At 37.2% G+C, this 144,179-nt stretch overlaps 7 protein-coding genes across 10 annotated transcripts; 5 read left to right on the plus strand and 2 right to left on the minus strand.

Moving 5' to 3' along the window:
* The first annotated feature begins 10,182 nt into the window (after positions 1-10,182).
* On the plus strand, positions 10,183-21,567 carry LOC104090511 (THO complex subunit 6). 2 transcript variants are annotated; one of them, XR_684949.4, is made up of 13 exons: positions 10,183-10,491; positions 10,586-10,605; positions 10,691-10,795; positions 11,177-11,247; positions 13,369-13,414; positions 13,874-13,934; positions 14,771-14,824; positions 14,978-15,058; positions 17,123-17,162; positions 17,376-17,488; positions 20,285-20,456; positions 20,903-21,019; positions 21,255-21,567. XR_684949.4 is itself a non-coding variant. In XM_009595620.4 (13 exons), the coding sequence occupies exons 1-13, from the start codon at positions 10,288-10,290 to the stop codon at positions 21,333-21,335; spliced, it is 1,104 nt and encodes a 367-aa protein (XP_009593915.1). In that variant the 5' UTR covers positions 10,200-10,287; the 3' UTR covers positions 21,336-21,567. The 2 variants fall into 2 exon arrangements, 1 of the variants encoding a protein (XP_009593915.1); XM_009595620.4 differs by having other exon boundaries at positions 10,200-10,491; positions 20,346-20,456.
* Positions 21,568-22,664: 1,097 nt separating this feature from the next.
* On the plus strand, positions 22,665-32,661 carry LOC104090504 (eukaryotic initiation factor 4A-9). Its single transcript, XM_070181214.1, has 5 exons — positions 22,665-22,804; positions 23,257-23,326; positions 23,502-23,608; positions 23,870-24,300; positions 31,772-32,661. The coding sequence occupies exons 2-5, from the start codon at positions 23,259-23,261 to the stop codon at positions 32,405-32,407; spliced, it is 1,242 nt and encodes a 413-aa protein (XP_070037315.1). The 5' UTR covers positions 22,665-22,804; positions 23,257-23,258; the 3' UTR covers positions 32,408-32,661.
* A 7,790-nt stretch (positions 32,662-40,451) lies between these two features.
* LOC104099015 (telomere repeat-binding factor 4-like) lies at positions 40,452-45,270 on the minus strand. 2 transcript variants are annotated; one of them, XM_070181216.1, is made up of 7 exons: positions 45,053-45,270; positions 43,253-43,461; positions 42,579-42,663; positions 41,672-41,755; positions 40,851-41,124; positions 40,678-40,756; positions 40,452-40,599 (listed from the first exon to the last, which is right to left on the minus strand). In XM_070181216.1, exons 1-6 carry the CDS (start codon positions 45,200-45,202, stop codon positions 40,725-40,727), a joined length of 834 nt encoding a protein of 277 aa, XP_070037317.1. In that variant the 5' UTR covers positions 45,203-45,270; the 3' UTR covers positions 40,452-40,599; positions 40,678-40,724. The 2 variants fall into 2 exon arrangements, with proteins under 2 accessions (XP_070037317.1, XP_009604177.1); XM_009605882.4 differs by having other exon boundaries at positions 40,452-40,756.
* A 2,890-nt stretch (positions 45,271-48,160) lies between these two features.
* LOC104099019 (uncharacterized) lies at positions 48,161-48,832 on the plus strand. Its single transcript, XM_009605885.1, has one exon. It carries the CDS (start codon positions 48,161-48,163, stop codon positions 48,830-48,832), a length of 672 nt encoding a protein of 223 aa, XP_009604180.1.
* Positions 48,833-82,158: 33,326 nt separating this feature from the next.
* On the plus strand, positions 82,159-88,218 carry LOC104099014 (U-box domain-containing protein 34-like). 2 transcript variants are annotated; one of them, XM_009605880.4, is made up of 9 exons: positions 82,159-82,651; positions 84,210-84,331; positions 84,431-84,546; positions 85,162-85,283; positions 85,402-85,637; positions 85,770-85,871; positions 86,124-86,552; positions 86,909-87,655; positions 87,766-88,218. In XM_009605880.4, the coding sequence occupies exons 1-9, from the start codon at positions 82,447-82,449 to the stop codon at positions 87,943-87,945; spliced, it is 2,259 nt and encodes a 752-aa protein (XP_009604175.1). In that variant the 5' UTR covers positions 82,159-82,446; the 3' UTR covers positions 87,946-88,218. The 2 variants fall into 2 exon arrangements, with proteins under 2 accessions (XP_009604175.1, XP_009604176.1); XM_009605881.3 differs by having other exon boundaries at positions 82,516-82,651; positions 84,213-84,331.
* Positions 88,219-92,629: 4,411 nt separating this feature from the next.
* Positions 92,630-95,911, minus strand: LOC104098664 (uncharacterized). The gene is made up of 5 exons (XM_009605461.4): positions 95,753-95,911; positions 94,133-94,310; positions 93,381-93,464; positions 93,091-93,294; positions 92,630-92,999 (listed from the first exon to the last, which is right to left on the minus strand). Exons 1-5 carry the CDS (start codon positions 95,795-95,797, stop codon positions 92,905-92,907), a joined length of 606 nt encoding a protein of 201 aa, XP_009603756.1. The 5' UTR covers positions 95,798-95,911; the 3' UTR covers positions 92,630-92,904.
* A 22,573-nt stretch (positions 95,912-118,484) lies between these two features.
* LOC104098663 (protein ALP1-like) lies at positions 118,485-120,243 on the plus strand. The gene has a single exon (XM_009605459.4). The coding sequence runs from the start codon at positions 118,588-118,590 to the stop codon at positions 120,091-120,093; it is 1,506 nt and encodes a 501-aa protein (XP_009603754.1). The 5' UTR covers positions 118,485-118,587; the 3' UTR covers positions 120,094-120,243.
* The last annotated feature ends 23,936 nt before the right edge of the window (positions 120,244-144,179 follow it).

Below are 144,179 nucleotides of genomic sequence, written 5' to 3' on the forward strand. Positions count from 1 at the left end.
TACCAACAAGTCTCATAACATAATACGGACTTAGTCGAGGCCTCATATCACATCAAATAGCACCGAAACAACGAATCACACGACGAATCGAACTTATGAGTTTATGAAATTTTCCAAATTCTATATCTTATGCCGAAACGTATCAAATCAATCCGAAATGACTTCAAATTTTGCATGCAAGTCATAAATAACATAATGGAGTTGTTTCAATTTCCAGAATTGAATTTCGACCCCGATATCAATAAAGTTAAGTCCCGGTCAAACTTTTCAAAAATCTTCTATTTTCCAACTTTCGCCAAAACGTGCCAAATTGTCCTACCGACTTCCAGATCCAAATCCAGACATGCACCTAAGTCCAAAATCACCATACGAAGCTATTGGAATCTTCAAAATTCTATTCCGGAGTCGTTTGCCTAAAAGTCAAATCTCCGGTCAAACTTTAAAAATTCAAGCTTTTATAAAATCAAACATTTTATTATTTTTTTCAAAAACTAACGGAAAACGTGCCTACGCACCTCAGAATAACTTTAAATTTTGTACATAAGTCATAAATATTGTTATGCAGCTGATCGAACTCTCGGAATCCAAATCGAGACCAGTATCAACAAAAATCTAATTATGGCCAAATTTAGGAATTCTTTAGACCTTTAAATTTCTAATTTCTGTCAAATGACGATAATTCAAGCCAGGGATTTTTAAATTTGATTCCGGGCAGACGCCCAAGTCCAAATCACAATACGGACCCACCGAAATCGCCAAAATACTGATCCATGTTCGTTTGCTCAAAACATTGACCGAAGTCAGCTCAAATGAGTTTTAAAGGTAAAATTTCATATCTTCTTTGTTTTTTCACATAACATTTTTCCGGAAAAAAGATATGGATTGTGCACGCAAATCGAGGAGGCTGAATGGAGCTATTCGAGGTCTCGGAATACATAAATGAATGTTAAAATTAAAAATGACCTATCGGGTCATCACATTATTCCCCTATAGAAACTAGGGGCGAAGAGATACATCAAGTGCTAGAGTGTGATCTCGACCCCTGCCAACACAGCAAATTTAGTAAGCATCGTGATGAGCTTGTAGATATATGGGATGAGTTGAGCTGGACACACGCTATAGTAGCGACAAAATTCCTCTGCCAATGGGAGAAGAGGAAGAGCGTAGCCGACCTAAAAGGGATACGCATAGAATGCGCAATACGCGAGGCGATGGATTTGTACCGCATCATGCCACGCTGGGACTAAATCGATGAGGGCAGGTATGTTAAATTTTTCCCTAAGCTCTGCTAGATCGGCCTCTTTCATCGCCGACTCAAAAACCTCGGGCTTGTCTTCAGGCGCCTTCGAGAAGTCAGACATAACTTTCTCGCCGCAAGGAATTATTTCCTCCATCGTAGGAAAGTTCTCATCATCGATGACGATAGAGACGCCATCAGCGTGAGGAGGCACAAGCACCACCAAAAGAATAGGGTCAGTTCCCACTCCAGGACTTTCACGACCCCAAATTCACCCTCCGTAGGACGTCGTGATGGCACCTAGTGTCACGACCCAAGCCGATGGGCTGTAACGAGTGCCCGAGTGCTACCTATCGAACACCCCTAAGCATATGTCTAAGATATAAACATAAAGTAAATGTAGGTCATGCCTAACGTCTGGAAATAAACTACTGATTCATATGAACAACATACGTGGGAAACTATGCCCAAAAACACATACATACATGTATATACGATAAGGTGAACCGAAAAGGCCACATACTATCTAACTATACATGACTGTCTACAGACCTCTAACAGAGTGTACAACTGTATAAAGGACGGGATTGGGCCCCGTCATACCCGTATGTATACAAAAGTATCATACCAAAACTCAATAGCAGCTCCAGATCAAATGGAGCACACCAACTGTCACTGAGCAAGAATCCTAAGATTGGGGACCGTCACCATATCTACATGCACCTGCGGCATGAAACGCAGGCCCCCAGGCAATAGGGGCGTCAGTACAAATAATGTACCGAGTATGTAAGGCATAAAAATTGTTCCCTCTGTTCCAATTTATGTGAACCCGTTTGATTGGGCACGAAGTTTAAGAAAGAAATGAAGACTTTTGGAATTTGTGGTCCTAAACAATTTAAAAAGGGCCCCAGAGTATTTGTGTGGTTATAAAAGCTTCTCATTAAAGGTAGAATTGTTAGTTTAAGAAAAATTATTTCCAAATTTAGAGAGGGGTCATTCTTTTTTTGAACGGACCAAAAAGAAAATAAGTTCGTATAAACTAGAACAAGGGTAGTAGTATATAATAAACATGAAAGAAACATGGAATAAAGAACTCAACCTGTAAGTCTGAATAGCTCTGTAAATCATAAAAATATTTATAATGTCATGCGTATGTGTATAAATGTCATATCATGCATAGGTATATGCGTACATAATATCATCAAGCCTCTGAGGGCATCTCATCATATCATCTCAGCCTCTGTGGGAAAAATCATAAACTTATATCAGCTGATCAGGTGGTGGTGGTGCGTATATAACGCCATAACCTTTTTTCATATCCCATATATATATATATATATAATATACGCGTCTATAAGGTCATCTGGTCATGGGTCAATGTACATGTATAAATGAATACAATGCATAAGGAAGTAAGTTAATAAGATCTCTTGAAATGTTATAAAATCAATATTCCTTCGGATAAACTTTAACAACTTACCTATTTTTTTGCGACACTATTTTAACTGGTGATGACGAGGATGGTACGTCCAGTCCCCTAAAAGCTCAGTATAATGATGGGTATGATTCAGAAGAAGAGACTGATGAAGCTGTTTGGGACTAATACTTACAACAGATCAAGGAGAGCGAGGTACCTAATTAACCGTTCTTTGATATTGTCGTTCAATCCCCCCCCCCCCCCCCCCAATTATTACGTAAGCATCCTTCTGAATCAGGAAAATATAATTAACAATTGCATAATTTCCTGGATAATCTAGGTTATACGCCCAACAGCTCAATAAGTTTTAACGCACCGTGTGTGTACTGTTTATATTATGTATAGAATTTTTCCTTCTAGTAATATGTACCTCACATAATATGTACATCAATGTGTATATAATTTTGTTTTTCCTTTTTTGGAATGATTCTGTTGCGCATTAGCTACTTTTAATTTGTCTATCACATAATCTACATTTACATATTATAATTACCTTTTTTGGTGTGATCTCGTTTTGCTTTAGCTACTTTTGGTTTGTATATGCATGTCTAACTTCTTACTATGAGTTAACCATGGCCTTTTGGTGTATGCTCGTTAGTTCTTGCGAGTATCTTTTAATATTTAATTCTTGTGACTTGTGAGCTGAGTTTAGTACTAATGATCCACATGATCACTGCAATGTTCAATGCAATGGTAGAATCATGGGGAGAATGGAATTTCCGCATTTTGTTTGACTATCTGTCAAGTTCTTTGTCTATTACTGCGGGATTAGGGTTCAGGAATCGTGAAATTCACTTGCCAAAGAAAGTATAGAAAAAGAGAAGGATAAATTTAACCATTGCTCGGTTTAAAGTGGTTGCATATATAAAACTCAAAAGGTCCAAATATGCTCTTGTACTATACGAAATTGAGCACATTTACCATTCGTTAATACTTTAGCTCAAATATGCCCTTACCGTCACATAGTTGATCCATATATACCCTTAGAGTTACACAGTTAACCCATATATGCCCTTTTCGAAATGGAATCCACCCAAATTAATTAGCTATTTCGTTAATTGTATTAAAGTGTATTACAAACACTGTTTTTATTAGTACTTTTTTCCTTTACCTATCTCTTTTCTTGCTTTTTTTTTTCCCTTTTTCTTTCTCCCTTATCCGATTTCCTCCATTACTGATATCTTCTCCATTTTCGTCAACAATTTCACTTGACAAAACTCATGAATTTCAATTATTAAGAAAATTCTCGCATAAGAATATTTTAATCGATCATATGTTTATCAATTTTTAAATTTTTACTGAACATATATTTAGTTCTAAAAAATTTAATAAAGTAAGATTGAAATAATATTTATGTAACAAAAAATACGAAAAATCCAACAAAGCCGAACAATCCAAACCGATATAATGGGTTTGGTTTGGTTTTGATAAAACCGAACCAACTCGTTCCATGTACACCCCTAATTTACATAGTTAATAAATAAATAAAAAACGTCCAGCTGAAAAAAGATGAAAAAAGACTAACAACTCAAATTTATAACACTACAACTTGAACTCTATGTTTTTAATTATTAAATTATCTTTCTGAAAACAATTTAAATATTTTGATCTTTTGAGTATTATTAAAGGTTGAGATATTTTTATTATTTTAAAGTTTAAACCATAATTTTTGGAACAATTTAATTTTGTTTATTTAGAGGGCTAGTGAAATTGGAACTTGATTACCTTATGGGAGAATTTTCTTAGTAATTGGAATTCATGAGTTTTGTCAAGTGAAATTGGTGACGAAAATGGAGAAGACATCAGTAATGGAGGAAACGGATAAGGGAGAAAGAAAAAAAAAAAAAAAGAGAAGAAAAAAAAAGAGAAAGGTAAAGAAAAAAGTACTAATAAAAAGAAAATAGTGTGTGTAATATACTTTAATACAATTAACGAAAGAGCTAATTAGTTTGAGTAAATTCCGTTTCGAAAAGGGCATATATGGGCCAACTGTGTAACTCTAAGGGCATATATGGACCAACTATGTGACGGTAAGGGTATATTTGAACTAAAGTATTAACGAAAAGCAAACGTGCTTAATTTCGTAGAGTAAAAGGGCATATTTGGACCTTTGCTAAATGGCATCAGTTATCACGGAAAATTACTAGTATTACATATGGTAACCAGAAGCTAATACATTCTTAAGAAATTTGCATGGAATACCATTTGCAATATTATGAATCATCTATTTTGAAGGTTACTTGTCGGAAGAACAAAGTGGATGCAATAAGCAATGTTTGTCGCTTTGAAGGCGAACGGAGGTGGCTGTCGTAGCTTCATTTTCTATATTACCCTTTCGGTTGATGGGGGATCGGAAAGGATTTTTTTCAAGCTAAAGTGGTGTCATTTGGACTTAATTTCCTATCATCAGGCCTCAGGTATAGGCTGTTATGAGAACTGTTAGAATTTTCTTATATTTCTTCTGATATTTTAAATGTGTTGATATGTCTTTCAAATGTTTTTTAACATGTTTATTCTGGAGCAGAGGCGGATCCAGGATTTAGAAGCTCCGAATGCCAAAAATTTTAAACGTAGTCATATTATAATTTACATTATCTAATAGGGTATAAATTTAATCGGTTTGGTCTATTTGAGTTTCGGTTCGGGTTATTCGTCTTTGGGATTAATATAAACAAATCGACCGAGTAAAAATATTACGTAATAATTATGATAACTTGAAAAAAAGCATAAATATTCAATTGGATTATGCATTTTGTACAAGAAAAAATACTCGTTATCACTTTATATTTAGATACTTAAGGCAAAAACTTATACTAATAAGTACTCTAAATATTAAGTAAGTTTACGAACATTTTTCAATTTATATTTTTCATAAAAATTAACTCACTCGATATTATATACAATTGTACTACTTTAGAGCAATCTAAAAAAAAAAAAAACTTTCATCATTGATTAAAACAATAACTTATTCAAGGATTCTTTTTTTAGTTTTTGCCAATAGATTTTCAGAGTTGTGGTCTTGGAGAAATCAATTAATTTTTCTTTATCTATTGATAAATAACGGAGGAGTTAGGAAAGTGCAACAATGGAGATTTCTATTGGCAAAAAGATCAAAGAAAAAGTCAATGAGACCTATTAATAAACAAAAAAGAGCAATTAAGTAAAGAGAAAAAAGAAACAAAGGATCCTCCTGTAATTGTCTTGAATACACCAAACAAAAGTTTTGAAAGTGAAATTGTCTTGCCAGTGGCACCTTGAGCCTTTTTGTTACTAAGGGTGCCACTGAAAGTATTTGTATACATTCCTTTTATATATACATGCATGTATACATACTATTGCATAGTTTCGGCCAAAGCTTGCGGGTGGCGTACCACCCCGTCCCTTACACGTAGATCCGCCCCTGTTCTGGAGTCTTCTACCTACAAATAATAACTAAGATCCACCATGAGTTCCAAATAATCAAGCTTAAACATAGACTAAATGCAAACAAATTTAAGAACCAACTTGTGATAATTAATTGATGTGATATCGTGATCCTTGGTCTTTTAGGTAGAGTTTAGAACGAGAAACTTTCCCTTCCTCCATAGTTTACATTCATCAGTTCCGGTATCTCTTTCAGTGCTCCGGAAATAACCATTTTTACTAGAATTGCATTTGGTAATCCGGTAACTTAATTTTAGCATAGACCTTTAAATCTTTTGGAAGTGAATGATGGAGATAACTTAACTTCTTGCTGGAAGTAAGTCCGTTGTAGCGATAAATACAAGAATGAGATATTTGCATTAGGTTTCTCTTCCCCCAGGTTCCGCTGCAAACAATCTGAATTCCCTTGTCTCTACTACCACATTATCATTCCTAATTTATACTTGTAGGTTTAGTCTATACCGTCTCCCTTGGCCCCGGAATTTGACTATTTTCTATCCCCTTCTCCTTCCTTTCAGGAGAAATTTACCTTTCTTCTGTGCTCTTTCACAAGCCAGGAGAAGCTCATGTCACTAATTCCTTTAATTTGCTCTTTCCACTTTCAAAAGATTAGATGTCCTGATCTTCAAAAATTCTATCATCAACTCTGTTATTTAACTTGTGGTTGGGGTCAGTGAAGAGAAGCTAGAGGAAACAAGTATAGAGTCATGAAAGTTCTTGGAACGTCTTAATCACAGTTAGACATTTTTTGTGTGATGACTAAATTGAGAGATTGCTCGCAACTACACTATTTTCAAGATCTTTGTGTTCTTAAGTTTTGGTGTTTAAATTCAATTATATGCATAAATATTCCTTGATTTGAAGTTTTAGTGATGAATAGCATTTATATGCAGATTTACTCCCTGATATTTGATTAGGTATACATACTTCAATTGCATTGAGTTTGTATCCTATTACTCATTCTTTTGAATGTCAATTCCTCTTATTTGTAATTTTCTAATAGTTATTGATTTCTGAATTTCTTGATTTTTTGGTGAAATAGTTGCATGGGTCTTCAATTTGAAAACTTAAACAAATAAAACCAAAAATTTTAGATTACGAGAACGAATTTGAGAACAATGAGCTAGTGACAATGTTCGTAACATATAAGCGTTTGATTGAGTAGCAAAGCCAACTATAATTGGCAAAAACGATGATCAACACTCGCTTTCGGCATTTTCTCACTCCAAAAGCCTAATTTCTCACACCTTTTACATAGTATGATTTTTACTCTTTTAGAATGAATGCTCCATGTTGCTTTATCATGATTATGTTATTGCATGTTGGTCTGTAAATTAATACGCCTAAGTCTTCTCTTGGCTCATGGTTTTTTGGTTTTGTTTGTGGAAAGCTGCAAATAAATGGGAGGGGGGATTAATCAGATCAGCACTACCTAACACGTTCATTAATTAAAATCATTTATTTTCCCTGATTGAAACATGTTTGATGGAAAAAGACAATGCAGAAATAAACATGGAAATGTTTTCGGAGACCTGATTTACCTTAGTGTCTTGTAAATGACGCGTAATGTGCGCTAGGAGGACTTACCATCTCTTGTTGCGCTGTTAGAATAGCAAAAATTTAGCATTTGTGAGCTACTAAGTACTAACTATCTCTTATGATGTTATAATGTTATAATGTATATGCAGGCAAAGAAAGATTCGGATATGCAGTGATCTGATGGAACATATCCTTTTGGTACTAAGCTTTGGGCTTTAGCTTTATGCTAGCAACGTTTTGTGAGGCCAATTGAAATTTTGAACATGGTTACTGAGCTCCAAGGCTTTGTGCTATTTATCTTCTCTCCTACTTATTTTTGTTGGACACGTTAAAGTAGCAGTAAAACCAAAATATCTAATGTAATAAAGTGAAACAGTAGAAGCCAGAGTGGTTAATTGAAGAGGAAAGAACTGCTTCGTTTTTCACTTGTCTTCTCTTTTATTTTTTTAAATTTTGAAGGTGGAGGCTACGGAAAAATCAGTATATCCTTCATGGGCGAGTGTAAAGGGATTTTTACACTAGCAGGTTCTTAATAGTAGTTAATAGCAAACGAAAAATTTGTGTAATAAAGAAAATTAAGAAAGGTAAATTATAGAAATGTAGATAAGCTGAATAAAGAAGAACTGTCCAATTCTATATAACCTTGAACTCAAACTAGTTCAAAGCAATGTTTTAAAAGGCGGGGCGTGAAGCGAGACGTTTTACATCTGACGAGGCGAGGCGTAAGTCCCACGGATCTTTAAATTTTACTAATTTCAAGAATTTTAAGATAGTATAAAATAAAAGATAGTTATAAAAATTATATTAAAATTACAAAATTATAAAAAATAATCTATTTAACATATTTATAAATTATAATTCAACTATGAATAATACGAAAAGTATGACATATATCATAATATGTAAATTAGCTGCAACGCCGTTACAATTCAAACATCAAAAGTAATGTATTCGATACGAAATTTTATATGTATCTCTTAAGGAGTAATGAATCTTGAAAGAATTTCGATATTATAATTTGATATATTTTTTTAAAATACTCCTTTTATTTAATATGCTTTCTATTTGAAAGAGAATTTATATAAAAGCATAATTCACAATTTAAATATGATTCTCTAGCATCATTTATTTTTAAGTTTCAATAAGTTAATAAAGTGACACATAATTCACAATACTATACCATGATAACTAATTATTTATAAATAGTTACTAGCTAATACTAAGCTATTAAATTAATAAGTATTGTATCTCGTAAACGTGAAAAAAATAATAGTTAGGAAAATAATTATTAAAAAAATTATGGACTATTATATAATAAAGACATAACAAAAGTTAATAAATAAATACTTTTTAAATGAAAGATTTATTTAAAATTTACTATTATAGCAGTCTTAGTGGATAACGTGCAATAATTTTTATTTTAATTATGATAAAAAATATTCTCAACTTAATGATTTAGGATTAAGAAAAAAGTAATTTTGAATAGTCAACGATTTATTAAGAAAATTTGAGGATTTACAAGGTTAGTTACACACAATTGCATAAAGTTTTATTAGGCGAGCCCAGTACGCTGGGTGTTTGGCGTGTCCGGGGCGTAAGCCCCGACAACCGAGGCGTAAGTCTCACGGAACTAAGCCCCACACCTAAGTCCAACAGCGTTTTACGAGGGGGAAGTGCACGGTTAGCCACTAATTAGAGATGTCTTTACTCTTTAGGCACTGTTTAAAGTATATTTACTTTTTAATCAGTACTTAATAATTTTTGACCCGCCTCGACGAAAATACCCCTGTGCTAATATTAAAGACATGATGTCCTTAACTTCATGAATGATGTGTAAATATTAAGGACAATGTGTCTTGTATTTGCACTTTCCGTTATTAAACTGTAGAACATCATGTCCTTAACTTCATATGTGCAGTGTAAATGTTAAGGACATGACGTCCTTAACTTCATGTGTGCAGTGTAAATGTTAAGGACATAATGTCCTTAACTTGTATTTGCACCTTCTGTTGTTAAACTTTAGGACCTCATGTCCTTAACTTCATGTGTGCAGTGTAAATGTTAGGGACATGGTGTCCTTAACTTCATGTGTGCAATGTAAATGTTAAAGATATAATGTCCTTAACTTTATGAGTGTTGTGTAAATATTAAAGACATTGTGTCCTTAACTTCATGAGTGTTGTGTAAATATTAAGGACAAAGTGTCTTGTATTTGCACCTTCCGTTGTTAAACTTTAGGACATCATATTCTTAACTTATATGTTCAGTGTAAATGTTAGGGACATGGCGTCCTTAACTTCATGTGTGCAGTATAAATGTTAAGGACACTATGTCCTTAATATTTACATAGTAATTACGAAAAAGGGTAAAAATATCTTTTCGTATTAATTTTAATAGAGTAGTGGCTATTTTTGTTCCGCTTAAAAATTACTGGATAAAAAATAAATAACGTGTTAAAAAGTCGCTATCCAACGTCATTTCTACGTTTTACAGGCCCTAACCCTGTTCGGATTTACAAAACGACGTCGTTAATAAAGGACGCGAATTCTCCACCCTCCCTCCGGTTCTTCGTCAAGGTTTCAGCAAAACCCTGATTCAAATTCAGGTAACAATGGTGACAGTCATGGACTGCAGGAATTGGGACGAAAACGTATACAGAGACTCCATTTTACTGGAGAGAGAATCGCAATGCCGAACTGTTTTCCGTACTGCATTCGCCCCGAACCCGAATCCAAACCATAATTCTTATCCGGACCTCATCGTTGCCGCCATTAGCGACGGCTCTATTGCCTCTTACTCCATATCCTCTTGCCTCGTAAGCTCAATATGTCACTCTAACTTAAAGAAGCAAAATTTATTGACTAAAGTATTAAGTTCTTTTTTTTTTTCGGGCTTCTTCGTCTTGGTAGGATTTGAGCTCCGCGGGCAAGTAAGTTCCTGTTTTCTCAATGTTTTCGAAGTATGAAGGTATGTTTTGGTTTGAATTGATAATTTATTTGGTGAATTTGGTTTAGTTCGTTGGTGCCAGTGGCTGAATCTAGTTGGCTGGTACAAGGACATGATGGACCTGCTTATGATGTTAAATTTTATGGTAACGATGAGGATTCACTGTTATTGAGGTATTTGTTCTTATAATGTTTTTGGTTCATGTGTATTCCTTAAAATTGTAGGTGAGTTAGCACAAATGTAATATAGTTCAAGTTTTTGTTTAGAGTGAAAACTGAAAACTATGGGCATATATATCTTCAAGCAATTGAAATGCCGGTAAATATCTATTAAATTAACTATAGCTCATATGTTTTAAATGGTCGTAGCTAGTGATTAAGCTGTCAAACAACTAGGTTAACTGGTTTTCTTTTTATAAGTAGACGAGGGAGGCAATTATCTTGTGTACTTATCACAAAAAAAGGAGCAAAATCTTGTATAAATTTCTTCAATCAATGTGATTTTTGTTCTACCATAGATGCCGATTCTTTGTTAATGTAGGTGATTTTATGCAGTTGTGGTGATGATGGTCGGATTCGTGGATGGAAATGGAAAGAATTATTGGGGTCTAAGGAGCCGGTGCAAGGTACAATTTTTTTAGTGTGCAGTTAGATCCTCGACCAGTTTGGGATTGAGTTGACAAGTCGTAGGTATTGTAGTTTACTGACGGATCCTCTAGCATCCTACTTTAAATATTTGAAAACCTCTCTGGCATTGCTTCCATTTCTAATATACGACTCTTTTTATTTAGATAGGAAAAAAGCATCGGTTCTTAAATTTGAATATGTGCAATGCTGAAAGTCATGCAGCTTAATAAACTATTTGCTGCACAAACTTGTCACAATGTCTTTGCATTATGAGAGGAAGTCCAAGAGGGAAAGAATTTTGGGGGGGGGGGGGGGGATCCATATGTAATTGTGTCTTTCATTGCCTTAATAAATTATAAGTTGAAAGTGTCGATTGCAGCAAATTAGAATTTTCTATGTGCCCCCTCTTGTACATGCTGTCAAACTTCAGGTTGTTAATTCTGAGTTCGAAGCATTCCAACTTTTTAGCTCTATAGTTGAGCATGTATTTCATCTAGGAGTGTATGTGGGCCCCTGCATATTATGGTTATGAATGGACATTGGGGCAAGCACAATATTGATTCAGATACAAAAGACACAATTTTGCTCTGTAGTTAAGCATTTGTTTCATCTAGGAGTTGTATGTGGCCCCCCTACATATCATGGTCATGGACACAGACATTGGGCACATTACCGATTCAGATACAAAAGGCAATTCTTTTGAAAATATGGGGGCATGACAGCTGTAATGACTATAACTTAATATAGTGTTCCACTAGTTTCACAAGGAATAACAAAAAAAAGATGAACTTGAGGATTCAAGACACCACAACTACATAATATTGAAGAGTTCCATCGAATATAACATAAATGAAGTTTAACATATGTTTTGTGTAGGACAGGAGGAAGTTCTTTTTCTTCTTTGCTTTCGTGTTTGGTTGAATTTGTGTCGATCTCTAGTATGCAAGGTTAATTTTGTAATACTTGTTACTACATAAAGTATGCCATTATATCTTCTGAAATTATGTCTTAAAAGTTATTGAAGTGGGAATAATTGACACATCTGATAGACTTTTTGCTGTCTTGTTGAAGGACATTTAGTGTTCAGTATCAAGGACATCTAATTCTAAAACATGAAATAAGGACTTGCGACACCATCTTGTTGGGCTGGAGTTCGTTCCAATAGTTTTTTTGTGAGTACCAGTGTCTGACATGAGTACAAAACAATATGCAAGCATATATTTGTGCCCATGCAGGAATCTAGGTTGTGGCTTTATGTATTATTTTAATGCCTAAAAAAGGTCTTAAGGCAGGGGTGTCTGGGAAAAATGTCTCGAGTATTCTTTTTACTCCGTTTCAAAAAGATTGATACTATCTCCGTATTAGTCTGTTTCAAAAAGATTGGCACCTTTCAATATTTCCTTAAATAAGAAGTATTTATAGCCACACAAATGCTATGGCAGGTTTTAGACCACAATTTTTAAAAGTTTCACAGCAGACCACATATCTCAAAAGTCTTCCCTTCTTTATTAAAGTTTGTCCCAAGTCAAACTAAGACAATCTTTTAAAACGGAGGGAGTACCAATAAAAAATAGTTTTAGAGAAAAAATAGGAAAAAGAGATGAAAAAAGAAGTAGATATACTAGTGCCAAACTGGCACAAATAATGTTAATTGAAAGATAAAGAAGTGAGGAAAGACACTTCCCCACCACCTGAAAAACTGGCAGATACTAGTCATCAAATGTTCTTGCCTTTTTTTGGAATGTAATTTTGTTCCGTGTCCTTCTAACCCTCACACTTGAAGCATGGTCCTTTTTGGTTCCCACATTATGTATGTTGTGTGCCTCTGAGATACTAGCTTAGCCATAGACCAAAACCTATTGAATCAACACCCTTTTTCTGTATGTGGCGGAAAATTTTCTGCAAGTCATATGAATTGCTTGAGGTGAATGCATTATGCTACTTTTACCCTACATTTGAATGCCTATAGGCAGTCTGGTCCTGAGTTTACTCGTTGATGTAACTTGATATTAGTTTGTTCATGAATTTAGCAATGAGTTGGATTTTTGCTGCTTCCATTTGATGTAAAGAAGAAAGGATTGTCTTCTCTGCTTATTTTTCCTCTTGTTATCACTATACAGGAGGCACATCACAGCCAATGCTTGACTTGGTGAATCCTCAACAAAAGTAAGTTATTGAAAAAACATGAAATAAATATAATTTTTTTTATTACCTCTTCTGAGACAGTTGGCATCACTAGTAGGTGCTGATATTGCATGCTTAGCGATTGATGTGCAACTAAAGATTACCTGTTCAGGAGTTTAAACATTTTGTTGCAATGTTTATTGATATTTTCGTTAGCATACTTAGTGCTTAAGAAGATTCCTCAACGCTTTTGTTAGATCTATTATTTTTCTGCGGTGGGTGAGGGTGGGGGGAATCAATAAATAAATTGCAATCAAAGTTTTACATCCACTGTTAATTCCTACACTAGTTTATATTGGTCTTTAGATGATTTGTTATCTTGGCCTTCTATATGTGAAAATTAGTTATTGCTTACGACAGTGAAGTGTTCACTTATTACATCTTTCCTTTTACTTTACACTATTATTGCTTTTCTGTTCCAACCATGTTCTCATATCTCAGAGGTCCGTGGGGTGCACTTTCTCCAATTCCAGAGAATAATTGCATGGCCGTTAATACTCAGGTTCGTTGCCCTTTTATTTTTTTCTAAATTAACCGAGTGGCTTCTTGATTGACACTCTGGAGTGAGTGGATAGGGCTATAAGTCTGATTTCAGTTGACGCATTAGCTGGTCCATCCAGGACCGAGGAGGTATAAATAGATTGTGGTTTAGTTATCTTTTCCTAGTTAGATGCTTGTTTAGATACTGAGAGGCAAACCAGTTCTTTTACTACAGATGCTCTTAGTTATGAAGGAATGTCTTGGGTCCTTCACTAGATTCTGATGGTAGTTGAAACCTATGTATTGTGGAACAATGAGGCAATATTTCATTTCGTTTCCTTCTTACGAAGAAGAGAGTGGAGTCTGGTGGTGGAAGCTATTAATATTTTCAAATTGTGCAAATCTACTAGAAGTGCTAAATTTGTGGATGAACTACAAAAGAACTTCATAGTAGCAAACAATTTGTCTTATTCATTTGATTCTTTGGTGCACTGCTTTTGGGGGGTGGCCAGTCTTCTTTTGTACATTAGACCTGCTCTATTTCGATGTATTGTTTTGTGTATTTGATTTTTGAATAACAAATTTGGAGAGGGATTCCTGGCACAACCCTAGGAGGTGGTAGGGAGAGAAGAATCATGTGACTACTGGAGGATTCATGTTGAGTGGACTTCGGGGATCTGGTACCACAGCTGGAGCTGTTAGTTCAAAGCGTCGAACATAGTTAACTCTGTTCATTTATATTGCATGGATTCTTCTCTTGCGTAGGTCAAGTCTGATATTCTGATTCAGCCTTTTAAAACTTACCTCAAGGTTGCCCTGTCTACATTTTTTTATTTAATATTTTGTGTTCCATTGTAGACTGGATCCATTTTTGCTGCTGCTGGTGATTCTTGTGCATACTGCTGGGATGTGGTATGTATTTGTTCAAGATGTATGGCTGGCTCATATTATGAGATCTCTTAATTGATTCATTCTTTTGGCTTACTTCATCGACTTATACTTCGACTCTCTTCATTGCTTCTTCTGAATCTGTCATGAAAATCTGATTAAAGTTATGGTGCTTAGGAGAAGAATGAAATAAAGATGGTTTTGAAAGGACATTCAGACTACTTGCATTGCATTGTTGCTCGAAATTCTCACAATCAGGTAAAGCTTTTGTTTGTCTCTCATTCTCTCACCCATACAAACACACACACACTCTCTCTCTCTCTCTCTCTCTCTCTCTCTCTCTCTCTCTATGTCTGTATAGTCATTCCTATTCAATTTTATGGACTCCATGTACCAAATGCTTATGTTGCTGTCTAGTTCTCCCTCCCTCTCTGTCAAGACTTGATTTCTCACATTTGAAGAGACTAGCTTTAGTGTACGTGCGTTGCACGTGTATATCGCATCAATCAATAAAAAATATACACAAAAAATAACAAACTACTCTATGTGTACCACATGCCATTGAGTAAATATTACGTAAGTATTAGGTAATATTTTTAGCTATAAAATATATAGAAAAAAAGTATAAGTTTTTGACAATATTGAAATTAATCGATTTAGCTAGCTTAATAAAAGAATAACTCACACCCAATCTACTTTAGATGTCTTATTGTGATTTTAAGTTTTACCTCCATTCACAAAGTTATATGATTATTTTCTTTCTTGCGTGATTAATTAGCAAAATATATTATAAATAAATTAAAATTAGGCTGTAATAATAATTTATTCATTTTATATTTTGTTAGAATTAACATTGAACAGATCCTTTATATTCTGTTAATACAAAATATTGAGAATTACAGTATTTAACCAAAAAAAATCAATTATATTTAAACCAGATCTTTTAGACTCCAAATTTATCTTAGATCACTATTTATACTAATGCAATATTTTAAGCTGAGCCAATCACTGAAAAAGGCGAACCTCAAAGTTCAACTTCTTAACTTAGTGGTACTTCTTTTATTATAAAATATTAAGAATTTTTAGTCGGTGCTTGTTTTCACTTTGATATAATAAAAAATAATAATAAAAAAGTTAGAATCTATCCTAATTTTATAAACTTCATTTTTATCTTTCTATGAAGGCATAAAGTGTTTGAATTCGGCCAGGATAGCTCAAAGTCCAAGATCTTCTATTTCAATGCAAACTAAGTATTACATTACATGCTACCATGAATTATTTCATATTTTTCGGTTGGAGTATATGGAAATATAGCATTTCTATATAAAGAACTGAAGGTTTTTTTTAACTCTCTTCGTGCCACTTTATATAGCGGCGTTTGATTCACTATGGAGTTTAAGGAAAAAAGAGGATTTTTGAAAGCTTGTGGTTACCGTAAATATTTGTGTGATTGTAAATTAATTTATTAAGGGTAAAGTTAAAATTTAAAGATGAATTATTTTTAAATAAAGAAATGTGATCTGTTTCGGATCGACTAAAAAGGAAATAGTGCTACATAAATTGAAACAAAAGGAATATTAATTTTGATGGTAAAAAATTCATAACAATTTCGTAGATAGATTCAAAGTCATAACTTTTCTTAAATAATTGATAGTTCATTGAGTTTTACAATATTTGTAATATTCAACTTAAAGTTCTTTTCTTTTTAAGTACTTTTTAAAATTGGTCACAAGGATGAATTTACCAAATCATCGTTTAGCTTTGCTTTGATGAAATGTGAAACCGCATTAAATTACATATCTATGAAAATAGGCTTAAACCTAAAAGAAAGGGAAAGAAATCCTAAATCTTAGGGAAATAATTAAATATTTATTCCTAAATATTAGTAGGAGAATAGTTAAATGACTATTTTGTCCAGTTTGAATTATTTTTTTTGAAGGGTAAAAAAGGCGAACGACATTTCGTTAAGGGCCTTCATGCTTTTAATATAGTATAGATATAGATTGTTATGGATAGGAGTGTGATACCCATGTTGCTGGCTCTTCACTTTGAGGTTGAAACTAAACTTGGCAAAAGAGCTGAAAAAATCCTGTTTCTTGAAACTTTTAATTGTTCAAAATTCTTTTAATGCAACAGCACCTTGATGTTTTGTTTTCTTTGGAAATAGAATATATTTTTAGACGCGTTTTATTTTGCTTCTCTCAGTCTTAGTGGGAGGGGTGGCTTACTTTTAGTTGAACAATGGTTCCTGGAATTGGGCTCAATTTTAATTCTGCTTTGTTTCTTTTTGCTTCTCTCTTTCTCTCGCTTGGCAATTTTCAGGTTATAACTGGTTCAGAGGACGGGACAACACGAATATGGGGTATGTCATTCTTTCTAGTAATAGGATCATAAGGCCTGCCACGGGGACATTTCGGTTATTTAAAAAGAAGGGAGCGTAAGGCGTGCTGAATGGCCAATTTTTCCTTTTATTGACTTGAGCTATCTCTCTTATTTGGAAATTACACATGATTTTGCTCATTTGGATCTATTTTTTCTGTTTTATTATTGTCTGTTATTTATGAATTTGCCTTAGATTGCAGAACTGGTAAATGTATTCAAATAATTGATCCACAGAAGGATAAGAAGTCGAGGGAGTTGTTTCCATATGTCAGTTGCATTGCTCTTGATGCAAGTGAGAGTTGGCTGGTAAGAGTTCAGATTCCTTTATACACCAAAACTAGCATTCTCGTAAGTTTGCTACTGCACCAACAAACTGCACCAACAATTATAATTGTTGTTTGGTTAGGGCTTTTATACTGTAATTCTTTCTGTTGTATTTACCAATCAAAAATTCTATCTGTTGCATTGTGAAATTACGGAAGCTTACTTTTGTTAATGATGTTGAGGGTCAACCTACTGTAAATTTATAATAATCTTGTCAATGATGACTGGGTTTTCTTGAAGATGATAATAAGATATAAAAAGGGCAGCCCGGTGCACAACGCATTCACGCAGATATGAATCTCCTAATTTAGGAGAGTTTACATTCCATTCATTCATGATTTTCTTTTCTACTGATTCTCTTTGTTATGTCTGATGAAACCGTTTAAGACAGCATTATTCAAACTCCTCTGTGTGTAATTTATTGACCCTCTTTTCACTTCTTTTAAAAATCATTCCCCCAAACCCCCCCCCCCCCCCCCCCAAAAAAAAATAAAAAGCTTTACATACCAGTGTTTTGAAAAGCGAGCGCTTCGTCGCTTTAAGCGAGGCGAAGCGAGAGGCCGTTGCTTTTTCCTAACTGAGGCGACTCGACCAGCAAAAGCGATCGCTTAAGCTAAGAAAGCGCGAAGCGACCCAGAAACGCAGAAGCGCTCACTTCTGTTCAGAGGGGTCATTTTAAAAAAAAAAAAAGTTTGGGTCTTTGTTTTTATTATATAAAACAAACCCAAAGTGAAATGACCATTCTTTCTCCTTCCCAACGTTAGCACAACCTCCAGGTAATTTTTCTTCTTTTATTCTTCTCTTCTTTCTTCTTCTTCTTCTTCTTCTTCTTCTTCTTCTTCTTTTCTCTTCTCTTTTTCAGTTTTTCTCCTCTAGCGCACAGCTAGGGCAGGCGCTGGTTTTTTCCCCCCTTTTATTCTTCTTATTTATTAATTTTAATATGTATTTTAGTTTATAAAATTAATTATTATATATATAATGTTATATTTTCAGTTTATTTGATTTTTTTAATGTGAGTTTCAGTTTAAAAAATTAATTATTATATATATGTTATATTTTCAGTTTATTTGATTAAGTTTATATGTATTTCAGTTTATAAAATTAATTATTATATATATATATGTTATATTTTCAGTTTATTTGATTTTTTTAATGTGTATTTCAGTTTATAAAATTAATTATTATATATATGTTATATTTTCATTTTATTTGATTAAGTTTATATGTATTTCAGTTTATAAAATTAATTATTATATATATATATATATATATATATATATATATATGTTATATTTTCAGTTTATTTGATTAATTTTATATGTATTTTCAGTTTATTTGATTATATATTTTCTTATATCTTAATAGGGATTTAAAAATGTCCCAAAGTTCGAAAGAGAAAGACCTGGCTTGGCGATATGGCGATAAAGTTAATGAGAAGAATAGTACAATTGTTGTATGCAAGTTTTGTAACAAGATTACATTATGTTTTTTAAGAATTGCGCTTCACGTCAATGAAGAGTGCGCTTCGCTTTTGAAGCGAGGCGAGCCCCTGTCGCTTTTTTGCGCTTCTCGCTCTCAAAAACACTGTTACATACCCAAAGTTATTTGTCTTACCTTTTAAAACTTGAATACTAAGTAGCTATGCATCTTTACTGGTACAACTTTTTTTTTGCCTATTTACATAGAGCACAACTTTTGTTTGGCCTATTTACATAGAGCACAACTTTTGTTTGGGTCTATTTACATAGAGCACAACTTTTGTTTGGCCTTTGTGAAAATAAGTTCATGCTGATATAACATGTTAATGATAGCAACTCCATGCATTATACAGTTTGTGGAACCTTGAATCCAGGTACTGTGTTGCTTGACTGCTACTGGACATCTTAGTTATTGTCAAGAGTAAACCTTCTATGAGGGGACTTCCATAAATGCTTCAAACTTGTTATCCCCATTCATTTCAAAAGCTACATTTTTTTGTTTCCAATTGGGGGAACTGTCAAGATTACTAGTAGAATTGGAGGACATGGAAGAGTTTTTTCATGCCTATTTTACTGTTGAAGGTTTTAAGCACTTTGTATTGTCAGTCCACATGACAGCTTTTTTTTAGATGAATTCCCGAAATATGTCGATGAATGCTTAGCAATTATCAGTTGGTGTTGAGTTGCATTTGAAACTCTAGCATTGCCAAGCGTAATTGCTCTCCCAATATAATATTAGCGTTGCTAGGTTAAGTTGCTCAGATCCTTCAAAAATACCGCCATACCTGTGTTAGATCCTCCAAAAGTGCAATACCTTTTAAAGATCCAACACGCGCACCACAACATTTTTGGAGGATCCGAGCAACATAGTTGCTAAGGGTTCTTGTTCTCCACTAAAAGATTGTCTTTCTTCAAAATGAAGCAATTTCTTCATCTTGATAAGTGAAGCAATCGTTGTTAAAAAGATTGTTTCTCTTCAATATTAAGCAATTTCTTCATCTTGATAAGTGAGTAAGTAACACAATCGTTGTTCAAAAGAAAAAATAAAGGCAATCTTTGTTGATGTTCTGAATTCTCGTTGATGCGTGTCTTATGCATCTGACCTTGCAATCGGCAGAAAGGAAATATGTGTGCCTTTATGTGTATCCAGGTGTGTATAGAGATACAGTACCATCTCCTGGTTTATTTCAAGTTATGATTCCTTTTTTTTTTTCATTTTCTTTTGCCTGGTTATGGTTACTTCACAGCTAAGGTTGAGATTGGAGAAATGAATATTTTATCATATTTTCATGCATAACAGACTGACAGTATGTTTCCTGCATCAACGATGTTAATTACAGCCACTATGCTTTATTTCATAGGCTTGTGGAAGTGGCCGGTCTTTATCTGTTTGGAACCTTCCAGCATGTGAATGTGTTTCACGAATCACGACAGGTGCTGCTAACCAGGATGTCATATTTGATGATAATCAAGTCAGTTCTTTCACTTATATCAAATTCCAAGTAGTTTCGTTTGTTCCCTGTGTTTGTTTTAAGTCCCCTTTTTGGAATGAGTTCCTTTGATTCTCTTTCGTGTTTGTGTTGGTTGTCTATTTAACTACAGTTATCTTCAACCTTAAATGTTATAAAAGAAGAGGTCGAATAATGATTAGCTCTAGCGTTCCGAAACTTTTAAATCTTTGAACTGCATTTGACTTGTGATCTTTGCCGTCCCAGCACTGTACTATTATTTTGCTTTAGTTCATGTATGTCTTGTGCGTATATTCTGTCCTCTATTATTGTACTTGTGGCCTTCTCAAGTTCAATCTGGTTGATTGCTGTCTCCTATCCACCATTCTGGTGAGAGTAACTAATTCCACTAAATGCTTTTTGGTTATTCCCATTCCTTCTTGGCTAAGGAGCTGTATTTTCCCTGTCAGGTTTTAGCGGTTGGAGCGGAGCCCCTGCTTAGTCGCTTTGACCTGAACGGAGATATTATTTCACAGATACCATGTGCTCCTCAGTCACTCTTTTCCATTTCTTTACATCCTTCAGGGGTAAGAAACTACTTTTCTTTAGTTTGCTGATACCACACTTTATATTTTCGCAAGTGCGATCAACATGTTTTAGGTAGATTTCTAACTCTTTTCTTTTCCGTATAGAAAACCAGTATATTATACACCAAAACTGAAGTGGAATTGCCATTGTGGCAGGATAGATAGTACAGTGTTAAAATCTATAGTTATCACTTATCACAACTAAAACAGGGTTTCACTTGTCCATAACTTTCAGGTCACAGCAGTAGCTGGTTACGGAGCATTAGTGGATATTGTGTCGCAATTTGGGAGTCATTTGTGCACATTCCAGTGCTGAGGAGTTTAGATGGGACTGTCAATGCAGCTTATTTAACTTTGGAATTTTGGTAGATGATGTAGTCAGTTAGAATAGTAAGAATGCCTGCAAAGAAACTTGTCAATTAGATGCCACATATTAAGAAAACACACTGAAAATAACACTTTAAATTGCCATGTACAAGTAACGTGCTGTATTAATTTCACTTCAAATTTCTGAAATTCAGAAGGCTTGAGATTGAGGTTTGGTTAAAGTTACCCCCTTTTTTTTTTTTTTAGTTTTTTGAAAATTCGTATGAAGTGGTACCTTGAGCTGCACCTCTTCAAAATATTATTTCACTCACAAAAATGCTGTAAGACTTCAGAAAAACTGCAATTATTCAGTTACGTCTTTATTTTGCAGAAAGAGAGAATTACTGCACGAAATAGTGGGAGTACCGTTAGGAAGAATTAGTTAATACTAACTACACATCTTAAACTGAGTCTGAATAACCATTGAAAGTTATACTACGTTCAATCTCAAACATTTGTCAAAGTATTTGACATTCTTTTAAAAAGAACAGCTCATTTAATAGGTTTTCTTTTTAAACCTACTTACTATTCTAATTAGTGTAGTGTTAATTGAGACATTTAAGGTGAGATAGAGGATAGTCAAGCTAATCTCTTATGATTAAAACTATTAAAATTCTTACTAAGGAGTAAGCAAAAATCTTAAATGACTGATAATATGAATTGGAATAATTAAGATTTTGCTGATGAAGTTATATTGGCTACACATTTAAGGGGCAAGTGCAAATATAAATATTTTCATGGATGCTATTTAGAGATTAACCAATACATAATTTGTTGAGAAATTTTAAATTAAAAATTTAAATTTCAGGACAATTCATGACACTTTTATCTAAACTTCAGGACAGTTCATGACACTTTTATCTAAATTTCAGGACAATTCATGACACTTTTGTCCCAAAAAATTAAACTGAAAAATTGAAATTTAGAATGTACTGGCTAATTTCTAAATAGCAGCCCTTTAAAATGGGTATTGATGTCATTCCTACATATTATATTTTTAGTGTTGTTGAACGGTGTAATGGTTTTTTATGTTTGTAACAATAACTTTCACGAACATCTTTTATCACACTTTTCCTTTGCCACTTTTTTGAAATTTTATTTTTATTTTAGATTTGTTTGTTTAGGACAACCTTAAACCTATGGCCTCCAATTGCTATGTCTTCAAAAAGGAGCCAGTACGTAATGTAAGGAAGCCGCAAAATGGGACACGTACAATTCCATAAGGGGCAAATTCGTCAGAACAAGAAAAAATATGCGTCTCTTTGGCTACTACGGAACCCTCAAAACATTCGCACATTATTGTATCGTATATCTCTACAAACTCCAGGGAGCCGTAGATCCGAGAAGTTTGGGAAAAAAACCCTAACTTCTCTTATTACTCACAACTGCAGCATCTCTTCTCTCCCTCTACATCTTCAGGTACCTTTCTCCTTTGTTTATTTTCTAGTTACCTTTTTTTAATAAATTTTGGCTATAGTTTTTGAAGCTCTAGATATAGTGTGTAAATGAAATTATTAAATTCTTTATTTTTTTTTGTTTTGTGTAGTTTGATGTAGATATATCTCTTATGAATCTGTTTATGGGGTCCTCTTTATGTATCAATCAGCTTACATCTTTCAAAATGTTTTCAAAACAAAAGAAAAAAGCACAAAAATTTACTCGTTGACATCATTTTGTGCTAAAGTTATAGTTTTTAGAAGGATAGTGACTAGCTATTTTTTTTTTTTTGGGGGGGGGGGGGGGGGTAATCGATTTGGTTAGTTCAGTTTGGTTTGATTTGTGGTTATGGTGGGGTGGGATACATGTTTTGACAATTTTTGAGTTCAAGCTAAAAACTTTCTTTTTGCTGATGTGCTGTGAATACTTTCTAGTCATGGCGGGTGCAGCTCCTGAAGGATCACAGTTTGATGCTCGTCAGTATGATTCGAAAATGACAGAGTTGTGAGTATCACTGTCTCGATTATACTGTTGCTTTTCCATTCTCAAATTGTGTTATATTGCCTTGAGTTTGTCTATCCACACATCGGCATACCTGGGGTCAAAATCATGCCTGCGTGAGAAATAGTAAATATTTAGTTGTAATGTGTGTGACAACCTTCTTTGATTGCACATACAGGCTAAATGCTGAAGGGCAAGATTTCTTTACCTCATACGATGAGGTCTATGATAGTTTTGATGCCATGGGATTGAAGGAGAACCTCCTCAGGGGCATTTATGCATACGGTCAGTTGAAAATCTTTTGCCGTTACTCTTTCTTGGTTCTTGACTTGTGTACAGATTATGAAAAAGAGGATGACGTGTTTTTCCTTCTCTTCGCGCTGCTACTAACTTAGGGATTTTGGATCAAACTGAATGCTTCATCTATTTTTACATGGTTGTTCTGTGCATATTGTCTCGTACTGAAGTATTTATTCATAATTTGGTCACTTCTTTTTTTGAATTTGTTAGATACTTAGATCTAATATTGGACTATATCCATTGTAGGTTTTGAGAAACCCTCAGCAATTCAACAAAGAGGAATTGTACCTTTCTGCAAAGGTCTTGATGTGATTCAACAAGCTCAGTCTGGAACTGGAAAGACTGCTACGTTTTGCTCTGGAATTCTGCAACAACTAGACTATGAACTACTAGACTGTCAAGCTTTGGTCTTGGCACCTACTCGTGAGCTTGCACAGCAAATTGAAAAGGTCATGCGAGCACTTGGAGACTATCTTGGTGTCAAGGTTCATGCTTGTGTGGGAGGCACCAGTGTCCGTGAGGATCAACGCATCCTTTCAAGTGGGGTTCACGTTGTTGTGGGAACCCCTGGACGTGTATTTGACATGCTAAGGAGACAGTCTCTCCGCCCTGATCACATAAAGATGTTTGTATTGGACGAGGCTGATGAAATGCTTTCCAGAGGCTTCAAGGATCAGGTAGACTATTTTAGATGAAAAAATGCCCCTTTTCCCACATACCTGCACAGTGTCTGTGATGCATACACATCTTCATCTTTGCATTGATATCTCTTTTTTTTTTTATATGAAAGTCTCAACCTGTTCTTTATAAAAGAATGACAGTCTTGATGTTTAAGGTTCTTCAGTTCACATGTTATACAAATGATTTTAAAATGATACCACCAACATCATCAATGTAGTGGGGTTGATTATGTTTAGGAGTTAGTCTTTTCTTTCAGCCTGAGAAATATGAGTCTGTGCAGAATTATTCACTTGTTTTACTTTTCCCGGGGATGAGGGGTGTGCAGAGGTTTTAGTTACTGGAAAAAGTTGTTATTCCCACCATTTGTAAATAATAATTCTGCAAAATATAAGTTAGCGTAATGAAACAATAATTAATTCGAGCCCACTGAATTCACAGTGTTTTCTTAAGGAATTTAATCCCCTCCTAGTACCCAAGGTAATGGATTATTTCCTCCCAGGATAGAACGAATCACACACTGGTGTAGAGGTACTTCAAACCCCAGTGTTTCAGCGAACACAAAGTTCGGTAGCAAATCACACTTACAGTTGCTTTGTTTGAAGTTAAAAACAATGCAGAACGAGGGAGTAGAAACTCAGAAAATCGTATGGAAATGCTGAGAGGAAGGAGTGCAATGTATAGCCAAATCTGTTGAGCAATTTTCAGTTTGTGTCTTGTGTGTTGTGTTGTTGAGTGTCTTTCTTCAACATCTGCTGCACATATATATAGCAGTCAGTGTTGAAGAAGACCAAACGTCCACCCTCCATGGTGGAGCAAGCATTAGCTTGTTTGTGGAGCAAGCACATTCATGGTGGGAAGAGCATTAGGCGGCTGCCAAATGGTCAATACACGGATTGGAAAATATCTGTTACAAATGCGGATAATCTTACGTTAATATTTACTATTAATAAATAAATTTGGTCCAAAAAATTAATCAATCAATCGATCATTTGACCAAATCCAAATCCAAATCCGAAGCCGAAGCCGTAGCCGAAGCTGAGCCGAGCGAGCGACGACGACGACGGCGCGAGGCTTGCTTTCTTCTTAACTCTTTAAGAGCTACAAGAAGAGCAATTATATATATACCCACCAAAAATCTCTTCCTCTTCCAATATGGGACAATGTCTCATTGTCAAGAGGGGGAAACTTAAAATTTTACTCAAAAATTTCATTTTCCCTCCATTTCCCATTCACACTCATTTTAAGACTATTTCATCTTAAAAATTAAAACCTCAACAATCCCCCACATGAATGGGGAATGGCTATATCACGAAAGTATGCATGAAAAAACTGTGTGATTTACAAGCAAGGATTAATCGCATCTGGATAAGTAGGTTTCCCTTTGAACTTTCCGTAGTAAACTTATGTCGGATATACTCGGTCAATCGGTAGATTTGATATCTTTGAACCGTCGATCTTTGGTGTATACCTAGACAACCATAAGTCACACAATCAACCCTTAACCGTCTTTGGTTCTCATTGTTGTGTTCGTTTCAGCCATGAACACCGCCTGGTTTCATAAGTGCGTAGAGAACTGGCCTTACAAAGTTCTCCTTGAAGCGGCTAACACTTCACACTTACATAGGTGATTCCTAAACGTGTCATCCTGTAGATACACTATTTGATATACCCCGTATCAAATTTAGAAATCATTAAAAAGCCTTAATGCTTTATCCTTGGTACTGAACATTGTCTCATCACGAGAACGGACTAAAATTTTATTTGACAATGTTGAACCGTCATTAATGACTTTGTTTGATCTCCTTGAACCTAGATCTTGGGATCTCCAGTCTTCTAGGTAGAGTTACCGCCACAATGACTTGTTCTCGGCCATAGCCCCATTCCCCTTGATGATTTCTCAACTACCTCTCTAGTTAGGCCTTTTGTAAGTGGATCCGACACATTATCACTTGACTTTACATAGTCAATCGTGATAATTCCTCTAGAGAGTAATTGCCTAACGGTTTTATGTCTTCGTCGTATATGACGAGATTTACCGTTATACATAACGCTCCCAGCCCTTCCAATTGCCGCTTGACTATCACAATGTATGCATATTGGTGCCAACGGTTTGGGCCAAAATGGAATGTCTTCCAAGAAATTCCGGAGCCATTCAGCTTCTTCACCGGCTTTATCTAAGGCTATGAATTCAGCCTCCATTGTAGAGCGGGCAATACATGTTTGTTTGGACGACTTCCAAGATACCGCTCCTCCACCAATAGTGAATACATATCCACTCGTGGACTTAGAATCAGTTGAACCGGTGATCCAATTTGCATCACAGTATCCCTCAATCACCGCAGGGAAATTACTGTAGTGCAATTCAAAGTTCTGGGTATGTTCTAAATATCCCAAAACTCGTTTCATTGCCATCCAATGAGATTGGCCTGGATTGCTCGTATATCGACTCAGTTTACTTATAGCACAAGCTATATCTGGTCGTGTACAATTCATGATATACATTAAGCATCCCAATACACGAGCATAATCCAATTGTGATATGCTTTGGCCTTTGTTCTTTGCTAATGCAAGATTCACGTCAATTGGAGTCTTTGCAACTTTAAAGCCCAAGTGCTTGAATTTTTCAAGTACTGTCTTAATATAATGAGATTGTGACAATGCCAGACCTTGAGGAGTCTTATGGATCTTAATTCCCAGAATTAAATCAGCAACTCCCAAGTCTTTCATATCAAACTTGCTATTGAGCATACGCTTAGTAGCATTTATGTTGGCAATGTCATTACTCATTATCAGCATATCATCCACATATAGGCAAACAATGACTATGTGATTTGGAACATTTTTAATGTACACACATTTATCACATTCATTTATCTTAAAACCATTTGACAACATTGTTTGGTCAAATTTCGCATGCCATTGTTTGGGTGCTTGTTTTAGTCCGTAAAGAGACTTAACAAGTCTACATACCTTCTTTTCTTTACCTGGAACCACAAACCCTTTAGGTTGTTCCATGTAAATTTCTTCCTCCAACTCTCCATTTAAGAAGGCCGTCTTAACATCCATTTGATGAATTTCAAGATCATACACTGCAGCTAATGCTACTAACATCCGTATGGACGTAATTCTTGTAACTGGAGAGTATGTATCAAAGTAGTCTAGACCTTCTCGTTGTCTATACCCTTTGACTACGAGTCTTGCCTTGAATTTATCAATAGTGCCATCATCTTTGATTTTTCTCTTAAAAATTCATTTAGAACCCAAAGGTTTATTTCCAGGAGGAAGATCAACCAATTCCCATGTATGGTTGTTCAATATGGATTCTATTTCACTATTGACTGCCTCTTTCCAAAACAATGATTCCGAAGAAGTCATAGCTTCTTTAAATGTTTGAGGCTCATTCTCCAATAAGAAAGTCACAAAATCTGGTCCAAATGAAGTAGACGTTCTTTGACGTTTACTACGTCTTGGATCCTCCTGATTACATGTACTTTCTTTTGTTTCTTCCCGAGGTCGTTTAGATCCTTCACCAAACGGCTCACATTCCTTTTTATACGGATATATATTTTCAAAGAACTCAGCATTATCTGATTCTATAACCGTATTATTATGAATGTCGGGATTTTCTGATTTATGAACCAGAAATCGATATGCTTTACTATTTGTCGCATATCCTATGAAAACACAATCAACGGTTTTCGGTCCTATCTTTACCCTTTTGGGTTTAGGAACTTGCACTTTTGCCAAACACCCCCACACTTTAAAATAATTCAAGTTGGGCTTCCTTCCTTTCCATTTTTCATATGGAATGGATTGTGTTTTGCTATGGGGCACTCGATTTAATATTCGATTAGCCGTAAGAATGGCTTCCCCCCACAAGTTCTGTGGCAAACCAGAACTTATCAACAACGCATTCATCATCTCCTTTAATGTGCGATTCTTTCTTTCCGCAATCCCATTAGATTGGGGCGTGTAAGGGGCTGTTGTTTGATGAATAATTCCATATTCTAAACATATTTCTTCAAAAGGAGATTCATATTCACCACCCCTATCACTTCTTATCATTTTTACTTTCTTGTTAAGTTGCGTTTCAACTTCATTTTTGTATTGCCTGAATGCGTCTATTGCTTCATCTTTACTATTCAGTAAGTAAACATAGCAATATCGAGTACCATCGTCAATAAAAGTTATGAAATACTTCTTTCCACCGCGAGATGGTATTGACTTCATGTCACAAATATCTGTGTGAATTAAGTCTAAAGGATTTGAATTCCTTTCAACTGACTTATAAGGATGTTTAACATACTTAGATTCCACACATGTTTGACATTTTAATTTTTCGCATTCAAACTTGGGCAGTACTTCCAAGTTAATCATTTTCCGCAAGGTTTTATAATTGACATGACCCAAACGTACATGCCATAAATCATTTGACTCAAGTAAGTAAGAAGAAGCTGAAATATTATTATTGTTTTCCACAACCATTACATTCAGATTGAAAAGGCCCTCAGTGAGGTAACCTTTTCCTACAAATATTTCATTCTTACTAATGACAACCTTGTTGGACACAAAAACGCACTTAAAACCGTGCTTAACAAGAAGTCCAGTAGAGACTAAATTCTTTCTCATTTCGGGAACATGAAGGACATTGTTCAAAGTCATGACCTTGCCAGAAGTCATTTTCAGAAATATCTTCCCATATCCTTCAACTTTTGCTATTGAAGCATTTCCCATATAAACTGTCTCTCCGGGTCCAGCAGGAGCATAAGTAGCAAAAGCTTCTCTAACTGCACAAACATGGCGAGTGGCTCCTGAATCAAACCACCATAGTTTAGGATTTTTCACCAAGTTACATTCAGAAGAGCATGGCACACAAGTTATCAACATCATCATGGTTTACTACCATGTTTGCTTGACCCCTTTTCTTGTCTTTCTTCGGAGCACGACACTCCGTAGATTTGTGTCCGGTTTTCCCACAGTTGTAGCAGTTTCCACTGAACCGCTTCTTGCTTGGGTTGTATTTCGGACCAGAAGCCTTCTTCCTCTTTTTGTTATCTTCAACAATATTTGCTCCCATTATTGTTGAATTTCCACGGCCTCTCCTTTCAGCAGCTTTATTGTCCTCTTCGATTCTCAACCGAACAATGAGATCTTCAAGGGACATTTCCTTTCGTTTGTGTTTCAAATAATTTTTGAAGTCCTTCCACAACGGAGGCAACTTCTCAATCATTGCTGCTACTTGGAATGCTTCGTTGATGACAAGACCTTCAGCAAGTAGATCATGAATAATCACTTGCAATTCCTGGACTTGGGTAATAACAGACTTGCTATCTACCATTTTGTAGTCCAAAAATTTTGCGGCAACAAATTTCTTCATCCCGGCATCTTCAGTTTTATATTTCTTTTCAAGCGCATTCCACAATTCTTTTGACATCTCCACGCTACTGTATACATTATACAGATTATCATCCAGTCCGCTAAGAATATAATTCTTGCATAAAAAATCAGAATGCTTCCACGCTTCAATCACGAGAAAGCGTTCATTCTCTGGAGTTTTATCTGGCAGATCAGGAACATCTTCCTTGATGAACTTCTGTAGACATAACGTAGTTAAGTAGAAGAACATCTTCTGCTGCCAGCGCTTGAAATCAATCCCGGAAAATTTTTCGGGTTTTTCTGCCGGTGCCAACGCCGGTGTTCGGCTTGTCGATGCGTTGGCAGTCACCATCGGAACAGCTTGGTTTTCGCTTTCAGTCGTCATTTTTTCTGTAAAAGAATGACACAAACAAACGTTTTCAAACTGGAGTAAAAATCACGTAGATTTTAATCTCCAACAAAACGCCACGAAGGCTTTACTCTCCAAAACGGGAGTACACAAAACCACAAAGGTTTTAGTTTGCAGAATAATAAGAATAACACAAATACAGAAATAAATATTAAATTCCTTAAGATTGTTATTCCCGCCAATATTGCTGTATTTGTAAATAATAATTCTGCAAAATATAAGTTAGCGTAATGAAACAATAATTAATTCGAGCCCACTGAATTCACAGTGTTTCCTTAAGGAATTTAATCCCCTCCTAGTACCCAAGGTAATGGATTATTTCCTCCCAGGATAGAACGAATCACACACTGGTGTAGAGGTAATTCAAACCCCAGTGTTTCAGCGAACACCAAGTTCGGTAGCAAATCACACTTATAGTTGCTTTGTTTGAAGTTAAAAACAATGCAGAACGAGGGAGTAGAAACTCAGAAAATCGTATGGAAATGCTGAGAGGAAGGAGTGCAATGTATAGCCAAATCTGTTGAGCGATTTTCAGTTTGTGTCTTGTGTGTTGTGTTGTTGAGTGTCTTTCTTCAACATCTGCTGCACATATATATAGCAGCCAGTGTTGAAGAAGACCAAACGTCCACCCTCCATGGTGGAGCAAGCGTTAGCTTGTTTGTGGAGCAAGCACATTCATGGTGGGAAGAGCATTAGGCGGCTTCCAAATGGTCAATACACGGATTGGAAAATATCTGTTACAAATGCGGATAATCTTACGTTAATATTTACTATTAACAAATAAATTTGGTCCAAAAAATTAATCAATCAATCGATCATTTGACCAAATCCAAATCCAAATCCGAATCCGAAGCCGTAGCCGTAGCCGAGCGAGCGACGATGACGACGGCGCGAGGCTTGCTTTCTTCTTAACTCTTTAAGAGCTACAAGAAGAGTAATTATATATATACCCACCAAAAATCTCTTCCTCTTCCAATATGGGACAATGTCTCATTGTCAAGAGGGGAAACTTAAAATTTTACTCAAAAATTTCATTTTCCCTCCATTTCCCATTCACACTCATTTTAAGACTATTTCATCTTAAAAATTAAAACCTCAACAAAAGTGATATCTGGTCTATGGTGCACTTGAAGGGGAGCCTTGGCGCAATGGTCAAGTTGTCTCCGTGTGACCTATAGGCTACGGGTTCGAGCCGTAGAATGAGCCACTGGTGCTTGCATTAGGGTAGACTACCTACGTCACACCCCCTCGGGGTGAGGCCCTTTCCCGGAACCTGCGTGAACGCGGGATGCTTTGTGCACTGGTGCACTTGACATACTATAGCCCAAATTATTGCGGTAGAGGTCAAGGATGCCATCTTTTTTCTGTTTTCTTTATGGTAGTTTCCTTTTGTTGGAACATAGTTTAAATCCATGGCCTTGTTTTCTTGATAGTTTGTGATTAGTATGCGTGACGCTGTAAATTATGTTTAGCCTTGCAATGATGTCCAATGTATTTGTGATTTTGTTGTCCACTTTCCTTTTCTGTGTTCTTTTATGTATGCTATAGTTGTATCCCCAGTACTTCCGTGTTAGTGTTCTAGGTCTGTATCCACTGCTTGTCTTAACATGTAATATTTTACTTAAATTTACATGATTTCTTCCCTGGTGGTTCTAAAATTTACACATTTTCTTTGTCCCCAGATCTATGATATTTTCCAGCTCTTGCCTCCTAAGATTCAGGTTGGTGTTTTCTCTGCCACAATGCCTCCTGAGGCCCTTGAGATCACAAGGAAGTTCATGAACAAACCCGTGAGGATTCTTGTGAAACGTGACGAACTGACCTTAGAAGGTATTAAGCAGTTTTATGTGAATGTAGATAAGGAAGAATGGAAGCTTGAGACCCTTTGTGATCTGTATGAAACCTTAGCCATCACACAGAGTGTGATATTTGTGAATACTCGTCGCAAAGTTGACTGGTTGACTGACAAGATGCGGAGCAGAGACCATACTGTCTCGGCCACTCATGGTGACATGGATCAGAATACTAGGGATATTATAATGCGCGAATTTCGTTCTGGTTCCTCTCGTGTTCTCATCACCACTGATCTTTTGGCCAGAGGAATTGATGTCCAACAAGTCTCCCTTGTCATAAATTATGATCTCCCCACTCAACCTGAGAACTACCTTCATCGTATTGGACGTAGTGGGAGGTTTGGTAGGAAAGGTGTTTCAATCAACTTCGTAACCAACGACGATGAGAGAATGCTGTCTGACATTCAGAGGTTTTACAACGTGGTGATTGAGGAGCTTCCAGCAAATGTTGCTGATCTCCTGTAATAATCAGCTTTGGACATTCAGAGGTTTTACAACGTGGTGTCTCCAAACTTCCCCTCTTTTCTTTTTCATATTCTAGATATCCTTATTACCTTTTGTTTGTTTAGTAGTTTCTGCTATTCTGAACTATTGAGTAATGCATATTAGCATTTTGTAATCCATCATCTTATTTAGTGGTGGGCTTTTGCTAGTTTTTGACATCCAAAGTTTGTATTTGAAGGATGATATCGAGTACATTTTTAATTTGCAATTTGGAAGAGATGCTTCAGTCGCACCCCCCCTCCCACACACACACACACACACACACACTCAAATATTAAGTACCTAAATAGTAAGTGTTCCCTCCGTCCCAATTGATGGTGTTTAACTGGGTATAAAGTTTTAAGAAAGAAAAGACAATTTGTGAAATATTGGTATAAGAAAGCCATAAACATTTAGGGGTTGTTTGGTTGGAAATAAGTTATCCCGGGATTAGTTATCCCATCCTCCTATAGGGATAAAAAAATATTATAATTCCGGTATAATTAATTTCGGGATTAGTTATATCGAGATTTTATCCCAACCAAACATGGGATAAACTCATCTTAAATTTAATCCCGGGATTAATTATTCCTCGTACCAAACAGGCGCTTGTACTGATTTGAAGTCTGTGCAGTGAAACCTCTTTTAGTACTTAATTAATTGTCCTTGTTCTTATTATGTAGGACATGTTAAAATAGTAAAATAGAAAGTGGCGTATTTGATATGGAATTGGTTTTTGAGAACAATGAGATTTGACCTTATAATTACCAAAAAAGGTGCTCTATTCATTTAAGAGATGAATTACTTCGTTTCGTCTATAACTCTTCTTATTTGGTGGAGGCTAAGGAAACATCAATATTTCCTATTACCCTTACAGACTAACCCGAGCCTAAGAATTGCGTGGCCTGTTACCATTAAAAACTAAATAGAGTTTTTTACACGCTTGATCCTTTTATAATTATTATTTAAAAAAATAGCATCATTTATTATTTATTTCATAAAGAGCACCTTTTTTTTTCATTATTAACATATTATAAAAATTAAGCTCAATATTTAATAAGTTAACTGACTCACTAATCACAGGAAGTACTTTTTTTTGTCTATCTCCATTCTCCCTTTCCAACATTCATCTTCTTCACTCCATTTTTGAAAATCTGATGCATATGTGAATGCCACCTAAATTCAAGATGTATTGATTTATACGTCTTTTATATTTTGTATATCAAGTATCATTTTACTTCAAAATGTATTTTTATGTATATAATTTTTGTATATTTATTTGTGAAGTTCCATCTTATTTTAAGATGTATTTTTAATGTATATTTCAAATATATTTTACATGTCAAGTGCCATTTTAATTCAGGATGTATTTTGTATGTATATTCTTTTTGTATATTTATATGTCATCTTAACTAAATTTAAGATATATATTTTTATGTATATTTCACATGTCTAAATGTCATCTTAATTGAAGATGTATTTTTTATGTATATCTTTTGTATATTTTATATGTGTTAACTCAATGTATATTTTTTTATATATACGTTTTGTATATATTAACATATATTATTATCGAAGTAAGATCTTTATGTTAATAAAGTAAGAAAGAAGGAAGAGAAAAACTTAAGAAAGTTAATTAAAAAGAAAACAAATGGAATAAATTTAGAAAATATATTGGCTTCGACAGAAAATAAAATTAAGAAGATGAAGAAAAAGAAGGAAAGCTAATAGATAAAGAGAAAAAAAGCACGATTTTTGTACAAAGAATTATTGACTTTCTATTCAAATTGCTTATGTTTACGGATTAATAATTAATATTCCTATTTTAATGGAACTGTATGCTACAAATATAAATATTTTTCTGCCACAACTGTAATATTGGGTTTCATGCTAAGAATTTGTTATATTTCTTTTAAACTGTGACAGTTATGTAAAGTTACCTAAAAAATACAATACTAAATAAAGAAAATTAAGAAGTTAATATCTGGAATTCGAATAAATTGAATAACAAAGGAGATTTCATATTTGTAAGTAAGGCATTACCAAGAGAGTAAAAATAGTTCAAAAGAATCGAATTCTGTTAGTTTTCTTGTAAAGTCCAATACATCTAATAACTTTGGTTAAAGCAGATAGTCCACGTCTCCTCAAAAGTAGGACAAGAAAGTAAAAAGGTTACATGGAGGGCCTGAAATCTTGCTAAAATTCTCATGTTTTATACTTTACTTTTCTCTCAATTTAACTGAATTACTACTAGAGTATCTAATGTTATGAAATAATTATAACGTGGATGTCCATTTATTACTCCGTTATAGAAGATTATTCGTTTGGTACTCTATTAAATTTTATCTACAAGCAGATGATGCAGGCAGGTTGTAATCAACTAAATAAAATGATTTGCAGCAGGTTCTTATTAAACAGGCAGGTTGCAAGCATCTCATGCAGACAACTTACAAGCAGCTCAAGAAAAGTCTTGCAGCTGCTTCCTTTATTCTATAAATAAAGGAGTTTTCAGTTCATTATGTACATCAATTTGAAGTTGAATAATATATCAATCTCTCTCTATACTTGTCTTCGGTTTATTTACTTTATAGTCTTTATTTTATAACACGTTATCAGCACGAGACTCTGCCATTTTGAGCACTTACTTCGAATTTAATTTCTATTTCAGTGTTCATCTCCGATGTAAGGAGACACTCTTATGTCTGTGGTTAGATCTTGTTCATTCCGAGCATCATAAGGCAAATTATATCCTTGAGGTGGTGAGTTTTCTTCTTGGTAGTAGTGATGTAGATATCAGTTACATCTGGAGTGGCTAAATTTGCTTAATTTAATTTGAGCCTTTTGCTTATATTTTAATATCTTTACCATCGCTTGCTTGGCTATATGTTACGTATACAATACCTATTTTGGTATTTGTTTCCATCCTAATTATCTTAGTAAAGGATTACAAAGTGGATAACATTGTTAGATCCACTTAAACTCTAGCAGAGTTTGCAAGAAAAATACAACCACCAGAAGCGGTTATGTTTCGTATATCTCATTATAACTAAATTTTGTTAACCACCAGATGTGGTATATGCCTATGACCATCAGAAGTGATAATTTAGATTTTCTATGGTTACAATTAAAAATAAGCTAGAGAAGTATTCTCTATATTGCATGAACGCCTCGATTTTCTCCTGAAGTAGTAAATATATAAAAAAGGTTAGAAGCATCACAGTTTGATTTGATTAATATGCGTTCAGATAATTATGTTCGATTTCCTGAAGGATGAGAATTTTTGATAAATATTAATCCATTCCGTGAAGTGAATGTGATAATATTAATAAAGTCGTAAATATGAACGCGCTTTTGATGTAAATATATTACAATCACATCCAGAAGAGTTAATATGATCGAGAGAATATATACTCAATATTTCATATTTTAAATTTACTCCTTAAAAAGTAACACAGTTGAAATTTTCTCCTGAAAAATATTATGAAGAGGTATTTTCTTGTGCTTAAACAATTATTTTATATTGTTTATTTGATCATAATTTTCTCTTATGATACCAAAAGTGTCTGAGCAATATTTGATAGTACAAAATATATCAACAACTCCTGAAGAACTAACTGTTTGTCTAGAAGACACATGACATCAGTAGTGTCTAATAAATATTAGATTGTGGATAATAAATGAAGGCTCTCGAAGAACTTATATACAAATAATATCTCATTTATATTATATGATTATGGTCAAAACATATGTTGTAGTAAACCTATAGTTTACTTTGTAGTAAACCTATAGTTTACTAATACAAATGACTATCATATTGAGACTACAAATAACTGGAAGATTGAAAATCTCTATGTTTCCACAATCATAGAGGGCAAAATAATATGTATATGAGAAGTGACCCGCCTTATTCTTCAATTTTTATTATATCATGTATCACAGTAAACCAGAAGTTTACTAATACAAAAACAGTCACAGTACCGATGCAAAAGTTTATGCCATAGTAAACCAGAAATTTACTTAGAGATAGCACATGCCATGATAAACTTGAAGTTTTTATTTGTCATTTTTAAATGAGCTATTTGAGAATTCAGATAAGTATATACTGAAGAACTAGAAGATTATTCAAGAATTCTCTTGTGTTGTTTGTTCTCATAATAAATTGATTATACCAGCTAAAGTTGGGACTAAAACCCCTAAATTCTGGAATATACAAAAGGTGAATATGGGCCCATTCACTTATCATGTGAACCACTATAGATGCATATATGCGATGGTTACATGTGTGTTTATTGTCAACCTGCAGTTTGGCATTTGAAATTGCCTTTCTCAATTAAGAGCATAATTTTCATATTATGAAATCAAGATAGTTCATCTTGATGATGCTGGTTTATATCCAAGCTAGTTAAGCATTGAATACCTCATATTAATGGCTAAACTATTGCTTATAAGAACAAAACCTCATGTGTTGGTCTAAAATTTTCTAAATTGCATACAACAACACTTGTATGCATCAGACCCGCAAAATATGCTAAGTCCTCCCCTCACAATTAGTTTAGGATCAAAAACTAAATATATTTACTATCTAATAACTTTTAATGTGTGGTATATGATTAATTTCTCTACCAGAATGCACAAAGATAAGTTTCTCAAAGAAGATTGGAGATATGAGTTAGTTTTTCTAACATTTGGGGGATGGAATAAACAACTAAAAAATATGCAATTTGAATTGAATTATCATTAATATGATCCTCACTTAGAACATAATTCAAGTCAAATGCCAGAAGCATTTGCTGATCTAAATTAAATATCATATTTTAGTTGTAAATGCTCCTATTAAAATTAAAGTCCCTAAAGGATAAAGTTTACTGGACGCATGAAGCGTAGTAAAGCGATCGGTTCCAAAGGTAACATTCCTTGAAAATGATATGAGCAAATGATCAAAATGATCATAATTAGAAGGAAATGAGCTCTAGAAGAGCCCACGACATAACATTTCATGGAACTTCAGAAGAAGTTCAAGTACTTGAAAATAAAGAAAGTGATGAGATCTCAACAAGTTATGTCACTTGTGAACCGATATAAAATGATCGTCGACGATATATTTGATATAATATAGTGCACAATATTGTGAGGATCAGACCTGTAGTCCAGACACCCGAGGGTGTCATTCCATTTAGATGCAAGTCATAGCCTATATGACTTATTTGATCAAATTTATATTAAGATCCCTGAAGGATTTAAAATGTTTGAAGCATATAATTCAAAGTCTTGAGAAATGTACTCAATCAGATTACAAAAATCTTTGTAAGATTTAAAACAATCAGGGCGCATGTGGTATAATCGCCTCACTGAATTGATGAATGAAGGTTATATAAATGATAGATTTGTCCATGCGTTTTTACAAAGAAAACACTATCAGAGTTGTTATACTTGCTGTTTATGTTAATGACATAAATCTTAAGGAACTCCAGAAGAGCTCCAAAGGGAAAAACTTTGTCTTAGTTTGCAAATTGAATATTTAGCAGAAGAGATATTTATCCATCAATCTGTCTATACAGAAAATATCTTAAAACGCTTTTACATGGACAAAACACACCCATTAAGTACACCAAATGGGTGTTCGATCACTTGAAGTAAATAAGGATCCGTTCTAACCTTTAGAAGAGGATGAGGAACTCCTTGGTCCTGAAATACTCTATCTTAGTGCAATTGGTGCACTTATGTATCTTGCTAATGCTAACAAATGTTATACAAATCATATTGGTTATGCAGATGCAAGTTATTTATCTAATCATCGATCTCAAATCGGATATGTGTTTACATGTGGATGTATTGTCATATCATGGCACTTCACAAAAAAATCTATTGCTGCTACTTCTTCAAATCATGCTGAGATAATAGTTATTCATGAAGCAAGTAGGAAATGTGTATGATTGAGATCAGTGATTCATTTTATTCGAGAAAAAATATGGGTTGGAATGTGATTAAACACAATATTATACGAAGACAATGTTGCATGCATAGCCCAATTAAAGGGAGGATTTATAAAAGGAGATAGAATAAAGCACATTTCACCAAAATTATTCTACACACATGATCTTCAGAAAAATGGTGATATCGATGTGCAACAGATCCGTTCAAATGACAATCCAGTAGATTTGTCCACTAAATGTTTGCCAACTTCAACTTTTGAGAAGATGGTATACAAGATTGGTATGCGGAGACTCAAATATTTGGAACAAGGATTTCATCATGGACAGTGAAATACTCTTTTTTTCTTACTAAGGTTTTTCCCATGGGGTTTTTCTTGTAAGATTTTTAATGAGGCGGCTAGAATTGCGTATTACTAAATATGTGTATTCTTTTTTCTTCACTAGAATTTTTCCCACTAGGTTTTTCCTAGTAAGGTTTTAACGAGGCATAATATCTTTTAATGAACATCCAAGGGAGAGTGTTATGAAAATAATTATAATGTGGATGTCTATTTATTACTCCGCTATAGATAATCTTCCAGAAGAAGATTATCCGTTTGGTACTCTATTGAAGTTTATCTACAAACAGCTGATGCATGCATGTTGCAAGCAACTAAATGAAATGATTTGCAGCAGCTTCTTATTAAACAGACAGGTTGCAAGCAGCTCATGCAGACAGGTTACAAACAGCTCAAGAAAAGACTCGCAGCTGCTTCCTGAAAAGTCTCGCAACTGCTTCCTTTCTTCTATAAATAAAGGAGTTTTCAGTTCATTATGTACATCAATTTAAAGTTGAATAATATATCAATCTCTCTCTATACTTGTCTTCAGTTTATTTACTTTATAGTCTTTATTTTATACGGCAAAGGGCCAAATATACCTCTTTACTTTTGAAAATTGTCTAAGAATACCTCTCGTTATACTATTGGGTTATCTATACCCCTGCAGTCATACTTTGGGTTCAAATATACCCCTTAATTAAATGGAGGGACACGTGTCATCGTCCTATTGGTCAATTCTAAATATCTCCTAATTAATTAAAAAGACTCATTACCCATACCCGAAAAATAATTTTTTAAAGCAATTTTTTTTTGTAAAAACTGAAAAAAAAACTGAAATTACTTTTACTAAAAACTAAAAAAGATGAATTTTTTTTTTTAGTATTTACAAAAAAACTGCTTTAGAAAAAACTAAAACATATTTTCTAAAACAATGTTTTTATAAAAAATTGGAAAAAAAAAAAGCTGAAAATCAATTTTCTAAAGCAAATTTTTTTGTAAAACCTGAAAAAAACTGATTTTTTTTTTACTAAAAACTGAAAAAAAACGAAAACATTTTTTTTCTAGTTTTTACAAAAAAAATGCTTTAACAAAAGCTGAAAAATATTTTCTAAAATAATATTTTTGTAAAAATTGAAAAACAAAAACAAAAAAGTAATTTTCTAAAGCAATATTTTTATAAAAACTGAAAAAACAAATATTTTCTTTTTTTTTTTTTAAATTTTTAGTTAAAAATATTTCAGTTTTTTTTCAGTTTTTAATTGCTTTTCAGTTTTGTTCATCAGTTTTTACAAAAATATTATTTTAGAAAATATTTTTCAATTTTTTTAAAGCAATGTTTTTTGTAAAAACTGGAAAAAAAAATATTTTCGTTTTTTTCAGTTTTTTTAAAAAAATGTTTTTAGTTTTTTCTAGTTTTTACAAAAAAAAAAATATTTAGGGTATAAGTAATGAGTCTTTTTAATTAATTAGGAGATATTTAGAATTGACCAACATGGCGATAACACGTGTCCCTCCGTTTAGATGAGGGGTATATTTGAACCCAAAGTATGACTGCAGGGGTATAGATAACCCAATAGTATAATGAAGGGTATTCTTAGACCATTTTCGAAAGTAGAGGGGGTATATTTGGCCCTTTGCCGTATTTTATAACATCTAATAGTTTTTTCGTTATTCTTTTGCAGGACAAAATCTTCAACTCTAATACCTACCGCCAGTAGAAGAACAACAGTGATAATACTCCTAACTAAGTTGTGCTAAACCTACTCAGCAGAATGTAAAAGCAGAGTACTCTTTATCATTTTGCCAGGTAGAAAGAACTGGATGATTTACAAGCATCAAATCTCTAGCTTTATAATAATCTCTCTATCCCTCTCCAATTTTTGCTACGCTGAATACATAATAGGAGAGAACCTGTGCAAAGGTCTTAACTAATACTTAAATTAACAACAAACCACATATCACTAATTGCTTGATACGGATAGAATAACATATTATAGAGGTTCTGAACAGCTGGTTCCGACTTTACAAAATAGGGGAAAGACCATTTTATGCCATTAGCACAATTTCGCCATGTGAGCCTGAGGATGCAAGAAAATAAGGATATAAATAAATGTCAAACAAGACAATTTAAAATACACCACATACAAACAAGACGATAGGAAGAAAACATACATCTGTCAAAAATATCCTTCGCCAACAGCAGTAAACTATCTTGGTCTTCAGCCATCTTCGAAACTCTCGCTTCTTCCTTAGCTGCTTCAGCTGCTACAAATGATTTATTGTCAGCTTCTGCAACCTTATAGACAGCAGTCTTTGCTGCTTCTTCAACAGTATCACCAAGATAGGTACTACTTGGAAACTGTCTTGGCCCAACATGTTTTTGTTTTGGGGTAGCTGTCTTTGTTCTTTCTAACACCTCTTTCTTAATCCTGTAGCAATTCTCAAACTGCAGTGGATTCCGCAAACCAAAATGCCAGAATTCAGAATTTTAATAGTCAGGTGAATATCAGAATGCAGTATTCGGTGGTTCAGCAAGTATACAACTAATTCCTTCACGCTCTTTAGCTTGTCTTTGATTCCAGTTTCAAAAATCCATAAATCATACAGATCATTATGTGGTAAAAGAGAGAGGCTGCTGAAAAGATGCACTTTACTGATGTAAAGCACCTAAGCCACATAATGATATATGAATGAGACACTGCACAACTTGGTTATGATGACCTTAATTGTGCCGCTACTCCAGCTTCAAACATCTGAAAACTGGTAATGAAACTTAGCATACTCATTCAAGCAAGCTATTAGCTTTATAAGGGTGTTCCGGAGTGTCGGTTCTACTTAGATGATTTTTTCTTATAGTTCTTCAAGAAAGTCGAAAAACAAGCACATGCAGCTTTATGTTTAAAAACCAGAGCAGTCTTCTGGCGCCAAAAGAAGTTACAAAAGAAAGTGTTACCAGTAACCCAACTGATAAATGAGAACAAAAACAAGGCGACCTTTTCAAGTTTGTCTTGTTGAACAAGCCTCCTCAGCCTAGAACTCAGCAGCCTTCTGAAGTTTTGGGGCACCTCATGCCTTTGCTGCAGTAGATACAAAAACAATAAGAAAGGTTTCCTTCAGTCAATTCTCGCATAGAGTATTATGCATTGAATTATGATCAACCAGCAAATACATTAATGAACTAACTATTTTATCAGATAATAAAAAACAACTATTAGAATTATTGAACCTCAAAATCTTGAATTCCATATGACATACTTCTGCAATCATTCTTCCATGTGTGCAGCAGGTCTGCAACGATTTCTTGCTAGGCGGTGGGAGTAAGTTTTTAGTTCTCTTCACTAACCAATTTGAAATGAAATCTTTTGAAAAAAAGTTTTGTTCTGTTCATTAATTAAAGTTGAAATGGTTTCCTTTTTTTCCTGGAATGAATTCTAGCTCTCTTTGCCACAGAGAGAAAACCTGGATATCTTGAGGGATTGTAATTTTATCCTCTCTGTCTGTGTCATACTTATCTTTCAAGTATGACTAAGAAAACATGGAGATGTAAACAAGAAACACAAACACATATTCTTTAGGTCTTTATGTTGGACGACAGTAAAGGTCTTCATCTCATACATGGCTACGCCACATTATCATTTTAATGACCTTGGAACTGTAACTGCTTTATAGTTTGTAGAAAATCCTATTGTTATTATTGATAGCACTTTTATCTAGCTTCAGAAAACTTAAAATTCATTTCTGAATGGTCAAAATCACAGGGATTGCCTAATTCACAGTACTATTAGTAAAATATAACAGTTTATTTGAATGTCAAGGAGTAAGCAGAAGTATCAAATACCTCATGGATGGCTAGAAAAGTCAAAAGAGAAAACCAGAAAGTATAATGGTGCTGCTTTATACCTCAATGAAGTTAACAATTGTGCTTGTGTCTGATCCATTTGGCTCTTTTAGACTTGAAAGTGCATCATATATCATTTGATTGTACCTAAGAATAAGAATAAAGCAATAATATTATTTCAAGAAAACATGAACGGAATTACTAGGAACTATGAGAGAAGAAAAACGAAAAATGGTAATGTACACAGACGGCTATCAAACACTGTTATATATTTTGTTCTTCCACCTATATTCAATTATTTGGTAGGAGATGCAAGCGGTTCTCTGCAGTAGATCCAGCTAAAATATTAAAATAATGAGCATTCATCACAACTAAATTAATATTTTATTTGAGATACCAGGAAATGATGAGTATTCATCAAGCACTGTGTTGCAGGAATTCTAATATGGTCAATTTGAGACATATGACTCTTTATTTAGACAGTAAACGGGCAAACAGTAAAATTACATCTTTGAGTCCTTACTACTATCCATGTTGGACCAGATTGTTTCACCCCATAATCAGTAGCTAATAGATTACCATAACTATTGCTTATCTTTTTTCCAAATCAGTGTGATTTAACAATAAAAAAAGTTTGACCAAGATGAAATCATTATCTCAAAGAATATGGATTTGATTTAACATCTCGTTCTGTGAATTATTCAAGAATTTGAAAAGGAAATCCAGAAAGACAAACTTAGAAGTAGTTTTTCCGTCTAATGCGCATTTTGAAGAATCTTCCATGATGGTGTCTGCTGCTGCATCTTGTAGAACTGGAGTTGAGGAAACAGGGGCCTGTGTGATGAGCAATGGAGCTGCAGGAGCATCAGCCTTCACTTTTTGTGTCCTAGATTTATCTCTTGGTCCTTGTCCATTGGCACTAACATTCAAATTTCTCCATTTATCCTATATGAAATGTGATGCCAGAAGTTTAGAAGATAAAATGAAAAGAACAGTTCAATGCAAGAAAACCATAAGATTCGTATAGACATCCAAATCAGCTTCTTCGTTCCGCAAGCATTAAGAGGCAAGGGGATTCAAAACATTAGGCTAACAGATTACATCTACCGGAAAGCATTAGTATATTACATCAATGCTTAACTGTAAAATTGCAATCTTCACTGGACGTATGCTTATCTGTCATAAATAACTATTCTTTAAGGCCAGAAATCGCAAAACACACAGCTTGCAAGCAGGTGTTCAACCTAGGAACAAGCAAATATCTTCAAAAATTATCTGTATTAAATCTAGGTCGCTTGAAATGTAGCAAAATCACAACGACTTGGCAATGGTCAACAGACATTAGAACGCCGTACAGGAAGCTAAAGAAGGAGACAAGTTGCTGGCTAGATGATGTTGGAAGAAGGTTTCCTCTTGGTCAGTATCATAAACTTGTCCCCTTACCTATAGCTGCCAAAGTTGACTTGAAAAAATTTAGCTGCCAAATTTCCTTTTTTATCAGTAACTTAAAAAAATATAGCTGCCAAAGTTCATTCGTCCCTGTTGTAATCACTAACAATCTTTCATTACACATATCTACAATATCCTTTCATAGATCTAAGCTTCTATGGTAATAGGGTAATTCCTATCATATAGGTCATCGAAGTAATTTTTTGAAAACTAAACTTTCAGCACTTTGAAATATGCAGCACGATTGAATCCCCTACGTCTAAAAACTACACTGTACAAATAGGATACAAACAAAACATTTTGTGTATATGTGAATTGTTGAAATCCCTTGATAGAAATGTGTATATTCATTCACTGTGCAAGTTTGCATTTTTTTGACTCCTTGTTAAAATTTCTGGCTAATAATTGCAACTAGTTACAACATATCAACTTCATCTTCAGTTAATATAGACTTAAATTTGATCTTGACCTAAAAAACAATCTCATGTCTGCACTCCAACATTTTCCTCTAAATTCTAATACAGCAACACTAATGGAATACATTAAACGAATATCTCACTAATTACATGAAAACATATTCCTGCCAATATTCTCAGTAATCAAGCCGGCAACATAGATATGCTATGGCACATCCACTTCTATACCGTGACATGATTGTGTAAAAAAAAAAAAGGCAGCCCGGTAGACTAAGCTACCGCTATGCGCGGGGTCCGGGGAAGGGGCGGACCACAAGGTCTGTCGTACGCGCCTTACCCTACATTTTTACAAGAGGCTATTTCCACAGCTCGAACACGTGACATGATTGTGTAAATATTTTATATACCGCTAGTGCATATAAATTAGAAGAATTAATCCAAATAGCCGCCCACCTGTTTAAACTAAAAATAATAGGTGAATATACATATATGTATAATTCATGTATAATATGTGTATAACCATGCATAATCAATGTATACCGTAAATATGACAGGCTATTTGGGTAAAGATCCCTATAAATTAAATTCTTTTTACAAAAGACAGGTCAAGTACAAAACTTTTCGTCTCCCCGATGTTAATTCAGAAGAAATTGGAAGGAAAAAAGGAAAACCTTAAGATCGATGTTGGAGCGAGAGTAAAGGAGGTGATTGAATTCAGGGTCTCTTTGAATATTCTTCCATTTGCCAGCTCCGTGCTTTGCGACGCCGGCACGAAGTGCTTCTTCTTCTTCAGATGTCCATTTTTGCTTTGGATTTCCCATCTCTTTTTCTCAATTTTATCTTTTACCAGCTGCTGCAGCTGCTTCTTAAACCCTCCTCTGAACTGATCCTCTGTTTGTTTTTTGTTTTTTTTTAAAACGGCGTTTACTTCTTCGGTTGGGGTTTTTGTGTTTATTGATGTTTTGGCCCCTCAACTATTTATTTTGCAACTTGAACCTTGTTATTTTAATTGTTTTGGTTTTCCTAACCCAATAAGTTGGGAATTTCTTCAATTTATACATTTATACTGATATGCTTTGAATCTGGAACCCAAGAATCTCTTTTGTAAAAAATTGTACTATGCAAAAAGGTATAAATAATTTTTATGTATATTATTGGCATAAGGGAAGCTTTACTATAATAATAAAGAAAATTCAAAAATTACTTTAGGTTATAGGTTTAAATCTTAAACTTGAAACTTTACAATTTTTGAATTTTTACTACATACTTTGTTTCGCCACTGCTATAACCTCCGCCCACACCATCAAGATAATTTATTTCTTTAGTGATTATTTTTGGGAGCATTATTTTTTCTTTGTAAAAATAAGCCCGTTTATGTTTCGTAAAATCACCAAATAGAATGCAAGTATCCTGCAATATGAAGAAGGTTGAACTCCTTGAATATCAAATTTTATATAAGAAGATAAGAGTAATATCCTGAGAAAAAAAAATCATATAAATTACTAAAAATAAAAAAGCCTAACTTGATAAAATCCAAATAATAATAATTAAAAATAGATCGATAACAAGCAACTACAATAGTTTAAAGAATTGAAGATATGGACCTTAAGTATTTATATACGATGGGTATACCAACATATTTGGGAAAGTTTATTTGCCTAAGCATTTTTTCTTGCAAGAGAGATGCCATATATATATATATATATATATAAAGTACGGGTTCAATAATTTTTGCTTAGATCCTGTATTCATATTAGAAAATTCATTAAATATTTATAAATATTTAATTATGAACTTACTAACAAAAACGAGCTATTGATTCGATGTCAAATTCAAAACCTATAAACTTCAAACTATGTTATTGTGTTGTCCACGTAGACTCATGGTTTAGTGGTCTATTTAACCTGTTATGCCCTTTAATTTTTAGTTTCTAGAACTAAAAGGGGATGTAAATAAACAGATGCTCTTAATTTAAAAGAATATCCCTAAAACAGAATCCAAACATATAAAAGGAAAACAAGTAGGAGATTCCTCAGTAATCAGACCCATAATTCACAAGCATCTATATTCACATTGTGCCCACATTTCTCAAAGAACGTGCTGGTCAATTGGTATTTTGGCTCTTTACAAATTTGTTTTTAGTTTTATGATCTTATTTTTTGTTTTACACATGGGAGATTTACTTTTACACGTAAGAGATATGTCTTTTATACCTAAGAGATCTAAAAGGATTATTTTTTAAAATTCAAAATTATAAAGGGAATGATATACAAATAGCTCGTGTGTCCAAGTGAAACCAATTACTACCAAACCAAAAAACAATGAAAAAGAAATAAAAGACTGGGAGTTGGAATGTGACCAAATAATATTATATAAATATATAAATAGATAGATAGTCCGATGCACGAAACATTACACGTTCACACAGGTCTGGGTAAGGGTCATACCTCAAGGGGTATAATGTAGCGGTGATAGGTCTAGTGCATACTTTATGGGTTCCTCGGAACCCGATAATTTTTGTGCAGATAGTGTATTTCTAGTAAGAAGTCCACTAACTATCTATAAAAAAAATTACTAGAGCTCAATTACTATACTTGAAATCGATGTATGAACTCATGAAGTTTAAATCTTGGATTCGCTTCTATAATGTATAGGCAGTTTACCCTGATATAATCATTAGTAACTGATTTCATGGCTTGAACCCGTAACTTATAGGTCACATGTAGACAACCTTACCGTTGTTTTGAAGGCTCTCCCCTTGAAGAGATATATATAAGTCGATATCAATTAAGGACCACTTGCTCTTAATTTAGACTAGTATATAAACCTAGTATTGTCCCCCTGGTAGACATGTATATATACCTTTGTGCCACATGCAAGTCATAGGCTTCAAATTCTCAAGTACTCTATATATATATATATATATATATATATATATATATATATATATATATATATATAGGAATGCGATCTTTTGAAGATGCCGAGAAATATTGTAACGATAAAGTGCACTTTTTAAATTATGGTCCTAAACTTTCTGTTATGTAAGTACTTTAATTCTTTAACTATTTGTTGAAATTAAAAGAAAAGTGAACTATGAAACGTACTTAATACATTCTTTACACTTTATTAGTTTGTGTTACATATTCCACTAAAGTCTTTTAATCATTCTTAATATAAAGACTAGTTTTAAGGGCATGCATTGTGGTCTCGTTAATTATTCCTTCCATTTCAATTTATGTATTTTACTTTTCTTTTTACTATATTCTAAAAAGAATGTTAACATTTTCATTCTATCCTCAATAATGACACTCTCTTATAAGAGTATGAATTAACATGGCATATTATACAGTTATAGGGATGAATTTCGTTTTTAGCATATGTTTAAGTTTTACAATTCACTTTATCATAGAGTAACTATTCTCTTTTTAACTTTGATCTAAACAACATCAAATCTTCTTTAAAATAAGTTAGAGAGCTCTTCTCTCTAGCATGACTTTTTCTCTTAGTTGCGACTGAACGATGAGGAAAACGAAGAACGGAAGGAGAGGGCAACCAGTTCAGGGGAGTAATCCCTGTAACAATCCAAGAAAAAGGAATGTTCTGCAATCAGCAGATGCAAAGAATACTAAGAACATCAATGTTATACAAGGAATTATTCCGCTAGGGTTAAGCCGCCCTCCTCGACGGCACCAACGATGATTCCAGCGATAAGTTCTCCAGTAAGAGTAGATTCAACTCCCACAACAATTGACCAGAGAAGACCGTCTTAGGCAGACATGGTGGAGGAAGAAAGTGCATGGGAAATTGGTACTAACCAAAACCCTAGGATCATAGAGAAATCCAAAGCTCACTCATGGAGTAAGATAGTAGGTCCCGTTCCGGAAGTTAAGGGATTATATCTGACTAGTGATGAAGCTAGTAAGAAGAATGTCAAAATAACAATGGAAGATATTGACGGTGAAATAGTTTACTGGAAGTCGGTTGTTATATGCTATGTATTAGGGTCAAATCCTCCGCTACCGGCAATTGATGGCTACTTTAGAAGAATTTGGGGATCACTGGGTATAGATAAAGTTGCTCAAGTGAATAGAGGGGGTTTTCTGGTAAGATTTCATTCAGGAAAAAACAGAGTCAAAGCAGTAGAAGAAAGAATCCAGATGTTCGATAAAAAATCAATGGTTGTAAAACCTTGGGAACCAGACATTGATGTAAGCAAAGAGCAAGTGGATAATATCCTTGTGTGGATTCGACTAAGGGGAATGGATATCAAATATTGGGATAAAGCAGCACTGATTACAATTGTTGGAATGGTAGGCAAACCTCTCAAAGCAGATAAGGCAACAACTAACAAGGAGAGACTAGCATTTGTACGAGTTCTAGTGAAAATTTCACTTAGTCAGAAGTATCCAACCTCTGTTCTTTTTGAAAATGAATGGGGAAAATCATAGAACAGAATGTAGAGTATGAATGGAGGCCCATCTTATGCCCAGAGTGTAAAAACTTTGGACATGAACTACAAGACTGCAGGAAAATACAGAAAAAGGAGTTAACTAAGAAAAGAAAGCAAATAGAGGAGGTGCAACAAACAAATAATGCAGTACATAAAACACTACCACAAGGCCATCAGAAGAAGGGAGAAGAATTAGGGAGTAACCTTCAAGAAGCAAGCGCAAGTAAGGGTGGTAAAGGCAGAAAGGGACCTAGGAATGAAGATATTAATAGAACTATGGTGATCAGTACCAAGACTTGGTAGGGATGGGGCAAGCCCCCCTCCTAATGGATAGGATAGGCTTTTCAAATGTAAAGGGTCTAAATAGGCTGGCAAAACAGAGGGAAGTTAATCTGTTTATGCACAATTGTAGGGTAGGCCTATTTGGACTCCTAGAGACTAAGATTAAGAGAGCTAGAGCACATAAAGCTACTCTTAATCTTTGTAATATGTGAGTTTTTACAACAAATCTAGCACAACATAAAGGAGGTAGGATCCAGGTGGTGTGGAAACCAACTATATATGATATTAGTATAGTTAAAATAATTGATCAGTGCATTCATTGTATAGTCAAATATAGAGGGACTAGTAAGCAATACTGCCTCACAATAGTATATGCCTACAATGACATGGCATTGAGAAGGGTATTGTGGAGGGATCTGGAGGACCTATTAACTCAAATACAAGGTCCATGGGCAGTCTTGAGAGACTTTAATAGTGTCCTGAATAGAGAGGAAAGAGTTGGCAGCCCTGTGACAATGGCAGAAATGAAGGACTTCAGAAAATGCATGGAATCCTATGGCCTTCAAGAGTTGAGATCCATTGGGGCTTTCTACACATGGAACAATAAACACAGTGGTGCAAATAGAGTTATGAGTAGGATTGACATGGTTATGGTTAATATGGATTAGATGATTGATCTACGAGCCTCAGAAGTAAACTTTATGAGTGGAGGATTGCATGATCACCACCCTACAGTGGAGCACTGGGAGGATGGAAACACAAGCACCAGGAGGCTATTCAAATACTTCAATATGTGGAAAACAACACTAGATTTTCAAAGCAAAGTTAAAAGAAGGTGGGAGAAAAGAAGTACAGGAACAAAGATGTACCAATTGGTGGGGAAACTCAATAGATTGAAAAGAGTTCTAAAGGAGCTAAATAGATCTTTTTTTAATGAAGTAGTACTTAACCCAGAACAAGCTAAAGAACAACTATTGGATTGCCAGAAAAAGATCCAACTTGAACCTATGAACACAACACTGATACGAGAGGAGAAGGAGTTGTCAATGACTTATCACAGGAAGCGGCTAACGAGTGAGTCATATCTTAGACATAAGACAAAGGTGCAATGAGTGACTCAAGGTGATAAACACAAAGGTGTTTCATAGCTTTATGAAAGCAAGAATGAATGAAAACAAGATATTCTATATACGGGAAGATGGGGGCTAAACAATAACTAATATAGAAGGAATTGCTCGAGCATTTGTAGGATTCTATACAGAATTGTTGGGGACAAAAAAGATAACAAATCACATTTATGCACCAATCTAGTTAGAGCATGCCCAACTATGAATGAGGAACAATGGATAATGCTAGAAGCAGATTTCACAAATGCAGAGGTAAAACAAGCATTATGGGATATTGATGGAGAAAAAGCACTAGAGCCAGATGGATATGGGAGCAACTTCTTCAAAGATTGTTGGGGCACTGTAGGGAAGAATCTAACATATGGTGTATTAGAGTTCTTTGCTACAAGGAAGATGTTGAAGGAACTTAATAGCACAACAGTCATTCCAAAAGAAAAACATGCAGACAGTGGGAGATTATCGACCAATTGAATGCTACAACACAATGTACAAAGTCATATAAAAAATGTTGTGTAATAGGCTCAAGCAAATACTACCATACATAATCTCGGAGAACCAAAGTACCTTTGTAACAAGTAGAACTATTGTGCAAAACATACTTATATGTGAGGACCTAGTGAGGCTATACAATAGAAAGAATATGACAAAGAGCTACCTAATAAAAATTATCACGACCCTAATTTTCCTCTGCAGTATATCGTGATAGAACCTAGTCTCTAAGACCAGGTAAGCTTATCAATTATGCGGAATACAAAACTGAAACTCAAATCTCAATATATAAAATAAATCAAATCGCGATTCAAACTCTCAAAACCCGGTAGAAATAGGTCACAAGCTTCTAAGAGAAATACTAAGTGTCTCTAAACATCATAATCTAGTGAAGATAAGGAAAACAACATAATAAAGATAAATGAGGACTCAGAGGTCTGCGGACGCTGGCAGATGTACCTTAAATTCTCCGCGTACTGACTAGCTCACTGATACATGGTCTGATGGGAAGTACCTGGATCTGCACAAAAAGATGTGCATAAGCATAGTATGAGTACGCCATAGCGGTACCCAGTAAGTGCCAAGCCTAACCTCGGTTGAGTAGTGACGAGGTCATGTCAGGCCCTACTGGAAGTAATAAAAGACAGGGTGAAAGTTTATCAATATAATAATAATAATAATAATAATAATAATAATAATAATAATAATAATAATAATAATAATAATAATAATAATAATAATAATAATAATAATAATAATAATAATAATAATAATAATAATAATAATAATAATAATAATAATAATAATAATAATAATAATAATAATAATAATAATAATAATAATAATAATAATGACAATGAGAATAATTCAAGTAAGTAGTATGTCACAATTCAACTATATAGAATAAGGGCAAATAATACCTCACAGAAGAAAAACAAGAATTTATAAATTTAAAGAAAAACACAAGTAACCAAAATCAAGTGCAACCACAGAGAAATATCTACAAGGGCAATCCCGAGGTACCGCCTCGTAGTCCCAAATTATAAATAAATTCACAATATCTTATTTCCTTATATCAACGCGGGAGCCTTCACATTTAATTTTAAAGAAAATATTTTTTCCGAAATAGCATCCCACGTGTTAGCCACCCTTATCACACCGCATGACTTTTAGTAGTTCCCCTACTAACCACGCGTATCAAGCCACCCTTATCTCACCGCATGCGTTTCAACACATAGACCTTATACCACAACGTGCATATCAATATCACAATTTGCACGTCAAGTGCCCAATTATTTCAACCTGCCAAAATAAATGAATAACAACATTATTTCCACAATAAGGAGCTCACGACTCAATCACAATATATACAAAATCTCACAACATATTCGGAAGTGAATAACTCAACAAAAATAATATTTCACAAATTTAAAACCTTGCCTCAATACCAAATTTTTAATGTCAAATACTTCATATTAATAATAATTAATTAAGAAATTCAACTTTCAAATGATGAGCACGGAATAAAAGAAATAAAATTTCAACTAAACAAGTAAAGCAATTTGTAGGAAAAATGTGAGGCAAATTTAAAATATAAAAAAATAGATCAATGATGATGAATATAACCGGATAAAATAATTTAATTAACGTGTAATAGATATATACCCCATTTAAAATTAGAGTTTTCTATATTTAGCCTGTGTACACACTCGTCACCCTGCGTATACGACTTTCAACACATCATAATTATCATATCAATACCAATCCTAAGGGGAATTTCCCCCACACAAGGTTAGACAAGTTACTTACCTCGAACCGGGTATTTCTTTACTCTGCTATGCCTTTGCCTCGCGAATTAGCCTCCGAAAGCCATGTATCTAGTCACAATTAATTCGATTCAATCAATACAAATTATTGAAATTTATTCCATATAAAAATACTAATTTTACAACAAAAATTCGAAATTTAACTCAAATATTTCTAGTGGGACCCACGTCTTGAAACCCGACAAAAGTTATAAAATATGAACGTCCATTCAACCACGAGTCCAACCATATAATTTTTACCAAATTCCGACATCAACTCGACCTCCAAATCTCAAATTTTTATTTTGAAATCCCTAGGCCCAAATCCTCTAATTTCACCTCAAAAATATGTAATTTAGTCGAAATACTCAATGATAATCCAATATTATTGACTAAAAATGATCACAAGTGACTTACATCAAGTTTTCCCGTGAATTCTCTCATAAACAATCGCTCAAAACCGTGTTGGAAATGTCCAAAAATGGCAGAAGCTCGAAACCCCTCTGATTTTGTACACTGCCAGAGGTTCTGCTTCTGCGGAAACTTAACCGCTTCTGCGGTCTCGCAGATGCGAGGTCCCGCCTGCTTCTGTGGTTTCGTTTGCTTCTGTGGACAAGAGGTCCGCTTCTATGGTCTCCAGTTACACCTCTTCACTCCGCATCTGCGGAGCATGACTCGCACCTGCGGGCTCGCAGATGCAGAGATCTTCACGCACCTGCGACCTAGCCCCAGGCCAAGCCCCTTTTCGCTTTTGCGCATTGCCAGCCGCACCTGCATGAATAGTTCCGCAAGTGCGATTGCACGAGAATGCAGAAAACTCCAGCATTGTTCTAAGTCCAAATTTGATCCTTTAACCATCCGAAACTCATTCGAGGCCCCCGAGATCTCAACCAAATACACCAATCAGTCCTAAAATATCATATGAACTTAGTCGAAACTTCAAATTACATCAAACAACGCTAAAACCACGAATCATACTCAAATTCAAGCTTAATGAAACTAAGAAATTCCAACTTCTACATTCGATGCCGAAACCTATCAAATCAAGTCCGATTGACCTCAAATTTTGCACACAAGTCATAAATGACATAATAGACCTATTCAAATTTCTAGAATTGGATTCCGACCCTGACATCAAAAAGTCAACTCCCCGGTCAAACTTTCAAACTTAAACTTCTATTTTAGCCATTTCAAGCCTAATTTAACTTCGGACTTCCAAAAATATTTCCAGACACGCTCCTAAGTCCAAAATCAGCATACGGAGCTATTGAGATCATCAAAATTCTATTTCGGGGTCGTTTACACATAAGTCAATATCCGGTCAACCTTTTCAACTTAAGTCTTTAACTTAGGAACTATGTGTCCCATTTAACTCTGAATCCAAAAACCAAACACCCTGGCAAGTTACAGCACCACGATATAGCATTGAGGAAACAAAAATTTAGGGGATCAGGGTTAAATTATTCGTAACGAGCGGCCGGGTCGTTACATTTTTCCCCTCTTAAACAAATATTTGTCCTCAAACGGGTATAGAGACATACCTGAAGTGGTGAAAAGATGAGGATAACGGTTGCGCATATCATGCTCGGTCTCCCAAGTCGCTTCCTCGACCGGATGACCTATCCACTGTACTTTTACTAATGCAATGTTCTTCGATCTCAATTTTCTAACTTGTGTGTCCAAAATGCCACTGGTTCCTCAACACAAGATAGATCCTTGTCCAACTGGAATGAGCTAAAGTCTAACACATGAGATTGATCGCCTGATACTTCCGGATCATGGAAACATGGAACACTGGATGAACTGCAGTAAGACTAGGTGGTAGTGCAAGTCTGTAAGCCACTCTCCAACCCACTCAAGAATCTCAAAAGTCCCAACATACCTAGGGCTCAACTTGCCCTTCTTCCCGAATCTCATAACACCCTTCATGGGCGAAACCCGGAGCAAGACCCGCTCACCAACCATGAATGCAACATCATGAACCTTCTGGTCTGCATAACTCTTCTATCTAGATTGGGCTATCCGAAGTCAATCTTGAATCAATTTAACCTTTTCCAAAGCATCCTGAACCAAATCCATACCCAATAGTCTAACCTCTCCTGGCTCAAACCAACCCACTGGAGACCGGCACCGCCTCCCATATAAGGTTTCATATGGAGCCATCTCAATGCTCGACCGGTAACTATTGTTGTAGGAAAACTCCGCAAGTGGCAAGAACTGATCTCAAGCACCCCCAAAATCCATCACACACTCACGAAGCATATCCTCCAATATCTGAATAGTGCACTCGGATTGTCCGTCCGTTTGAGGGTGACATGTTGTACACAAATCCACACGAGTACCCAACTCTCTCTGTACGGCTCTCCAGAACCGTGATGTAAATCGCGTACCCCGATTAGAGATGATAGATACCAATACGCCATGAAGCCTGACAATCTCGCGAATGTAAACCTGCGCCAGCTACTCCGAAGAGTTTGTAGTAACAACAAGAATGAAATGAGTTGACTTGGTCAATCTATCCACAATCACCCAAACTGCATCGAACTCCTCTGAGTTCATGGGAGCCCAACAACAAAATCCATAGTGATACGCTCCCATTTCCATTCTGGAATCGCTAACTTCTGAGGCAATCCACCCGATCGTTGATGCTCATATTTCATTTGTTGATAATTTAGGCAGCGGGAGACATACTCCACTATGTATTTCTTCATCCGCCTCCATAAATAGTGTTTTCTCAAGTCTTGGTACATCTTTGCATCACCCGGATTAATGGAGTACTGCGAACTGTGAGCCTCCTGGAGAATCAACTCACGCAAACCATCTACATTGGGTACACATAGCCTGCCCTGCATCCGTAATACACCGTCATCTCCAATAGTGACTTCCTTGGCATAACCATGCTGAACTGTGTTTTTAAGGACAAGAAGATGCGGGTCACCATACTGACGTTCTCTGATACGATCTTAAAGAGAAGAGAGCGAGAAACCACACAAGCCAAAACTCGACTCGGCTCCGAAATATCCAGTCTGAAAAACTGGTTGGCTAAGGCCTGAACATCCAAGGCCAAAGGCCTCTCTCCTACTGGTAGATATGCTAAACTGCCCAAACTCTCCGCTTTGCGACTCAGGGCATCGGCCACCACATTGGCCTTCCAGGGATAATAAAGAATTTTGATGTCATAATCCTTAAGCAATTCCAACCACCTCCGCTGCTGCAAATTAAGATCCTTCTGTTTAAACATATGTTGTAGACTTCGGTGATCAGTATAAACCTCACAATGAAAACCGTACAAATACGTGACTCATCACAATACATAGTATAAGATCCTGAACCTGTAGGCAATACCAATATTGGGGTTGTAGTCAAAGCTGTCTTGAGCTTTTGAAAGATCTCCTCACATTCCTTGGTCCACCTGAACGGAGCACCCTTATGGGTCAATTTGGTCATAGGTGCAGCAATAGAAGAGAAACCCTCTACAAATCGGCGATAATACCCCTCCAAGCCCAGAAAACTCCGGATCTCAATAGCTGATGACAGTCTGGGCCAACATTGCATTGCTTTAATTTTCTTCAGATCTACTTGGATCCCCTTGTTCGTTGCCACATGACCCAAAAATCGTATTGAATCAAGCAAGAATTCACACCTTGAAAATTTTGCATACAACTTCTTTTCTCTCAAAGTCTGAAGCACAGTCCTCAGGTGCTGCTCATGATCTTTCCGGCTCAGGGAGTACACCAAAATATAGTGAATAAATACAATGATAAATGAGTCAAGATAGGGTTGAAATACATTGTTCATCAAATTCATAAATGCTGCTGGGGCGTTGGTCAGCCCAAATGATATTACAAGGAACTCATAATGACCATACCGAGTCCTGAAGGTAGTTTTCGGGATATCTGGCTCCCGAATCTTCAACTGATGATAGCCTGAATGTAAGTCGATCTTAGAGAACACTTTGGAACCCGAAGCTGATCAAATAAGCCATCAATATGTGGCAATGGATACATGTTCTTCAATGTAACCTTGCTCAACTGGCGGTAATCAATACACATACGTATGGAACCATCATTCTTCTTCACAAATACGACAGGAGCACCCCAAGGTGATACACTAGGTCGAACAAAACTCTTATTAAGCAGTTCCTATAACTGCTCTTTTAATTCTTTCAATTCTGCTGGGGCCATACGATATGGTGGAATAGAAATTGGCTGAGTGCCCGGTAAAAAATTAATGCCAAAGTTAATATCTCTGTCGGGGGGCATACCCGGAAGATCCGCTGGAAATACATCTGGAAATCCCTTACTATCGGAAGTGACTCCACGGTAGGAGTATCAACACTAACATCTCTCACATAGGTCAGATACACATAACACCCTTTCTCAACTATTCGTTGAGCCTTAAGAAATGAAACAACTCTGCTAGGAACATAATCTAAGGTACCTCTCCACTCTAGCCGCAGTAGACCTGGCGTAGCAAACGTCACCGACTTGGCATAACAATCAAGGATAGCGTGATAGGGCGACAATCAGTCCATGCCTAAAAATAATATCGAAATCCACCATATTGAGCAATAATAAATCAGCTCTGGTCTCAAAACCACTTATAACAATCAAACACGACCGATACATGCGGTAAATAATAATAGAATCACCCATGGGTGTAGATACATAAACAGAAGAACTCAAAGAATCACGGGCTATGCCCAAATATGGGGCAAAATAAGATGACATATAAGAATAAGTGGAGCCTGGATCAAATAAGACTGATGCATTTCTATGACAGCCCGGAACAATACATGTGATAACATAATCGGATGCAACTGCCTCCGTCCTAGCAGGAAGGGCATAATATCTAGCATGACCTCCCATTCTAGGGCGACCTCTACATGTCTAACATCCACCTCTAATTGGTTGTGCAGGTTGAGTAGCAACTGGTGTAGTAATCATGGCTTGAGAAGCCTGAGGGCCCTATGGAATGGGTGGGGCCTGAGAAATTTGTGGAGGTGCACCCCTCCTAAGTCTGGGGCAATCCCTTATTATATTACGAGTTTCACCACACTCAAAACAAGCCTTCAGAGGACGTGGCTGCTGGGACTGGCTCGAGCTTGATCGACTGGACTAACCGCTGAAAGTACCCCGTACAGGAGGTACAATAGACACTGGTGGTGCATAATATAGAACCTGAGGTCTGGGAGTATTCAGAATATCGCTGGAAGCTGGAAGTGCTGAATGAATAGGACGACTCACATAGCCTCTACCATGACGGGCTGCAGCTGGGGCACGAGAATTGTTATATGTGCTAGAATCTTGAGGTCTCTTAGATTCCCTCTCTTCTCTATCTAGGATATGCATACCCTCCAATCTCCTAACAATTGACACCACCTGCTGGTATGTGATGTCCATCTCCAGTTCTCGGTCCATACTGAATCTGATACTAGGGTGGAGCCTCTTAATAAATCGACGAACCCACTCTCGAACAGTAGCAACCAAGACTGGTGCATGCTTAGCCAAATCACTGAATTGGACCGCATACTGTGACAAAACCATAGAACCCTAGCGCAACTGCTCAAGTCCGCATCCGAGATTCAAAGAGTAGTGAAGTGGGGATGCGAAGCATCCAAGGCCGCATCGGAAACCCAGAATTCTGGGTCTATAAATACAAAATCGGGGTAAAAGGGTATTTTGTGTATTTGGGGGTTAGGGTTCTTGAGGTGAATGGGCGATTTTGAGCTCAAATCAAGTACAATAAACCAAGGTAAGTTGTTAATGATGTTTTGGGTTGATTATTACTCAATATACATGAGTTCTAACATCATTTTTACATCCAAATACTAGATTTTATCATCAAATCCTCAAGAACACAAAAATCACCAAAGTTGTGATTTTTCAAGATTGATCTACTAGAGGTAATTCCAATGCTTCAAACTCGTTTATTATGAGTAGTTGGAAGTATTTGAAGCATTTGTTACAAGTTTTAATGGTTAAAAGATTGGATTATAAAACTCTAGTTCATGGCATGAGTAGTACTTTTGAGAAAATAAGAGAGAAGATAAATGGTCATCTTGGCGATCAAATTTATGAATACAATGAACCTATGGGATTATTTACTAATATTGGTCCCATTGGATGTTGTTATTGTAGATTGAAGTTGATTAGTGTAGTGCATCGTTGCAGTATCATTAAGGGGTGAATTTGAGGTATGTTGGCTAAACCCTTCTCTTAGAATTGAATCCCACGATATTCATGTAATTTATGTAAGTCCCGAATTGATCGTTATGAAAGTGGATATTCCGAATAAGCTTGTGTTGGAAGATATATGTTCAATATGTATCCCAAAATGCTTTTATCATGTTATATTATCAATTGAGAATATGTTCAAAGTATGGGATGTGCATTAATAATGTTGCGACTTCAAGCCAAGTTCAAACGAAGGCTATTATGCAAAATATTGTGAAACATCTCTATGTGCCTAAGATTTTTAATTGCTCACATGTGTACTACAAATCTCTAATTGAATTGTTGTTTTTGTTGATGATGGTGATGATGCTTGAAAGTGAAAAAGGTGAGCATGAATTACCAAATGTGGCCAGCGTGCCAAGAATGATTTTTTAATTATGGCCACCAGTGCCAATGAAATGAAAAGATGTGAAAAAAGTATGAAATGAAATGATTGATATAAAAATGTTGATGTCTTGAATAAGACAACCTAGCCAATCGGGTCGTGATCGGACACCATGTCGCACACATGGTGGTGATTATGCTGGAAATTATAATTGAAATTGTGATTGTGGTTGATGTCTCTAGTGAGATGGCCTAGCCGATCGGGTCATGATCGGACTACGTGCTAAAAGTACGGTGGTATTGATATTGAGAGTGATTGTTGTTGATGTCTCTAACGGGATAGCCTAGCCGATCGGGTCGTGATCGGACTCCGTAGTGGTAAGAGTACGGTGGTATTTGTATTGTGAATAATGGTATTTTGAACAATGGAATATCAATACTAAAAATATCCCAATGTGAGATATGAAAATTAATTTGAACACTGTCTTGACCCTAAATTGAGGTTTGATACTGATTAAGGCTTCCGTTTATATTATGATATTCTTGTTTGTATTATTTATCATTTTTTGAGAGGGTGTTTTGTCATTCACACTAGTATTATTCCATATGTACTAATGTCCCTTTTGCCGGGGGCGCTGCATCTTCAATGGATGCAGGTGGTTCCACAATAGGAGACACTGATTAGTGATAGCAGTACATCCTCTTCCCAGCTGACTTGGTGAGTCCCACTTCATTTCGGGGTCATGTATCTTTTGTTCCTCATATATTGTGTTTGAGGTATAGTCGGGGCCTTGTTGCCGACATTATCATAGTACTCTTTTGTATCTATTAGAGGCTCCGTAGACATAGTGTGGGTTGTGTATTGGTGTTGGAAAAGTCAAACTATGTTATGGTTGTATTAGTTGTCCATTTGAGACTTTAAAAATGATGAAACTTATGGTAAGAAGTTGGTATTGCAGACATGATCATCTTTTTGTCTAATTAATAAAAATATGTATTATATTTATTCATGAATGAGCTGGGTAGAAAGAAATTCAACAGGCTTGATCGGCCGGGTTCACTCGGTTGAGTGTCGGTCGCCCCCCCCCCTCCCTCGAGTTTGGGGCGTGACAAACTTGGTATTAGAGTCTAAGGTTGTAAAGTGTCCTAGGATATCTCGGAGCCATGTCTAGTAAAATTCTTCTTATCGGTGTATTGTCGACCACATCTATAAGTTGGAGGCTACATGGACATTTTAGGAATGTCACCCCTCTTCAACACTCCAGATCGTGCGATAGAACGTGACTATGAGATTCTCTTCTAACTCGTGCATTGAGGTTCAAAGTATGTTTAAACGCTCTTTCGTCTATTCCAAGTAATATTGTCATATGACATTACAAATGGGTAATGGCCTGAAAATTAAAGAGATGGCATATGTATCATGTTGAATGAATGTTATGGCCATATAAGATAAGTATATAGTACCATGAGCGTACTTTATATGAGAAAAGTGCTAGAAGTGATTACCTACCTCCAAAGAGGCATTGGCCTAATAAATGAGACCTAAGATTAACTAGTACATGTGGATAGTGTAGGAACCATGTATATGATTCTAAGATGTAGAAAAAAATTGTTACATAGGCACGTGATATATGAAAGGCATGACCTGGAGAGTAATGATAAATGTGTAGGTCTCTTACGGGAGACAAGAAGTTATGAAATGGGAGTCAATTGAACCCACAATGAGGAGAAGACCCTAAAACTATGAATTTTATAAATAAATCCCAAGAATGTGCGAAGTTGTGTTACACTCCAAAAAGGATATTGACACGAGGGATTTGGATCCCAAGCATGTGTGGCTGAATAAGAGTAGAGAACTTATGAGGCTAATATCGTGGGGACTTAAATTTCCCTAATAGTCAATCATATACAAGAGGACTAGAGATGTGAAACATGTATCCCTTAAATTGCTAAATTCAAGACTTATGTCGAAATGTGAAACATTCACCCCAAGTGGGGAAGGAAGGGCAATGGTAAGGCTACTTAAATACAATAAAACGAGAGTAGGGCCATATAGCTATGATGTTTAGATATTTTGTTGAAGACATGTGTAGTCTAGAAAAGTGGTAAGGGATAACACGATTCTCTAAAAGGATATGCAAATGATAAACCACCAGTGCACCAAGAATATGAAAGGTTAAGAAATGTAAATTCTTTGTATGTAACAATGTACATGACAGGGTTAACAATACTAGAGACTAAGAGTAAGGTTTGTAAAAGGGTTTTATACTTGTTAGAGAGTTAGGGATAATGGAACCCAAGGAAGTACTATAAATCAAATGAGAAAGGCTTGCGAGTTCATAGAATGAGTTAATCACGGATTTGCGATTTAGCTAAAGTTCCAAGGCTTTAAGAAAGACAGAATGAGCGGGAGAGATAAATGTGATGTTATAATAACCCAAGAGTACATCTGGACCTGATGGGAAGTCTCTTAAAAATCCTACAAGCAAGGAAGTGTTAAGTGATACACGGATGAACACACTTTCCCACGGATATCCCGACAAGTGTCGAGAGGCAAGCGGGATGAATTCCTAACTAAGGGAAAGGACCACGTAACATATATAAGTGTGCATAGCTATTCATTGACCAGCAAAAATGAAGCGAGAAGAATTGAAAAAAAAATCTGTTAATTGAGATGGTCATGGTTATCGCAAAATAGTTCGTATCAGAATGGTGGACTCACCTCGAGAACAAGTGTTAATATAAGATATAAAGGATCAACTATAATGCAGCTGACTTGAGTGAAACTGAATATCAACTAAAAGATTTATAGGGAGTTTATGTCTACATGTTACAATGGAAAGTGAGACTATTGATGGTGAAGTGGTGGTGTGATAAACTCAATAAACCAAGCACAATGATACTACGAGTTCATGGGAGGCAGACAAGTGTGTGGCACAATAAGGCTATGAACTATGCATTAAGGGAAAAATAGGATGGGAATGAATGCTCCAGTATCAAAGGAAAGATAGTACCAGCATATTGTCTATACCAAAGGGTGATCAAAGGAAAAAAAACATAATCTACCCAAAGGACAAAAGGGAAATGTTAGAAACAGAATGAGAGAGGATGAACACTTATTATGAACCAAATATGTTTAGCATGATAGCTCTTAAGCTGCAATACCAGGAAACACTATTGGTAGCTACAATACTAGGAATAAGGTGAGTTACTCATCGAGGATGAAATCAGGTGGACTAAGTCCTACACTTATAAGGAAAACAAGAACTCGTCGTTGAAGTATTTAGGAGGATCTCAAGTTTCAGAAAAGGCCATGTTCAGGCCAATGACTCTTGTTGAATTGAATATATATTAAGGGTGGTGATATGTGTTTTGGGAAGTTCTTCACAGTAAAGGGGGACCATGAGAATATTCATAAGGGAAGTAGAGTGGTTTCTTAAAATCCTACAAGACTTATAAGGAGGAAAGAAGGTGGCTAAAAAAGGTCTGATCACAATGTTACTATACATTTGATGCAATGTCATTCAAGTTGATGTTATCAGGGTGTGTGCACAAACTAGCAGATGCTATTCAATTGAAATAGAAGTCCTATGAGAAAACTGATCAAGTAATGTCTTTTGTTGAGAATTTAGAAGAACAAGTTGCAAGTGTTAACATAAGAAATTAACTATAAATCAAGGAAATTATTGTAGAACTCAATTCCTAGGAGGTCATATATAAGAGAAATGTGATAAAGATGTTCCACTAGTGATGAAACATGGTAAGATGATCGTTTATGCCTCTAGGGAACTCAAAATTCATTAAAAGAACAATCCAACACATGACTTAGAACTTTCAGCGGTGGTTTTTGCATTAACGATTTGGCGTCATTATCTATATGAGGTCCATGTGGATATATTCACGGATCATAAGAGCCTTCAATATATTTTCAAGCGGAAAGAATTGAATCCGAGGCAGAGAAGATGGCTTGAATTACTTAAGGATTACGACATCGATATTCTGTATCATCCTGGGGAGGCTAATGTTGTAGCGGATGCTCTTAGCCAGAAATCTATAGGTCACTTGGAGGCATATCAAAGGCCATTGGCCAAGGAAGTTCTCCGATTGGCTAGTTTGGGAGTTCGTCTTGCGGATTCTAGTGAAGGAGGGGTGGTTGTGTTAAAATAGGGATGAATCATCACTTGTTATAGAAGTCAAAGAGAAGCAATACAACGATTCATTGTTAGAACAATTGAAGGGGGGATTCATAAACATAGGACCATGTCCTTTTCTCTTGGCATGGATGATGGTACACTAAGGTACCAAGGGCGACTATGTGTTCCAAATGTAGATGGTCTCAGGGAAATAATCATGACCGAGACTCACACTTCTAGGTATTTCGTGCACCCGGGCTCTACAAAAATGTATCATGATCTTAAAGAAGTCTATTGGTGGAATGATATGACGAGGAATATAGCAGACTTTGTGGCAAGATTTCCAAATTGTCAGCAAGTGAAGGTCGAACACCAAAGGCCCGGTGGGTTGGCACAGAACATAGAAATTCCAATGTGAAAGTGGGAAATGATTAATATGGACTTTGTGGTAGGATTACCTTGTACTCCCCACAAGTTTGACTCGATTTGGGTGATTATGGATCGACTCACGAAATCAGCACACTTTTTGCCGGTTAAGGCTACCGATATAGCGAAACAATATGCTCAGTTGTATATCAAAGAAATAGTGAGGTTGCACGAAACTCCAGTTTCTATCATTTCTGATCGGGGGGCACAGTTCACAGCTAATTTTTGGAAGAAATTTCAGCAAGGCTTGGGTACTCAGGTGAATCTCAGTATAGCCGTTCACCCGCAGACCAACGGACAGGCAGAGCGGACTATTCAGACGCTCGAGGATATGTTGCGCGCTTGTGTTCTAGACTTCAAAGGTAGCTGGGATGATCATTTTCTACTCATATAATTTTCCTACAACAATAGTTATCATGCTAGCATTTAGATGACATTGTTCGAGGCATTATATGGAAGGAGATGTAGATATCCCATTGGGTGATTCGAAATTGGGGAAGCAGAGTTGATAGGGCCAGACCTCGTGCATCAGGCTATGGAAAAAGTTAAGATCATTAAGGAGCATTTAAAGACTGCTCAGAGTCATCAGAAGTTTTATTCAGATGTTTGTTGTAGGGATTTGGAGTTCAAAGAAGATGATTGGGTATTCTTGAAGGTTTTCCCCATAAAGGATGTAATGCGATTTGGTAAGAAAGGGAAACTACGTCTGAGGTATGTCGGACCGTACAAAATCATTCAGAGGATCGGTGAGGTGGCTTACAAGCTTGAGCTACCACCTAAGATGTCATTAGTGCACCCGGTATTTCATGTGTCTATGTTGAAGAATGTAGTTGGAAACCCGGCACTCATTGTTCCGGTAGAGACTATTGAGGTTAATGAAGAATTGACTTATGAAGAGATTCTAGTTTCTATTATTGATTGGCAAGTCCGAAAGTTGAAGAAATAAAGAAATTGCCTCCGTGAAAGTGTTATGGCAAAACCAGCAGGTTGAAGAGGCAACCTGGGAGGCTTATTTTCTTGAATAGTAATGTATTTATAAAGTTGTGCTCTATGAAAATGCTAAGAGTTACCTTGTATAAATTATGTATCAGTTGTACTGTTGATATTAAGGGCGTTCTTTTTCTGGTAATATATTGCTTATGAGGCCACAATTGGTGTTGTTTTTATATTATATGTGTCATTGGATTATGTATATGTTGTTAGGATTGGTTTCAGGGGTTCTCTGGCAAGTGGATAGGCCCAGTTATAGGGGAAACTCTGTCGAAATTTTTACGAATTTGTAAAGATAGCCAAATTTTAAAGGCCATAAGTAAGTTGAAATTTTGGAAAGGAAGTATGAGATCGATGCAGTCATGAGTTCCTATGTATAATGGTTGGAGGTATAAGGATAACTATATTCTTAGAAATGACTTGTGAAACATTCGAGGATGAATATTCTTAAGTGGGGGAGAATATAACACCCCAAAAAATTTCGAAGTACTTAAGCGCTATTAAGAATGTCGATGTGCGCTAATTATATTATCTTGTGTGAAGACGAGGACTATTAATAGGATGGATATCAATTTGATATGATAATAAGTGTACGAGTCATATTATAAGTGATGTGGGGTCTAGGGAGAGCCCTAAGTCCAAGTTAGGTTGAAAATTTCATGATAAACTAAAGTTTCAAATGAGTACGCATAAGACTACATTTTGGATGGGCATATCTACATATATATATAAGGTGTTATATGATGTATTACCTATAAAATTAAAGGTCTTCGAGTCTAGTATATAAATCTTCAAACCGTTTGTCATTTGGAAATTTATACAAGAAGTTATGACTAAATTACCACAGGTTAGCGAAGGAGTCTGCGGATGCGAAGCATCCGAGGCCGCATCCGAAAAAGAAGCTGACAGTGAAGTACTGCCATAGCATCCAAGTCCACATCTGATCTTAAAAGAGGAGTGAAGTGGGGATGCAAAGCATCCAAGGCTGCATCTGAAACCCAGAATTCTGGGCCTATAAATACAAAATCGGGGGAAGAGGGTATTTTGTATATTTGGGGGTTAGGGTTCTTGAGGTGAAGCGGCGATTTTGAGCTCAAAGCAAGTACAATCAACCAATGTAAGTTGTTAATGATGTTTTAGGTTGATTATTACTCAATATACATGAGTTCTAACATCATTCTTACATCCAAATACTAGATTTTATCATCAAATCCTCAAGAACACAAAAATCACCAAAGTTGTGATTTTTCAAGATTGATCTACTAAAGGTAATTCCAATGCTTCAAAATCGTTTATTATGAGTAGTTGGAAGTATTTGAAGCATTTGTTACAATTTTTAATGGTTTAAAGATTGGATTATAAAACTCTAGTTCATGGCATGAATATTACTTTTGAGAAAATAAGAGAGAAGATGTGATTGTGGTTGATGTCTCTAACGGGATAGCCTAGTCGATTGGGTCGTGATCGGACTCCATGCTAAGAGTACGGTGGTATTTGTATTCTGAATAATGGTATTTTGAGCAATGGAATATCAATACTAAAAATCTCCCAATGTGAGATATGGAAATTAATTTGAACACTGTTTTGACCCTAAATTGAGGTTTGATGTTGATTAAGGCTTCCGTTGATATTATGATATTCTTGTTTGTATTATTTATCATTTTTTTGAGAGGGTGTTTTATCATTCATACTAGTCCTATTCCATATGCACTAATGCCCCTTTTGTAGGGGGAGCTGCATCTTCAATGGATGTAGGTGGTTCCACAGCAGGATACATTGATTAGTGATAGCGGTACATCCCCTTCCCATCTGACTTGGTGAGCCCCACTTTATTTCAGGGTCATGTATCTTTTGTTCTTCATGTATTATGTTTGAGGTATAGCCGGAGCCTTGTTGCCGGCATTATGATAGTACTCTTTTGTATCTATTAGAGGCTCTGTAGATATGATATGGGTTGTGTATTGGTGTTGGAAAAGTCAAACTATGTTATGGTTGTATTACTTCTCCATTTGAGACTTTAAAAATGATGAAACTTATGGTAAGAAGTTGGTATTGCATACAAGATCATCTTTTTATCTAATTAATGAAAATATGTATTATATTTATTCATGAGTGAGTCGGGTAGAAGGAAATTCAACACGCTTGCTCGGCCAGGTTCACTCGGTTGAGGGTCAATCGCGCCCCCGAGTTTGGGGAGCGACAACTAGAATCCATATTACCCATAATACGGATAATACAATGACATTCCTCAAGAAAACCCTGAGAAGCCAAACAACTGAAAAGTGGGAGGGTGGTACTTCTTGTACCTCTCGAGCCTCAGCTGCTCTCCCTCAGAAGTTGCTGCCCTAACCTCGGGCCGAACTGGGATAACTGGCTGCACTGGTATAACCTCTAGGGCATGGTAAACCTGGGGCCGTGGAATTGGGGTACGAGCGACGGGAGTCTGTGCTCCTCCACCGGCCTGAGATGTGGCAGGAGCAAGTGGAATCAACCCTCTCTGAGCTAGAGTGCCAAACATGCTCAAAAACTAGGCAAAAATCTCCTGAAGTGCAGGGGTGGTAACATGCGTCTCAGGTGCCTGCTCTCCAACTGGAGCTACTGGTGGCTCCTCTGTAGCAGCTCGTGCAGGTGCTCTGGCTGCACCATGTGGTCTTCCTCGGCCTCTGCCCCAGCGTCGTGCGACTCCAACAAGGGATGTGATTGTCTGATCATCGGATCCAATTGTGCGTGTCCTCACCATATGTGAGAGAATAGAAAGACAAAGGTTTAGAATTTCGAAGTCAACAAATGCGTACGATATGGAATAAAAGAAGTGAACATTTCCTAATAGTTCCATAGCCTCCCGAAGATTAGTACAGACATCTCAGTACCGATCCGCAAGACTCTACCAAACCTGCATGTGACTTATAACACCTATGAACCTAGAACTCTGATATCAACTTGTCAAGACCCCAATTTCTCTCCGTAGGATGTCGTGATGGAACCTAGTCTCTAAGACTAGGTAAGCCTATTAATTATGCGGAAGAAAACTAAAACTCAAATCTCAACATATAAAATAAATCAAACCGCGATTCAAATAGTTACAACTCCCAAAACCTGGTAGATATAAGTTACAAGATTCTAATAGATATACTAAGTGTCTCTAAATATCAGAATCTAATGAAAATAAGGAAAACAACATAATAAAGATATATGGGTACTTCGAGGTCTGCGGACGCTGGTAGATGTACCTTAAAATCTCTGCGTACTGACTAGCTCACTGATACCTGGTCTGGTAGGAAGTACCTGGATCTGCACAAAATGATGTGCAGAAGCGCAATATGAGTACACCACAATGGTACCCAGTAAGTGTCAAGCCTAACCTCGGTAGAGTAGTGACGAGGTCAGGTCAGACCCTACTGGAAGTAATAAAAGACAAGGTGAAAGTTTTAATCAACATAATAATAATAATGACAATGGGAATAATTCAAGTAAGTAGTACGTCACAATTCAACTATACAGAATAAGGGCAAATAATACCTCACGGAAGGAAAACAGGAATTTATAAATTTAAAGAAAAACACAAGTAACCAAAAGCAAGTGTATCCATAGAGAAATATCAACAAGGGCACTCCCGAGGTACCGCCTCGTAGTCCCAAATCATAAATAAATTCACAATATTTCATTTCCTTATATCACTGCGGAGCCTTCACATTTAATTTTAAAGAAAGTATTTTTCCCGAAATAACATCCCGCATTTTAGCCACCCTTATCACACACACCGCATGACTTCTAGTAGTTCCCCTACTAACCACGCGTATCAATCTACCCTTATCTCACCGCATGCATTTCAACACCCAGACCTTATACCACCACATGTGTATCAATATCACAATATATCACAATTTGTACCTCAAGTGCCCAAATATTTCAACTTGCCAAAATAAATCAACAACAACATTATTTTCACAATAAGGAGCTCACGGCTCAATCACAATAAATACAAAATCTCACAAAATATTCGGAAGTGAATAACTCAACAAAAATAATATTTACAAATTTAATACCTTGCCTCAATACCAAATTTTTAATGTCAAATACTTCATATTAATAATAATTCAATTAAGAAATTCAACTTTCAAATTATGAGCACAGAATAAAAGAAACAAAGTTTTAACTAAATATGTAAAGCAATTTGCAGGAAAAATGTCACGCAAATTTAAAATATAAAAGAAATAGATCAATGATGATAAATATAACCGGATAAAAGAATTTAATTAATCTGTAATAGAGATCTACACCATTTAAAACTAGAGTTTTCCATATTTAGCCCGTGTACACACTCGTCACCTCGCGTACATGACTTTCAACACATCACAATTATCATATGAACACCAAACCTAAGGGGAATTTCCCCCACACAAGGTTAGACAAGTCACTTACCTCGAACTGGGTAATTCTTTACTCCGCTATGCCTTTGCCTCGCGAATTAGCCTCTGAAAGCCTCGTATCTAGTCACAATTAATTCGGTTTAATCAACACAAATTATTGGAATTTATTCCATATGAAAATACTATTTTTCCAACAAAAATCCGAAATTTAACTAAAACATCGCATGTGGGACCCACGTCCCGAAAACCGACAAAAGTTATAAAATATGAAGCACATTCAACCACGAGTTCAACCATACAGTTTTTACCAAATTCCGACTTCAACTCGACTCCCAAATCTCACATTCTTATTTTGAAATCCCTAGGCCCAAATCCTCTAATTTTACCTCAAAAACATGTAATCCAGTCGAAATACTCAATGACAATCTAATATTATTGACTAACAATGATCACAAGTGACGTACCTTAAGTTTTCCCGTGAATTCTTTCTGAAAAAATTGCTCAAAGCCGTGTTGGAAATGCCCAAAAATGGCAGAAGATCGGAACCCCTCTGATTTTGTACACTGCCAGAGGTTCTGCTTCTGCGGAAACTGCTTCATGGAGTACCGGTATCTATAATCTCTGACCGGGTTATGCTATTTAAATCAAGGTTCTGGAGAGCTGTATAGAAGGAGTTGGATACTCGGGTTGACTTGAGCATAGCATTTCACCCTCACACGGATGGACAGTCCGAGCGCACTATTCAGATACTGGAGGATATGCTTCATGCTTGTGTGATTGATTTTGGGGGTGCTTGGGGACCATTTCTTTCCACTTGCAGAGTTTACTTACAATAACAGTTATCAGTCGAGCATTCAAAGTTTGCTTATGTGATATACCGGCACCGTCTCCCGTATGAGGCCTTATATGGGAGGAGGTGCCGGTATCCAGTGGGTTGGTTCGAGCCAGGTGAGGCTATATTATTGGGTACAGACTTGGTTCAGGATTTTTTGGAGAAGGTTAAGGTGGTCTAGCAGATGCGAGGTCCCGCCCGCTTCTGCAGTTTCGTTCGCTTCTGTGGACAAGAGGTTCGCTTCTGCGGTCTCCAGTTGCACCCCTTCACTCCGCATCTGCAGAGCATGGCTTGTACCTGCGGGCTCGCATATGCTGATATCTTCACGCACCTGCGACCTAGCCCCAGGACAAGCCCCTTTCCGCTTCTGCGCCTTGCCAGCCGTACCTGCGGCAGCGCACCTGAAGGCAGAAAACTCTAGCGTTGTCCTAAGTCCAAATTTGATCCGTTAACCATACGAAACTCACCCGAGGCCCCCGGGACCTCAACCAAATACACCAACCAGTCTTAAAACATCATACGAACTTAGTCGAAACTTCAAATTACATCAAACAATGCTAAAACCATGAATCATACTCAAATTCAAGCTTAATGAAACTAAGAAATTCCAACTTCTATATTCGATGCCGAAACCTATCAAATCAAGTCCGATTGACCTAAAATTTTGCACACAAGTCATAAATGACATAACAGACCTATTCAAATTTCCAGAATCATATTCTGACCCCGATATGAAAAAGTCAACTCTCTGGTTAAACTTCCAAACTTCAATTTTTATTTTAGCCATTTCAAGCCTAATTTAACTACGGACTTCTAAAAAATTTTCCGGACATGCTCCAAAGTCTAAAATCACCATACAAAGCTATTGAAATCATCAAAATTATATTTCAGGGTCGTTTACATATAAGTCAATATTCGATCAACCTTTTCAACTTAAGTCTTTAATTTAGGAACTATGTGTCCCATTTCACTCCGAATCCAAAAAACAAACACCCCGGCAAGTTACAACACTATGATATAGCATTGAGGAAACAAAAATTTAGGGGATCAGAGTTAAAATATTCGTAACGACCGGCCAGGTCGTTACAAAAATTGATCTTCGAAAAGCATACGACTCTGTGGAATGGAAATTTGTGAAGGAAATGCTACATGCTTTGAATTTCCCTGAAAGGTTCATCAAATGGATCATGGCCTGCATATCGACTCCCCAATATACAATAGCAATAAATGGAGGATTATATGGGAAGATAATAGGGAAGAAGTGACTTTGACAAGTGGATCTTGTTTCACCACTACTGTTTGTTATATGTATGGAATATCTTACAAGAATATTGAAGATGGTTAACAACAAGAAGGATTTGAATTTCACACAAAATGTCGGAGCATCAAGTTGAATCATCTCTGTTTTGCAGGTGTTGTTCTTTTGTTCTGCAAAGGTGACTTCCACGCAGTCATGTTAATGCTAAGAGGACTGAAGACTTTTTCAGAGGTATCAGGACTAACTACTAATGCAGGGAAATCAAACATCTTCAGTGCGAACATGAATATGCAACACTTGAAAGACTTGTGTGAGATTACTGGTTACCAGAAAGGAAAGCTCTCATTCAGGTACCTTGGAGTACTTATTACATCAAGAAAGATATCAGTTGTAGATTGTGAAATGTTGGTGGACAAATTGACTGTTAAAGTTAGAGGGTGGGGATCGAGAACACTATCCTATGCTGGTAGAGTGCAGCTGATAAATTCAGTACTGCTACACACTCATGTGTACTGGGCATCTATTTTTATACTACCTCGAGCAGTTCTTAATAGGATAACTACTATATGTAGGAACTATCTTTGGGATGGGAAGGTGGACACTAATAGAGTACCACTGATAGCCTGGGATTTTATATGTAGATCGAAAAAGGAAGGAGGTCTAGGAGTTACAGATTGTGTGAGTTGGAGTGATGCTGCTATAGGAAAGTGCATATGGAATATTGCCCAAAAAACATATAACCTACGGGTAAAGTGGGTTAATCATCTATATATAAAAGAAGAATCTGCGTGGGACTATGAAGCACCTCAGGACAACAACTGATATTGGAAGAAGATATGCCATATTAGAGATAAAATGACAACTGGGTATGTAAATAACTACTGGCTCTCTCAAGGTGGAAAATACACGATCAGAAGTGGATATGAATGGCTAAGGGGAAGTTAGGAACCATGGCAACATCAAGCTTGGGTATGGAACAAATTAAATATACCCAATCATAGTTTTATATGCTGGCTAACTATGCATTGAAGACTGCAAACAAAGGACATGCCTGCACGAATAGGAATAAGTCAAGACAGCCTGTGTGTGATATGTGGTAAAGCAACAGAAACTATATCCCACTTATTTTTTGAATGTCAGTTCTCCAAAGCATGCATTATAGAGATACTCCAATGGCTGAGGATAAGATTGCAAAACATGGAACTTGAAGGTCTTTGGAAAATAGTTGCTAGAAGTGTAAAAGGGCGACTAAGGAAACACTTTGTACTTGCTATCATGGCTGCTATGATATATGATATATGGAAGGCGAGGAACGAAGCACTGTGGCAAAGCAAAGTCCCAAGACCACAAAGCCTATGCAACCAAGTGAAGGATGAATGCATACATTAGATGAGAGAATGTCTGAATCGAAGGAAAAAGGATGACGAAAGGATATGGCTGAGGAATTTATATAATTAGAGAAATGGTAGGCAAATGTAAATAAGAGTTTTTTTTTCCTATTTTTTGGACTTGGCTGATGTATACGCTTTTGTCTGGTGATGAATAAAAATTTTCTTTCACCAAAAAGTTAGAGAGCAATGGACTATAATTACTGAGTGGATAATTTGTTGGCCCCTTTTTATCAAAGAATTAACCCAAATAGCCGCCCACCCAATTACTTAAATTAAAAATAGCCGGTTGAGGTATAATATATGTTTAATTTATGTATTAATGTGTATAATTATATATAATCAATGTATAATCTATGTATATGGCTAGAAAAATAAACAATGAATATGGACGGCTATTTATATAAAGATCCATTTTATCATACGACATATGAAACACTAAAAGTTGGACCACATTTACGCGAACATAAGAATTTAAAAATAAAATATTTAAACTAAATAGTTGTCCACCTCATCTATATTATTATAAAAGCATGAATACAATATCGGTTTACAAAAATGACCTCATAATATTAAGCATAATAACTCATAATAAAAGGACATAACCGGAATTCTAGATATTAGCCTTATAATCCTATTAGTTTAGGACATAATACTACACGTTAGGAATCCTACATGATTACCTATAGGAATCCTATTAGTATAGTTATTTTCGGGATGTCTAATTTATATAAAATTAAACAAGTAAATATCTTTAGTCATGTAATCCTATTACTTTTAGGATATACTTCTTAAAACTTCCTATTACTAATTTAATTTAAAAACGTATTATAATGTCCTATTACTAATTTAATTTGATAATGCATTATATTGTCCAAATTCATTTAGAAAAAGTAGAGCCTATATTATTATAAAAGCATAAATACAATACTAATATACCAAAATAGCCCTAAATTATTAAGCGAAAGAACTCATTGGGAAAGGACATAACTATAATAACCTATTTTTGGACTACAATACCTTCTATGCTAATTTTTAATATTTAAAAATTTGTCTATTAAATTATTATGAAAAAATATGTAGGAAAGTTTAAGAAAATTAATTTTATAAGAATTCTCCGTATTGACAGTACATTACCACTCTATAATGTCCAATACCAATTGTCACGACGCGAAATTCCCACATTCGGACCGTGATGGCGCCTAATATTTCACTTGCTAGGCAAGCCAACGTTAGAATGATATTAACCAATTTTTAAATAATCTTTAGATATATTAATAACAAAGAAATAAATGCGGAAGTAAGGTTTGAAATATAGTGATTAATCCATAAAAATAACGGTGTCTAAATACCATCCCAGAATTGGTATCATAAGTGCACGAGCTTCTAGAATAAATACAAATAAAGGTCTGAATAAAATAAATCTGTCTGAAAATAAACACACAGCTAAAGTAAAATAGATGGGGACTTCAGAACTGCGGACGCCATGCAGTTATACCTCAAGTCTCCTTTGGTAGCTGAAATCCGAGCAAGTCTATGGTACGCCGCTGGGACCAACTCCAAAGTCTGCACAAGAAGTGCAGAGTGTAGTATCAGTACAACCGACCCCATGTACTGATAAGTGTTGAGCCTAACCTCGACGAAGTAGTGACGAGGCTAAGACGGGTCACTTACATTACCTGTACGCAATATTAGTAACAACAATAATAGTATAAATAAATCAGGTAACTCGTTTATAATAATTGAAGCCAACTCATCAGTAATAACCAATTATCATTTCTATCAATTCTGTTGCAGCGTGCAACCCGCTCTCACAATATATTCACATTCAGTTCTGTTTCAGTGTGCAACCCGCTTTCACTGTATATTCACATTCATTTATGTTGTAGCGTATAACCCGCTCTCACAATATATTTATTTTAATCAAGTCTGTTGCGGCATGCAACCCGATCCCCCAATATATATATGTATGTCGACTTTTAAATAAGTCTGTTGCGACGTGCAACCCGATCCTCCAATATGGACTTTTAATAAGTTTGTTGCGGCGTGCAACCCGATCCTCCAATATAGACTTTTAATAAGTCTGTTACGGCGTGCAACCCGATCCTCCAATATGGACTTTTAATACGTCTGTTGCGGCGTGCAACCCGATCCCCCAATATGGACTTTTAATAAGTCTGTTGCGACGTGCAACTTGATCCCCCAATATGGACTTTTAATAAGTCTGTTGCAGCATGCAACCCGATCCTCCAATATATTCATTTCAATCAATTCTGTTGCGGCGTGCAACCCGCTCCTCCAGTATATTCATTTACCAATTCTTATAGAAGGAATTTCCCCAATAAATGCAACAATTAATATGAAATTATAAGACAACAAGCATACAATAATTATGATTTAATCATGAAACAAACAATGTCAAATAGCAAATTATTATAGAAACCAGAGCGAAAATAGGCAGTTTAATATTTAATATGCTAAATGTCAAATAACAATTAAGACACATAATTCAAGTAGCATGTAACAATTAATGCAGGAATTCAAGAATTAATATTTGGCAAAGAATAGGAGAGAAATAATTATTATAATAATTAATTCAGGATTTAAAATAATTTATGATTTTTTAAATAATTATACAAACAATTAATTTGACAACGTATAGACACTCGTCACCTCGCCTATACGTCGTTCACATGCATTTCATATAACAAATAATTTAAGGGTTCTATTCCCTCAAGTCAAGGTTAACCACGGCACTTACCTCAATTTCGTAGGCCACTCACTGCTCAAGTACCGCTTTCCCTTTAGAATTCACCTCCAACCCACTCGTATCTAATCATAATTAGTTTAATATAATCAATTATCGCTAAAGGAATCAACTTTAATGCATAATTACAGTTTTCCTAAGTTTTTCCAATAAAAGTCAAAAACCGACCTCGGGCTCGCTTGGTCCAAACTCGAGGTTCGAACCAAAATCCGTTTACCCATTCACCCCCGAGCCCGAATATGTAATTAGTTTTGGAATCCGACCTCAAATTGAGGTCTAAATTCCCAAATTTCAGAAATTCCTAGTTTCTACCAAAAACCCCTAATTCTACCATGAGAACCTTAGATTTTAGGTTGAAATCTTGTAAAATATAATGAAAGATTGAAAGAAACCAGTTTAGAATCACTTACCTATGATGTGGGGGAAGAAATGGTCTTTGGAAAATTGCCTCTTGTGTTTTAGGTCTTGAAAATTTGGGAAATGAATGAAAATTCCCGTCCAAAAGTCATTTTGATCAGCTGCAGATGTCGCATTTGCGACCTGAGCTTCGCAAATGCGAAGCCCTTCAAACTTCTGCTGCCTTCGCAAATGCGAAGATAAGTTCGCAAATGTGAAGCTCGCAAATGCGAAGCCCTTCACACTTCTGCTGCCTTCGCAAATGCGAAGATAAGTTCGCAAATGCGACCTTGAATCTTCTTAATGCGACTAAATGATCGCATTTATGATCACTGCCCTTCCCCGACTCCCTTCGCAAATGCGAAAGAAAACTCGCAAATGCGAAAACTATTGGCCCAACTTCTCTTCGCATTTGCGATGAGAAGCTCACAAATGCGAACCTCTCAGAGGTCGCAATTGCGATGCCTGATATTGCAAATGGGAGATCAGAGGCCTGCAATAATATCAGATGCACCAGCAGTGTTTTTCAAGCCAAATCTCACTCCGTAGCCTATCCGAAACTCACCTGAGCCCACGGGGCTCCAAACCGAATATGCCCACAAGTCTAAAAATATCTTACGGACTTGCTCGCGCGATCAAATCGCCAAAATAACACCTAGAACTATGAATTTAGCACCAACTCAAATGAAATTCTCAAGAACACTTTAAAATTCATATCTTCTCAACTAGACGTCTGAATCACGTTAAATCAACTCCGTTTCTCACCAAATTTCACAGACAAGTCTTAAATATCATAATGAACCTGTACCGGGATCCGAAACCAGAATACGGACCCGACACTAACAATGCCAAACATCAATCAATTCTAAAAAATAATTAATTTTCAGACTTTAATTTTTATAAAAAAATCATAACTTGAGCTAGGGACCTCCGAATTCAATTTCGGGCATACACCCAGGTCCCATAATTCGATACGGACCCTCTGAAACTGTCAAAATATAGAACCGGGCCCGTTTACCAAAATTGTTGACCGAAGTCAACTAAAATCAACTTTTAAGGCATAAATTCTTATTTTCAACATAAAAGCTTTTCGGAAACCTGCCCGGACTGTGCACGCAAATCGAGAAGGGTAAAAATGAGATTTTTAAGGCTTAAGAGCGCATATTCGAGTTCTAAAACATAAGATGACTTTTTGGGTCATCACACCAATAAAAAATAAAAGTAATATTAAATGGACTGGATAAAGAGTTGAAATTGAGAAAAAGATACCCCCCATGTTATATATTTTTATTTTATATTTAAACTATTTTTCTACTCAAATAATATTTTTAATCAATTTTTCGTGTATTATTTAAAAATACCCAATTATTAAACAACAACTAATAAAATATTTAAGAATATAAATGTATGATAAAGAGAAAAAAAATGGTTGGTAAGAGTCAATACCACTAATGATTCTACAAACATAACGATCTAGAAGTGAAATGTCATATCAATTTTTACTCTTTGAAAATAAAATTTATGGTGGATAAAATTATAATTAAGATTAAATATTCAAAACAAAAGATGAACTAATATTAAGATACGAATCAATATAAAATAAATTATTTTTATGTTAAAACCAAATAATTAAAATTTTAAATTAATTATTTAGTAAGAGAATCCAATTCAATTATTTTTTAATTCATCATATGAGTAAAATTCTTATTCAAGTTAAAAAAAATCTTAGGGTACATAAATTTATTCCATAAAAGAGCGTTAGAACACAAAGTAAAAAGGATAGTATATTATTAAGAATCAAAATGCTACACAAGTATTTGAGGAAGCACAATCAAAGCTAAATCCTAATAAGGAACAAACTTTCAAAACTATATTATAAAGAGTCAACTTCGATATAACGGGATTATTCTTTGTAGATGCCTCCAACAGAATCGAAATAATATTCCTATGTCATGCATTACTTGCAAACATCATATTAAGAGCCATGACACTATTAGCAATAATAACAAGTGGTGTACCAATAATAATTTTATTGTGAGGCCACCCACTTTAGATTTGATATACCTCTTCAAACAACTTAAATAATTATCACAAATATATCAAAGCAGAGCAATGGTGCTAAATTTATAAGGAAAACAAAATTAATAATATGGGATGAAGCACTTATAGCTAAGTGCCAAATGATCGAAATAGTTTTTCGAAGTTCTAGAAATATATTGGATATTAATGAACCGTTTGGTGAAATATTAATGGTTTAGGAGGTGATTTCTGTCAAGTATTACCAGTAGTTCTAAAACCGACAAAAGCAGAGACTGTAAAAGCTATATTGCCAAAGTTGTATTTCTTGCCTCAAATGAAAAAGATTCAACTGGCAAGAAATATAAAGTAAGAACAAATCCAGTATTCAGTGTCTTCTTGCTTCGTGTCGGAAATGAAGAAGAGCATACAATAAAAGATGATTTGGCTCTTCCTGAACACTTGGTTATCAATCCCAATGGTAATGTTAGTGCATTTAATAAGAGAAATATTTCTATCATTAGATTAAAACGTAATTTATGTAAATCGCACGATAGAATTAAAAAGATGTCTTAGCTAGCAGAAATGAATATATTGATCAACTAAATAAAAGGTTGATTGCAAAATTGTATAGTAAAAATAAAATATTTTTCAGCTTTTGACTCAGCAGAAAACGATACCAATAATTACTAGCAAGAAGAGTACTTAAATACTTTAATACTAAATAGCCTTCTACCATAAATATTTATTGTCAAATTTATTATTTCTTGTATATGTTAGTGTCACCGTATATATAATAGACTAAGTTAAAATAGATCTTCTAGTGTATATAGGTTAATTTAGAAGAAAAATATGCTCATCATGCTACTGAAAACTTAGATACGTCGAATAGCTTATGTAATAGTACACAAATGGTATATAGAAGTTTTGACAATAACGTCATATATGCAAAAATTATGATACCGGTCAATGTGCTTCTAAGTATATTCTTGTCCCTAAATTCAACTTTCGTCTGAAACTAAGGAATATCCTTTTTTATTTGTGTAAAAATAATTTTTAGTATGTTTATGTTTTGCAAAGATAATAAATAAAGCACAATGAAAAATATCCTAAATATTGGACTATATTTATCGCAATATATTTTCTTGCACGAACAATTGTATCTTGCACTTTCAAGAGGGATATCAAGATTAACAACAAAAGTTCTGATTAAGGCAGAGCAACTAAAGCATTAGGAGGAAACATACACAAAAAAAATATCCATAAAGAAGTGTTCGTTAAGATATCATCACATTAAATACTTTTAAACTATAATACATAATTATCTAACTAATATGACAAAATTGATCATTTGTGTAAGTTTTGATGATGTTCTTTTTTTTTAAATTTATATATTATGCTAATGTAATAATATTTTTCGACATTTAGATGATTGTTGTATTATTAAACATAAAATTTCTCTCATTAATTAAATTTTATTGTTTCTTCATATAAATAAATATTTAAATCATCACGTGCCATTATTAACGTGCAACACACGTTCATAGATATTAGTTACTTAAAATATTCGAAGGATGTGTAATACGTTAAATATAATTTATATCTAATATGTTCATGTATAATCAGTATATAATTTATCTACGGTGGCTTGAAAAACTATATAATCTTCTTTTGATAAGAACGAGATTTTCATTAACCTTTTTCTAATTAATTTCAGGTTTGTTTTCAAGTCAAACTAATAGGACCTAGGCAACCTTTGACTTGCACCCTATATACCTAGCAACTAGGGTACTTGTCCCATGATACAACCCAAAGAACAAAAGTGAAACAAACAAGTACAGAATTAGTTGAAGGGGAACGAACTGGACCACATTTAGAAACCAGACCTAGTGCTTTACAACAATTAATCTATTTATTAAGGTACGAATTATATTTTATGAAATGATGGGATATGCTTGCATGCTTAATTATATGCTTTTGTCCTTTTAATTTACCTAATTTATGGCTCCATTGCATAATTCCCAAGAATGAAATCAAACAACACACTGTGATATACAGTGCTATAACAGGAAAAGTTGTAAAGGCGTGAGATCATTGTAATAATGTTCTTGAGTTGATTTTTTATATAATATGTATATGTGTTCAATTTTGATAGTTTTGAGTAAATTAGTGTTTGTTTAATATAAAGCATATATGCTTCCTTGTTTGTGAACATCTTTGTGTTAATTATTGGCAAATAAAAAGTTGAAAGTATGTCCAACTTCTATTGGTTGTCTTCAGTATAAGTCGAGAAGAATTTACTTTTAGTTATACTTTCTTATTTGCTCTAGTGGAAATTATTTATATTCACTCCGGTCCACTTTAATTGATTTTTTTGACTGTTTTTACACACATTAAGAAATTCATCTTTTAGAATTAATTAATAAAAAAATTGACCATATTAATCTTAGTTTACAACAACAACAACAACAACAACCAAGTATAATTCCACTAGTGGGGTCTGAGAAGGGTAGTGTTTACGCAGACCTTACCCCTACCCTGGGGTAGAGAGGCTGTTTCTAATAGACCCTCGGCTTCCTCCCTCAAAGAACTCCCCACTTTGCTCTTGGAGTGACTCGAACTCACAACATTTTGGTTGGAAGTGGATGATGCTCACCACTAGAGCAACCCACTCTTGTCCATATTAATCTTAGTTTGTTCGTTGGAGGTTAATGTTATTGTTGTTGTTGTTATTCGGAGAACAACTTAGGAAAAAAAAAGTTAATTAATTAAAGCGGACCCAACGAAGTATAAGCTAAGCGGACATAGTAGAAAATATCATTGTTTATTAAGCGTGCAACCTTAAGCGCTATCCTCAATTCCAAACTAATTGAAATTATTACTTTAATTCTGGCTAGTTAAAATTGGATATATGAATCTATCTCTCTCCATCTCGCGTACACACTCCTTTTAGCTCTATAAAACCCTTCTACTTTTTCTCATAATCAGTTTAATTATTCATATTCCTTAAATGTCCTTTATTTCATGTGACTCGTTTATTACCTAGCAGTGAGGAGTATATATAATATTTCCAAAATAGAGAAAGAAAAAGAAAAAAAGAGTAAGCATTCACTTTTAGCCATCTATAAAACTGCAAGTTTGGAAGACATCTCTTTCTCAAAGAAGAGACAAGGAACTTTTAAGGTTCCTGTTATTGTCCTCTCCCTTGTAACCCTAATGGGTTGAAGAGAGAACAAACCCCTTGGGTCAGGGGCGGAGCCAAAGGGGTGCAAGGGTGCTTCAACGGAAACTAACGGTGTATATATAAGATCATAATTATTTTTATGTATGTATAATAGAAGTTGAATCTCCCTTAGTTTTTCGTATTTATTTCTTGTATTTTAAATTATCTTACTAAAAATTCTGGCACCGCTACTACTTTAGATACATCAACTGCAGGCTTAATTTGTAATTCTAAGTAAGAATGGATGAGTGACAGAAGAGAGTGAGCACACATGATTCTTGCATGGATAATTGCCCATGCTTAGAAGCTATGTGTGCTTTCTCTCTATCTGTCACACACCAACAACTAGCCCACATATTTGTCCCCTTTCTTATATAGATGTGCCTTCTATCTTTGTTTGTTTTCTCAAGCTAATGAGCCTTCTAATGCTACACCAGAAATAGAAGTGAATTTAGAATGTAGACTCAACTGTTTCAGAATAAATATGTGATTTATTATAGATTTATATGTTTTTAAATATGTTCAAGTGATTCTAGCAGTGAAATAAATTTGGCTGAACCTGCTGAACCCGTTCTATCTTTGATTACAAGTATAGTATCAGTTAATCAGCAAACACATGAATTTTATGTTCTTGATATGTTGTAATAGCGTGTTGTATTCACTATTCACTTTTTCTAGTCAATATACATAGATTATGCACTAATTATATATGGTTATACATATATTATAGAAATTATGCATATATTATACATTCGCTGGCTTTTTTTAGTTTAAGTAATTAGGTGAACAGTTATGTAGGTTAATTCTTCTAATTATTTAATTACTATAAGCTGACTAAGAATAGATGGTATTGACGGTATAGTATGGAAGCACTTGATAGGCTATTGGTAAAGTTGTTTGGATTTAGAATTTCATAAGCACAAAGATTGTGGGATGAATGTTTTGCCTTCACAATGTAAGAATATTTTCACTCTGTCAGTCTTCATCTTTATAAATCTGTGAAAATTCTCTATAGATATTTGCTGAAAAGATTTAAAAACTATACAAAATTAGAAGCTTCATGTTTAAGAAATTATTTTGTTGAAAGAAGTTATGAAATGTCAAAGAATAGTGAAATTAGAATGGTATAATTAAATAACTCCTGTTGATTCATAATAAGTTATTTAGTTGTAGACCAACTTATTTATACGTTATAGTTAAGTTTTTGCAAAAGATTATTGTATATTTTAAGCATGGAACAATAGAAGACATAACGAGGCAAAATTCCAATAAAAAGTAGGTCTAGGATATCTAGAATTGAGTAATAGTATAAGAATGTTTAACTAGTTTACCATATATTTTAAAGTGCAGGCATATTGTACAAAGATGAAAATTTGACTTAGCTATATTTAATTTTCTTTAAATAAAAAAATTAAAAGGTGGAAGGGGGGAGGGGCTTCCCCAAAATACAAGTCAAATGATCTATTGCTCAATTAGAAGATTTAACTAATAAGCCTGTGGTTACAGTATGCTGATCACTTTCTAAAGTGTATTTGTTATCGGTTTCAACAATGAAAGTGAAAGTCGACGGAGATGGTAACGGTGCTCCACCGTCAACTGCGGCGGCGATGGTCAACGTTGCGGTGGCAGTTAAGAGCGCCGAAGGGAAAGGCAGTCAACGAGCTGTCCGGTGGGCAGTAGAGAAGTTGTTGCCTAAAGCTCATCGCTTTTTCCTCATTCATGTCATGCCTACCATCACCGCTATTACAACTCCCTGTAAATTTTCCTTCATATACGTCTGTATGCATATGAATATATGATTAATTGACTATATATGCACTTTCTAATTGAGAATTTGTTTTTCTTACATCTTTTTAAGTTACCTTAAATATCTTGTACTATCTCTTAGTTGCACAAAAAAGTCTTGCTAAGGATGCAATGATCACTTTCATTTCAGTTTGGGTTGTTTTCAACATTATGAGGGTGTAAATGTATAGTTCAATGATATCGAGGCGAAGAAATTTATTTTGTGCTATCAAGTCTCTGCATAAAAGATATGATCTTATTATTTAAGTTGTATTTTACTATTTTTTCGTTTTCAATTCTTCTGGGCTTGTTGTTGTTGATGTTGTATTTTTTCAATTTCTTTGCTATTTAGAGAGGTAAAGTTCCGTGATCAAGGATAACATATCTAATTTGTCTAGTTAAGCCAGCTCAAAAGTGACTCTTAACATGCATGGTATGATACTGTCTCCTTAGGGCTAAAGCCCTTGCTGTTTTTACCTAAAGTACTCATACTATTAGAAGTATAATTACATGTATATGTAGCTTCTATTTCTCATCAACTTCCAATGAGGTATTTTGTTCGCACATCCAACAAACTAAGTACCACATGGCCAATCACCTAGACTCATGAGATTACCTAGAAATTAGCTATGTGCCACCCGCTCCATCCGAGTATTTTATGGCCCCTAAATGCCCACAATCTTCTCCTGTGTGTGCATCTCCAAACTATGGGCCACACCGCCAAGGCAAGATATCCATTTTGCGCCATCACTCCGATGGGCTTGCTTTTTAGCTCTTCATCAGCTGCAATGTGAGAGCTACTCATTGTCATTTTCATACTCGTCTTGTTAAGCCTTCGGCTTTGATATCACTTGTAGGGTTAAACCGACCTAAATGTTACTCATAACATGTAATGATACTATCTCCCTATGGATCAAACCAGCAAGGTTCTTCAAAAGGCCTCATAGCATTAAGAATATCACTACACATATATAGCTACTATTCTCATACATTTCCAATATAGAACTTTACAATATACTTTGCTAACTATTTTCCTTTCTGTCCATTGTATCTTGCAATTACAGAATAACAACAACCACAACATCCCAGTGTATTCCCACAAGTGGGATATGGGGAGGGTGGGATGTACGCAGCTTTACTCCTTCCATGGAAGGGCAGAGAGACTGTTTCCGATAGACCCTCGGCTAAAAAATGCAATTACAGAAATGGCTGTAAATTTTGTTTAAAAAAACTGTGTGGCAATTGTTGTCTGTCATGAAGAGAAATTCAAAAATATTTACCTTTTAATCTTGCCTTTTCATGAAGTGAGCTGGCTGATTGGATCAGATTCATTAAATTTTTGGTATGAACTGCTTGAGAATGAATCTCTCTCAGTTTCCACACTCCATTCTAAAGATTACTTGGTTCGATCTTGATCTACGGTTATTTGATATATTTAAAAGACTATACTGATATCATAGCTGATCTGTCCGCAAGATCATTTTAGTCTTTTGGATTTTGTAATATCTTTGACTGGTGAACTTTATAGCAGGAGAGAGTATTCCAGTTAACGTACTTGATGACAATGTGGTGGAAATGTATATTGAGGATATGATGGCAAAATGTAAAGAGATATTTATCCCATTTAAGAATTTATGCAAAAGAAAAAGTGTAGGCTTTCTCTTCCTTTTTCTTCTTCTTCTTTGGTTGGTTAAATGTTTCTTAAGTTAGAATCATTGTCATATGTTCTAATGTCTGAACTTCCTGTAGGTTGAAACTGTGGTGCTGGAAGGGGATAATCCTGCAACACTGCTTCTACAATATGTAACACAGGCTGGGATTAATGCTCTAGTGTTGGGCTCTTCCTCTCCCAGTTACTTTTCCAGGTATGGCATACGATCAAGATGTCTTGGATATTTGTTAGAGATATCTAATGTCTCATATCGGTTGCATAACGCTGCTCAATATGATAATGGGCCTAGCTATATCACTTATCACATTAAGGTGTCTATTGAAGGCTCATATTCTTTTCCATGGTATGGCAACCGAAAAGATCATTTGTTCGAATTTCATTTGAAGAATTTTCAAATGCTTGGCCTATGGAAAATAGTCTGCACTTGAGGGGCATGTTGAAACCTAATCTAAGTAAATAGAAGTGTCACTTCTGTAACAATTTAAACTTTGATCAGGTGTTCATACTATTCAACAGTTTAATTGTCCAAGTTATGACATGTTTTAGTACAAAGATTTTGACTGGTAATATGAGGCCTGTCTTTCTGAAGATTACGTTGCATCAAGAGTTACCCAAACTGTTATCGATCATGGTTAATCTAATTGATTTTCCTAATCTCCATAGTGGGAGTCATGTTCTCTGCCGAAATATTATGTTTATCTGACGATTTTTATCTTCGGGCTGCAACTTGAGCTTTTAGATGATAATATCGTGATGCTTGATTTTTAATTGCTACTGGTGCTAAAAATATTTAATCAATTTTAACTAGGAGGCAGAAGGATTCAGGCGTACCATCTGTTATCCTGAAGCATGCTCCTGAGTCTTGTGATGTTTATGTGGTGTCGTCAAATGGGCTTGTGAAAAACTCCTTTAGTCCCCTGTTACCTACTGGTACATGAAAAAAAAAATTCCGCTCTTTGTTATTACCTTGATTTCATTTGTCATCTCTCTTTTGCCTTCCGAGAATGGTAGTTTTAACTTCCAACAAGTACTTTCTATTCTGAAACAGAGACAGAAGTTCATACTATCAATCAACAAGAATCCAATGTGTCTTATGCCGCCATGGAATTTAATAGAAGAGCATCATCACTTCCAGACTTTACCCACCTGAATTCTCCAGCATTTGCACATGGGAACTCTAATATTCATTTCAGGTCTCAGCAAAGATATAAACAAAATGTAGAAGAATTTACAGCAGGTCCGGAGGTAGTCAAGGGTGGTCATTCTTCCACTTGTTCAGAGCAGGTCAATTCGTTTTTATCAAGCTTTCTCTTGAATATTGCACTATTTATTACAATGTCTTATTAGAGTATAATATTACGTGTAACAGTTATCAAGAATAAGTATGTTGAGGTATTTTTTTATGTCATTGAGCAGTCAGACATTCAGGCTGAAATGGAACGAATGCGCTTAGAATTACAAAATACCATTGCAATGTACAACCAAACGTGTGAACATCTGATCCATGCTCAAAACAAGGTAAAATCCTTATCTATTTATTTTACCTCGAAATCAGGTACTTGATTGCTCCTCTTTCATACTGGAAAATGATCAAATTATGCTCTTTGTCAGAACCAATTTCTCCTTTATCCCAATTTAAGTTCCATTTGTGGTGACTTATGAGGTATACAGTAACTCTACCACTAGGACAAGACACCTATTGCCCGACCATATTCTTGTCCACGGTTACTATCAACCTTATCTGAACGTAACCCTATGACTATCTTTCAGGTCCAACTACTTTCTTCTGAATGCCTTGAAGAAGCAAGAAGAGTGAATGCAGCCCAGAAAAGAGAAGAAAGCCTAAGGAAAACAGCTGCTGAAGCAAAGAAGAAGCATGTGGAAACTGAAAAGGAGGTCAGGATAGCAAGAAAGTTGCTCGCCAAAGAGGCTTGTGAGAGGCAGATAGCAGAGTTGAAGGCTCTCCAACAGTCTTTAGAAAAACAAAAGGTCGTCAATGCACTGATGTCATGTGATGGAAGGTATAGGAGGCTAACTAGAGAAGAGATTGAGGTGGCTACTGATTTCTTTTCTGAGTCTAAGATGATTGGCGAAGGAGGCTATGGGAAAGTTTACAAAGGCAACCTTGATCATACCCCTGTTGCCATCAAAATTCTTCATCCTGATGCATCACAAAAGAAAGAGGAATTTCTAAGAGAGGTTCTCCTTAATCTCTATTGATTTCTTTCTCACTCAAAATATCTCGATTCTTCACCGTGACTGCTTGCCGTTCAAAGCACACTTGCATTTTTTAATGAAGACACTTCTCTACACAAATTAATACTTCTGACCTCATATCATTACTAGATTCCTTTCATCCTTCTCTCTTTTTTTTTTTTTTGGAAAGAGCTACAATCATTTACCTTGTGATTTGTATATCAATGTTGCTTGTTTAGTACTACCTCATTAGATGCCTATGTCATGCCATTAAGTTTTTCGCTTCAGGAAAACTGTGGCAATGTCATTCTGTCAAAACTTCCAGCTTTAGATTAATTTCGTATAAAATTATTATGTAGGTTGAGGTTCTTAGCCAGTTGCATCACCCAAATATTGTTTTACTGCTTGGAGCCTCTCCAGAAAATGGCTGTCTTGTTTATGAGTATATGGAAAATGGAAGCCTGGAAGATTACATTTTCCAAGGAAAAAACAGACCTCTTCCCTGGTTTGTTCGATTCCGGATACTTTTTGAAGTGGCATACGGTCTTGCATTCTTGCACAACTCAAAGCCTGAGCCCATTGTTCATCGAGATCTAAAACCAGGAAACATACTGTTGGACAAAAATTATGTGAGTAAAATTGGAGATGTGGGTTTAGCAAAAATAATGTCAGATATTGTTCCGGAAAGTATTACCGAGTATAGGGACTCCATTATTGCTGGCACTCTTGCTTACATGGATCCGGAGTATCAAAGAACTGGCACCCTGAGACCTAAGTCTGATCTCTATGCTTTTGGAATAATAGCACTTCAACTATTGGCTGCTTGTCATCCTAATGGCCTTATCATGAAAATTGAAAAAGCTATAGATAGTAATTCGCTCGTGAATGTACTTGATAAGTCAGTTGTAGACTGGCCTTTGATTGAAGCAGAGGAGCTAGCTAAAATGGCACTACAATGCTGTAAGCTTAGATGTAGAGATAGACCAGATCTTGAGACTGAAGTTCTTCCACTTCTGAAAAAGCTTTTCGAATTTGCGGAAATGCATGTCAAGGTAGAGAAAAACCTTATCCAGGCACCTAGCCAGTACTTCTGTCCAATCCTTCAGGTGAGGATACAAATTCCATGAGATAACCTGATAATTTGTAATGTCCTTTTTTCTACTAACATGCATCTCATTCTGCTGCCTGCTCTATTATCACGCGACATCTTTTGCAGGAAGTAATGCAAAACCCACATATAGCAGCAGATGGCTTTACATATGAGCATAGAGCAATAAAGGCATGGATCGACAGACATAACGTGTCACCTGTGACGAAACAGAGACTGCAGCACAAGATGCTTACCCCAAACCACACATTACGCCTTGCCATACAAGATTGGAGGTCACATTCTTAATGTGTGTATATGTCAAGCCAATATAAGTTCTGGAGAACAATAAAGGGAAAGGAGTGAAAGGAAAAGAACTAGGACATATTTTATATTCTGTTGGAGAGGTGTCTCGAGAACAAAATATAGATGTCACTGTTGTTCATTGGCATTACTCAAGTGCATTGAAAGTTACAATTGTAGTCTTATAAGCATTTATATTGCATTTGATAGTCGAGAACACAGAAGAATGTAGACAATTGTGTTTCATTATTCCGGGAATGAAGAAACAAATTGCATGCATCTTTTCGTTCAATTGCACAAGTCTGCTAATGGAGTCTGAACTGTATGCTTTTTAGTAAGAAAATCTGATGGTATTAATCCATAATACCATCAGACTTAGAGCAGCTACATATAGGACAACCCATTCTTGAAAGAATTTAACTTACATATTGTGACAGTGTAAAGTTTTATACTATCCGTATATCTTGACTTTTGTAGATAAACTCTTATTTCAAAGTGGTTAATCTCACTTTTTATGGACAACTACATTAGTTTATCTTTTAGCTCACATGACAATAAGGCTGGCAAGTAGGCCGGTCCAGGCCCAGGACCGCGGGCCAAACGGGCCAAACGGCTAAACGGGTCAGGACCGTTTGGTCCGGTTTTAGCGGGAATGGTCCGGTCTCGTGGGCCGGTCCTATGATTGGGCCCGTCAGGCCCGGGACCGTTTGGCCCGCCAGGGCCCGGGACCGGACCGGGACCGACCCGGTCCCTTAGCGGGCCTAGCGGGCCCAACAGCTATTTTTTTTTAAATTTTTTTTTTTTAAAAAAAAAAAAAAAAAACGTTGGACTGTCAAAAATAGCCGTTGGGCTGTCAAAAATAGCTGTTGGCTATTTATGAAATAGCCATTTAACCCCTCAACTTTGTTTTAATCCCAAACTTTTTATAATTACACTTTTTCCCTATTTTCAACTATAAATACCCCATCATTATTTCATTTTTTCTTACAAAATCATCAATCTATCACAATCTCTCTCTAATTGACTTCTACTATTGCTTACTTTATTGTTATAATTTGTGAAACAATTGTGAAGTTGGTGAATTGAAGTCTTCAACGATAATCAATTTCCAACAAGTTGTTCGTCAATTCGGTAAACTCGTTCCAACTCTTAAGTTTTAATATTATAATTTTGTTTGTTTTGTTTACTTTGCTTGATTAATTAAGATGGCTTATTCCTTAAAAAATATGTTTAGTAAAAGTAAGGGAAAATCGAAGAGTGGTGAATCTAGTGGCCAATATGTTCCTCCTCCACTTCCCCCGGCTCCCCGACCCAAACATGTTACCCGTCCTACACCTCCTATTCTTGATAGCGATAATAGTTTATTACAATTTACCGAGAGTCAATTTTTCCATAATATTGCACCCGGTGAACAATTAAACCATGAATATATGAATGCTCTTTATGGTAATCCAACTATTGATGAAAATGATGATGAAGAAATAGATTTTGATGAAACGCAACCGGATGATGATACACCCACTAGTCCTGTTCCTGAAGTTAACCCAACTAATAATAATCTAGATGATCCCCCATCTGACCCTCATATTAGTGCCCCTACTTTTTCTAGACAACCTCCTAAACGGGTAGAAACATCTCTTGTTTGGTAATTTTTTACTCAACTAAGAGAAAAAAATAGGGCTAAGTGTAAAACTTGTGGCAAAGAGTTAGTTTTTCAATATGTTGGAAGTCGGGGGGGGGGGGGGTCGGGGGGAGGACGGGAAGTTTGACTAGACACATATTGCTACACCCTCAAGATAAAGCTAGATATTTTCGTATGAAAGCTTTGGCTGAGGGGACAAGTGCACCTAGTCAGGCTGACCTTAGTACCGGGTCAAATCAATTTCAACCGGGAATTAACACTGTTACCGGTGGTATTTTATATTATGATCCAAAAAAAGATCGGGAAGAATTGGCAAAAATGGTCACTGTTATGTGCTTACCCTATAGTTTTCCTTCTAACCCCCACTTTGTGCATTATATTAGAAAAATTTATAATCCTACTTATAAAGGTTTTCCTCGCACAACCGTAAAGAGTGATATTTATAAATATAAGCATGAATATGAACAATATTTGCGCTATTTATTTACTCATATAAATTGTCATCTTGCTATTACAACTGATATTGGTAGATGTGGTAATGACTGTGATTACCTTACTGTTACCAGTCATTGGATTGATGAGCATTGGATAATGCAAAGGCGCATTATTGCTTATAGAATAATTAATTCACGTCACACAGGGCAGTTTATTTCTAGCACGATTGCGGATATTTGTAGATATTTTTGCATTAGTGATAAAATAATGTCAGTTTCAATGGATAATGCTACTAGTAACACAAATGCTGTAGCCTTGCTTACCACGATACTAAGTCCTGTATTTAGTAATATTTTTCATGTTAGATGTATTTGTCATATTTACCATTTAATTGTGGGTGATGGTATGCGAATTTTAAATGTTGAAATTGAAAAGGTTAAAATGGCTCTTAATTGGCTTTTTTATTCAAATCGTAGAAGTAGACTTAGAGAATATTTTAAAAGATGCGATGAATTTGGCCTAAGAGAAAGAAAGGTTCCTAAACCTTGTCCAACTAGATGGAATTACATGTATGAAAGTTTAGTTATTGCATATGAATATAGAAACCCCATAAACTCAACGTTTAATGCTCATGTAAGTGATGATGATGAGCACCTTACAAATGCGGATTGGGCTAATGTTAAAATGCTTGTAGATTTTTTAGAAAAATTCCATATTGCTACAAATGAATTTTCTGGGCAATATTATCCTACTATTTCTAACTGTTTAATTTATATTGCAGAACTTGCAAATTTGTTTGATCATTTTTCAGATGGTGGGGAAATTTATCAACTTGCTATTGATTCCATGAGAAAAAAGTTTAAAAAATATTTTTTCCCTATTCCCCCTATTTATGGTATTGCTGCATTGTTAAATCCTACTATGAAATTAGGAGGTCCTCATGTATATATAGTATATCTTAAGATGTATATATAGTATATAAATCGAATATAGTTTATATATAGTAAGATGTATATATATATATTATAGTATAGTATAGTATACATATAGCTTATATATATATATATATATATATATATATATATATATATATATATATATATATATCGAATATATCGAATATAGCTTATATATCTTAAGTTGTATATATAGTATATACTATATATATATATATATATATATATATATATATATATCGAATATATCGAATATAGCTTATATATCTTAAGTTGTATATATAGTATATACTATACTATACTATACTATAATATATATACATCTTACTATATATATTATATATATCTTAAGATGTATTCTATCAAATATGACTTATATATTATGTATATATAGTATAGTGTGTGTATATATAAGATGTATATATAGTATAGTGTGTGTATATATATATATATATATATCTTAAGATGTATACTATCGAATATGATTTATATACTATGTATATATAGTATAGTGTGTGTGTGTATATATATATATCTTAAGATGTATATATAGTATATAAATCGAATATAGCTTATATATCTTAAGATGTATAAGTATATAAATGTATATATATATATATATCTTAAGATGTATCTTAAGATGTATATATATCTTAAGATGTATATATCTTAAGATGTATATATATATCTTAAGATGTATATACTATACTATACTATATATACATCTTAAGATATATATATATATTATATCTTAAGATGTATATATAGTATATAAATCGAATATAGCTTATATATCTTAAGATGTATAGTATAGTATAGTATATATATATATATAAGCTTATATATATATATATATATATGTATATATAGTATAGTATATCGAATATACTATGTATATATAGTATAGTGTGTATATAACTATATATATATATATATATCTTAAAATGTATATATACACTATAATATACTATAATATATATACATAGTTTATAAGTCATATTCGATAGTATACATCTTAAGATATACTATATATACATCTTACTATATATATATATATATATATATATAGCTTATATATCTTAAGATGTATATATATCTTATTAAGATGTATACTATGTATATATAATATAGTATATATATATATATTTTAAGATGTATATATAGTATATAAATCGAATATAGCTTATATATCTTTATTACTATTTTTTTATCTAACTTCTATAAAAAAAAAAAAATTAAAAATACAAAGTTTCTGTTGGGCCCATTTAGGCCCGTTTGGGCCCGGGACCGGCCCACTTAACCCGAGACTGTTAGTTTGTGGTCCCGGTCCCGAGCCGGTTCCAGCAATAAGCCCGCAAAGCCCGGGACCGCATAGGACCGGCCCACTTAGGACCGGGCCCGCGAAGCCCACTTAGGACCGGGCCCGGCTTACTTGCCACCCCTACATGACAATGTAAAAGTCAGTATAAAGGAAGCTAAACTCTTCTTGAAAAATAGTGTCATGGAATTTGAAAATAAAACATGGGAAGCTATTACCTATACAAAAAATAATTGTTCAAAATTTATCCAAAAAAAATTGTTCAGGACTTGGAGCCTACAATCCTGCAGATGGAATAATTTGGAATGGGGGTAAATCTTACAAAATAACTTACAAGTATTCGTGAAAATTGTATTAGCTGTCACATATATTCAACTAGGAGCAGCATATATTTAAATCATATACACAGCACATGACCTTTTTTCTTTTTCCTTTTTTTTTTTTGGTTGACAAGCCATAACCACTATATCTAACTTTAAACGATGTGGATAGCTGCAATGCTTCAAACAGTTATTGACTGAATTCGTTGAATATCCCTATACATATATGCACAGCAGCTGTATATTTTAACAATATAAAGATCACAGATTAGAGAGCAAGCAGTCCAAATTATGTCAAGCATCAACTTGAGTAAATTCTAGTGCATTAGCATCTGGGTCTCGAGTGAAAATGGCTGGCCTCCCAGAGCGACTAAGGGTGTAGGGAATACCTGAAATGGAAAACAAAGAGCGGAATAAATGTCCAGAATTCTTTATCATTCAAAACTCTGAGGTGAAACAGCAAGAAGGTAAATGAATTACCAGCTTTATCAAGAATAGCTTTCAACTTAGACACATCGCGAATTGCTATGCAAGTATGACGATCTCGGCCGCCATGTTCAGGCCGACCAGTTAAGGGATCTGGATTTGGAAGCTCCATTAGATGTATCATCTCGGAGCCCACCCACAACCAAGCACCTCTGTAGGGAAGCTTGTCATGTGGTCTTGCCTCATTTATTTCTAGTCCTGATCATTCATGAGCTTTCAGAACCGCGAAATTATGTATTTTAACAGGAGTTTAGTCATCCACTTAGAAAGTAAAGTGTGATTACCAAGAATATTCTGGTAAAAGTCCAACGACCTCTCAAGGTTTTCACATAGGATTCCGACATGGTGCATGCTAACAACTCCAAAATCTGCACTAATCAAAACCATTACTTACAATCAGATATATTTCGATCATTATACTAGAAGATCAGTTGGGCCTTGACAATCTTCTGATTGTATATTCTGTTATCAAATAATTTCTATAAAGTCGGAATTTCTGGTGTAAACTCCATCGACCCATATGCAACCAATACCTTGAAAGATGGTATAAATTTACAATAAAGATGTGTATTCACCATTTCACCTCAAGTACCCTTAAGCTGAACAACTTAATGGATTACGATAACCGTAGATTTCCAAGATTCCATCAAAATTTCAAACAAGAATATCACAGCTCCTAATGTTTATTAAGCTAGAGCTTGACGATAACCAAAAGCTGTCTATATGCCCGTCCAAATCAAAGGGAAAGAGAATCAGAGAGCACTAACAGGAATTAAAAAAAGCTAGAGTTTGGAACTATTATCATTTAATTTCTGTGTCTAATCAAATTTAAAACTACAAAAGTGGGAACAGATTCACTTATTTTTTTCACAGGGTACCGATACCAGTAGTAAATTGCATGCATGACCAAAGGACCACAAACGATATCATGAATTCCTTAGCTATTAGCTATTTCTTAAGGATGATATAAAAGAATATAGAGAAATCCAATGAAAATTTTGACTGCATGCTGTTTAAGATGGCAAAGAAGGATCACCCTTATCATCAATAGCATTGGCACCTACAGAATCTTTTGCAAGCATATCCCTTTCCACCGACGCTTTAGCTCTCATCAGTAAACAATGCCTGTGGCTCCTTCGCCGTTTTAAAAATGGTTGAAAATAGATGCTTGGTATTGCGCTGGTAGCTAAAGATAGGACACCTTCGGGATTCAGCTGAACATAGAGAGTTTTGTCAGGACATATCAAGTAAACCAACAAAGTCAAAGAAATACTGAACAAATACATCAATAGTGGTAGAGGTGAAGCTACCTTTTAACTCATTCTTGAACCATCCATTAGTAGGAAAATACCAAGTGTGGTTGGCGTATAGCATAATTACAAGCATCATAAAATGACTATTTCAAACAAAAAAAACTGGAAAAAAAATAATTTAAAGTAAACACAATGGAATAGAATTCAATGCTTTTCACATCTCCTTTTACATAGAAAGTAGTACTGCCTTGGAGGTCACAACTAGTAGTTTTTGCCACATATAAAGCACAAAGAAATAAGCTTTGAGATTCTCTAATCTAAATTTCTTAACAAATGATACTTCAAAATTTGTTTTCTTTTATGTTTCTCTTTCTTTCATCAGCAGTTAACTCTAATTACCTACTCTTGAATTACAATTGTGAATGACAAATGAGACTCGACTGATAAGAATGGGGAAAACCAGCAAATCTGGAGATTGTCTCAGATATTAGACCAAACCATAGAATCAGCAATTCCTTCACAAAGATATAGCTTTCCTAAGCAAGGCCTACTTAACTAGTCAAGAATATATTAAATGCCACTTATTGACACAAACCATCACAATAAGCGTATAATCAAATTTCCAGAGGCCTTGAGTGTTGCAGTAGCTTCCGACAAAGTAATACTAGGAAGAAAGAGTTCAAAAGCTTCAATTTTGTAAAACCCAAATACTATCTACTCCAAAATATAGCTTAACCTTGTTAAGTCCTTAACTAGCTGATTTTTTAATCAAAAAAACTAGCTGTTTTTTTTAATGACACCTCCACTAGTCCACGGGATATCTGCTATCTCCCACAAGCCTTGGTAGTTTTGCGCACCAGGGCTTAGGCAAATGGGAAGAAATCACCTAATATTGTTTGCGTCTTGCGAGATTTGAACCTGAGACCTCGTGGCTCTCCTTCTACTTCATTGACCACTTGACCACAACCTTGGGTAATGCTCTACGGATGACTAACAAGAGCTATTAGCTGATTTTTGTACTAATTGCAGGTTGACTTTGACATACTACTCAAAACTTGTTCCAGTAAGCACTACCAAAAAAAATTAAAATTGTTCGTTCAATTTTTAGGATAAGCAACTACATAGCTGCAAAAAAGGGGGCAATTAGGAGTAGGTAAGACAAGTACTTTGGATTAACTCCTTCGAACTAAGTTTCATTAAGCAGTGACAGCTAACTAACTGGCAAAAAGTAACTAAATAACATCTTAACAAAATTTATCCTAATTAAGTTAGCTGTTAGTATGCATCAACTTTCTATCTGCAATATACGAACTATTTATTTAACAAATAAATAAATAGGGTTTGAAATGTCAACAGTAGAAGATAAATCAACATATAGGTATTGCAAAGACTGTGAATTTTACCTTGTTTTGAGGCAGAGTGAGTGGTGGGCTCAGCAAAGAAGCCATGGAAGAACGAAAATTTCAACTTTGGGGATTTACAGGTATTTAGCGATAGTTGTTGGTTTTATATTTGTGGGTTTTATTTGGCTAACGGAAAAAGACCAGAAAACGAAGTAATGAGATAGCTCCACGTGAGCGGCTCATAGTTTTCAGGCGAAGTGCACCACTTGTTTACTTGTGGGGTAAATCTATAAATTGTTGTAACTTTGTTCCCCGCATATTTTAGACAAATTAGGGATTCCAATACTTGTGGGTAGTATTGGCACACAGTCTTGATGTCTGTTGGTAGTAGGGTTTTTTTTTATTAACCGTTATTTTCTTTCATTGTTGATCACATTATTGTTGTGTTATTTTTATTCAGTTTTATATGGCTTTTTGGTACTGTACCTTTTTATTTATATTTTCATTAATGTGATGCTTATGCTTTCCTGAGCCGAGGGTATATTGGAAACAACCTCTCTATCCTCACAAGATAAGAGTAAGGTCTGCATACACACTGCCCTCCCCAGACCTCACGATGTGAGATAATATTGGGTATGTTGTTGTTGTTGGGGTTCTACCCTCTCCCCCCCTCCCGAAAATTATTGTGAAATGATGTTTACTGTGATAAAAGAAAATTTCTTTTCTTTTTGTTGGTTAACTAGACTTCTACAGTTATAATATTACGTTCCGAGATGTTTCTTTTAAAAATAGTTCTTAGGATGTCTGCCTATAGTAATTCATTGGTAAACACCAGAGGAACTACCAAAATAATATTGTCCAAAAGTTATTTCCTGGCCCCCTCTTTAGCTAGGGTATCAGCGACCCTATTCACTTCTCAGTAGATGTGTCTTACTGGCATGGGCAAATTTAGATGACAAGAAGGGTTCACTCGAACCTCCTTCGTCGGAAGATTAAACTGTACATACAAGATAAAATTTATTTTGTGCCTCTATATAATTATATTTTAAATCTCCTTAACACAACCCAAAAGTATAGTTCAATGGTCAAGGGAATTCAAAACTTGGTGAGGTTGTGGTTCGATTCCCATTGGCTACAGTCTTTTTTATTATTATTTTTTGAACACCCTTAACAGAAATTCTGTCTCCGCCACAGCTTACTCGTGGATGCTCCAATGCTGCTAGCAATGACCTATATTTATAAATTAAGGAGTCATAATGTAAATTCCCTCTATTCTGTTCACCCTAAAATGGGATAACAATTGAATTTATACGCGTTTTTAAGGATACATGATATAACTTGATACGAGTTGAGAGAATAGATCAATACTGAAATTAATAACAAGAAAATAAATACAAATCGCAGAAATTAAACAGTCTTAGCCTTGAAGGTTGGTCGCCCTCAAGTTTGGAAATGCCTTAATCGACGACAGAACAAGTTAACAAGATAACTAGAACTACAAATGATCAATATATTACTTCTTTGATGCGTGTTACAATGTCTTTTACAAACGATCAGACCTCCCTTTATATAGTAGGGGAGCCCTACTCTTGATACAATTCTCTAAAAGATAAAAATTTCGTGATTTGCTAATCAATCGGCCTCTTCTTGATACGTGCCGAGATTTTTGCCGTGATCTCCAACTGATCGCGGATATTTCGGCCTTCCATTATTTGGCTCGACAAAGTCCCCTTGATCTTGTTTGGTCCTAGAGTCACGAGCTCAACGATTTAACTTAGCGACTGGGTTCGATATAATTCGGGGTCGAGCCCCGACCTGTTATGTTTCGGTCTCGACTAGTCATACAATATACGAACCCAGTTTCGACCGTATACAGATAGTCCCCTCATTTTTCGGAGAGAATGCGAGGGGAAAGGATATGAACTTCCGAGCCCTGCTTCGATAAATCATGACGTAAGCGACAAAAAGGTCACTGAAATGTCCCGTCAGTCTAGTCTTCAAGGCATTAAATGTGTGTTAGTTGTTGGTCGGCCACTACGGGTTTCGAAACGCCGTTTTGCAAACTATAAATACTTCACCATTCCATCAATTATAACTTTTACATTCAAAACCTTGTTCTTGTGTGCTTAAGAAAAATTTCATCACATTCATCTTCCGATTTTCCAGCTTAAGTTCAAAACTTCTTCCTTTATAGTTTTCTGCAAATTGTTATAAACTATCCGCCAAATACACCCTCTCTTTCATCATTACCAGCTTTTCACCTTTACTCAGAAGCAATGGCAAAGACTTCAAAATCTGTTCCTCAAAAGGAACATCCCTCTTCCTCGAGACAGTCTGAAGAAGAAAAGACTTTGTCTACTGTTGTCGAGGAAAAGACACCGGAACCCCCCTTAACTATGTTCGTTCCTACGGGGCGCCCAATTGGGGTCGACTTCAAGATCGAGAAAACCCCTTCTGTATTGGGTTGATGCAAGCCGGTCTCGAGGTACATATGCTCCATCACTGACGATTTCCTCCCCAGAGTCAAAAAGACTGTAATTGGGCCGGTAAACATGTGGTGGTGCCTACACCTGAGGAATCAATCACTACCCACGTGGAGGGTTTTCTAAGTGTTTACACTTATCCCTTCACGTTGGGCCCTCTAGACCCAGTTATCATTGCCTTCTGCAAAAGGTATGAAGTGACGCTCGGGCAGAATCATCCTTCATTTTGGAGGATTGTTATCCTTCTTCGTTTCTTCGTGAGCAAGCTCGACAAGTGCCCCATTACTATCGACCATCTCATGCATCTGTACAGTCCCCGACTCTATCGAGGGGGGCTGATAAAACTTGCCCGTCAAGCTACTAAAGCCCCATTCTCGAGCATAGATGAGGACCGAGACCGGAGCTGGTTAGGCCGGTTCGTTCGAGTGAAAACCTCAGATCTAATCCCGGCTGAGGAAATGCCATTTCCTAAGAAATGGAACATGAAACGTAAGTATAACTTCACTTTTAAGATTTTGCTTACTGCTTTTCCCTTTTCTCTCACCTAATCGGTGTTTCGTGGTACAGCTGTTGCTCGGATGTCGATGCAGTTCCTCGACTCAAGGAGTGGGTCAAGGGCATCGTATCACAGAAGCCCTATTCTGAGCGTGCATGGAGCAAACTTTAAAAGGGCCGGTGGGAAGCCCGTTCTCACGGTAAAATTCTTTCCTAGAACTGACATCATTTAGGTTTCTTTTGAAGCTCACTCATCACTTTTTTCTTTGTAGGCCTCAGGAAGGATGTTGCGATAAGGCCCCTATACGTAGATGAAATCATCATCCCTCAATCTCCTGCTCCGAAGCAGGATAAAGATAATAAAAGGAAAAGGGCTCCGAGTTCCCCGAACTCGGAGAAGCAGAAACCGAAAATGAGGTAGGCGCGCAAACCCAAAGAAAACATTGGCGCCCTCCCATTGGACTTAGTCCGCCGATTGAGAAATGAATCGGAAAAAGAAGAAGATTTCGAGCTGGTGGCTCGGGTCCGAGCCCACACCGTATTGCCCCAAGCCAGGGAGGCTGCTGAGAGGGCAGTGACCGTGGTCCTTGAATCGTAGAAGGGCGAGGCCGCTATGCCCCGAGCTAGGGAGGTCGAAGAGGAAGCCGGGACCGATATTCCTCGAGCAGGAGAGAGTGCTTCGAAAGATGCGCTTGGGGCGATTGATCTCACTGGGTCTCTTATATTCTCCGACTTCATGATTAACGAGGCCGGTATACTAAAGGATCGTTCGCAAGAGGGGCCTCACGGGGCGGAAGATCTCAATAACTTCTTTGACGGCTTAGAGTCTACCACCTCAGAGGATGTGACCGGGTTTGGTGATTTACCGGTGCCAAAGAAAGCACCATCTTCGGGAGCTAGTAGGCCTTCTTCGAGCCCAAAGTTAGTGGATCGATTCTCGGCTCTGAGTGCTGATCCCAACCGAAAACGGTCAATAGTTATCTCTATCCCGGAGGATGCCCGGGTTCTTTCCGCCCCCGTGGGGGTTGCTAGCTATCTTCGGTGCTTGGTGACCGGGGAGGACCAGGCCAAGATGGACGAGGTATAAGCGTCCTGCCTGTTCAATGAGGCTCAACATGCGTTGAATCGGGTAACTTCGAGTGCCTCTTTACTTAGTACTTTAGATTTTAAGTTACAAATAATCGTAACATTCTTCCTTATGATCGTAGGCCTCGGTACTTCACCATGAAACTTTCCTACGATATCGGGAGGAGTTATCCCAACACGAGACCGAGGTTCTGGAGCTAACTGAGAAAAAGGACACCTATAAGATTCTCGGTGACAAACTTCAGGCCGAACTAGAAGTGGCTCAGAAGGAACATGCCGATCTGGTCGAGCAGGTAAGATGAGTATTCGAACTTAGTAATGACGATTCAGACACAATGGCTAACGACCCGAACTTGCAGGTCTAGAAGAGACTTGACCAGATCGAGCAACTCCAGGTGGAGGTGGACACGGTAAAGGCTGAGGCTGAGGAATGGAAGAAGAATATGGACCGCCTGGCCTCGAAAAAGGGAGACCGCCTGAGAACAACTGGCTTCGGCTAAGGTCTAGCTCTGGGCTGAAAAAGAGAAAACCTTGGTGCAGGCCAAGAAGATTGAGGAGCTCCAATCTCAGCTGAACTCGGCTGTTTCTGGTCAAGAGAATCTGGCCAAGGAGCTCGAGGCGACCAAGTCGGAGGTGGTTGTGGCCAAGATCGAGACTGATGATAAAGTGGCCCAGTTCAAGGTTGATGTCGAGGCGATTTAGGCACAGGCTAAAAACATGGTGAAGCATGCAAGGTGGCAAGCTCGAAGGGAAGCCCTCGAGGGAGTCCATGCTCAGAACTTCGACATACTGGCTGAAATCGAGAATGCCAAGTTATGTGAAGCCAGGGCCCGGAAGTTGGCTTATCCCAAAGAAGATTCTGAGGGCTTAAGAGAGTCTGAAGGCGAGGAAGATCCCGAGGGTAAAGATGCTGCCTCCGATGGGGACCAGGCCCCTTAGGCCCTTAGATGTTTTTGTTTTTTACATTTTTGTTGAGGCCGTTCGGCCTTTGTAAAATTTTTATCGGGCTATTTGGACCTTGTAAAAAGAATTTTGTTATGAATATATATAAGGCTTTATTTCCCTTTCTCGGCTTTCGATTTTTTCCCTTTGCTTTCTTATTTGCATTCACAAAGATCAAAATGCCTTAGCACGAAAATAATCAGGTTATGTTCGGAGGTTCAAACAAAACTTTACCTTTACATTAGTCTGTCTTAAGGCATTCTTTGGAGTTTGGTGTTACCGTAAAATTCCTCCCAAAGTAAGCAATTGAGATTATAGTTCGCCGAGGGTAGCCTTTAGAATCAGTTATGAAAAATTTTCTTTTTTGAAGGCCTAGTTTTTGTTATGGGTCTCGGACATCTCCGAGCCGTGTTAACGTGGCCGTAGCCTTTTAGTTTGGGAGCCGCCCATTAGACTTGCTTTCCCTAGTTATCCATGCTTGCCCAAGATAACAGTCCCCGAGCGGTGGTGGCCGTGGCCTTTAAAATTTGGGGGTTGCCTAATAGGTCTTATGCCCCCGAGGCCTAGTAGCTTAGGCCGTCCGAGTTTGTTTTCGGACGGCAGTCCCCGAGTGAGAGAGTGATTATTCGAACTTTGGTTATAAGTGGCCCTTGGGCTCGTTACCTTTAGGGGATCAGAAGTAGGAAATTATTAAAGGAATGTAGAGAAGATATTTTAAGACATTAAATTATAAGATGGTTGCAAAGAAGAGACTTCTCTTTATTCTTGTGCGTAATAAGGATGTATGTGTACATGATTTTCGTCAGGGTTCGAGCAGTCTATATGGGCATGGTTCATTCGACCGTTTGGCCCTTACATTGAATCCTATCAATCGAGACCCTTCAATCCCGAAATCTCTTTCCATGCTAAAGTTGACATTAGAGGGTAATGCCTCCCCAATGTTTGAGGTTGATTGAAGTGAGGCCTCGAATACTATTTTGATTGTCGTTACCGGTTCGTTGTCGGCCTTCGATTCTAAGTTAGCATGATTTACTTGTTGCCTTGTTAAAAACTTTGCCGAAAACCCCATTTGGGGCAAAATCGATCCAAGAAAAAAAAGAGTGCAACACGTGCTTTTAGACCTAAAGACTTTGTGCTGTTCTTGTCGATCACCTACAAGTGTTAGTCCGAAATACATATAAAATAAAATGAATGAGGTCGTACCTTACAGTAATATCATTTTAGGTGAGCTACATTCCAATTGCTCGGTAGTTGTTCTCCGTTCATCATTCCGAGTTTATAGGATCCTTTTCTGGTGACCTCGAGAATTTGGTACGGTCCTTCCAGTTCGGACCCAACTTCCCTTCGTCCGAATTTCGGGTATTTAGTGTGACCTTCCTTAGTACTAAGTCCCCGATATTGAAGTATCGAAGGTTGGCCCTTCGATTGTAATACCTTTTGATTTGTTGCTTTTGGGAAGCCATTCGAACAAGGGTGGCCTCACGCCTTTCATCCAATAGCTCCAGGCTCATATTCATGGCCTCGTCATTTGATTCCTTTGTTGCATATCAGAATCTGATACTTAGCTCCCCGACTTCGATCGGTATTAGAGCTTCAACACCGTAAACCAATGAGAACAGAGTGGATCCGGTGCTGGACTTCGAGGTCGTACGATATGCCCAAAGGACTTCAGGCAGGATCTTCTTCCATTTTCCTTTGGCATCGATTAGCCTTTTCTTAAGGTTTTGGAGTATGGTCTTGTTGGTTGATTCGGCTTGTCCGTTCCCACTAGGGTGATAAGGTGTCGATAAGATTCTTTTGATCTTGTGGTCTTCGAGAAACTTGGTCACTTTGTTGCCGATAAATTATTTCCCGTTGTCACATACAATTTCGGATGGCATTCCAAACCGACATATGATGTGGTCCCAAATAAAGTCAATGACTTCCTTCTCCTTGACCTTCTCGTACGCCTGTGCTTCAACCCGCTTAGAGAAATAGTCAGTCATAAACAAGATAAATTGGGCCTTACCCGGTGCCCATGGAAGGGGGCCTGCGACGTCCATTCCCCACTTCATGAATGGCTATGGCAATAAAACCGAGTGTAGTAGTTCCCCATCTCGGTGTATCATCGGAGCATGTCGTTGGCATTCGTTACATTTTTGTACGAACTCCTTCGCATCTTTTTCTATGTCGATCCAGCAATAGCCGGATCTGATTACCTTTCGAACCAATGATTCTGCGCCTAAATGATTTCCGTAGGTGCCCTCGTAGACTTCCCTCAGAACGTACTCGGTATCTCTCGGTCACAGACATATCGCTAGCGGGTTATTGAATGTTCTTCTGAACAAGGTTCCGTCATTGGATAAGTTGAATTGGGATGCTTTCGTGCGTATGGATCTCGATTCTTTTGGATCTGAGGGCAGTTTCCCGGTCTTCAAATACTCTACGTATTTATTTCTCCAATCCCAAGTTAGTCTTGTTGAGTTTATTTCGGAGTGACCTTCTTCTACTACCGATCTCATGAGTTTTACAACTGCCTCCGAGTTGAGCTCGCCGTCTTCGACCGACGAACCTAAGTTTACAAGGGCATCGACCTCGCTATTTCGATCTCGAGGTACGTGCTATAAAGTCCACTCTTTGAACCGATGTAATGTTACCTACAGCTTATCTAGGTACCTTTGCATTCGTTCTTCTCTGACTTCGAACGTTCCATTGACTTGGTTCACCACTAGGAGGGAGTCATATTTCGCTTTGATCACCTCCGCCCCCAAGCTTTTGTCCAGTTCAAGACCTGCAATCATGGCCTCATATTCGGCCTCGTTTTTAGTCAATTTCATAGTTCTAATAGATTGTCTAACTATATTGCCTGTGGGTGGCTTCAGTACGATGCCAAGTCCGGACCCTTTTGCGTTCGAGGCACCATCCGTAAAGAGGGTCCAGATTCCTGAAGACGTCCTCGAGTTTACCAATAACTCCCTTTCGACCTCGGGTATCAGGGCCGGCGTGAAGTCGCCCACGAAATCTGCCAAAATTTGAGACTTAATGGCTTTCTGGGGTCGATACTCAATATCGTACACGCTGATTTCTACGACCCATTTGGCCCATCGTCCTGAGAGTTCGGGTTTATGCATTATATTTCGTAATGGGTAAGTTGTCACAACACATATAGGATGGCACTGAAAATATGATTTCAGTTTCCTAGAGGCGCTTAGTAGAGCGAGTACCAATTTTTCTAGGTGAGGATATCTAGTTTCAGCATCATCTAAGGTCTTGCTAACATAATAAATTGAAAATTTCGTACCTTGTTCCTCCCAAACCAGGAATCCACTTACCGCTATTTCTGATACTGCTAAATACAAGTACAATTGTTCGTTTATAATCGGACTGTGAAGCAGTGGTGGGCTCGATAGGTATTGCTTAAGTTCTTCCAAGGCCCGTTGATATTCTGGAGTCCATGTGAAGTTGTTTTTCTTCTTCAGTAACGAGAAAAAATGGTGGCTCTAATCGGAGGACCTTAAGATGAATCATCCCAGGGCGGCAATACGCCCGGTTAGCCTTTGCACGACCTTCACGTTTGTCCACTACCATGATATCTTCGATAGCTTTGATCTTGTCAAGGTTGATCTCAATTCCTCGGTTGGATACCATGAACCCGAGAAATTTACCTAATCCGACTCCGAACGTATATTTTTTCGGATTCAGTTTCATATTGTACTTCTTCAATATGCTGAGGGTTTCCTGCAAATGCTTTAAATGGTCCTCTGCTCGCAGCGACTTAACTGACATATCGTCAATGTAAACTTCCATGGATTTTCCTATTTGTTCTTCGAACATCCGGTTTACTAGACGTTAGTAAGTGGCACCACATTTTTAACCCAAACGACATCATGTTATAGCAGTATGTGCCATACTTAGTGCTGAAAGAGGTTTTTTCTTGATCATCCGTATTCATTCGTATTTGGTTGTACCCAGAGTAGGCATCGAGAAAACTGAGGATCTCGTAGCCAGTCGTGACATAGATCATGTGATTATGCGATCGATGTTAGGCAAAGGGAAAAAGTCTTTGGGGCATGCCTTATTTAAATCTTTATAATCCACACACCTTCTCAGTTTGTCCCCTTTTTAAAGTACTACTACTATGTTTGTTAACCATTCCGGGTATTTGACTTCCCGGTTTGACCCTATTTTAAGGAGTTTAGTTACCTCGTCCTTGATGAAAGCATGTTTGACCTCGAACTCGGGTCTCCTTTTCTACTTGACCGGATGGAATTTCGGGTCCAGGCTCAGTTTGTGAGTGGTGATCTCCGGTGGGATCCCTGTCATATCGAGATGGGACCAATAAAAACGCTCCATGTTAGCTATAAGAAATTGAACTAGTTTTTTCCTGAGCTCGGAAGTTAACCCTGTACCCAGGTATACCTTCCGATCAGGTAGATGTTCGATTAGTATGACCTGCTCCAGATCTTCGACCGTTGATTTGGTAGCGTCGGGGTCATCGGGGACTATAAAGGATCGAGGAACCCCGTAATCATCGTCTTCGTTAGTCCCCTGCTTGTCTGGTTGGGTCGAGGCCGGTACCGGTGATTGCTATTTGGTCCATTATTTTGCTTCTGACCTTGGATCCTTTGATGTTGCAAGTGTTAATATCGGAATTACTTCATCGACTCCAAACATCTCCTTTGCGGCTGGTTGTTCCCTGTATATCGTCTTAATCCCTTCTGGCGTCGGGGATTTTAACACCTGATAAAAGGTCGAAGGCACTGCCTTCATGTTGTGGATCCATGGCCTCCCAAACAGGGCATTGTCTCTCATGTCACCCTCGATCACATAAAACTTGGCTTCCTGGATGGTACCGGCGGCATTGACTGTATTGTTATTTCCCCTTTAGTGGTTTCGCATGCCATGTTGAATCCATTCAGGACTCGGACTACGGGTACGACTTGGTCTTGTAGACCGAGCTGCTCTACGACTCTTGATCGAATGATATTGGCCGAGCTACCTGGATCAATTAACACACATTTAACCCGAATTTTATTCATGAGTACAGATATTACCAGTGCATCATTATGGGGTTGTACGATCCCTTCCGGTACATAGTCTCGAGTTCGTTTTTCCCTAGTGATGGATACCTTGGTGAGTTTCAACATCGGCCCCTGTGGGATATCAACCCCGCCGATAATCATGTTGATGATGTGCTGAGGTTCTTCTTGCTCTGCCTGTTTGTTTGAATCCGTGTTCCTGAAGTGATTCTTGGCTCGGTCACTCAAGATTTCTCGGAGGTGCTCATTGTTGAATAAACGAGCTACTTACTCTCTCAGTTATCGACAATCTTCGGTTTTGTGACCGTAGGTGCCATGATACTTGCATATCTGGTTAGGATCCCTTTGGGTTGGATCAGTTTGTAGAGGTCGAGGCCAGCATTTCTCCTTTCATTTCTTATGGAATTTTTCCTGGATCCGTTGCCTCTCCGATCCCCATTATATAGTTGATACCGATCTCTATTTGACCTTGGTTCCTGGTCAATATCTCTCTTGATTCTGTCGATGGGTCTGATGAGATAAACGGACTCGGAAGGAGCCCTAAGTTAATTGTCTTCGACCCTGATTTTTGATTAGTATCGATTATGCATATCGGCCCTAGTAACAGCTGGGTACTCTATCAGATTCTGTTTCAACTGTTGTGAATCCACCGAGCTTCGAACGTTGAGCCCTTAGGTAAAGGCTTGAACGACCCAATCATCAGTGACCGGTGGTAGGTCCATCCGTTCCATTTGGAATCGAGATACGAATTCTCTGAGCATTTCATTGTCCTTCTGCCTTATCTTGAAAAGGTCTGACTTCCTGGTTTCGACCTTGATGGCTCCGGTGTGTGCCGTTATGAAATAATCTGCACGCATAGCAAAAGATTCAGTAGAATTAGATGGTAAATTGTGATACCTTATCATGTCTCCCTTTGACAGGGTCTCTCTGAATTTCTTTAATAAGACGGATTCGATTTCATCATCCTCTAGATCATACCCTTTGATGGCACACGTGTAAGAGGTGACATATTCGTTCGGATCGGTCGTTCCATTGTACTTAGGAATCTTGGGCATGCGAACTTTTTGGGGATCAATTTTGGAGCCGCGCTCGGGGGAAAGTGTTTTTGCACGATCTTCTTGGAATCCAAAACTTTCAATATCGGTGGTGCTCCTGGTATTTGATCCATCTTGAAATTGTAAGTCTCCACCTTTTTATCGTTAGCCTCGATCTTCTTCTCTCCCTGACTCTATTTGCTTCGTCAATTCCTCGAGCTTCTTTATAATCTCGGAGTTAGCCTCCGATTCATTTTCATTCGACCTTTCTGTGACCGGTTGATCCCTGCAGGTGACTTCCCGGGGAGGATCGGGCTCAACCCTGCTTGGCACACGATTTTGGTTTTGTAACTGGGCTATTGCCACCTGTTGCGCCTGCAACATTTCGCATATCACTCGTAGACTGATCCTGTCCCCTTCAATGTTTTATGTGTTTTGAGTTGCCGATCGGGCTCCGCCACGAATGCTATTTTCGGGGTCAGTGGACAAGTTTGCATCGATAGCCACATGTGAATTAGCATCAACCGGATCTACGATCGGAATTCTAGCAGGATCAGCAGGTGGTATCTCGTTACCGGGTGCTACGTTATTATTTTCATCTTGGTGACCGGACTCGTTGTTAACGTACAGAGGCGCTGATTGGGAATTTGACATTTTTATATTTAAGCCTGGAATCAAAGACACTTCAAAGAGCAAGTATAAAGCAGTGTGTATTATAGAGATTTGTATCAAATAATCACTATTATCCTCAGCCCCACGGTGGACGCCAAACTGTTTACCCTAAAATCGGATAACAATTAAATTTATACGTGGTTTTAAGGATACGTGATACAACTTGATACGAGTTGAGAGAATAGATCAATATTGAAATTAATAACAAGAAAATAAATATAGACCGCAGAAATTGAACAGTCTTAGCCTTGAAGGTTGGTCACCCTCAAGTTTGAAAATGCCTCAATCGACGACAGAACAAGTTAATAAGATAACAAGAACTAGAAATGATCAATATATTGCTTCTTTGATGCGTGTTACAATGTCTTTTACAAACGATTAGACCTCCCTTTATATAGTAGGGAGCCCTACTCTTGATACAATTCTCTAAAAGGTAAAAATCTCGTGATTTGCTAATCAATCGGCCTCTCCTTGATATGTGTCGAGATTTCCGCCGTGATCTCCAACTGATAGCGGATATTTCGGCCTTCCGTTATTTGGCTCGACAAAGTCCCCTCGATCTTGTTTGGTCTCGGAGTCACGAGCTCAACGATTTAACTTAGCGCCTGTGTTCGATATAATCTGGGGTCGAGCCCAGACCCGTCATGTTTCGGTCTCGACTGGTCATACAATATACAAACCCGATTTCGACCGTATACACATTCATAATTAATGAAAGCAAATTTCCACGGAAGCTAATAATATTATAGATGTCTTGGAAGTCCCAAAATTCTACTATCTTTTATTCAATCGAAAACTATAATTCAATATTAGAAGTGAATGGGCATGATTCTTGAAATACATTTTATTTGTCTTGGAGTTCAGCATATAAACAGTAAAAGAACTTTGTTTAGCATAACAAACAGTAAGGAAAAAAACTTTTTTTCTTCAAACTGTGTGAAAAGGTTAAAAAAAAAAAAGTGATAAAATTGCGAGGAGGCAGGCAGGATCTTTGTGTTTTACACTTTAGCAAATCTTGGAAAAAAAAGATAAAGGAGAAACTTTAATGTGCCAAATCAATATTACGATATCATATTATATAAACTATTTATATTCCTTGATTTCTAATTAAACATGACCAAAGATATCTGGTATCTCCTTTCTATGTTATTTCCTGCTCTAATCTCTCGAAGCAACCTATAAATAATTAATGTGTATATTAGCAACGTTTTTCACAATTATTGGCATGTGTTTCATTTAGAAAAAAATGATTTTTCAGCTGCATACCCGCCTTAGATATTTATAAATAAATAAAAAGTAATGTAGTTAGTGTCCCACACTTAATTAATTGTCGATTAGTAACATAAAAAATACTTTAGGGGTCAAGTCAAATCTATTTTCTCTGGAAAAAGCAGCAACCGGACTTTACTAGAAGTATGACTTATGATCTGGCAATTTGTAATTATTATATTATAGAATAAGATATGACTCAATTTAATTAATTCATTTTGTCACGTGATTATATGTTGATAGATTATGTGCCCCGTTATGCTTTGATGATCTAACAAACTTAATGATGAGAACCGGATGAGGAACCTGTTACACATCCTCAAAGTGCTCAAGAACAACAAGTATCAAGTCAGACACAAGTTCCAACAATCAGAGTCAAAGAGACGATAGGAGGAACAGATGGACATCAGTTCCCTTGCTGGTTGAACCAGTCAACTGCTCACAGCTGTAAAGTTGGTGCAACTGTTCCTCTGCACACACACAACAGTGTGACCAGTGCAACAGCCCCCTTCTAGGACATGCCTTGTACCGGATATTGCTTGCATCCACTTGGACATTATTAACATGAAGCAAGGAAGAGAATAGCACTTGCACATTCCAGAATCAAGAAAAATCTTCTCTCAAGTGTGTTGCCATCTTGCAAGTGACTTCCAGACTTCAAGAACAAAGAGTAACATAACGAAGGACCAATTTCCAGCATTGTATTATTATATGTCCCTAGTTGTGTTGTACCTTTGTTAGTGTGATTTACTTGTAATTCCTACTTAGCTTAGCTAGAAGCATTGTGTAGGAAACCAATTGTAAAACTATAAACCTTGTGTTTGTGTCTTGGCTAGAGTTAGTCGAGTTATGAACTTTGCAATAGAGTTATTACAAAGAGGCTTGTAATAGAGCTATTACAAGTGAGTGAGGGATTAAGAGTTTAATTCCCAGGTTACAGTAGGTTGTAATCTAAAAGTTGCTCGGTTAGTGAAGTTGAAATCCTATAAGTGTAGGTTGTGATTTTTAATCCCGTGAGCTGGGAGTTTTCTACGTAAAACACTGTTGTGTCATTTACTTATCTCTTTGTGTGTGTTCTGTGGGAACTCATAGAGAACCCGATTCTCTATACAGTTTGGTGGACCCTAAGTTTCTATCAATTGGTATCAAAGTAGGTTCTTTCTATCAGGCTAATACCTAGAAAGGATCCTCATGGCTGCTCCACCAAACTTTGAAGAAGGTCAATCTACCTTTAGACCACCAAGATTCAATGGACAATACTACGGATGGTGGAAGACAAGGATGCACGATTTTATCATGGCTGAAGATTCAGAGCTCTAGGATATTATCTGCGATGGACCCTTTGTCCCTATGAAAACTACTGGCGAACCAGCAGTGACAGTTCCCAAGACAAGGAAGGAATACAACTATGCTGACCGCAAGGCTATAAAGAAGAACTTTCGAGCAAAAAAGATTCTCGTCTGCGGTATTGTACCAGACGAATATTTATGCTTGTCAATCTGCCAAGGAGATCTGGGAAGCCCTCCAAACAGCACACGAAAGGACAATTCAAGTCAAGCAGTCGAAGATTGATATGCTCACCACTGAGTATGAACTCTTCAGAATGAAGGATAATGAGTCCATTCAGGACATGCATACTCGATTCACCTCGATTATTAATGAGCTCCACTCTCTGGGAGATATCATTCCTAGGAACAAACTTGTCAGGAAAATACTCAGTGTATTACCTGGTTCCTGGGAAAGCAAAGTGAATGCTATCACAGAGGCAAAGGATCTACAAAAGCTGACCATTGATGAACTCATTGATAATCTGGAAACTTATGAAATGAAGAAGAAGAAGGATCATGAAAGAAGAGAGACCAATAAGGAGAAGAACATGGTCCTCAAACAGACAACAATTCTCGAGTGGTGAAGATGTTGATATGGCTTAATTGACAAAGCGATTTCAGAAAAATGGTTCGCAGGAATAGAGGTATTCCAAAAAGGGGCAGCTCCAGTAAGCCAAGAGGGTATGACTTGTATCATAAATGTGGAAAGCCAGGACACTTTATCAAGTACGGTCCTCTCCTCAAGCAAGACCAGTACAAGTACAATACAGACAAAGCAGGCAAGAGGAACCCGGTTCCTGACAAAAGATTCAAGAGAAAAGAAGTTGATGACAATGTTGTGAAACAAGCTCTTGCTGCATTGGAAGATTCTTCCAGCGAGTCTGGAGAAGATGATGCACAAGGTGATACCTTCATGATGGCAGTTGAAAGTGAAACAACTGAATATTACTCTATCTTTGCCCTAATGGCAAAATCTGATGATGATGAAGAAAATGATGATGATGAGGTAAAATTTCTAGACGTTCAAAGAAATATTAAGTCTTACTCTAAGAAAAAGCTTATATCTTTGGAAAATATTTTAATTGATGCTTATCATAACCTTATAAATGATAGAGGATCTAATAAAAGAAAAGAATGTTCTAACTAAAAAATTTGAAGACGTAGAAAATGAGAGAGATGACTTGTTGATAGTAGTCATGGACCTAAAAGAAACAATAGAGGAATTAAAAAGAGGAAACAGTTATGAGATTATCCAAAAGGAAAAGGAAGTTGCAAGTGAGGCACACATTAAGCTTGAAAATGAACTCGAATCTATGAAATCTAGTCTGTGTGTTGAACTTGACAGGAACAGACTACTTCAAGAAGATCTAGGCAGAGTACAAAATAACCTAGAGAAATCTCTAAAGTGGCATGTTCTTCTAATACAATCACTGCCATATATACAAGCAAGGGTGGGAACAGGAAGGGAGTCGGATTCCAAAAGGAAAAGATTTCCTACAATCCACATAGCAAGTATGTTACTGCACCTGATAATTGGCTTTACACTCACTGTGGCAACACTGGACACTTTAAAGAAAACTGTAAGACTAGACTTCAGTCGCAACGAAAAAATAAGGTGTTTGTTGAAAAGGTAACTACTGCTAAGGAACCTGGTCCCTCTATTAAAAAACGTGTATTGCATGCCTGGATAAAAAGAAGTTTAATCCTCACTACAAGGGACCAAGATTGTTTGGGTTCCTAAGTCTAATTCTTGATTCTCTTGTGCATGAAGCAGTGAAGGGAAGCAACCAAAAATAGTACATGGATAGTGGTTGTTCCAAGCACATGACTGGAAGCATTAATGATTTCCTTTCACTCAAAGCCCTGCAAGGAGGGAGTGTGTCCTTTGACAATAGCCAAAAGGGATACATTCTGGAGGTAGGAAGAATTGGGAAGACACTCACCCACTCAATTGAAAATATGTACTATGTGAATGTCTTGAAATACAACCTACCGAGCGTTTCCCAAATCTGCTACAAAGGGAACAAACCCAAACGTTGTCTCTCTCATCACTGTTCACATCAAAAGCCAAAATTTTCCTTTTTATCTCAACAACCAAAGACTTCTTTTTCCTTAAGTTCTCACTACAAATCTCCACCATGTCTGAGAATCTAGAAGCCTCAAATGTTCCCAATGTAGTCCCCATTGTGTCTTCAACTCGTGAAGCACATGCGACAAAGTTTAAGTCCCTTATGTCACCCAGTCCAAACCCTACACAAGATTCCCAACCACTATCTGCTTCTTCTCCATCAAATTCAAGCTCTGGTTCTCATTGGAGTCGCAAAACTTCGAACCCAAAGAGGTTTGTGGATGTAACCTCCCCTTCTGCCTCGCCGGAAATAATGGCTGAGGGCAATACCATAGAGGGAGAAGAAAATCAAGAAGTCTTTAGTCTGAAAGTTGAAGAGAGCTCTGAGGCCCAATAGAGTGTGGTTCGTAATGGTAAAGAATCAGCACCAAGCCTTGATTTGAATGTTGCCAACCCTACAGGTAATATTTCTCTTGAATCTACTTTGGGGTTAAATGAACAAGAAGCCATAGAAAATATGTTATTAATAGCTGTTGAGGGAGTTTTGGTTGGTGGCTGTAAGGAGGTTAATGAAACTGTTGGGTGTCGGGGGAAGGTGAAGGTCATCCGAAAGAGAGTAGGGAACTGGTGCCTCTTGAAAGTCTAGCACTTGATAGTTCTACTGGGAAAATAATGAGGGACTCGTTCCCTCTGCTCAAGAGGAGCCCTCTGCTCCTATTTGGGACAAAACTCCCTACTCTACAAAAGGGCCCCGGGTCAGTACTGATCCTGCTCCCTCTCCTCACTTCGATGCTGAGCCATTAAACTTTGTCCTTCCTGAGATGAGATCTCTATATGAAGAGGAAAATAGTGAGGAAGACTATGATGATATGCCCGTAGCAAGCTTCATTGCTGCTCGAAGTGGGAAAGGAGTTCCCAATGCACCTACTCTTAAAAGACATACTACTAGGTTGCAAAAGAGGGAGGCCCTTGCGTCTATCCTGAAGAAAAGCAAAGAAGCGAAGAAAAGGAGGAGGTTAGTAAAAAGGGGAAAGCTGGTGTACGAAGAGGTAGTGCCTCCAGCACTTGTGTTTAATGTTGATGAAGAGGTGAATGAGGAACCTGGTTTCTTAATTCGTAAGTCCTCTAAGAAACCTACAGTTCCAAGACCTAGGAGAGAGTCATTTGTGAAAATGATGCAAGTTAGCCATGTTGAGGTAGAAGAGTCTGGTGAGAAGGTGTCTGAAAAATCTGGTGAGAAAGTGTCTGAAAAGTTTGGTGAAAACGTGTCTGAGAAATCTACAGAGAAAGGGAAAAGTGTGAGAAAGTCTGTGAAAAGGAAGGTTGGTGTCAATGAGGAACCAAGTTCCTCCAAGAAAACCAAAGTGGGTGTGGCCAAGGATGAAGGTAGAGAAAACTTGAGAAACCAGAAGGTGCTGTGGGGCAGAACATTTGCTCCTAATATTCTTGACCTGACAGGGATGCGCCAACTGGTTTATATCTGTGAATTTCAACAGTGGACAAATTTGTTCACCAATGAGAGCCCTAAGGTGTATGAGACAGAGGTGCGCAGTTTCTATGCTGACATGTTCATGGTAGAAGATGACAACATATGCCTGAAGGTGAATGGTGTTGATTTTGTGATAGGTGAGGTTGTGTTGGGAACAATTCTGGGAGTGCCTACTGGCGGCATATCGTCCATTGATGGGAGTTGTTCTCAAAACTTCAGAAATGCCATTTTGAAGGATAATGCAGTCCAATAGGGGGAACAGATACATAAGAAGGCCCTCCTTCCAGTATACCAACTGTTGTTTGAGATGGTGAACAAGGTTTTTCTCCCACGCGCAAAAAATCGTTCCATTACGTCATGAGCAGACATGTTCCTCATGGAAGCACTGGAAGCCTACTTCACTATCAATCTGTCGGGTATCATGATTGAGCATATGAAGAAAGTGGCAGATTTAAAGGATGGTAATCATGGGTTGCCCTACGGGTTCTTACTCACTAAGGTATTTAACTTCTTCAAGGTCCCTTTAGGAAAATCTACAGCGGGTACTCGCAAGCAGACCTTTTCTAAGACCACCTTAGAAGAGTGTGAGTGCATCGATAAGAAAGGAGGGGTTGGCAGCAATTCCACTATCTCTCAACTGATTGAAGCTCAGAATCTTGCCAATGAAGAGATAAGGAAGTTGAAGGCACATAATATTATTCTTGAGGGGCAACTTAGTCAGGTTCAGGAGGCACCTGGTTCCAGCAGTACACAAGGCGCAGAGGTTGCCCGTCTGACCAAGAAAAATGCTGATCTCAGAAAAAAGGTCGAGGAGCTGAAGGAGAGGTTGCTTAATGAGCAAGTATCAGCAAATTCTCGAATGGATATCCTCCTTAAAACCCTTGCCTCTTCATCTCTACCTCCCTTTTCCAGTGCTCCTTAAAATCGTTCCCTAGTGTCCAATTCAAGTTGTCTGTCCTCTGTTTTGGTCCTTTTATTTTGCTATGTTTAGTGGCTGGTACTTTTTAAGTTGTTTTATTTTGTGAATGGTTGTGTAACAAATGGTACTGGTAATTCTTCTTCCTTTTATGAACAATTTATGAGTATCCCGTCCTTTTTACTACGCATGCTATACTCTTATGCTCTATTTTTAGCCATGTTTGTGTGCACACATGTGGCATGAGTTAACCATGCTAAACTTCTTTTTTCTTATTACTTGTGAACAATCTTTTTATGATACCAAAAAGGGGAAAATTAATTGAGGGGGAATACAGGACATACTGTGGTACTTTGGTTCGTTGGCTCTCAGGGGGAACTTCTATTACAAGTTTGTCATCATCAAAAAGGGGGAAATTGATAGGTTATGTGCCCTATTATGTTTTGATGATCTAACAAACTTAATGATGAGAACTAGATAGGGAACCTGTTACACATCCTTAAAGTGCTCAAGAACAACAAGTATCAAGTCAGACATAAGTTCCAACAATCAAAGTCAAAGAGACGACAGGAGAAACAGGTGGACATCAGTTCCCTTGATGATTGTACCAGTCAACTGCTCACAACTGTAAAATTACTACAATTGTTCCTCTGCACATACGCAACAGTGTGACCAATGCAGCAACCACCTTCTAGGACATGCCTTGTAACGGATATTGTTTGCATCATCCAAGTGACATCATCTGGACATTATTAACATGAAGTAAGGAAGAGAATAACACTTGCACATTATCTTCTCTCAAGTGTGTTGCCATCTTGAAATGACTTCCAGGCTTCAAGAACAAAGAACAATATAACGAAGGACCAGTTTACAACATTGTATTATTATATGTCCCTAGTTGTGTTGTACCTTTGTTAATGTGATTTACTTGTAATTCCTACCTAGCTTAGCTAGAAGCATTGTGTAGGAAACCAATTGTAAAATCATAAACCTTGTGTTTGTGTCTTGGCTAGAGTTAGTCGAGTTGTGAACTCTGTAATAGAGTTATTACAAAGAGGCTTGTAATAGAGCTATTACAAGTGAGTGAGGGATTAAGAGTTTAATTCCTAGGTTACAATAGGTTGTAATCTAAAAGTTGCTCGGTTAGTGAAGTTGAAATACTACGAGTGTAGGTCGTGATTTTTAATCCCGTGAGATGAGAGTTTTTCACGCAAAATATTATTGTGTCATTTACTGATCTCTTTGTGTGTATTCTGTGGGAATTGATAGAGAACCCGGTTCTCTATTCAGTTTGGTGGACCTATATATGCTTTGTGTATAAAGGAGTTATTTTCCAATTATTGAGAATATTTTGTCATCAATTAATCATGCTAATGTTGTCACACAAACATGAATTGCCACCATAAAAGAAATAAATATTTTGACTTCTCAACGACCAATTCTCCCATAGTCATTAATTGCTGAATTGAAAATACTAGAATTTAAAATCCTAATGTAAGGGAGCTTTGATTTTATTGTCTATTACAAGTGTCATTTTAATTATATGGTAATTTTATTTAACATTTTGAACAAAGGAGATCAACATATAAAATACAGATGGTCTTTATGTTGGTTATTTTCTTTTATTCAAATTGTAACTAGTCATAAAAAATTATTGTTTCAAATTATGTAGTATAAGGTTAGACATAGAAGAGAGTGGTTTAGTTGGTGAAACACCTTCGGCTCTAATCAATTTGTCAATATTAATATGATTTAATATGAACATTATATTGAATGCTAGTAAGTTTTTATCCCTTTTTTCATCTTGCAAATAAGACGCATTTTGATTAAATAATATGGTAGTCTCACTTTGGCAATTATAATTGTTAAGGTAAATTACTTTATTTGGTCAAACACCAATATAAATAAGCAATTATTATCTATCTAGTAAACTCACTACTGACAGCAGTGAATATTCAAATATCAACCATAAATTCATACGTAAAGGTACTCCTAATATGTTAAAGATCATCCTTTTTCATCTGGTAAATAACATGTATGTCGATTAAATAAAATTTTGAAAATGAAACCTTTAATTATTTTCATGTCTTTCAGTTACTTTATTGCTCCATTTACTTTGATTTTGAGTTTTCTTGTAAAATAGGCCAAAAAAATATAAAATCTCAGAAGAATAAGTACCAGATTTTATAAAAGCGTATGTCGATGAATAAGGCATCCTGTGTTCGCGCTGCGTCTGGGAAGGAATGCACCTCAAGAGGTGTAATATAGATCGTCTAACCTAATGCAAGCATTAGATGCCGCTTATAGTTCAAACCCGTTCACAAAGACAACTTTATTATTGTTCCAAAGCTCCACTTCTGGTACCGGATTTTATCTTCTTTATATTAGCCAGTATCACTAGTTCCAGTCGATTTATGAGAGGTAGTTACATGTATTCTAGGACATAATTTTCCCTAATATTGTGGGCTCACTAAGAAGATCACTCTTCTGTCATTAAAAAGAAATTAGGAAAGAAAAAGAACACAATATAAATGAAAAATAAAAGAGAGTAAATTCATTCTTGGCACCGACCATCATGTTACAATGAGAATCATTTTCAGCGTGACGACTTTCCGTTGAAATTTATGAAGAATATAAATGAATCAATATAAATGATCCTGTTTAGTGAGTTCTGCTCCTAATTACTTCTTGATTGGAGTTAATTAATCAAATGATCATCTAACTTATAGTCATCCGTTTCTTTTTATGTAAATATTTTTTATTAGGCAAAAGTCTAACACAATTGTTTTTTAGAATTTACAATTTTAAACATGACGTTTGTGTGACTATAAAATTATGTCATTAGAATGCCTTAATGGACGGGTACGCTAAGGAAGGGGAGTCGTTTGCTTGTTTGGTGTGTTTGGAACCGATTTTATTTTCATTTCTGAAGAGGTGCATATCTTTCCCAGATATTAAAAGTAAAATATTTAAAGTTAAATTATTTCAAAATATAAAATAAATCCCTTTTTGCTACAAACTAAAAAGAAAATAATTTCACATATACTCAAAGAGGATAATAGTAACTTTGCTGTAAAACTACTAGACTAAATTTTGTTACTTAAATTTAAATGTGCACGTTTTTTAGATACTTCTTTCGTCCCTATTTGTGTGACATTTTTTGTTTCTCAAAAGTTAATTTGATTAATCTTCAGAATTAAATTGGATTAAATCAATAATATTTTAAAATTAAAATTTAAATATTCATAAATTAAATGAAAAGAACTATAAGTTACAATTTTTATCATGTCAATATGGTGAACAATATATTTTAAAAATTGACCAAAATTCACATATTTTAAACCTCAAAAAGTGAAAAGTATCGTATAAATGAGGACAAAGAAAATAATTTGATCCGAAAACCTTAATAAACCAAAATGCTTAATTAACATGTCACATCATTAAAAATGCCAAATAATTTTTTCATGTTAAGCACACACCAGACTAATTTTTACCTACTTAACACTCTTAAATCCAATTAAAAGAAGTGAAGACCCACTCACATCCCTTCTTACTTGAGGAAAGTTCCTTCTTACTCGCTCAATTTCCAAACGTGGCCTTTAAAATGCATTTTTAATTTTTTATATTCCTTATTTCCCCAACCGCGTAAAGCTTCTTTAATTAAACTGTGCACTTGCTCCTATTTTATCCTTTCCAAAACCCCTGCCCAGCAGCGGCGGAGTTAAAAATTTTCATTAAAAAAAGTCAAAATATAAAGAAATAAACTCATTAAGAAATCAAGATGTATTATTATATAGTATATATATTTTATAAATTATCGAGCTAAAAAGTATAATTTGTTGACGAATTGAACCCCTTAGATGCATGCGGCTCTTCTATTGCCCCACCCCCACCCCTAACCCAGAAACTTCCTTAAGACCGCGTTACACACGCTTCCTTTTACTAAAATGACCGCGTCTGCACCATATATATATTTAGACCTCCATTTTCGTTCTCTTCAATTCATTCTACTTCGGGTTCACATTTTCTCTAATTAACTCCTCTTTCAGAAATCACACTTTCAAAAACTTTCACACCTCAAATTCCGTACTTTTAATGGAAATTTCTTCTTTCCCATTTCCCACTCCGGAGGATTATCCTTCAAATTTCTTCAGTTTTTTTCAAGATTTTGACTTGCCTACTACTGATAACACTACTGCTACTGCTTTTGCTTCCGAACCGCTTCCGAAGAAGCGAAAAACTGATGATTTTGATTTCGACCCAATTGTCGAAGAAGGTTCTTTAAAAACAGTTGAAGATATATTGAGCAAATTCTTAGGATTTGACAACGAAGAAGAGAAAAATAACACAAATTTCGATTTGTCATCTCATCAACCTACACAGCCTTTAGCAAATCAGTCCGTTTTCGAGTTTTCGAATCAACAGACGATGGAATCTGCTAAGCCATTGGCGGTTAATAACAAAAGAGGTCGTCAAAATTCAGCTGAATTCATTTCAACTTCAGAGGATTCTACTGGCGGCAATTCCCAGCCTTTACAACAACGTAGATTATGGGTGAAAGACAGGTCAAAAGCGTGGTGGGAGCAATGCAATAGCCCTGATTTCCCAGAAGAAGAGTTTAAAAAAGCGTTTAGAATGAGCAAAGCAACTTTCGATATGATATGCGATGAATTGGAATCTGTAGTAACAAAAAAAGACACAATGCTACGACAAGCAATTCCCGTTCGCCAACGCGTAGCTGTTTGTATTTGGAGATTGGCTACAGGGGAACCACTTCGCGAAGTTTCAAAGCGTTTTGGGCTTGGTATCTCCACTTGTCACAAGCTTGTTCTTGAGGTTTGTACTGCTATTCGAAGTGTACTTATGCCTAAATTTTTGCAATGGCCGGATGAGAACAAGCTGAACCAAATTAAACAAGAATATCAGATATTTTCTGGTGTACCAAATGTAGGCGGATCGATTTACACTACACATGTTCCGATTATTGCTCCAAAGGTAAGTGTAGCTGCTTATTTCAACAAAAGACATACAGAGAGAAATCAGAAGACTTCATATTCAGTTACAGTTCAAGGTGTTGTTGATCCAAAAGGGATTTTCACAGATGTTTGTATTGGTTGGCCTGGTTCAATGTCTGATGACAAAGTCTTGGAAAAATCAGCTCTTTATCAGAGAGCAAATAGGGGACTATTGAAAGATGTTTGGGTTGTTGGAAACTCAGGATTCCCATTAATGGATTGGGTTTTAGCTCCGTACACTCGCCAAAATCTTACTTGGACTCAACACGCTTTCAATGAGAAAGTTGGTGAAATTCAAAGAGTTGCAAAAGAAGCGTTTATGCGAATGAAAGCTAGGTGGAGTTGCTTACAGAAGAGAACAGAAGTGAAGCTTCAAGATTTGCCTGTGGTTCTTGGAGCTTGCTGTGTATTGCATAATATTTGCGAGATGAGAAGTGAAGAACTGAATCCAGAGCTGAGGTTTGATCTTTTTGACGACGAAATGGTTCCAGAAAATATAGTCAGATCAATGAATGCTGTGCAGGCTAGGGATCAAATTGCTCACAAGCTCTTGCACCATAACCACGCTGGCACAAATTTCCTATGAAAAAATATGTATTTAACTTTCCTAAAATTTTGATTGAAGGGGCAGAGGGTGATTTTTTTTCATGGCTATTTGATGTCATGTTATAGAATAAGTACAATACTGTAACTCTTGTAGAAGATTCATTTTTATTATAAAGGATTGCTTACAACATGCTTTGGGTGTAGTTATTTGAAACTTCCATTGCTGTTACATTATCTATGTTTTGCTTCTTTTGTTTATAATTTTGAACTATATAGCTCTAACTCATAACTCCAAATTATTTGAACTCCATGACTATTTCATAAACTATACATCAATGATGGTCTTTGGACATTTGTTAGTGAACTTTCAGACACTAACAGTCAATACCTTACTAGTTCATGTAGATATGACAGTTGATACTTGTTTCATAGGAAGGTTCTAGTCTTAAAAAAAGGCTTTTCTTTTGACCATCACTTCATAGATATGGCCGGAAGGGGTCCGGTGGTTTATAGGTCACAGGTTCGAGTCGCGTAGTCACTGATGCAACATCAAGATAGACGGCCTATATCACATCTTCTTGGGGTGAAGTCCTTCTTCGGACCTGCGTGAACGCGGAATACTTTATACACCAGGCTGTCTTTTTTTCCCATAGATATGGCCGGTGGGCACTGTTAGCAGAAATAACAAAGGCCAGTATTTAGGTTGACTTGACTCAATTTCAGATTCATGTTATTGTTACGTTGGTTCCAGAATAAGACAGCAGCAACCAACAATATGCTGACTGCATGCCTTGTTGAAAAATTACTCTCTACAGTTATGAGGTAGTGCTATTTAATTCTTATTGGAACTACAGCTAATTCGTCAACATGCCAGGTTTTTCCTTCTTTGTTTCTATATTGCTTTTGTAATGGAGCGTTGGCGTAACCGGTAAAGTTGTTGTCACGTGACCAGGAGGTCACATGTTTGAGCCGTGGAGACAACCTTTTTGCAAAAATGCAGGATAAGGCTGCGTACAATAGACCCTTGTGGTCCGGCCCTTCCCCGGACCTCGCGCATAGCGGGAGATTAGAGCACCGGGCTGCCCTTTTCTATATTGCTTTTCACTGTTCTTCCGTGAAAAAGGATATATAAATAAAAGAATATTTGTAACGGGTCACAAAAACGATCTCCCATATATGCAACTGAACTATCTCAATTCATTATTGACTATCATCCTTAAAAATAATACCGAGAAAACTATTCGATTGTGATAAATAATTGTGCTTAAGAGTTAAAACTAGGTAATAAGCAGAGGCGGATTCAGGATTTAAATCCTGTGAGTTCAATATTCAAGGTTTTTAGCATTGAACCTATTATATTTTTAAAGTTATGGATTCATATCTACTGTTTTTGTAATTTTAATGAATTTATAAATTTTTACTCCGCATCGAAAGTTATGAGTTCAATTGAACTCGTCGGTTCAACGCTACATCCGCCCTGGTAATAAGTAGGAAGGATAATGTCTTTCTCCATTTAGATTCGTGTTTCCTATTTTCAATCCAGACAACTAATGAGATTTTGTCCTTCCTAATTTCCAATTAGGTTAGGATAAGAGTAAAATTAATTAAATTCTAGTTTTTACAGCTTTTCATATGTAATGCTCATGTCATGATGGTGTAGCAACAAGTTGTCTTCTTTTATTTGTTGGACGAGATATAATTTGGTCAAAGTCGCACCTCATAATCCAAAAGGATTATGTCGTAATGTGTCTCACAAAGTCAAAGAGATATACATAAGAATTGAATTGAGCTCAGATTGACTGCCTTTTGTTTCCTCAAAAGTCAAATTATTCCTTGTATTTGTAGATAGATTGTACATAAAAGGACATAATAGAGAAATTCCTTGTACGGATAAGCTAACTGAAATTAGAAACTGAGAAAATTTTGTTGCACATTTTTGGAAAATCTATGTTAGAATTTTATTTTTATTTTTTGCCTCAGCCACTGCTTGGGAGTCACCCTGCACATCTATCTCAATTCCCAATCCTTACATTAGCCTATAACATAATTAAAATTACAGCTACAGTAATGTAAGCATTTTCCCAACAAAAATTAGCATAGGGTATCTTTACTTCAATTATTCTAATTCAATCTATATAAGTCAAAGAATGTGGTAGACAACAAATATTCTAACAAGGAAATTCAAAATCAGCTAAAATCTAGAATCAGGTTATCATTGTTAGATTGTGTTAGAAAATACACTTATCCCTTATCATCTATGCAATAGTTACCAAGCTTGTTTGGATGATTGTTACATATCGTTTTATATTGTATTGTATGATATTATACTATATTATTTGATGAATATAACGTTTGCCATCGTTTCATAACGTCATGCATTAACAATTTACAATATCATAAGAAAAAGTAGGGTACGAAATAGAATTATTATATAAAATACGTAGGATAAAGAATAAAATAAGATTATTTAATAATAAGGAAAGACAAGATAAGAGAAAAAAATAAACTAACGATATGATCACTCCAAATCCGTTGTTACATAAAATGGTACTACTTTTGATTATTACACATAAAAATGATCTAAGGAACAATAGTCACCGCTTCGCCATGACCGTTACTCATTTTTTGGTGCTTTAGGACCATAAAACTGAAAATCCGCCCGATTACCGGATTTTCGTGTGTTATCCCACGCCTTCTGCATGGGTCTGGGCGACTGGACCCGGAGGACCTAAAATTTTACTGGCCCATAAAAAACGACCTAAGGAACAAAAGTCACCAACTCGCTATGACTGTTACTCATTTTTTGGCGTTTTAGGGCCATAAAACTAGAATTATGCCTGATTCGCAGATTTTCATGTGCTATAGCCCACACCTTCAATATGGGCCCAGGCGACCGGACTTAGATCGCCTAAAATTTTGTCAGCCCATAAAAAACGACCTAAGGAATAATAGTCACAGCCTCGCCATGACCGTTACTCGTTTTTCGGCGTATTAGGGTCATAAAACTGGAATTCCGTCCGATTCTCAGATTTTCGTGCCCACAGCTTCTGCATAGGCCCGGATGACCGGACCCGGATCGCCTAAATTTTTCCTTCCCATAAAAAACGACTAAGGAACAATACTCACCGCCTCTCCATGACCATTACTCGTTTTTGGTGTTTTAGGGTCACAAAACTAAAATTTCGCCCGATTCCCAGATTTTCGTGCGCTATAGCCCACGCCTTCAGTATGGTCCCGGACGATCGGACCCGGATTGCCTAAAATTTTATCGGCCCATCAAAAATGACCTAAGGAACAATAGTCACCGCCTCACCATAACCGATACTCGTTTTTTGGCATTGTAGGGCCATACAACTGAAATTCTGTCTGATTTCCAGATTTTTGCGTGCTATAGCCCATACCTTCTACATGGCCCCGGGCGACCGGACCCGGATCACTTAAAATTTTGCCGGCCCATAAATATTGACCTAAGGAACAATAGTCACCACTTTGCCATGACCGTTACTCATTTTTTGGCATTTTAAGACTAAAACTGGTATTCTATCTGATTCTCGAATTTTTGTGTGCTTTCGCCCACGCCTTCTGCAGGAGCCCGGGCGATCGGACCCAAATCGCCTAAAATTTTTTCGGCCCATCAAAAACGACCTAAGGAACAATAGTCACCGCCTCTCCATGAACGTTACTCATACTTTGGCATTTTAGGGCCATAAAACTGAAATTCCGCCCGATTCTCACATTTTCGTGTGCTATATATAGCCTACGCCTTTTGCATGGGCCCGGGCAACTGAACTCGGATCGCCTAAAATTATGCCTTCCCATAAAAAATGACTAAGGAATAATAGTCACCGTCTCGCCATGAACGTTACTCGTTTTTGACGTTTTAGGGCCATAAAACTGAAATTTCGCTAGATTCTCAAATTTTCGTATGCTATAGCCCACGCCTTCTATATGAGCTCGGGCGATCAAACCCGGATCGCCTAAAATTTTGCCTTCCCATAAAAATGACTAATGAACAATAGTCACTGCCTCACCATCACTTTTTTGCGTTTTAGAGACATAAAACTTGAATTTTGGCCGATTCTTATATTTTCGTATGCTATAGCCCACCCGGATCGCCTAACATTTTGTCAGCCCATCAAAAACGACCTAAGAAATAATAGTCATCGCCTCACCATGACTGTTACCTATTTTTGGCGTTTTAGGGTCATAAAACTAGAATTTCGTCCGATTCTCAGATTTTCCTGTGCTATTGCCCACGCCTTCTACATGGGTCCGAGTGACCGGATCCGGATCGCCTAAAATTTTGTCGGCCCATAAACAATTACTTAAGAAAAAATAATCACCACCTCACCATGACCGTTACTCAGTTTTTGACTTTTTAAGACCATAAAACTTGAATTACACCCGATTCACAAATTTTTCTATGCTATAGCCCAAGCCTTCTGCATGGCCCGGGCGACCGGACCCGGATCACCTAAAATTTTGTCGGCCTATAAAAAATGATCTAAAAAATAATAGTCACCGTCTCTCCATGACCATTACTCATTTATTGGCATTTTAGGGCCATAAAACTGAAATTTCGCTCGATTTCCAGATTTTAAGTGTGCTATAATAGCCCATGCCTTCTGCTTGGGCCCGGGCGACCGAACCTGATTGCCTAAAATTTTGTCTTCCCATAAAAAATGACTAAGGAATAATAGTCACTGCCTCGCCATGACCGTTATTCATTTTTTTTTGCGTTTTAGGGCCATAAAACTGTAATTTTGCCCGATTCTCATATTTTCATGTGTTATAGCCCACTCAGATCACCTAAAATTTTATCTGCCCATAAAAATGACCTAAGAAACAATTGTCACCGCCTCACCATGACCGTTACTCATTTTTGACGTTTTAGGGCCATAAAACTAGAATTTCGTCCAATTCTCAAATCTTCATGTGCCATTGCTCGCGCCTTCTACATGTTCCCGAGCGATCAGAGCTGGATCGTCTAAAATTTTGCCTATTAAAAATGACCTAAGGAACAATAGTCACCGCCTCGTCATGACCGTTACTTATTTATTTTGCGTTTTAGGGCAATAAAACTGAAATTCTGCCCGATTCTTAGATTTTCGTGTGCTATAGCCCACGCCTTCAGAATGGATTCGGCCGACCGGACCCGAGTCGCCTAAAATTTTGCCTTCCCATCAAAAATAACGTAAGGAACAATAGTCATCGCTTGCCCTGACCGTTACTCATTTTTTGGCATTTTAGGGCCATAAAACTGAAGTTACACCCGATTCTCAGATTTTCATGTGCTATATCCCACACCTTCTATATGGTTTTGACCCGAATCACTTAAAATTTTTCCTTCCCGTAAAAAATGACCTAAGGAACAATAGTCATCGCCTCACCATGACCGTTACTTATTTTTTGGCGTTTTAGGACCATAAAATTAGAATTTCGCTCGATTCTCAGATTTTCGTGCGCTATAGCCCGTGCCTTCTGCATGGGCACGGGTGAACGGACTCGAATCGCCTAAAATGCTTCAGGCCCAGCAAAAATGACCTAAGGAAAAGTAATCACTGCCTCGTCATGACCATTAGTCGTTTCATTTTTGTGTTTTAGCACCATAAATTTGGAATTACGCCAGATTCCTAGATTTTCGTGTGTTATAGCTCACGCCTTCTGCATGGACCCGAGCGACTGGACCCGAATGGCCTAAAATTTTGTCGTCCCATAAAAAATGGCCTAAGAAACAATAGTCAATGCCTTACCATGACCGTTACTCATTTTTTTGGCGTTGTAGGGCCATAAAACTGAAATTCCACCTCATTTCTAGATTTTCGTGTGTATAGCCCACCCATCTACATGGGCCTGGGCGATCGAACCCGAATCACCTAAAATTTTGTTGACACATCAAAACCGACCTAAGGAACAATAGTCACTGCCTCACCATGACCGTTACTCATTTTTTGGCATTTAAGGACCATAAAAATGGATTTCCGCCCGATTCTCAAATTTTCATGTGCTATAGCCCACACCTTCTACATGCCCTAGACAACCACACCCAGATCGCTTAAAATTTTGCCGGCATATAGAAAATGACCTAAGAAAAATCAGTCACCGCCTTACCATTACCGTTACTCATTTTTTGATGTTTTAGGACATAAGACTGAAATTTTGCCTGATTCTCAGATTTTCATGTGATATACCCCACGCCTTCTGCATGGCCCTGGGTTACCGGATCCAGATCGTCTAAAATTTTGCCGGCCCACAAAAACGACCTAAGGAACAATAGTCACCGCCTCGCCATGACTGTTACTCATTTTTTGATATTTTAGGACCATACAATTAGAATTCCACCCGATTCTCAGATTTTCGTGTGTTATACCACGCCCTATGCACAGGCCCAAGCTACCGGACCCGGATCGTCTAAAAATTTTCTGGCCCATCACAAATGACCTAAGGAAAAACAATCACTGGCTCGCCATGACCGTTACTCGTTTTTTGGTGTTTTAGGGCCATAAAATTGAAATTTTGCCTGATTCGTATATTTTCGTGTGCTCTAGCCCACGCCTTCTGCATGGGTCCGGACGACCGGACCCCGATCACCTAAACTTTTACCAGCCCATAAAAAATGACCTAAGGAATAACAGTCACCACCTCGCCATGACCGCTACTCGTGTTTTGGCGTTATAGGGCCGTAAAACTAAAATTTTGCCTGATTTTCATATTTTCGTATGTTATGGTCCACCCATCTGCATGGGCTCGGGCGACCGGACTCGAATCGCCTAAAATTTTGTCGTCCTATCGAAAATGACCTAAGTAATAATAGTCACCGCCTCGCCGTGAACGTTACTCGTTTTTTGGCGTTTTAGGACCATAAAACTAGAATTCCGCCTGATTCCAAGATTTTCGTGTGCAATAACCCACGCCTTCTGCATGACCCCGGTCAACTAGGCCCGGATCGCCTAAAATTTTGCCAGCCCATCAAACACGACCTAAGAAAAAACAGTCACTGCCTCCCCATGATCGTTACTCATTTTTTGGTGTTTTAGGACATAAAAGTGAAATTTTGCCCGATTTCTAGATTTTCGTGTGCTATAGCTCACGCCTTCTGCATGGCTGATAAGTGGGGATTTTAACTATTTATTAGTGCCTTTTAGCTTTTATTTTAGTCCAAAAGTGTTTAATTATGTTCCCTAAAACTAATAAAATATGCTTAATTGCAGGAATATTGGAAGATGAACTCCCGAGATGAAATCCAACTCAAGAAGGAGTAATCTGAACTCAAGGACATAAAAGTCACAAAATCTCAGAAGTGCGGACCGTAGAATATCATCTGCGGATGCAGGTTATGAAGTAAAAGCCATCAGAGTTTGGTGCAAAGTGCGGTCCGCACAGGAATTGTGAGGCCACAAAAGCTAAGCCAAAGCAAAGTTCAGAGATGGTGCATTCCAAGTCCCCCAGAAGTGTAGACCGCACAATAATTATGCAGCCACATAAGAAGAGTTGTGCGGCCACACATGTAAAAGTGCGGACTGCAGAAAGAGTGCATTGCGGCCGCAGATCAAAATTATGCGGTCGCAGACTTCCAATCCTGACAAATTGAAGAAAAGTGAGGACCGCACATGGAATTGTGCAGCCACAGAACCTCCCGAAGGGCATTTTTATCCAAAATTTCCAGCCCTGGATAAATAGACACATTTCTCATTTTTAGGTCAACTTTTGATATCAGCTGCTACAGTAGCCGTTTCTTTTTACTCTTTTTAGTAGTTTTTCATATTTTGAGCTATTTTAACTTAGATTTTATCATTTTAATCTTGCAATATGAGTTTAATTATCATTTATTCTTCTATTTCTTCCATTTCAAGTATGAGTAGCTAGATTTTTACTAGGGTTGTAACCCAACCCTAGTGTATAAACTTAATAGGTGTTTAATTTAATGCTTGTTTATGGTTGAGTATTTATTATTTGGGCTTGTTCTTGCTTTTATTTGTGGAATTAATGGTTGCAAACATTAGTTCAGGCCTATTTGACTTGGTCTCTACTTGACAAAGAGAGACTTAGTCTAGGAAAATTTAGCTAATAAGAAATTAGGTCAATCGAGAGATTGATAATCCCAATTAAAGGGTTTAACCTAGAGATAGTAATAACCCGACTTGAGCTTTTTATCAACCGTTTTGTTCAATACCCATTTGGACTTGAGAAAGCCAAATTAGGCAAAATCACTCTCTGACGTATTGAGTGGGTAATTGAGTATTGATAGCTATAATACACCCCGACAAATAAAACAAGCTTTCAGGTTTATATCCCATTAGGCAAACACCTAGGTGAAGGTCATAGCCCTAGAATTTTTTACAACATTTGAAAAACAACAAAAACAATCTCCTAGTTTTATTTCTCAACTTGCAATCGTAGTTTAAATTAGACTTTAAAACAACCAAATTTTGCGGAAGAGTAAATTTAGATATTCAAATTCACACGCTATGATATATACTACTAACTCCCATCTATAGCTCCCTACGGAATTCGACCCCGACTTTTGTTGAGTACTATTATTGCATCGACTGTTTTCATAACCTTGAATTGAGGTGTGAAATTGGACGAGATTAATTTTTGGCTCCGTTGCCGGGGAAGCTAAAAACGGTGTTAACTATATATTTAGGTGTATTTTTGAAATATTTGCTTTTCCTTCCTTGTTACTAACGTGTTGAGAAGTTGTAGGTATAACATCATGTCAAAAAATGATCTCGGAAATATAGCTTTGGGGGATGTGGACGTTGAGGATGATCAAATGGATGAGATCCCTTTTGAACCTCAAGCCAATAGACGAGGCCGAGCGCCTCAAGACAATGTTCCCGCTCCACCCCCACCTCCACCACGAGTGGCTCCACACTGGGTGTTGCCGAATGAAGGGTATGCAAGTGATATAGTCCCTCCCCGTATTAGGGCGAAAAACTTCCAAATAACCAACGTGATGATCACTTTGCTCGAGCAACGGGGGTTCTTCACCGGTGCACCAGGTCAAAATGCATATAAACACTTAAAGGGTTTCGTATATACGTGTTAGGGGAGCAAACAAACTAATGTATCGGAGGATGCTTTGAGGCTAAGGCGTTTTCCCTTCTCTCTACGGGGGAAAGCTTTAGATTGGTTGGAACATTTGCCAAATCATTCCATTCATGCGTGGGATGAATTAGCGGAGAAATATATTTCTAAGTACTTCTCTCTTGGGTGCATAGCTATTCTTCGGGATGAAATTCTAGCATTCAAGCAAGAGCCTAATGAACCACTACACGAGATATGGGAAAGGTATAGAACAATGGTGAAAGAGTGCCCCAACAACGATATGATAGAGAACATGATTCAACAAACTTTCTATTGGGGGATCAATACAACCAACCAATGTGTAGTGAATCAACTTGCCGGTGGGAACTTCATGACTACGCCTTATGCGGAGGCGTGTCTTGGATGAGATGGCAGATATTTCATCGGCGTGGCAATCTCGGGCCAATGTTCCACAAGGTGATCCCAGTGTGATTCACCTTCACAAAGAGTTGCATGATCATGGACAAGTCATAGCCAAGTTGACTACCACCATGAACCGATTGGCAAAGGCTCAACTTCAACAAATGCAAAACCCGAGGCAAGTCAATGCAATGGAGAGAGTAGGTATGATGGTGAACAAGCAAAGAACAAGAAGTCCACAAGTGTAACAAAGAGTGGATAATTTTGTGCAAGATGATAATGGATTTGATCAAGATGAATCTTACAATGACCAAGAAGAGGAGGTCCAATATGTGAACAACTTTCAAGGGCAAAGAAACAACTGCCAAGTCCCTAGCCAACAATAATGGAGACCTCAAAATAATCAAGGCAATTAGAATTCTCACACTAAGGTAATTGGAGTGGTGGAAACAATCAAAACAATTGAAATAACAACAGTCAAGGAAATTAGAGTGGAAGAAATAATCAAGGAAATTGGCATAACAACAATAACCAAGGCAATGGGGGAGGCAACAATCAAGGCGGGCGGAATAACTATCAAGGAAATCAGGGGTCGGGTTTTCAAAGGCCCTCGATGTATCAACAACCGAGCAACCCACCTCTTTATCCTTCCCATGGTCCTAGTTCTTCCAACAATGAAATGGGACGTATTGAGAACATGTTCAAGCAAATAATGGAGAAGAACGCCGATTCCGATGCTCAACTTGCTTCACACAACACCTCGATCCGTAACTTGAAAGTGCAAATGGGACAAATCTCTCAAGCTTTAAATTCTCGTCCTTAGAGGGCACTACCAAGTAATATGGTGGTGAACCCGAAGGTGAGAACAATACGGGGCATGCCATGGCCGTTACTACAAGAAGTGAAAGAGGTGGGAATGCACCCACCTCAAGTCAAAGGCAACTTGTGGATGATGAGCAAGTGGTAGAAGAAGAGAAGATCCCGAACAATGTGGTGCAAGCAAATGATGAAGTGCGGATTGCTATTGATGACACTGTGGAAGAGACTCAAGAGGAAGTGAACCCGTCTAGGGAGCATGTGATTGACATACCGGAACCGGTAGTACAAAAGGCTAAGGTACCATTGACTAAGCCACCTCCTCCATATCCTCAAAGGCTTGCCAATAAAAATGGCGAGAATCAATTCAAAAAGTTCATTGATATGATGAAGAGTCTCTCGACAAATGTGCCATTAGTTGAAGCCTTGGAGAAAATGCCCTGTTATGAAAAGTTTATGAAGGACTTGGTGATAAAGAAGCGGTCGATGAATTTTAAAACTATCAAAGTCACTCAAGAAGTGAGTGCAATTGTGCATTCTATAGCTCCTAAGTTGGAAGATCCTGGTGCTTTCACAATCCCTTGCACCATTGGAAGTGCCGAGTTTGCCAAAGCTCTTTGTGATCTTGGGTCGAGTATCAATTTGATGCCCTATTCGATTTTCAAGACCTTGGTAATTGGGCAACCAAGAACCACATCTATGAGATTACAAATGGCTGATCGTACAATGAAGAGACTGTTGGGGGTGATTGACGATGTATTGGTTTGTGTTGATAAGTTCATTCTCCTGGCAGATTTTGTTATTCCTGATTGTGAAGTGGACTATGAGATGCCGATTATTCTTGGTAGACCTTTCCTTGCTACGGGGAAGGCTCTTGTTGATGTGGAAACTGGAGAACTAACTTTTCGGGTGGGTGATGAAAAGCTGGTGTTCCACGTGTGCTAATCTATGCAGCAATCGAATAGCAATGAAGTGTGTTCTTTCGTGGACTTGGTGACCGATGTGATTATTGATTATACAAGTGCCACGATTAATGTGGGTGATATGTTGGAGGCCGTCTTGCTCAATTTTGATGATGACGAGATGGATGGCTTCATGTAATGTGTTAATTCTTTGCAAGGAATGGGATCGTACAACTATGCACCCCGAAAACATTTCTTGGATCTTGAGAATAGGAAAACTCCTCCTACAAAGCCTTCAATTGAAGAGCCCCCTATCTTGGAGTTGAAGCCATTGCCTCCACATCTCAGGTATGAATTCCTTGGACCTTATTCTACTTTACCGGTTATTCTTTCCTTTTGTTTGACTAACGTGCAGATTGACTCTACATTGGGGTGCTTCACAAGAGGAAGAAAGATATTGGGTGGACTTTGGCGGATATTCAGGGAATAAGCCTCACATTTTGCATGCACAAGATTAACTTGGACGAAGATTCCAAACCCTCCATTGAACATCAAAGGAGACTCAATGAAGCCATACAAGACATGGTCAAAAAGGGAATTATCAAATGGTTGGATGCCAGGGTGGTCTACCCTATTTTCGACAGCTCGTGGACTTCTCCGGTGCAATGTGTCCCGAAAAAGGGGGGAATAACAGTGGTCACCAATGACAAGAACGGGTTGATTTTCACAAGAACGGTGACTGGGTGGAGAGTGTGTATGGACTATCGGAAGCTAAACAAAGTCACAAGGAAAGACCATTTTCTATTTCCCTTCCTTGACCAAATGCTTGATAGGTTGGCCGGTCGTGCTTTCTATTGCTTTCTAGATGGATATTCGGGCTACAACCAAATCCTTATTGCCCCGGAAGATCAAGAGAAAGTAACTTTCACTTGTCCCTATGGCACTTTCTCTTTCAAGCGGATGCCATTTGGCTTATGTAATGCACCAGCGACTTTTCAAAGGTGGATGATGGCGATCTTTACGGATATGATCGAGGATTACCTTGAAGTCTTCATGGATAATTTCTCGGTGGTCGGGGATTCCTTTGATAATTGCTTGGCAAGTTTGGATAAAGTATTGGCAAGGTGCGAAGAAACGAACTTGGTGTTGAATTAGGAGAAATGCCATTTCATGGTTGAGGAAGGCATTGTCCTTGGCCACAAGATTTCAAAGAATGGCATATAGGTCGACAACAAAGATAGAGGTGATCTCTAAACTTCCACCCCCCAACTTCGATAAAAGGTGCGCAAAGTTTCTTGGGTCACGCGGGGTTATATCGGCGCTTCATAAAGGATTTTTCTAAAGTGGTGAACCCATTGTGAAATCACTTAGAGAAGGATGCTAAATTTCACTTCAATTATGATTGCATGAGAGCCTTTGAATTGCTAAAGTTCAAGTTGACAACCACTCCCATTATCACCACTCTTAATTAGAGTATTCCTTTTGAGCTCATGTGCGATGCTAGTGATGTAGCGGTTGGAGCAGTTTTGGGGCAACGCATCAACAAGGTTTTTCATCCGGTCTACTATGCTAGTAAGACCATGAATGATGCCCAAGTCAATTACACCATCACAGAGAAAGAGCTCATTGCTATTATGTTTGCAATTGAGAAGTTCTGCCCATACTTGATGGGTGCAAAGGTTATTATTCATACGGATCATACGGCACTTTGTTATCTTATGAGCAAGAAAGATTCAAAAGCTCGGTTGATGAGATAGGTGCTATTGTTGCAAGAGTTTGATATTGACATCTAAGATCGAAAAGGGAGTGAAAATCAAGTGGCAGACCACTTGTCTCGTTTGGAGGAGGAGGGGAGGCCGCATAATGGCCTTGAAATCAATGACTCCTTCCCCGATGAGCAACTCTTGGCTATTTCAATGAAGGAGGTACCATGATTCGTGGATCTAGAAAACTTCCTTGTGTGTGGCATCATCCCGGATGAGTTCTCTTCAAATAAAAGGAAAAAGCTCAAATGGTATTGTCAAGATTATTATTGGTACGAGCCATACCTTTTTTGGATTTGTACGGATGGGGTAATTAGAAGAGGTGTACCGGACGAAGAGCAAAATGTTATTCTTGAGGCTTGCTATTCTTCGCCTTATGGTGGTCACCATGGCAGAGCAAGAACGGCGGCCAAAGTACTAAGTTGCGGTTTCTAATGGCCCACTCTTTACAAAGATGCAAATGATATGGTGAAACAATGTGATGAATGCCAAAGGGCCGGTGGAATCTCGAAGAAGAATGAAATACCTCTCACTACCATTTTGGATATTGATATCTTTGATGTGTAGGGTATTGACTTCATGGGTCCTTTTATGAGTTCTTGTAGAAACACCTACATCTTGGTTGCGGTTGATTATGTGTCTAAATGGGTTGAGGCCATTGCTCTACCCAACAATGAAGCGAGAAGTGTGGTGACGTTCCTGAACAAGAATATTTTCACAAAATTTGGTACTCCGCGGGCTATTATAAGTGATGGGGGTCACATTTTTACAACGAGGCTTTTGACACTTTGCTTGGCAAGTATGGTGTCACTCATAAAGTTACGACTCCCTATCATCCACAAGCTAGCGGTCAAGTGGAAGTCTCCAACCGGGAGATAAAGAAAATCTTATCTAAAATAGTAAATGCTAACCGGACGGATTGGTCAAAAAAGCTTGATGATGCACTATAGTCTTATCAGACTGCTTTCAAAACTCCTATCGGAATGTCTCCATATTGGTTGGTAGTTGGCAAAGCTTGTCATCTTTCGATAGAACTTGAGCACAAATCCATGTGGGCTTTAAAGAAGTTGAATCTTGATTGGGATGCAACCGCTAAATTGCGGGTTGCACATTTGAATGAATTGTATGAGGTCTGGTACCATGCTTATGCAAGTTCGCCCTTGTACAAAGAGAAGATGAAGCACCTTTATGACAAATACATATGAAACAAGGATTTCAAGGTGGGCGATCTTATTTTGTTGTTCAACTTACGATTGAAGATGTTTCCCGGAAAGCTAAAATCTAAATGGAGTGGTCCCTTTGAAATTGTGGGCGTGACACTTTTTGGTACATTGGACTTGAAGAAAAAAATGATGAGGTATTCCTAGTCAATTGTCACCGGGTAAAGCATTATTTGGGACAAGTTGATGATGGCCACGTGGTGGCAGTCATTCATTTGAAATGATGGAAATTTGCGTCGTGTCGCGACGTTAAATCAGGCGCTTCTTGAGAGGCAACCCATGTTTTCTTTTTCTTTTCTTTTCTTATTTTGTATATAGGTGTTATTTTTGTACTAACTGGATTTGAAGTGTGTTGCAGGGATGAGTGTACTTTACAGGAATTGTGCCCAGAAAATTGGCTAAGTGTGGAGAAAAGTACGGACCGTATAATTTGGGTTGCTACAGCGGAAGGGAACTGAAGTCGCACAATTGTAGTGCGGACCACACAAATTGGAAAGGGAAAATGCAAACTCTCTGAAGTTTGGTTTATGAGATAAATGGCCAAAGTGCGGCCGCACATCAAAATATGCGGTCCGCAACAAATATCTGTGGTCGCACAACAAATTCTGCGGACCGCAAATCAGCAAAGGATTTTGAGCCCCAGGTAACAGAGTGTGGCCCGCAGAAGGAATTATGCGGCCGCACTCATCACTTTGTCCCTCTTACTCAGATCGTCTGTATAAATAGTGAACCTAGGGCTATTGTACATTTTTTCCCTCTCTGAGCACTCAAAATTCTAAAATATTGAAATCGTTGGTTTAATCATCTGCCACACTCAATCCACATCTGTGTTCACTCATTTGCACTACTTCATATCTTGTATGCTTCAATTACTCGTAGAAGATTTCAATTCTTAGTTTAATTTACAATATGTTAGGTAGTTTTGAGGCCAATTGTCAATATATTTTAATTTTACTACCATGTGGGGGTTTAAACTATGTTGGGTCAACTGCTAATTGCTCTATGGGGAATGGGTGAATTGATTTTCATGCTTAATTGTTAATACCATGTCGAATTTGTGCAAAAATTAAAAACCCTAGAAAGTCTGCTCGTAATTGTTTTGAAATCTGCGGTCGCACAAGAAATTGTGCGGTCCGCAGAAGTTAAGATTAAGGGTCATTGGTCAAGCATGATTCTGCGACCGCACTTGAGATTGTACGGACCGAAGAAATCCCATCGCGGCCGCAGAAAAGTAAGTGCGGCCGTAAAACAACCTAATCTCTATCATCAGAGAGTTAGCAATTTTGGGATATCTAATGTGCGTCCGCAATAATAATTGTGCGGACCGCATTCCAGTTCTGCGATCGCACTAATAATCGTGCGGACCGCAGTTCCAATTCTGCGGCCCCAAGATCAAATTATGTGGTCCGCATAGCCCAACCTGTGGCCGCACTTGTAATTGTGCGGACCGCACTTTCCCACCCTACAAACATGTTCTACACTGTGTGTATACTGTCTGTTTCCACTTGAATTACAATTGACTGCTGTTGTTGCTTGTTACAGAAAATGGTTAGATCTCGAGGTCGTGTAGATATGTCAAAGCGGAGAGGTGAACCTTCTAGAGGTCGAGGCAAAAGTAATTTACCCCTCTTCTCCAAAATATAATCACCAAGAAAGATACAACCGGACGAGGAAGAAATCCAGAACCCTCCGAATCTAGTTCATATGCCCCATCTCGGGAAGCATCGGAGGACGACTTAGTTCAAGAACAGCTATTGTTGATGATATTCTGGATGTTGGCCGAGGGGGTGATACTACAGTTGCCGGCCTTGAGAGGTCGAAGAAGAAAGAGGCTTGGGAGGACCATTTCGTTAGTCTAGCTGCCTTCACCAGTTTCCATGGTTGGTGGCCAGTGAGATCGCTCACACTTGAGCGACAGTTCCAAATTAAAGATCTTGACAAGTATAATCCAGCAGTATTGAGACAGTTCCGAGAGCGGAAGGGGTGGGTGTGGTTCACCAGAGTGTAGTTGACGCCAAAGAGTATTTGGTCCGGAAGTTCTACGCCAATGTGGCGCACATAAAGAAAGGGACCAAAGTGATAAAAGTGAGGAATCTGAAGGTGAGATTTGACCAACACACACTGAACTCCTATTTGAGGTTTGAGGATGTTGAGCCGGCACAGTACTTGGAGAAGCTGGCGATGGGTGATGCAGCTCACCCATGGCTAGCTGAGATTCTTGCAGCTCCGGGGCCACTTCCACCATGGATCACAGCAGGGGTTCCTATTCAGCTGAACACCCTAAACTTCGAGGCGAAGGGATGACAGAACTTCGTATGCAACAGACTAGACCCGTGCTAGAATGAAACCAACCTCCCTATTTTGCGGGCAGTTCTAATAGCCTCCATTATGGCCGGGTAGCCGATCAATGTGGGTGCCGTGATGTCGGCCAATATGTTTGTGGTTGTCAGGCAAGCTGATACCTCCTACCCGTATCCCAACACCATCACTGAGTTCCTTACGAATGCACGGGTGGAGCAGAGAGATTTTGACACTAAGGTTCGGGCTAAGAACCCTTTCTCTTGGTATTTTCTGATGGATGCACACAACCCGAAGAGAAAAGGTCAGCCGACTACTACCGTAGGTCAGTCTGATGAGCCATCGGTGGTAGCTGCAGAGTCAGCAGATATGCCTTCCACTTCAGCAGAGCCTTCAGCCAGTGCAATTGCCATGCCTCCACCTTCAGCCTCAGTGCCTTCCATCTCGGCTTTGAAGCCGGTGCCTATGCCCTCTGCTCCACTCTCTGCGCTGCGAGTCTCCTAGACACTGACGAGCCTCAACAACTAGATGCAGACAGCTACTGCAAAGCTGTCTGACATATCCGGTCATGTTGCAGCACAGTCATCTATTCTGGCACCCCAGATTTCCCCCACAGTTGAAGAAACCTTGAAGAAGCTCTTGGACAATCAGAACACAATTATGGCCACTCTGGTACAGCATGGGTCAGTCATAAAAGAGCTGGGAAAGTAAGTGAAGAAGATGCGGAAGTCCCAGTCCTCCAAGAAGTCAGTGGACAAGCTCCGATGACAGGCTACCAAGATTGCAGCAGCCGGAGACATTCTATTTGATATGCTGATAGACCCGCACCCCCAAGACTAGATCCTACAACACCTACAACACCAGCTGGCCAGTCTGAGGAGCCATACATTGTTGCTGACACTGCCGAGGTTGTACGTCAGATGTTCACCAACCCATCCACTCCCGGACTTGAGGATGATGATATCCAATTGGATGAGGCTGAGGTCGGTGCCACTGCTGGGGACACTGAGATGACCACAGAGCCATAGGGAGTTTTCTTTACTCTCACCCTTCCTTTATTCTTATCTTGTTAAGCATTGGGGACAATGCTTATTTTTATTCGGGAGGGGGTGGAGTTTCTTTGACATATTTTGATGATTATGTATTTTGATGACTTTGAGACATTTGGCCTGTAATAAACTTAATATTATTTTCTTCTTCTTCCTCATTATGTATATATTCTCTCTACTCTCTCATTATGTATATTCATTACAGTTTTAATAGTTTTTGCTTTGTAGTTTCTTTATGCTTGTTTTCTTATAAGTTAGTGTTCAACTAAATAGCTTTTTTTTGAATTAGTAGCTTCTTCTTGATTTAATAGATTCTTTATATGTTTTAGTGGATAATAAGACTTTGGTTTTCTTAATGCCACGGTTCTTTCCAAAGGTAGTGTTTTGTGTGAACCGAGTGACTTTTCCCAACGATGGATGGCGTGACAACCTTCTTAAGGGATTAAGTCTGTTTTTAGTGTTTAGGTAATAATAGTAGTAGTAATGAATAAAAAGACCTAATTGAGTCATGCTCGAAGAGTCAAACATGCTTCACCTGGTACCAACACACTTAACTACGTGCTTATGGTTTAAAACAAGGTTTTTGGAAAGAAATAGCTCTAGTTAGTAACCTTGTGACTCTTGTGTTGACTTAGGCAATCATCGAGTGATTTAATCGAACGATAGTGATTTTCAATCTTAATTATAGTCGTGGCGGGCCCTCGACTCTATCCTCTTTAACAATCCAGCTGCGTGAGAGGTGAGATATTTTTGTTTCAAGTCCAAGTACCCGTGCGAATGGTCTAGAACTTGCCCCGAATATGTTTCTAGGCAAAATTTTAAGTTTTGCTTGGCTTGAGAAGTGATTGTAGGATCTCCTTGACCCGCTTGAAGTTTTCTATTGCCCACTAATGTTGTTATCCCTAGTCAACCCATTTGGGCCTTGAACCTTTCTCATTTGATAACCATGTTACAAGCCTTTACCCGTTTGGTCGTGACCCTCTCTTGGCACTCGAGCTTTTCTTAACACTTTTGTGAAATAATTGGCTAAAAATGTAAGTTTAGGAGAGAGACGAGGAACTTGAAAGAGGTATCAAGGCACAAAAATAGAAAAGAAATGAAGAGAAGGAAAGGCAAGAAAAGGAAAGGACAAAAAGGAAAATGCAAAAAAGAAAGTGAATAAGTTGAAGAGTTGAAGGGATTCAAAGAAAAGTGATGATGCAAAGCATGGGGAAACCAAAGAGGGATAAAATGAATGTCATGATCAAGAAAGAGTGATGTTAAGTCTCTCTAGTTCTCCCAAGGAAAAGAAAATGCCTCAAAGAGTTGGCAAAGCATGAGCCTAGAAAAGAAAATGGAGTGCTTAAGGAAAGGAACGTGTTCTATCATAGCATATCCAACCTTAGTCTAAAAGCCTTCATTGCATTCCGAAAAATCCCTACGTGATTTCAAGCCGAGTGAGCTTAAATTAGTGGTGATCTACATGAGGGGCAAACCTATGGTACTTAAAGCTGTACTTGCGACATTCTTTTGAGAGAGATGAGTGAACCTTTCGCAAATCTTTGGATTGGGTGCTAAATTCTTCTACGAGATAGGCAAACGGAGAGTAAAGGAGGAGGATTTTGGGATCCACAATGACCTACATGAAAGAACGAGCTTACTTGATGAATAAAGTCAACTCTTGATGCTCAAGTGTCACATTAGAACTATTTGTGCATGAAAGTTTAACTTGTTGCCTTGTTAATAATTCATAAGTAGTGTGGGTAATTGTTGGTCCTAATTGATACATGAATGACTCACTTTTGATTAGCTGGAATGGATCTTAACTTGTGAAGGTGAGAACTACTTTATTTACTTGAGGACAAACAAAAACTTAAGTTTGAGGGAGTTGATAAGTGTGAATTTTGACGACTTATTAGCGCCTTTTAGCTTTTGTTTTAGTCCAAAAGCGTTTAATTATGTTCCCGAAAACTAATAAAATGTACTTAATTGCAGGAATATTGGAAGATAAACTCCCGAGATAAAATCCAACTCAAGAAAGAGTAATCTGAACTCAAGGACATAAAAGGAACAAAAGCTCAGAAGTGCAGACCGCAGAATATCATCTGCGGCCGCAGGTAATGAAGTAAAGGCCATCAGAGTTTGGTGCAAAGTGCGGTCCGCACATTAATTGTGCAGCCGCAAAAGCTAAGCCAAAGTAAAGTTTAGAGATGGTGCATTCCAAATCCCCTAGAAGTGCGGATCGCACAATAACTGTGCGGCCGCAGAAGAAGAGTTCTGCGGTCGCACATGTAAAAGTGCGGACCGTAGAAGAGCAAGGTACGACCACACATGTAAAAGTGCGGACCGCAGAAAGAGTGCATTGCGGCCGCAGACTTCCAATCCTGACAAATTGAATAAAAGTGCGGACCGCACATGGAATGAGGTTATTCGCGAGGAGGTGGGTGTGGCCCCTATTGAGGACAAGATGCGGGAATCGCGGCTTAGGCAATTTGGGCATGTGAGGATGAGGAGAACAGATGCCCCGGTGAAGAGGTGTGAGAGGTTGACATTGGAGGGACTACGGTGAGGTAGAGGTAGGCCAAAGAAGAGGTGGGGAGAGGTGATTAGGCAAGACATGGCGCAGTTTTAGCTAACCGAGGATATGACCCTTGATAGGAAAGTATGAAGGTCGAGGATTAGGTTAGTAGAGTAGGTAGTCTAGAGTGTTCATAACTGTTGTTTTCTTTTGTTGTTGATCACCTTACTATCTTGTTATTTTTATTCTTATTTTATATGGCCTTTTGGTATTGTCCCTTCTTGTTTATATTTTCATTAATATGGTGCTTATGCTTTCATGAGCCGAGGGTCTATTGAAAACAACCTCTCTATCATCACAAGGTAGAGGTAAGGTCTGCGTACACAATACCCTCCCTCAGACCCCACGGTGTGAGATAATACTGGGTATATTATTATTGTTGTTGATGGTCCTAAAGCGACAAAAATGAGGAACGGTCATGGCGAGGCCTTGGAGAATATTCCTTAGGTAGTTTTTGATGGACTATAAAAATTTTAGGTGATTCAGGTCTGGTCGCCCAGACTCATATAGATAGCGTAGGCTTAAGCACACGAAAATATGATAATCTGGCGAAATTTCAATTTTATAGCCCTAAAATGCCAAAAATAAGGAACGACCGTTCGGGTCCGGGCGCTCGAACCCATGTAGATGGCATGAGCTATAGCGCACGAAAATCTGAAAATCGGGCAAAATATCAGTTTTATGGCCTAAAACGTTAAAAATCGAGGAACATGCATGGTGAGGCGATGAATATTGTTCCTTATGTCGTGTTTGATGGGCCTGTAAAATTTTAGGTGAATTGGGTCCGGTTGGTCGGACCCATTCAGATGGTGTGGGCTTGTAGCACACAAAAATCTAGGAATCGGGGTTGAATTCTAGTTTTATGACCCTAAAATGCCCAAAAAAGGATGAATGGTCATGGCGAGGCGATGTATATTGTTCCTTAGGTCGTTTTTAATGGGTTGGAAATTTTAGGCGATTGGGGTCCGGTCGTCCGGACCCATGCAGATGGCGTGTACTATAGCACAAGAAAATTCGGGAATCGGGCAGAATTCTAGTTTTATGGTCTTGAAACGACAAAAAATGAGGAACGGTCATGGCGAGGCGATGGATATTATTCCTTAGCTCATTTTTGATGGGTCGGCAAAATTTTAGGTGATTTAGGTCTGGTCGCCTGGACCCATACAGATGGAATGGGCTATCGCACATGAAAATCAAGGAATCGGGTGGAATTCTAGTTTTATGGCCCTAAGACGCCAAAAAATGAGCGGTCATAGTGAGGCGATGTATATTGTTACTTAAGTCATTTTTGATGGGCCAGCAAAAATTTAGGCTATTCGGGTCTAGTTGCCCGGACACATGTAGATGGCGTGGGCTATAGCACACGAAAAATTAGAAATAGGGCGAAATTCTAGATTTATGGCCCTAAAACGCCAAAAATGAGGAACGGTCATGGATATTGTTCCTTAAGTCATTTTCGATGGGCCAACAAAAATTTAGGTTATTCGGGTCTGGTCGCCCGGATCTATGGCGTGGGATATAGCATACGAAAAACTAGAAATCGGTTGAATTCCAATTTTATGGCCCTAAAACGCCAAAAAAGATGAACGACCATGGCAAGGCAATGGAAATATGGGAATCTGGCAGAATTCCAATTTTATGGCCCTAATACGCAAAAAAATGAGGAACGATCACGATCAGGAGATGACTAGTGTTCCTTAGGTCATTTTTTAGGCGCCAGAAAATTGTTAGGCGATTAGTGTTCGGTTGCTCGGATCCATGCAGATGGCATGGGCTATAACACACGAAAATATGAGAATCGGGTAGAATTCCAGTTTTATATCCCTAAAATACAAAAACCGAGAAAAGGTCATGGAGATGAGATAAATATTGTACCTTAGGTCATTTTTGATGGGCCGGCAAAATTTTAGGCAATTCGGATCCTATTGCCCGGATCCATGTAGATGCATGGGTTATAGGACACGAAAATCTGAGAATCGGGCAAAATTTCAGTTTTATGGCTCTAAATCGCCAAAACATGAGGAACGATAATGGCGTGGCGATGGATATTGTTCTTTAGGTCATTTTTGATGGGCCGACAAAATTATAGGCGATTTGGGCCCAGTCATCAAGACGCATGTAGATGGCGTGGGTGCGTCTTGACGACTGGGCCCAAATCGCCTATAATTTTTATAGCACACGAAAATCTAGGAATCGAGCGGAATTCTAGTTCTATGGCCCTAAAATGTCAAAAAATGAGGAAGGTACATGACGAGGCAATGGATATTGTTCCTTAGGTCATTTTATATGGGCCGACAAAATTTTAGACGATTCAGGTCCGGTCGCCCTGATCCATGCAGATGGCCTGGGCTATAGCATATGAAAATCTCTCAATCGGGCAGAATTATAGTTTTATGTCCCTAAAATGCCAAAATATGAGGAATGTTCATAGCGAGGTGATGGATACTATTCCTTAGATCGTTTTTATGGGCCGGCAAAATTTTAGGTGGTTCTGGTCCGGTCTCCAGGACCCATGCTGATGACGTGGGCTATAGCACACAAAACTCTGGGAATCGGGTGAAATTCCTTTTTTATGGCCCTAAAATGACAAAAAATGAGGAACGATCATGGCGAGGTGATGGCTCCTTAGGTCGTTTTTGATGGGCCATCAAAATTATAGGCGATTCGGGTCCGGTTGCTCGGATGCATGCGGATGGCGTGGGCTATAACACACGAAAATCTAGTAATCGAAAAAAACTCCCTATTTATGGCCCTAAAATACCAAAAATGAGGAACGGTCATGGCGAGGTGATCAATATTTTTCCTAAAGTCATTCTTTATGGGCCAGCAAAATTTTAGGTGATACAGGTCCTGGCAGATGGCGTAGGCTATAGCACACGAAAATCTAAGAATCGGGCGAAATTTAAATTTGGCCATAAAACGCCAAAAAAAATGTAATGACCATGGCTAGGCGATGGATATTGTTCCTTAGGTCATTTTGGATGTGCTGGCAAAAGTTTAGGTGATTCAAGTTCCGACGCCCCGACCCATGCAGATGGCATGGGATATTGTACACGAAAATCAAGGAATCAGGTAGAATTTTAATTTTATGGTCCTAAAATGCCAAAACACGAGAAACGGTCATGGCGAAACGATGACGATTGTTTCTTAGGTCGTTTTTGATTGGCCAAAAAAAATTTAGGTGATTCGGGTCCGGTCGCCCGGGCCCATGCAGATGGCGTGGGCTATAGCACACTAAAATCTAAGAATCGGGGGGAATTCCAGTTTTATGGCCCTAAAACACCAAAAATCAAGGAACAGTCATGGCGAGGCCATGATTGTTGTTCCTTAGGGTAAAATTTTATGTAATTCATCTCTGGTCGCTCGAACCCATGTAGATAGCGTGGGATATAGCATACAAAAATCTAGGAATCAGGCGAAATTCCGATTGTATGGCCCTAAAACATCAAAAACGAGGAACAGTCATAGTGAGGCGATGGATATTGTTCCTTAAGTCGTTTTTGATAGGCCAGCAAAATTTTCGACAATTCGGGTCCAATCTCCCAGACCCATGCAGATGGCGTGGGCTATAACACACGATAATTTGGGAATCGGGCAAAATTTCAGTTTTATAACCTAAAACGCCAAATAACCAGGGACGGTCATGGTGAGACGATAAATATTGTTCCTTCGTTCATTTTTTAAGGGCCAATAAAATTTAGGGAATTTAGGTCCGGTCGCTTGGACCCATGCAGATGGCATGGGCTATAAGATCACGAAAATCTTAGAATCGGGCAGAATTCCTATTTTATAGCCCTAAAATGCCAAAAGACGTGGAACGGTCATGGCGAGGAGATGAATATTGCTCCTTAGGTCATTTTTGATGGTCCAGCAAAATCTTAAGCGATTTGGGTCCGGTCGCCTGGACCCATTCAAATAGTGTGGGCTATAACACACAAAAATCTGGGAATCGGGCACAATTCCGATTTTACGGCCCAAAAAACTAAGAACGATCATGGCGAGGTGATAAATATCTTCCCTTAGGTCGTTTTGGTAGGGACAGCAAAATTTATGCGATTCGGGACCGGTCGC

Source organism: Nicotiana tomentosiformis, chromosome 7 (assembly GCF_000390325.3).
Source record: "Nicotiana tomentosiformis chromosome 7, ASM39032v3, whole genome shotgun sequence".
NCBI classification, from domain to species: domain Eukaryota; kingdom Viridiplantae; phylum Streptophyta; class Magnoliopsida; order Solanales; family Solanaceae; genus Nicotiana; species Nicotiana tomentosiformis.

What these genes read in the sequence shown, in the direction of transcription:
- LOC104099015 (XM_070181216.1), bottom strand. Translation starts at nt 45,202, where the DNA reads ATGGGAAATCCAAAGCAAAAATGGACATCTGAAGAAGAAGAAGCACTT. An exon ending in GCTCCAACATCGATCTTAAG is followed by an intron (nt 43,462 to 45,052) that starts GTTTTCCTTTTT and finishes CATTTCATATAG; the next exon opens with GATAAATGGAGAAATTTGAA. An exon ending in AACAAGACAAACTTGAAAAG is followed by an intron (nt 41,125 to 41,671) that starts GTCGCCTTGTTT and finishes AATCCACTGCAG; the next exon opens with TTTGAGAATTGCTACAGGAT.
- LOC104090504 (XM_070181214.1), top strand. Translation starts at nt 23,259, where the DNA reads ATGGCGGGTGCAGCTCCTGAAGGATCACAGTTTGATGCTCGTCAGTAT. An exon ending in GATTCGAAAATGACAGAGTT is followed by an intron (nt 23,327 to 23,501) that starts GTGAGTATCACT and finishes TTGCACATACAG; the next exon opens with GCTAAATGCTGAAGGGCAAG. An exon ending in CCAGAGGCTTCAAGGATCAG is followed by an intron (nt 24,301 to 31,771) that starts GTAGACTATTTT and finishes CTTTGTCCCCAG; the next exon opens with ATCTATGATATTTTCCAGCT.
- LOC104099014 (XM_009605880.4), top strand. Translation starts at nt 82,447, where the DNA reads ATGAAAGTGAAAGTCGACGGAGATGGTAACGGTGCTCCACCGTCAACT. An exon ending in TAGTCCCCTGTTACCTACTG is followed by an intron (nt 85,284 to 85,401) that starts GTACATGAAAAA and finishes ATTCTGAAACAG; the next exon opens with AGACAGAAGTTCATACTATC. An exon ending in TGATCCATGCTCAAAACAAG is followed by an intron (nt 85,872 to 86,123) that starts GTAAAATCCTTA and finishes ACTATCTTTCAG; the next exon opens with GTCCAACTACTTTCTTCTGA.
- LOC104090511 (XM_009595620.4), top strand. Translation starts at nt 10,288, where the DNA reads ATGGTGACAGTCATGGACTGCAGGAATTGGGACGAAAACGTATACAGA. An exon ending in CGGGACAACACGAATATGGG is followed by an intron (nt 17,163 to 17,375) that starts GTATGTCATTCT and finishes AATTTGCCTTAG; the next exon opens with ATTGCAGAACTGGTAAATGT. An exon ending in TTTCTTTACATCCTTCAGGG is followed by an intron (nt 21,020 to 21,254) that starts GTAAGAAACTAC and finishes CATAACTTTCAG; the next exon opens with GTCACAGCAGTAGCTGGTTA.
- LOC104099019 (XM_009605885.1), top strand. Translation starts at nt 48,161, where the DNA reads ATGGTGGAGGAAGAAAGTGCATGGGAAATTGGTACTAACCAAAACCCT.
- LOC104098663 (XM_009605459.4), top strand. Translation starts at nt 118,588, where the DNA reads ATGGAAATTTCTTCTTTCCCATTTCCCACTCCGGAGGATTATCCTTCA.
- LOC104098664 (XM_009605461.4), bottom strand. Translation starts at nt 95,797, where the DNA reads ATGGCTTCTTTGCTGAGCCCACCACTCACTCTGCCTCAAAACAAG. An exon ending in CTTTTACCAGAATATTCTTG is followed by an intron (nt 93,295 to 93,380) that starts GTAATCACACTT and finishes ATGAATGATCAG; the next exon opens with GACTAGAAATAAATGAGGCA. An exon ending in AGCTATTCTTGATAAAGCTG is followed by an intron (nt 93,000 to 93,090) that starts GTAATTCATTTA and finishes TTTCCATTTCAG; the next exon opens with GTATTCCCTACACCCTTAGT.